At 37.8% G+C, this 144,179-nt stretch overlaps 1 protein-coding gene across 7 annotated transcripts; it reads right to left on the bottom strand.

Moving 5' to 3' along the window:
- Window positions 1-36,435: 36,435 nt before the first annotated feature.
- On the bottom strand, window positions 36,436-126,673 carry LOC133823253 (uncharacterized). 7 transcript variants are annotated; one of them, XM_062255914.1, is made up of 29 exons: window positions 126,410-126,657; window positions 124,305-124,951; window positions 123,778-123,938; window positions 121,360-121,422; window positions 120,481-120,598; window positions 120,261-120,370; window positions 120,042-120,137; window positions 118,800-118,923; window positions 108,829-108,896; window positions 107,924-108,010; window positions 84,358-84,510; window positions 84,178-84,273; window positions 83,961-84,020; window positions 83,720-83,832; window positions 83,552-83,639; window positions 83,057-83,161; window positions 82,875-82,976; window positions 82,749-82,801; window positions 82,526-82,592; window positions 82,277-82,411; window positions 81,551-81,663; window positions 81,357-81,450; window positions 66,084-66,303; window positions 55,680-55,810; window positions 54,727-54,873; window positions 54,476-54,604; window positions 53,221-53,319; window positions 47,787-47,825; window positions 36,436-36,945 (listed from the first exon to the last, which is right to left on the bottom strand). In XM_062255914.1, exons 2-29 carry the CDS (start codon window positions 124,543-124,545, stop codon window positions 36,808-36,810), a joined length of 3,150 nt encoding a protein of 1,049 aa, XP_062111898.1. In that variant the 5' UTR covers window positions 124,546-124,951; window positions 126,410-126,657; the 3' UTR covers window positions 36,436-36,807. The 7 variants fall into 7 exon arrangements, with proteins under 7 accessions (XP_062111898.1, XP_062111896.1, XP_062111899.1 ...); XM_062255912.1 differs by having other exon boundaries at window positions 82,875-82,979; window positions 126,410-126,655; XM_062255915.1 differs by having other exon boundaries at window positions 82,526-82,589; window positions 126,410-126,654.
- Between the last annotated feature and the right edge of the window lie 17,506 nt (window positions 126,674-144,179).

Below are 144,179 nucleotides of genomic sequence, written 5' to 3'. Positions count from 1 at the left end.
ATTTGTGATAATTGTATTCCGTGATTTGTACCACGTGAGTGTGGTGTTATTTTGTGATGCACGTGCCGAGACGGTCCTAGAGAGCAATTTAACTTAAGAGTCACAACGGGATTTCTATACCCGGCTCGGGAGGAGCCTAGGGGTACCTCGGGAATTTTATGGTTAAGTTGAGATTTAGCAGGTAATGGTTATTGGAGATTTAGTAACCTGGGTAACCATTAGTTACTGCTGAGAGTAACAAGTTCTAGGTAGAAAATGGTAGAAATGAAATAGAAGTAAAAGGACTTAAGTGCCCTTGAGGTTTAGTTGGGAAAGGATAGGCAAGGAGGGGTAAAATGGTCATTTGGCTGGGAAATTGATTTATGGCAGCTGGGTTATAGGGGGTACACGGTTTGGGGCTTGGCATTGTTTGGTTTTGATAAAAACTAAAGAGAAGAAAAAACCAAAGAGAAGGAAAGTTAGGGCAATGAGAAGAAGAAGAAGAAGAAGATAAGTGAAGGAGCTGAAATTTGGAGACTTAGGAGATGAATCAAGGGAGCTTGGGATGGGATTCTCTACTTGAGGTAAGGAATTTATACACATTTAAGGCTTGATTATGTTATGGGTTAAGAGATTTGAGCATGGGTTAAGTTTGAACTTTGAGTTTTTAATTTTCTGAAATTGAAATCAAGGATGTGGATTTTGGGGATTTGATTGTGTGTTTGATTGCTTTGATGATGTTTATGGGTTGCTAGATGGGTCATATGAAGTTTGGATTTGATTTTGGGGTTTGGGTATTGGTTTGGTATGAATTGGGAAGGTTTTAGCTCGGAGAAAACGCAAGAGAAAACCCAGAATTCTGGGTCTGCGAAGGCGTGCCGCGACACAGGTTTTTCGTGCCGCGGCGAGGGAGCCTCTGACTGATGGGTGCCGCGGCACAAGGATGTGGTGCCGCGGCACAAGGCTAAATTCAGGGCATCATTTTTAGGCAATTTTAGGCCTTTGCTCCGGGGGTTCGGGGGATGTCTCCGGGGTGTTGTTTTAAGGTTTTAGAGGTCCCGAGAGTGCGGGATTGGTCCCGGGAAGTGGTTTTGGGTTGATTAGTATTGAGGGATGTTTCTTGTGTGTTGTGACTAGGTTGTTGGTGAGGCTCGTGCTTGAGGACCGTGCTCGCGGCTTTAGTGCATCAGGAGGCTCGGAATTCAGGTAAGAAAACTATAACACCCGTAGGATAGGGCGTGGGCCCATAGTATGATTGCGGGGCGCGGCCCTATATTGCATCACATGTTAGGGTGCAGACTTAAATGAATTAATATTTGATTGCATGTTGTTGTGTTATATTATATGTGTGATTATGATGAAATGAACGGCAAGGGCCGAGTACGGCGTAGGCCGGGGCGGCCGTGGGCCGAAAGTAACACCTAGCACATGGGATGCTATAGTCAGGGCGGGGCCCGGTGGATACATGTGTTATGCTATATTCAGGGTGGGACCCAAGGGATACATGAGTTATCCTCGCGGTGAGAACCGATACCCCAGGGCTTTGGTAAGGTCTCTGGGGCGGCATGGCCGTGTTTGCTTAGTCTAATGGTTGACTTGTTTATTTGAGGATTATCTGTTATGATAAACTGTATACATTGCATATGTTATGTTCTGCATGAGTTTTCTTGCTGGGCTTCGACTCACGGGTGCTCTGTGTTGCAGGTAGGGCAATGTCTGAGTCAACCAACCATGAGTACGGAGAGCGTGAAGCGACGCATACATGTTTGGCCTGCCCGACTGCTTTGGTTGGGGGTTTATTTGAAAATGGCTGTAATAATCTATGATTTTTATGATTTATCAACTGTGAACTCATTTTTAAGATGTAAGTAGTTTTCAAACCTTATTTTGGGATCCCAATGTTTAATATTAGGAGTTTTATTGAAACAACGCATTTTTTTCTAAGATTACAGCCTTAACTTTTAATTAGTCACACTTTCGTTTCAAAACCTCGGTTAGCGAGATCTTTGCACACTGTTTTGTCTTAAAACTCACTAAGTAACGGCTCTAAGGAAGTAGGGCGTTACACAAGTCATATGCCCAAGTCTACAATCATACATATTATAACATATAACATAACACATAAATCATAAGATAACATATAACATAACATATAAAATCCTATCCTATTTTCCTTACAAAATATACCGGGATATGAGAACAGGTTTGGGACTTTGGGACACTCCTAAAAACCATCAAAGAAAGGTGAGTATACTAAGGGAAAAGGGATAAAAAGAATGAAAGAACTATACCATCGAAAATATACTTACCAAGAATCTTATGTTCAAGATCTTAGATTTCCTAACCAAGAATAAAGAATAGAGTTATTTGGAGTAGAAAACTATAAGAACTTAAGAAAACAATACAGAAATGAACTAGAATTTGGAATACCTTTAATGCTTCTATGACTGAACTACACCTCGAACCGAAAAATACTATGAACCTTACTTCCCGAGTGTTTATTGAGCTTATAAAGTTAAAGCTTATATTCCTAACCCAAGTGTTTAAGCACTCAAAAATAACCTAGCAGCTTGCAGCCTCTGAACTTAGCTTAATGAATGAATAAATGGCTGGGTACTAGGTCCTATTTATAGAGTTCAAGAATGAAAAGATCTTCATTTAACTTGAATAAAATAATGGCTTTTTAATTGAAAAAATATTTGAATTATCATTCAGCAGAGGCTGAAGACTCGGTCAGAAAGATGCTAGACTTATCAAGAGGTTAAATATTAAATTAAGCTCGGTTTCAAAAACATTTAAAAATCATTCAAAGGAGCCGATATATCGCCCCTAGTAGGTGATATATCGCCTGGGCTAATATGCCTGAGGCTCGTTGAGTTGGTCGTGTGAAGTTACGTGTTTTTCGTATCCCCGTATTACGATATATCGCCCCCTATAGCTGCGATATATCGGCATACGCTGAATATTTAAACACGAAATTGCACATTTTCAGCCTAATTTGAATTGAGTAAATAGCCTTGACTAAGTCCTCTAACGATTTCAAAGCTGCTGACAGAACCTAGGATATTCAAATATTGATCTTAATAAACTTATTCCTCAAAAATACTTAATTATCATTAAACATACACAAGACAAGTGTTACTATCTTATTGGGTCTATCTAAACCTTATAATATAATAAATATCACCATCAATATCAGTCATATTAATCAAACCTTAGGTTAAAATTAATATTCTTAAACTATAGGTTAAACTTAGAAAATCTACAAGTGTTACTACGAGTGTCCAATTAAATCCCGGTCTGAATCAAAATCCACAATTATAAAAATACTACAACTATTACTATTGCTACTACTATCTAACTAGCTAAGTAAAGTTCTTGGACTCTACATTATTGGCCCACTTTGTTCAAAGACACTAATGATTTTTGTCGATCATGTGAAAGGTATCAGATATTAGGTGCTCTGTCCCGGCAACATATGATGTCATTAAACCCAATTCTTGTTATAGAAATATTTTATTGTTGGGGGATAGACTTTATGGGACCATTTCCACCTTCTTCTAGCTACCTTTACATTTTCCTCGCCATAGACTATGTCTTAAAATGGGTGGAAGTTGTGCCTTGTCAAAATAATGATAACACAACTATTGTGAAATTCTTAATGGAAAATGTGTTATCTAGGTTTGGCATACCACAAGCTATCATAAGTGATTAAGGCACCCATTTTTGCAACTATTCTGTCAAGACCTTAATGCAAAAGTATGGTGTAATTCATAAGGTTGCATTACCTTATCACCCACAAACAAATGGCCAAGCTGAGTTAGCGAACCGGGAAATTAAGCAATTCTTAGAAAAGACGGTTAATCCTAACCGCAAAGATTGGTCCTCATGACTTCTTGATGCTCTTTGGGCATACTGCACTACTTACAAAACTCAGCTTGGTATGTCTCCTTACAGGCTAGTCTATGGCAAAGCCTACCACCTTCCTGTTGAGCTAGAACACAAAGCTTATTGGGCAGTTAAAAGCCTAAATTTTGATCTCATGGCAGCAGGACTCAATCGTAAGCTTTAGTTGTCAGAGATTGAAGAGTTAAGGAACGATGCTTATGACAACTCTAGGATCTGCAAGGCTAAAATGAAAGCGGCCCATGACAAGCAGATCCTAAGAAAAGAATTTGAGCCAAACCAACAAGTGCATCTTTATGACTCTCGTTTGCATCTCCACCGTGGAAAGCTGAGATCAAGGTGGACTGGCCCATATGTTGTGAAAATCGTCTTTCCCAAGGGTGTTGTTGAGGTCACAGACCCAACTGATGGGAGAGAATTCAAAGTAAATGGCCAACGATTGAAACACTACATAGAGAGGGTGACCTAGCCTGAAGAAGTCACTCTTGTGGAACTAGTTAACCAAGTCTGAGTAGTGTTCCAAATTATTTGTACATAGGTTTGTTTTCTATTTATTTCCTTTTTGTCATTTTATTTTATTTGTTATCATTTTGTGTTTTTAGTTTTTCACGTTTTAGAGAATCAATATTCACCCTATCACTCGACGCTCGCTATCCAGGTGTTCTCTTTCCCTACTCTTTTACATTTGTTATAATTTGAGGCATTGAGGACATTGTCAGATTTTGGTTGGGGGTGGTGAGCATATTCATGTGTATTGATTTTTGTCATATTTATAATTTCAAGGTCATTAAAAAAAATTACTTATTTATTCTTGCAAAATGTTACTTTTGAGTCAATTTTTGTTATATTTATTACTAAGAGTTTCTCTAGAGTTACCTAATGCACATGCCAAACGTTGTGGTAAGATGGTTGTAAGGACATATTTGCTTAGAAATTTTCCATGTTCAAGAATTCATTCTTTTCTGTGAGAGGTGAGACTTGAGAAAATAACTTTGAATTTTCATTGATTCTTAGAAATTGTTATAATTATTTGGACAAGGTATTATGGTATGAATGAATGATGTTTTAGGGATAATATTTTATATAGACAAATCTTATTAGAGAGCCTTTTTATTATGTTCTTCATGAAAAAAAAAAAAGATGCAAGAAAAAAGACACAAGAGCAATAGTTTTGTCATTTTCAATTATGTTGTCTCTTGTGCCCAAGAAAAAAAAAATATGTGTTTATTAATTTCATGTTTTATGGCTCTTAGAATAAATGTAAAGATTGTCTATTTAACTTAGAATTCCCGAAAAATTGGTTTTGTGGTACTTTATGGTGGTTGTCCAAATAGTTTATTTCCTATCTTCATTTCAATGTTTATTTAAAAGTTTTTCCTAAATATATATATATATATATATATATATATCTATTTGATGAGTGCTTACTTCTTTATTTCCAACTCCATGAGCGAAACCCTTAACTTTAAATATTTTCAATTACATGAGAGGTTAATGGAGTTGAGACTTTACTTGGTATAATTTGGAAGGCTTTATGTCCTATGGTTTGCGGTAAGAAGGTACAAGTTTGGTGCACATACTCACCACTCCAGATTTATTCGAAGTAATTTTGATAACTCTTGTTGACTTGTTACTAACATTTTGTGTTAATACTTAAGTTCTTTTATAATTTTTGACCTGAAATATATCATGTTGATATTTATTATTTCGATTGAATTGCTAGAGATTGCAATAAGCTGGTTGAGGGTTGTTATTAGTGCTCAAAAATATCATTTTATTACTTTTAAAGTTTAAAATTGATTAAGTTTTAATTAATATTTTCGTGGATTTATTGTAATTTATTTTATATTTGAAAAAAATAATTTTAATTTAATTTTTGTTTGATTTCAAGAAATAAAATGTATTTTGACACAAAGAAAAAGAAAGAAGAATAAAACAAAATATAATTGAAGAAGGATTGAAAAAAATGGCATTTTCGACAAAAATAGACCCAAAAACCAAGCCCAAATAGCCCAGGCCCAAGCCTTCAGCAAGTGCCCACGCTACCACATGGCAGCCAACCATTCGCCCAACCAAGCCACCTAGAGTCGAGTCGTTCCTCCAGCAGCCGCCACGAGTCCCCAAGCCTGCCACGACATGATGCCTGACGCCTGCCGCGCTGCTGCCACCCGCCTGACGCGCCAGCCTGCCGAGCCAACCAAAACCTTCCACCTATCCCACTCGCCTGGCTTCTATCTCCCATGCCCCCAACACATCTCTGTCGAAGCCACTCACCGCGTGACATGTGTCCAACATGTCTCCCCATTGCTGCAGCTTGTCTCCCACTTGTCCCACTTTGCTCCAATTTTGTAGCCATTTTCCCCACTATTTTGTACACAATTTTACACATTTTGGGTCCTATTTCCACTATAGAGAGCCAAATGTAGGGAAAAAATCATCAGATTGTGGAATTAAGTGTGGGGAGTGTAGTTAGAGAGAAAAACATTTATTTCTTATTTTTCTTTCATTTCTTTTACACTTTTTGAGTGAAGTTCATGTTTTACATTATATTTTTAATATATTGATTCTTTTTTCTTTTTTGTTCTTCATTTCTATATATTTGTTATGATTAAATTTATTTTCTTATAATTTTTATTCTAAATTTATTGGTGTCTTTTACATAAGTCTAGTCATGCTCTTCTTATGTAATTTAGGCTCTTGATTTAATTTTGGATATTTGTTATATTATATACTTTTTACTGTATTCTGTCATTGGTATTTTGTCACTCTAAGGTATATAATATGATAGGTTTTTAAAATTAGAAGTTAGTATAATTTAATTAAGAACATATTTTAAGGTGAGCTTTATTATATATATTTTCCAACTATAATTAATGGTGTAGAATTATTGTTGAGTAGAATGAATCAATTTTATTAAAATATATATATGTTTGCATGAATGAAACTTGTGCCTTCCATATTTTCTTTCTGATTGTAATTCCTCAATTTTTTTTATTTAGTGTTTAAAAATTATTCTTTTTCAAAGTTACATCATTTCAAAGTTTCTTATGTCTAATTTACTAATCTTTCTTTTTACTTGTATTTTACCTCTATGTGGATACAATATAGCCCGATTACTACTGCGTCCACTTAAGAGTTTATTGGGCGATAGCACCGCCTCTTAGGATAACATTCCAGTTCGAGACTTGTAGTGGCTAGACCCACATTTGGGCGCTCTGAGGTTAATACAAATTAAGGTTCAGATAGTCTTTAAACAGTAGATCAGGTGAGATATCCAACTTGTGGAAACCTAGTCAAAACACATACTGAAGGATCCCAAGAGATTCGGAGGTTCCTTATATGCTCATTAATGCCCAGACTGTATTGGATATCTATCATTTATTATCCGGGATAGCAGGAGTATATTCTATTCTGTTATCAAATCATATCCCAATGTAAAAGGGAATAGTCTGTATTAAATGTTTACCTTATTTATTCACGCAATTACCCAAACCTGTCCAGAAAATTCCCCAATAAATTTTAGAAATAATGGACATGGAAAGGGATGACCTTTTTGTATTACTGAAACTCTGCAAAAATTGTGAGAAAAGCAATAATACTGTCTCGTGGACTAGGTGGATTTTAATCACTGAACCACATAAAAGTTGTGTGTGTACGAAAGGGCTATTTTTCATTACGGTTTACAATTTTTCACTAATATTCCCATCAGATTTCTTAATCTACTGTTGAGGCTCAAAATCTCACCAAGGGAAAATATGAGATCATCACCATGAAGCCCCCATTTACACGACATAGAAGCCATGGCCTCGCTCGGCCAGTCAGGCACGGACACTATTGGCCTCGCTCGGCCACGCCCCGCGCGCACCAGGTGGCCTCGCCCGACCACGCCCACGCACCCCAGATGGCCTCGCTCAGCCACGCCCGCGCGCACCTGGCGGCCTCGCTCGGCCACGCCAGCGCGCACCAAGTGGCCTCGCCATCTAGGCCCCGTGGTGGCCTCGCCCATGTCCACGGAGTGGCCTCGCCATCTAGGCCCCGTGGCGGCCTCGTCCATGCCCACGGAGTGGCCTCGCCATCTAGGCCGCGTGGTGGCCTCGCCCACGTCCACGGAGTGGCCTCGCCATCTAGGCCCCGTGGTGGCCTCGCCCATGGCCTCATGTGGGTCACATCCGCAGCATACTCGGCCTCTTGAACAGCCAACAGAGCCGCGCCATCAATAAGCCTTCCAAGGGGGCCTCGCGAAGGAATGAGAGCTACGTCACCTAGTGGCCATGTGAGTAGAGCCATGCACCGAAGGTCCCATTCCTAACACCTTGAGACCCCTATGCTTAGAGGCTCCAGTACGAGTCGAATGGGACATAATTGTACGACCTAGTACTGAGTACGGACACCAGTACCAGTGGGACTGCTGGGATAAGAGTTATGGCCAGTACGTCTACGGCCAAAGGTCAGAGTCGACACCACTATCACCTGCGCCACTATGCCTGCCACCACTCATCAGACGTGGGTACAGACAAGTAGTGGAGACATCCTCCTGACATCTGCTCCTGTACTGGATGTACGACCACAACCTCTGAAGCCACTCCCCTGACATAGTACTTATGTACCACTTGGTCTCCTGGACCACCATGTACCTAAGGCCATTAGAGCCTACTATAAAATGAACTCTAACACCACCTGAGGGGGGGTTGGAAATTTTACTGTAGCAAAGGCTTGAGTGTGAATGAAAGACTGAATTCTCCATTATTTTTCTATCATTGTTCTTGAGTGATTGTTTAAGTTTCTACAGCTTTTCTATTAGAGATCTTGACTTGATAATTTTTCCAACTCAACTTAGTTGACGAGTTCTCACCGTCAACATTTTGGCACCGTCTGTGGGAACGTTAGTTTCAAGCTACTGTTCCACCATTATTTCCGGCAAGAAGAAAATGCCAAGACGTTCAAAGCGACTGAGGGAGCCACGAGAGGTAGAGGTTCACCTGAACGGAGTCCAGCTGAAGGCCTCCATGAAGGACGCTCCTCCACCCAGAGACGTGGAGCCCCCGAAGGACCCTGAGGTTCACGGAGGTGATAGAGTGGCCTCGTCACCGGCCGCCCCACCTGGAGAAAGTCCTCCAAGAGCACCATCGAGAAATGCTAATGAGTTCCCTCCTCCAAAACCACCGCAGGTATCGAACTCCGGCCGACAGGACCCGGGCCCTTCTGCCCGTAGGCATGATAAGCATCCCCGGGTCCATTCCGTGAGCTCAAGTTCGAAGTCTCGGTTCTATGAAGAGGAAATACGTGAGCTCCACCGTAAGAACCAAAGGTTGGAGACCACCTTGGAGAACATGCAAGAGGTCCTGAACGGCCTGTTACAGGGTAAGTCGAGCGTGACCTTGCCTAAGAGGAAGGAGAAGGGAAAGTATGGCATGGAGACCACTGTACCAGTAGATGATGGGAGAACCCGACACTCGACCAGTTACACCCCCCGAGCGAAGCAACGTGAGCACCCTGAACCGCCTGAGCAGGCCCAGAAACCCGCGCCGAGGACCAACGCTGCCCCTCACAATGAGGACGAGGTCACTTCTAAAAGAGCACCCTCAGATTTACGGGAGGAGCTCAATAAAAAGAGGGCGGGCAAAGGGACCACGCCCCCTATGGCCCCTCGAAAGGGCAAGGGAAAGGCGGATCTTAGCCCGCCCGCTTTGAGGGACACTCTAAGTAAGAGGAGGCAGGACCTGGACACGGAGATGAAGAGCCTGCGAAGCAAGATCGTCACCGCATCAGGCAGCCAGGTCTATGAGGAAGAATTCGACCATGAGTCACCCTTCGTGAGGGAGATTCAGGCCATCCGGCTCCCTGCCAACTTTAAGGAACCCAATATGACCCCCTACGAAGGGAACACGGATCCAAAGTACCACCTAGATGCGTTTAACGATCTAATGAAACTGAGAAGGATTGGAAGTGGAGCTAGATGCCACTGCTTCACCGTCACTTTGAAAGGACCCGCCTACAAGTGGTTCAAGAGATTAAGGCCAGGGTCCATCAGGTCCTGGCAACAGTTTTCTGACGAATTCCTCCAATAGCACCATGCCGTGAGGGATTACACGATGTCAGGTACCAGCTTGGCCAACGTGAAGCAAGGGGAGAATGAGAGCCTGAAGAGCTACATTCACCGGTTTAATATGGAGGCTGCGAAAGTGGGCAGCTTAACTCGCCGAGAGTTGAAAATGGCCATTACAGCCGGGGTGCTCCCAGGAAGCAAGTTGTGGGACAACATGCTGAAAAGGGAGGTCACTGACTTAGACGACTTCTACGAAAGAGCGCAGAAGTACATAAGCGTGGAGGATGGCCACGCAAACCTAAAGGCAGGGAAGGAGGAGCCCCACGCGAAGCCCCCAACTAATGACGAGTCGAATGTAGCAAAGAAGAAAAGGGCATACGATGGATCAAGAGATGACCACCAGAGGAAAACCAAACAAGGGAATGATCACAGGCAAGCGGCTTACACTTACTACACAGACCTCACAGATACCAGGGAGCACATTTACCTCACCAATGAAGATCGAGTTCCTTTCAAAAGGCCCCCACCAATGAGAAAGGACCGGTCCAAAAGGGACTCTAGTAGATACTGCCAGTACCACAAGGATACCGGTCACACCACGGCAGAGTGTATCCATTTGAAGGAAGAAATTGAGGAACTCATCCGCAGGGGACATTTGAGCAGGTATGTGCGCAAGGATAACCAGAGGCCAGAAGGAGGAGTGTCCCCGCCGCGGGCACGTGAGGTGGCCCCGGAGGTGCAAGGAGAGGTCAGGACCATCTTTGGAGGACCAGGATTCGGAGGCGATTCTAGGAAAGGGCGAGACAGGTATGCCAAGGAGGCCCGACGAAGTCCACCACATTGCGTTTTAAGTTTGGAGCAACGCCCCCCGAAGAGCTTCAAGGGTGAGAATGACTCAATAACTTTCACTAAAGAAGATGCGCAGGGGGTGCACTTTCCTCATAACGACCCCCTGGTGCTAACCGCCCAGCTAGCTAACATGAGGGTACATCGGGTCATGGTGGATAACGGGAGCTCTGTGGACATCCTGTATCGATAGGCACTGGAAAAGATGGGATTGAGCCTCCGTCACTTGAATCCTTGCACTACGAATTTGTATGGGTTTACGGGAGATTTGATGCAACCCCTGGGGACAATCGAATTAGCCCTCACCATGGGGGAGCAACCCAGGAAAACCACCGTAATGGCTAACTTCGTCGTGGTAGATTACACCTCAGCCTTCAATGCGGTATTAGGGAGACCCTCTCTGAGAGAATTGAAGGCGATAACTTCTGTGTATCACCTAGCCATGAAATTCCCTACCCCTGGGGGAGTAGCATGTGTGAAAGGGGAGCAGAAGGAAGCGAGGGAATGCTATAACATGTCCCTCCGCGCAGCCACCAAACCATCCATGCCAATGACAATGGCTGTGCATGAAGGAGCGACCTACACAAGTTAGATCCGCACAAGATTGGATCCACAGGTTACGGAGCCTCTCAAGAAGTGCTACCAGCAAGGCTTCGGCTCTTAGTGCCAAAAGAACCTATGTTTAGCTTGTTCTTCGTTATTTTAGCTTAAGTAAGAATCAAAGAGGCTACCCTAGGTAGCCTCCTAGTTAGATGTAACCCCCCTTTTTATTTACAAAGTTGGCTGTAAACCGCGTGCTATGAATGAAACTGTTTGCTACTTCCTGTGTTTATTTTCTTCGCTGCACAAGCATCAGCCAAAGTGCCTGCCGAAATAAATTTCACCAAGCACTTGGGGGGCAGGACAGGAGGCAAAAACGTGCAGCCAGCAAGAAAAACCTAAAAAGGGACCCTCTAACGGAGGTTCCTAAAAAGGACCCCTTGCCCTCCTAGCTCCTAAAAAGGGACCCTTTAACGGAGGATCCTAAAAAGGACCCCTTTCCCTCCTAACTCCTAAGAGAGACCCTCTACCAAGAGGATCCTGAAAACAACCCTCCATCAGGAGGACCCTAAAAAGGACCCTTCAGCGGGGATCCCAGAGGGACCCCCTATATCAGGGCCTTAAGCGGAGTCCTTACAAGGCATCTCCTGGGATCACAAGGATTAGCTACCCTTGTGAATATCAAGGAGGCCTTAGGGACTTACCCAAAAAAAAAAATGTATGGTGACGATGATAATAAGTCTAGAGCGGCCACCAAGCCGTCTAGCCAATAATAAGTCTAGCCATTATATGGTAACGACAAGAATAAGTCTAGAGCGGCCGCCAAGCCGTCTAGCCAAAAAGGATCCCAAAAGAGACCCTTGTAAAAATAGTACTATGCATAATGACGAGAAGGACGCTTCTCGCAACAAATAATAAGGGCGCGCAAAAATATATAAAAGGATAGCTAGAACCCAAGGGGTAAAAATATCCTTATAAAAGTAATCAAGAGGCACCAAAAGAGGTCTCAGTGAACCCTTTCACATGGGCTCCAAAGGACCTCCAGCCTGGTAAATAAAAGAGGTGATAGCCTTAAAAGGGCCTCAAACGCAGGCTTAAAAGGGCCTCAAATGCAGTAGAACAAGAAATAAATAGCAGCGCATGTATTTATACATTAGAAAAAAGAGTTCTTGAGATAGTACAAGAGTTACCAAAAGAAAAGTAGTAGTGATAATGATATTACAAAGTAAAAAAAAAAAAGCAAGACTACTTCAAGGCCTCCTAATGTGGGCACTCCACAGGGCCGCCCGAGCAACGGCATGTTCACCAAAAGAAGAGAAGTCGAAGTTAGGATCCTGCCTCCACACATTGTAGAGGGCACGATCTATGGACCTGCGCTCAGTGGTAGCCCTCTTCGCCTCCAAGGAAGCACTCCTCTCCTGCGCTGACTGAAGTTCAGCCCTGAGGGCCTCGACTTTGGCCTCCAACAGGGTAACTCTCTGCTGCGAGGTGGCCACGATGGCCTTGGCTTCCTGGAGTTCACGCTCCAAGCGAGTAACCTTGCCTTCTAGCCTCTTAGTCTTGGCCCTTATTTCCTTCCTCTACAATGACAAGTTGGAAAATTTGGTCTGGACCTCTGACAACTTAGCATTGGTTCCATTAAGCTCTTCCTCAAGCTCCTGCACTTGGGCTGTAAGGCAGTTCCTCTCAGCAGCAGACGCGGAGAGGTTGTTAGACGAGTCGACAAACCGCATAGCCAACGTATAGGTCTACACACAAAAAAAAGGGTTAGCAACAGCAGCAATAAGTGACAAAAAAAAAAAAAAGAATATATGCATAAACACCTATACATAATAGGGCCGACGCGAGGAGTAGGGACTCACCCAAGCCATGGAGCGCCTTAGGTTCTCCCCAAGATCCGTCTGAGCCACGTTCCCAAGGCCATTCCAGTCGGATACAGGGAGGCCCGTGGCAAGCTGGATGTATCGTTGTCCGAACGACGTTGCCATCCGAGTCACCCAGGGCTCCCCATCCGTACTAGGGGCACCTGGCTGGATGGGGACAGACGACCCGCTTGCCGATGCGGGAGGGGGCGCGATGGAAGTGGAAAGCCGAGGCTCTGATAGACCAAAGGGGGGGTTCGCAAGTCCAACGTAATCAACCCCCGGTGATCCAAGGTCGAGAGGAGCCTGAGGGAAGGCGTCATGGCCCTCAGGGTCAGGGTAAATACTACACCCCGGAATGTCCTGCTGGTCCTGTGAGTGAGGGGCTATGTCCGGATCATAGGGAGCACGTGGAGGGCACCCCCCAGGAGATGGAGGCGGTTGGTGGAATCCCCCACGGTCAAGGGGGGCTTCCTCCAGCCCCTCCTCATCCTCATCGTCATCCGGGCAAGGCTCAGCCAAGGTCTCCTTCATCTTCGTGGACCCAGAGATGGTCCACAACAACTTGGGGTCAGAGACGGGAGATAGCTTGTGGCGGTTCAGGTTCTTTACGGTGAAAAGGCGCACCGCCTATTTCCTGACAGGTTCAGCATTGAGGAACTGTCTCATGTCTTTCGCTTCTAACCCGACGATGGAGGGTTCGGCAAATCGCTCTGCACAATACGAGCCATAGTCAGTGTGAGCATAAGGCATGAAACCATAAGTTGGAAAAACAAAAAAAACAAAAAAAGAAGAGAGGAAGTGATGCTCAGAGTACTTACTGGGAGTGGTCCGGAAATCCTCACGGACAGAGAGTGGACCATCCACGAAGAAAAAGTCCCACTTCCAAGCCCCCGGGTTAGACACCGAACCCTCTATCAAAGAGGCCCCGTTGTTGGCTTTTTGTAAGTAGTAAAAGCCTTTTGAATTATGGAAGGGCATGAGGATGTAGAGGAAATGTACCTCGGTGGCCGTAGGGGCGCGTTTCAACAGTTTCATGTATGCAATGAAAAGGCAGCTCAAAGTCAGCCAGCCATTGGGTGCCAGCTGAAGCGGGGCAAGGTCGAAGTAGTTGAGGACTTCCACAAAGAACGGATGCAGCGGAATGGTACCACCCGCTTTTAGAATGTGCTCGCTAAGGGCCACGAAGCCGAGCCTAGGGCGTCAGCCCGACATGCCTCCAAAGGGGCGTATAGAGCATAATCTGGAGGGACGCGATAATGATTCACGATGTCCATCAGTTTGTTGTCGGACACGCGTGACACCAGCTCAGACGCTAATAAAGGGGCATCGTCCTGCTCTTGGGCAGATACCTGTCGGCGTGCCTTCGGCATATCTGCAAAATCAAAAGAAAAATGTGAGGAAGAGACAGAACACTTGACCCTCCATTTTTTCTTCCTAGCAAAAGTTTTCCATCGAGGGAGCGACCGCGGAAGTGCTAAGCTAGGAAAAACTGAGACTAGGGGCTGAGGAGAAGCATGAGCGGCCCCCTGACAGTCATCAGGCGAAGGTGGGCTGGAAGGGTCAGGCGGAAGGTGTCCCTCCATAAACTCTAACTCCCACTGCAATTCAAAAAGGGTCATCCTAAGGCTCGCTGCGTGATCACTAAGGTCTGGGGGGGAAGGTCCTCCGTCTCCTCTCGACACCGAGTCAATTTCGCTCTCCACCACCCAAATTTTACGCCTAAGTTCGGCCATGTACTCAAGGTGGCGAATGCGGGCCTGCCTTAAGGAGTCATAGTCCTGGTGAGGGTTCCCCTCAAGGGACTCTGAGTCTGAGGACAGGTCAATAAACTCAGCCCGTGGGGGTATGTCGGATGGGCCGTCACTGGCCATGAAACCTCGTCCCAACAGCAAAAAGGGGTTCACGTATAAACGAGGGAAAGGCTACAAAACACAAAGGAATAGGCTTAATATCTCTAGATGCAAACGCCCTAAATGGCCCACTACAGGGTATAAAAAAAAGGAGGGGCGTGCATATGGTCAAACTCACTACAAGCTCAGGCCAGGGTACCCCATCCCGAGTAACGCTTATGTGAACCTAGCGGAAACCAAGGAAAAAGAGAACATACCTCAAGATGTATAAATTGGGGGCTGTCGAGACCAAAAAAGGAGGACGAGGGCCGAAAGCACCAAAATGGTAGAAAATGCACGTCTGCAAAAATAGGCAAAAAGGATGTGTTAGTCACTAAATAGACACACCATAAAACTAGCTCATATGTAAAAAAAAAAATGAAATGAAGTGAAAAAATAAAACAAATGAAACTATGGAAAAAATGGGGTTGTGGAGGATAGAACCCCTTACCTCTTGAAAAAGGAAGGGTTCTCCAAACCACTAGGCGAAGGGAGTAAGGTGGATATATTAAGCCATGCATGAAGGCCTATTTATAAGAACCAAGGTGAATAGTCTACAAGAGCACCTAAAGGTACTCTCTTACACTGGGGGGGAAGTGTTGAGGCTCAAAATCTCACCGAGGGAAAATATGAGATCAACGCCATGAAGCCCCCATTTACACGACATAGAAGCCATGGCCTCGCTCGGCCAGTCAGGCACGGACACTATTGGCCTCGCTCAGCCACGCCCCGCGCGCACTAGGTGGCCTCGCCTGGCCACGCCCGCGCACACCTGGCGGCCTCGCTCGGCCACGCCCGCGCACACCTGGCGGCCTTGCTCGGCCACGCCCGCGCGCACCTGGCGGCCTCGCTCGGCCATGCCAGCACGCACCAAGTGGCCTCACCATCTATGCCCCGTGGTGGCCTCGCCCATGTCCACGGAGTGGCCTCGCCATCTAGGCCCCGTGGCGGCCTCGTCCATGCCCATGGAGTGGCCTCGCCATCTAGGTCGCGTGGTGGCCTCGCCCATGCCCACGGAGTGGCCTCACCATCTAGGCCCCGTGGTGGCCTCGCCCACGCCCACAGAGTGGCCTCGCCATCTAGGCCCCGTGGTGGCCTCGCCATCTAGGCCCCATGGTGGCCTCGCCCATGGCCTCATGGGGGTCACATCCGCAGCACACTCGGCCTCTTGAACAGCCAACAGAGCCACGCCATCAATAAGCCTTCCAAGGGGGCCTCGCGAAGGAATGAGAGCTACGTCACCTAGTGGCCACGTGAGTAGATCCATGCACCGAAGGTCCCATTCCTTACACCTTGAGACCCCTATGCTTAGAGGCTCCAGTACGAGTCGAATGGGACATACTTGTACGACCTAGTACTGAGTACGGACACCAGTACCAGTGGGACTGCTGGGATAAGAGTTATGGCCCGTACGTCTACGGCCAAAGGTCAGAGTCGACACCACTATCACCTGCGCCACTATGCCTGCCACCACTCATCAGATGTGGGTACAGACAAGTAGTGGAGACATCCTCCTGACATCTACTCCTATACTGGATGTACGACCACAACCTCTGAAGCCACTCCCCTGACATAGTACTTATGTACCACTTGGTCTCCTGGACCACCATGTACCTAAGGCCATTAGAGCCTACTATAAAATGAACTCTAACACCACCTGAGGGGGGGTTGGAAATTTTACTGTAGCAAAGGCTTGAGTGTGAATGAAAGACTGAATTCTCCATTATTGTTCTATCATTGTTCTTGAGTGATTGTTTAAGTTTCTACAGCTTTTCTATTAGAGATCTTGACTTGATAATTTTTCCAACTCAACTTAGTTGACGAGTTCTCACCGTCAACATCTACTGTTGGGGAAAAACTGTGTCAACACAACAGATTTTTAAAGCTTGAATTTTCAAAGCGATTCCATATACGAACTAAGTTAGGAAAATTCAAAAACAAAACAAAACATAGAAGTCAACTAGGGACTCCTAGATAAAACTAGGTCTGGGGCCTGTTTCCTAATATGTATAATGCTATTAAGCGGACAAACTCCTAGACATAACCAGGTCTGAGGCTTGATTCCTAACAGGTATAATGCTATTAGGCAGGCAAACTCATTGACATAACCAGGTCCCAGACCTGATTCCTAACAAGTATAACGCTATTAGGCTGGAAAATTCTTGGATATAACCAGAATTGTTTGGTCAAACCATCAGAAACCTATCTCAATCTAATGATAACCCCTATGATTGCGAGTGTGCAAGAATTTTAAATTCATAAGCATGACAAGATAATATATTAAGGGGAACAAAAATAGATCATAAAATAATGACCATGTACTAATAAGTATATGACTGTCATGAGGAGAAATAACCTCGAGCTAAGCCCGAAGGCGATTGTTTTAGTTTGTGAAAGCATAATTACAAGGGAAAGAGAGAAAAAAAATGGAATAAGAAAAAGAAAGATGAGGTCACACTAAAACATCACTAAACTCTGGTAACTTGCCCATGTGATGGCACCTCATCACCATCCCCCTCAGCAGCTCCAGAAGCATCCGCAGTCTCATAGGGCTTATCCGAGAATTAGCTCTGGAACTTGGCAAGATAGCATCCCCAAAGCTTTGCCTCCATAAAGGAGAAACCCCCTTCCTGGTTGTAAGCCCAGCACCGATAAAGCATCTCCTCCAGGGCATTCGTTGCTTCTACAACATCCAACTTCGCCTTCTCAGCATCTTCCATAGCTTTGGCCTCGACCTCGGCCAGCTTATTCTTTAGTACTTTGACCTCTTCAAATTTCTTATTGAGGTTGTCGATCTCGACCTGCAGCTGATCTCATCGCTGGCTCACCTCAACAACATCTTCCTTGGTTATCTGCTCATTCTCCTGGGATGCGGCTAGGGTAGCCTTGAGCTCCTCTCTTTCAACTCGGAATCAGGCAATACCATGGATTTGAGCTAAAGAATACTACAAAAGAAAGATGCAAGATAGGATTAGCTCGCGAAAGTAAAAACAAAAAAGGGTTTATACCTTTTTGGACTAGGTATTTTGTCCTATTACCTGTTTGGACCCTATGTTTTGTAAAATGGTTCAAATAGAACCCTAAACCCGATTTTGGTCAAAGATTCTCAACTAAAATCACAAATAATTCACAAAACTAACAATTCAAAACAAAAATAAAATCATTATGCTTAAAAACTGTTTATATTCAATTTTTTTCTTCATAAAAATTGAGTTTAAGGGTCTATTTAAACCATTTTGCAAAATATAGGATCCAAAACTGAATTTTTTACACAGGGTCCAAATAGGTAATCGAAAAAAATGTATAAACCCAGCAACAACAAAAAATACTACAGGGGGAAGAAAGATGACTCACGTTTAGGTTTATTCCCAAGGCAGACTCCAGAACATCCCCTGGGAAATGCTCCTTTATGGCCCTCAGGTCCTTAACGTTCGCTTGATTGGTGTGACCCACCATGTGGTTCGCCATGTCGTGGAGGGTCCTTCAATGCGCTTCTAGGATCCTTGCCACCTCGAGGGATTTCACTAAGAGTTGAACAGATGGGGCTTTGCCCTGAACAACTTGGGGAACCGAAACAGGTTCATTACAAGGACGAGGAGGAGGAGTCTCAGGAACTGTAATTGTAGTTATCGGAGCTGATGGTTGTGTTTACTGTTGTTGTTTTTTAGTGGAGCTGGCACCTTTATCCTTTGCAGAAGGTTCGATGGCAGCTCTGGATTTGGAGGCACTCTTCTTTAATATTCTTGCCTTCTTGATTACGGGTCCAGCTTTGGCCCCACCAGATTTGAAGGCGCCCTTCAGGTCCATATCTTCGCCTGCAAAGGGACAAGCAAAAAATTCAGATACGAGAAATAATTAGTCAGGGTAATGCAAGGAAATGAATAGAGCAAGAACCCTACCCTCCGAGCTAGAGGAGGAAACTACTATGATCGGCTCTGGGTTACGAACCAGACTGGCTAAAACCTTTAACTCTTGGACTATCGGAGGAGGGGGGGACTCTAATATTATTTCCTTTTGGGTCCTACGGGGTTCAAGATCTTCATCCAAACTAGACTCGTGCGTTGTCTGCCTAATACCCGGGGAAAAAACACCCTGATGGAGGGTAGGCCACGACAAAAGATTTGTACCGTACTCCTCAAAGATGGTGGACCTAAAGTGAAGGGTGTTATCTACCACTATAGTACACCGGGGATAGCTGTAACGACCCCAAATTCGGTATTAAGGCTTAAGGGCCTGGAGTAGTGTGCCTGGAGGGCATAATGGGATTCTGTGTGTGACTTTTATGAGTTTAATGCATGAATATGATTTAATGCACATTATATGACTATTTGATTAATTGTGATGCATGACTATGTGAACTAGTATGCATGTAGACCTGATTGAGCATATTTGTAATTTGGCCATGTTGGGCCTGACTATGTTGATACCTGTGATCTATGACTCGAGACGATCCTAGAATGAGCGGGTTAGCGGAAAGTCAAAGCGGGAACCTGTACCAGGCTTGGTTTAAGCCTGGGGAGTTTAATTGAGAATCTGGGAATATATTTGATGATTAATCCGGTATTGGGTAGCGAGCGGGAATTATTAGGAACACTTGAGGAATTAGTGGGAATTTGGGTAATATGACTAAAATGCCCCTTTATGGACATAAAGGTTTAGAATTAGTAAGGGAGGGCATTTTGGTCATTAGGCTTGTAAGAGATAAAATAAAGGTCTTTATACTTAGTGGATTTTGTAGAGAAAAGCATAGGCTGAAAAGAAAGAAAGAAGGAAGAGAAGGAAGAGAGGGAAAACTGAAGGGTTTGGCTTTGAAGATTCGGTTTGTGGCTCTCCCAACCATTTCACTTGATTTTCTTGAGGTTAAGCTCAGTGGAAAGCTAGGGTTAGCTGAGCATCAAGGATCCTAAGCTAGGCTTGAGGATTGGCAAGGGATTAGCAAGATCACATCAGAGATTTGAGGTAAGTTCTTGAGGTTTTCGGTTTTAGGGTTTTGCTGGTTTTGAGCTGTGTTTTTGAGCTAAATGGATGGGGTTTTTGGGGAAAACAGGTCAAGGTTGTGAAGGTGCAAGCCAAGGAGGTCTAGGGTTCAGTTCAAGGTCGAAATTCCACCCACGGTATGATTTCTAGACCCTATCCTTGTTGTTTGAGTGATTTTATGGTTTTTGGGTTCATTGAGTTGGATTTTGAGTTGTGGGTTGCTCGAGCTTGGGATTGAGTTCATGGGGTGCTTGGGATGAGTGTGAGGTGTGTATAAGTTTGTTTTTGGACTTGGGAAAGAGTTGGACAAGTTTGGGGTCGAAATGGGGGAAGAAAATCGCAAGATGCGATTTTTGGTTTTGGTCTGCTGCAACTAGCGCTAGTCAGGGGGCGCTGTAGCGCTAGCCCTTTTCTGGTGAGGGTGGTTTTGCTTGTAGCTCTACAGCGCCCTCTTTTGAGCGATGTAGTGCTGCACTGTTCACAGAGGGGATTTTTGGGCTTTTGTGAAGGGATTTTGACCTAGGGTTCGGGGCTTGATTCTGCCACTTTGTTTTGGGGATCTAGGACTTTCCGGGGGTTCGGGATTAGTCCCGAGGCTAGGTTTTGGACTTGAGGATTGGTGATGACTTTGACTTGTGGACTTTGCTTAGGTAAGCGCTAGGGCTCGGGTAAGATCGTGCTCAAGGAGTCAGGTTGATCAAGGCTACTGAATCTAAAGGTAAGAAAACCGTAACACCCGAGAATAGGGCATGGCCCCACTGTGTGATTGCAGGGCATGGCCCCAGACTGTATTATGTGCAAATGTTTAACCTTAAATGAATCATAATGTGTGTGAATGATGATTTCGAATGTACTATATGTGTGATTATAATGAAATGAACGGCAAGGACCGAGTGCGGCGTAGGTCGGGTACGGCCGTGGGGCCGAAAGTAACACACAGCACATGGGATGCTTATATTCAGGGTGGGACCCAAGGGATACATGAGTTATCCTTGCGGTGAGAACCAAAACCCCAGGCTTTGGTAAGGCCTCTGGGTCGGCATGGCCGTGCTTGTTTATTATGATGGTTTTCCTATTTATCAGTGAATTATGCCAGCTATATGAATTTCATATGTTATGTATTATTTGGGTTTTCTTGCTGGGCTTCGGCTTACGGGTGCTCCGTGTGGCAGGTAGAAGCAAGGAGTCAGTCAACTGGCCATGAGTATGGAGAGCGTGGGGGCGGCGCGTACATGTTCGGCCTGCCCGACTGCTTTGGTTGGGGGCATTTTGTATATGGCTGTATTAAATCATTCTTTTGAGAACTGATCAAGTATAAATCTACTTTTGAGTTGTAAATATTTTGTAAACCTCATTTTGGGATCCCAGATGTTTTACATTTAACGTTTTCAATGAAACTAATCATTTTCGAAGAGTACAGCCTTAAACTCTGATTTATTCACACTTTTGGTTTTAGAAACCACTTAGAGTCAATTAAATGCACAATTTCTGTTTTAAACTCACTTAGTAACGGCTCTAAGGTAGTAGGGCGTTACAATAGCTATGGTCGTAGCATACAATCAAGTGATCCACACATTAGAGGAGGATCACGTTCAGGTCTGGATCAACCGGATGTTGAATCACGAGCTGTCGTGGGTTGAATCAAACTAGCCTAAAACTAGTAGCAGTTCGGTTTAATTCTCTATATGGGCTACCTTGGCCGAAAGTGCCAGCTGCTGCCCTCGATTCAGCTCGGTCTGACTCAGGATGTTTTCCATCTTCAAGGACCTTTCTTTTGCACACCAACTGCACGACCTCTTCTTCCTCTTTAGTATCATCAACAGTAGGGATGACTTCTTAAGGAGGATGAAGCTCGGGGGGAGGACCTCGAGCCCTAATGGCCAGTGTCTTATTTTTCTTGATCAGTTTGCAGTCCACCATGGTAGCGTCATTAACTACCATCCGGAACTCCTTCTCCTTGGCAGGAATACGAGACAACGTCTCATATTGACCTCCAAGGGTCTTTGATCGCCCTGTTCTCTTGTATATAGCTGCACAAAATAACAACTCAATCATAATATGTTTAAACTTGGTCAAAAAGGAATTCAAGTACAAAACTGGAAGAGTTGAGAAACTTACGAGGATAGTTGAAATATTAATGGATGTAGTTCTTGAACCCATTTGACATGAATAATTAATCTTTGTAGTCATTCGGGAGGCTAGGGAGGTCAATGACAGAGGCCGTATTTGGGAATCTTGTGAGGTAGTATAAACCATCACCTCGCCCCTTCTGATCGAGGTTGGCTTTGAGGCAGAAGAAGTACATGATGTCGACAGCGGTGGGAACCTCCCACTCGTGTTTCAAAAATAAATATTTCAGCCCTGCCAAAAGTCGATATGAATTGGGGGGAATCTAGAATGGTGTCAATTCTTCGTAGTTCAAAAAATCCACGAAGTACTAGTCCAAAGGGAGAAAGGCACCTGCCTTCAGGTGCTCGTCACTCCAGGCCCCGAAGTTATCCTGAAGTGGAGTGCAACTCTGCTCTCCTTCAAATAGAGGTCGGGCGACAAGGCCCTCAGACCCCAATTTGATCCCGTGGCTCATAAAAATTATATTCACCTTGCCCTAAGTCTTTATTCGGGATTCGATGCGCTCAGCCTCAAAAAAGGCATCATGGTCAACCACGATCTCTCTATCCACTACCAGGTCAAAGTGGGGAATAGGGATCTCAGATGTAATCTGTTTGCCCTTGCTCTCAGTTTGGGAAGAGGAGCTCCTGACTAACTTCTTCTGATGGGCCATGATCTAGCTCGCTTGACAATAGAGTGGCCTGTTAAAGGCGACCTAAGATGAAACCTTTCTACGGCGATAAAGGTACGACGTCCCAAGGGTTTGAATTTGATACACTAGCTAAGTTATCTCCTAGCTAGAGCGCGTGAGTCCACGCGCATTCGATAACCACACGTTGGAAACTTGGGAAATCCTCTGATACTTCGAGATTCGTGTGCCAGACTCAATACCTTTTCTGAAGGCGATTTAATGTAAAACCGCTCGGGGAATCGTAACCCTTAAGCTACCCAAAACTGAACCTAAAATCCCTCAAATTTCTACATATACACAGGCAATCCTCCTTCAATACCCAAAAAATTACCCACTTTTTATGCACATTATTTCTAATCAAACCTAGTATTGTTGTTTTGGCCTATCAAAAACCCATATTAAACTCGAACATGGCCAAAATAAGAAACTATTCTGGAAAATTTCGTAAAACTTATTGAAAAATAAGAAGGAGAAATTTAAACTGGGCATAGAAATACTAATAAACTAGATGTTTGATCGAGGGAAGTAATGATGGCTCCAAAGATAGTAGCCTGAGAGCTTCTGAAAAAATGGGAGAATACCGAAGGTTTCTAAAAGTGCTCTAAGAAGAAAAGGGGAAATTTTTTGAAAGCAAAGGTGATGAGGTTCAGGTCTGTTTCTCCTATTTATACATAAAATTCGAGAACCAATCTGGGCCACTCAATTAGGTCAGTTTAGGATCCAAAGGCAAGATTAAATAACCCCTACGGTGGCAAAAATTTTACAAGACAGTTGTCACAATACTCAAAACCCAAACAGGTAACTATTACAGATGGACACGTGTTTAACACTCGAGTAGTGGGTGTGCACGATTTCACATAACAGAAGCCTAAAAGCCCCTACTGTGCATGTGAAAGGTGATGTCATGCATGAGCAGGAGCTTGGGGGGCAAATGTTGTACCCTAAAATAAACACGAACTGAATCACTTAGCACAGGGTACAGCTGGTAGATAAGCGCATGGAGAAAACAAACAGGTAGAACATCTAGCTAACTCTAGTGTGAGTAGTTCAAGTTAAACTTGGTAGTATGACAACCAGATAATCTCTAGGTTGCCTCTTGTGCCAATAACCTAGTTCGAGATGCGTGATGGCTAGATCGCCTTCTAGATACTCTAAGCCTGGCCCGTGTCAAGTTCCATTAGCTCTTCAACATCCAGCTCGAGGGAAGTGCTCAGCTCGCGAAAGCCTGATCATGACGCACAATGAAGTATCCTAAAATACTCGGAGATCCCTTATACGATCATTAATGCCCAGATTTTATTACACATTTATTACCTAAGATAATGGATGTAAATTCCATAGGCAATCATATCCTTATGTAAATCGAAGATTATTCTGATTTATTATTTACCATATTTATGCACGCGGTTATCCAAATCTGTCCAGGAAAACCCTCTATAAATGTCAAGGGAATGGATAGAAAAAGGGACTGCTTCTTCATATATAGAAACTCTGCTAAAATTGCAACGAACAATTTCATCCAGAGCCTTAAAGAGATTAATAAGATTGTCTCGTGGACTAGGTGGATTTTAACCACTGAACCACGTTAAAGTGTGAGTTTTTGAGATATTGTTCATTTGACTAATTACGGTTTAGAAAGAAAGCACTAATATCTCTGCTGTCGGATTTCTTAATCCACTATTGGCGAAAAATTGCATCAATAGAGCTCAAATCTATAATTTGATTATAGATTAATTATTCGCTAGTATTTTGATGGTACTTAAAGAACAAGAGATAATTAGAAAGGTAAAATGATAATTTTTACTAGCTCTAATTAACAAACCAATAAGTGGAGCATAGAACTATATTTATTGATTATATTAATGGACTACAAAGAAAACTCTGTAAATATAATTCTATAAATACTTAAAGTGAAATTCCATATTTATAGTTGAGTAATCATGAAATTAATTTATAGGATTATTAGATTAAAATATTTTAATAAATAATATGGTTTATTGGAGCTTCGTATTATAGGTTCATGGTCTCCAAGTCACATTTGTCCTACACTGTCATGGGTAAGGATGTCATAAGGAAGATTTGTCGAGATAAAGACTTAATTGCAAATGAATTAATTTTCCGAGGCAAGGAAATAACTATGTGATAATTATGGGCATTTGATTAATTGTGAATTAACTATATAGTTTTTATTTTGAAAAACTATATGTCAAAATAAATATTAATCATATTTTGATTAATATAAAGAGAGATTAATAAGATATTTATTTATTTAAAATTAATATTTTAAGATAAAGTTAATTTTGAATTAACTGATATTGTTTTTGGGATAAATATATTATCTTAAATATTAATTAGATAAACAAATGAGAAAATCAGGGAGAGTCACTAAGTGGCGCCACCGAGGGATATTTTCTATTCTTGGGATTTGAATTTTAAATTTCAAATTAATTTGTTTTTTTATTATATTTAATTATTTTTTTTAAATATGATTTAAATTAAATAATTAAATAAGAATCAAATAAAGATTAATTAAATTAGTTAATTATCTTTATAAACCTAAAAGAAGTGATCCTTTCAGAGAAGAAGTTTTAAGAAATTGGTTTTTGAATATCTGACTCTCTCAAGAAAAGAAACAATAGAATTTCCTAAACTTAAACTTTTAGAAATTTCTATAGCCTGTTTCTTCTCAATTCTCTCTAGATCTCATGCTTTGAGTACATCTGGAGAGTATAAATCAACATTCAAATCCTACGTGCCCACACACATCCTTGTGTGTTTGAGAATTGGCTTGGAAGGCTAAGGTGTGAGCTTTGAGAAATGATAAGAAGATCGTTGATTTATACGAAAAGATTCAAGTACACTTAATAGGCTACAAGAGATAATCCTTATTCATCTTATGTGTTATTTAATATATCTATATATGTAAGATCCTGACTGGTATTAATAAATTTTTAAAATAACTCATTCCACTGCGTATTCTTGATTTTTCATATTTAATACCAATAGTATTGCTGTCCAAATTCTCTATTTCTCAGCCCAACATAGATGTTTGAGGATTTTTCTAAGAGAAAAGAGAATTGGGATTGAATAAGCATTTGAAATTCTCAAGACAGACACTTTCTTGATTAATTTCTTGGAGAAAACTTATAATCTCTAAGAGCCAGAGACTTAGAGAGTTGAGTTGTGTGATCGAGGCCTCAAAATCCTAAAAGACTTATTTTATAGTATAGACACCGTCATTAAATCTAACCAATATTATTAGAGCTTGTTTACTCATTTTTAGCTACATGTAAACGAGTTAATTGTCATCATTTGTAGTTTAATTGTAGTTATTTGGGGTTGCCTAGCATTGATGGCATATTTTTTCTATAAGACCTTCATAGTTGCAATTCTTTGTTATCAATTCTCCACTTACATCGAACTCAACATATATTTTTTTCATCCGAGTGTTCATTGCTTTGTATTAGAATTGGCATCAATTTCATTCCATAAAAGATACATAATTCCAATTTTTGTTTTTATTTAAAATGTCAACATTGGTAACTATAAAATTTAAATTCCAGTATTAATCACAGCAATGGTCGCACAACCAGCCAGCAACGCAGCGAATACTATTTTGATGAATAAAACATTCAAAATAATCTTCTTTTTTTCAGATGTTTTCCAATAATAAATATCACGTTATTCCTATTCAGCTTTTGTATTCCAAACAATTACACAAAAATCAACCAGATAGAAACCAGATTACATGATTAAATTTGATAAATAACATTAGTTATTATAAATAAACAAAATAGAAGATGAAGATGAAGAAGAAGAATAATAAGAATCTATAGACCAACACACACCTAAGAATTATAGTTTGTTGAGATTTTTATTCGATTATGTGAAATTAGCTCAAACGATCATTTTCTAAATCTGAATTTTACAGAAAACAATATTAAAACTGATCAATTAGTAGGTTTATAGAACTTTGATAGTTCAATTTTGCAAAATAAAATGCCAATTCAATTAATTTAATTCAAGTTGTTTACCCTGTTTATTTCTCATCGTTTTCTAAAAAAAATCTCTCATTCCTTCCTTATCTTCCCTATCTCCCCATTGATCATTGTTCAGCTTTTTCGCCTTTTTCGCCAACAACTAAAATAATAGAAAAGCTTAAAGAAAAAGAAATAGAACACTGAATTTTTACGTGGTTCAGGTTATTAATTAACCCTAGTCTACGAGTCACTTGTATTAGGATGATGAAGAACTTACACAGCTCAAGTTCTCTTGGTTTTCAGGCAGAGTTTGTGCTCACTCTGAAAAATAGAATTCGAATCTTTTACAATGTGTCTCCTAGCCCTATTTATAGGCAGCTAGGAGCAGTAAGCTCACTAATTGGAGCTGATTACAATTATCCTCTCTTAATGAGGGGTATTTTTGTTGGTATTAAAAGTGTAAATCAGAATTAACAACAAAAATAGGATTTTTTAAAATTTATTAATACCAGCTAGGATCATACATATATAGATATATTAAATCACATACAAATAGATTAGATATTACCTCTTCAAACCTATTAAGTATCCACGAATCTTTTTGTATAAATCAACGATCTTCCAATGCAAATTCTAAAAGCTCACATCTTGATCTTCTAGACCAATACTCAAACACACAAGGACATGTGTGTGCACGTAGATTCAAAATGTTGATTTAGGACTTTCTAGATGTACTCAATGTATGAGATCTAGAAATATTTGATTGAAAGAAGATGTATTGAATAGTTTTTCAGGTTTAGAAAAACTATGGCTTTCTTTCTGAGAGAAAGTTTGATAGTCTATGAAAATCACTTCTTGTTCACCTTTAAAAAGTATTGCTTCTTTTCAAATTTATAAAGATAATTAACTTATTTAATTAATCTTTATTTTATTTAAAATAAAACTGATCAGTTATAACATATTTAATTTAATTAATCTTTATATATAATTAAATAAATAAATAAATTATTTGAAATTTAAAATTCAAATCATAGGGATAGAAAATCCATGTGTGGCACCACTCACTGTGCAAAGCCTGAGCCACATTAGGGTTATCTTTAATTTTCTCATTTGTTTATTTAATTAATATTTAAGATAATATATTTATCCTAAAATAAATATCAGTTAATTCAAAATTAATTTTATCTTAAAATATCAGTTTTAAATAAATAAATATCTTATTCTAAATAAGATAATTATTATTCTCTTTATATTAATCTAGACATGATTAATATTTATTTTCACCTATAGTTTTTCAAAATAAAAACAATATAGTTAAATAATTAATTAATTCATAATTGATCAATTGCCATAATTATCACATAATTATTTCCTTGCCCTCGAAAATTAATTCATTTGCAATTAAGTCATTCTCTGTACAAATCTTTCTTTTCACATCCTTACCCTTGATAATGTAAGACAAAGATGATTTGGAGACCATGGACCTATAATACAAATATCCAATAAACCAGATTATTAATTAAACTCTTTAATCTAATAATCATATTTATTAATTCCATGATTACAACACTATAAATATGGAATTTCACTCTCTAAGTATTTATAGAGTTTTCTCTTGTAGTCCATTGATATAATCAATAAATGTAGTTTTGTCCTCCATTTATTGGTTCGTTAATTAGAGTTGGTCAAGATTATTGTTTTACCCTTCTAATTACCTCTTATTCCTTTAAGTACCATTAATTGACTAGCGAATAATTAATGTATAATCAAATTATAGATTTGAGCTCAATAACTATTCAGTTCTAGAATTAACCCTTAAGGGAACCAATATTTGATCTGTTAGGAAAGTATGGATTCCATTATTGTAAATCATGTTCCCAACTATTCATGATATTGAATCTCCAAAACAAAAGTCATTAGCCTCATTATACTAAGAAACATTAACGAGTAAATCAAAAGATTCAATAAACATAAGCAGGAGTTCATGAATACTCAGGATTTAGACTGATCTACAAATTATTATCTATTATGATAAGAATTAAATCTTTATGTCAAACGGCAAGTTTATAAAGATAATTAATTATCATCGATCCTGTCATATATAATCTTTATTATATACATCACCTTTACTAAGATGTCTATCCACATCAGTAATCAGAATCTAGATCACTCGCATCATTTATGCTTAGTAAACTGCACTAGTAACCATTAAGTAAAGATTCCTTACTTAAATATGTTACTAACTATTTTATTCATTATATATGATCATAATTCTCTCGTACTAATACAAGATCATATCTCATGAATGAATAAGGAAATTTCTTTATATTACTATATAATTAATTCAAACATTAATTATAACATTCAAACATAATAAAATTGTACTTTTATTTAAATTCATAAAATGTCTTTACATGCGTTTAGGACATTAATTCTAACATTTATTACATAAATAAATATTTTTCATTTACTAATCTCTTGGGCCCTAATGTATATCATGTGGGCCCAATACGAGGAGTCTTAGCCCATTTCTTTATTGGGGAAAATGTCCATGACAATGCAAGGTGATAGTTGCACATTTTCCCAAGTCAGGCAACATCATGAGATATTCTCTTTGTCGCTTGTACGGGATTGAGACCACGATCTTTGTGACAGTTGGGTGTCAAAAAGTTGTATGTGGTCCAAGACGTTTATTTGTCTGACACCTAGCAATTGTTCTCCTTGTCCGGAGAAGGATTCTTGCGTGCTTGGAGGAGGTGATTGAAAACTCTATGATATAGAGTTATTTATTCTACTTTTAAACTTGATTTATAAGAAAAGAGTGATGAATTAAGTATTTAGTTGTTGAATTTTTAGTTAATTTCATCTTTGCGTCGTGTGAAGTCTAACTTTAGAGTTGAATGATGTATATAGCTATTTTGGAATCAAATAATTAACTTGCTTTTATTTTCTCTAAAAAAAAAAAGGAGCTTAAGCCAGCAATGAAAGCAAATGGAACTGAAGATGGCAAAAAGTTGGGAAAAAAATGAAATATGCAGATTTGTTAGAAGGCTTGCTGGAGCATTCTAGAGCTGCGTGGAATATTATAGCCTAGTTGAAAAAAGTCACTTTAATTTGACTTTGACAGTAGGCGTGGACAGAGAAAAGTGCCACCTGGACGTACTTTTGGCATAAAAAGTGGTGGACCAAAAAAAATGGGCCAAAAAAAGAAATAATGAGAATGGGTCTTCTAATTTAGAAAAGGAATTATACCCTAGTTCATCAAAAAGAAAGGAAGCCACCATTTTAGAGATAGACCCATCATCCTAGAGCTGAAACTAGAGAGAGAAATACCCAAAAAGAGAATGAAGAAGAAGAAAAGGAAGAAGGAGTACACAAGAGAGAAAGCAAAGGAAGATCCATCTACATAGTTCATTCTTTATCTTTTACTTTTTGTATTTTTTCTTTATTCCTTTAGTTTGTTTTTTATATACTCGTGAATAGATTTTTTTTTGGGTATTTTTGTGTTTTTGAGCATGAATCCTAAATTATGAATTTCAATTGATGTTGTATGGATTTTTTGGTATTTAAAGTCTTTGTTCATTCAAGTGTATTAAATTTTAATTACCCACTTTTGCTTGATCGCCAATTGTAGGTTGCTTAGCTAATCTTGATTTTGGAAAACATAGAATTAGTGGAAATACTTGAATGATGCATGATTATCACATTGGTTAAATGTGATTTATAGATGGTATAATGATATACTATTTACCTTGTATGACCCATTGGAAATTTGGTGCTTAATTAGTGTATTTACTTCTAGATTTGCATAGGAATGTCTAATTTGGTTTTGAGAACCCATAGTATATAGGTTTGGAAAAATCATATGCTCATTTCTAAATTCCTTGTTGACAAAGATTAATTGTTAATGCATTCCTCTATGACATTATATTGAATTTACATTCTAGGAGGATTTAAGAATTCTAGCTCACCATTATATTGCTCATGTTTGTTCTTTATTTTATTTACTTTGTTTCTTAGTTTTTAGTTTAAATCAAATCATCACCAATTTATTTTACCCAAATTTTTAAGTGTTGATTTTACCCAATTTTTTACCTATTCAATCCTTGTGGAGACGATACTCGATTTATCATTATATTACTGTTGACTACATATACTTGCATATAATATATTTTTCACAACAAGTTTTTGGCATTGTTGTCAGAGAATAAATTTAGTGAAATTTTGTTTGTTAAAATCAATTGCTTTTCAATTTGGTTTTGTATTTTTCATTTGTTGTTTTTTTATTTTTCCTTGTTCTATTTTATGCTTTTGTTTGTTGATTTCTGGCGAGGTACTGAGATGTCACATCAACAAGTCCTCTTGAATTTTGTTCAACATAACTTGGAGCCTTTACACAAAACATGGTAGAGATACAAGGAGTTTCTAATGAGGTTCTCAAATCACAATTTCTCGAAAGAGTGTCAACTTGAAGTTTTTCTCAATGGGTTGAATGCCACAACAAGAGAATGGGTAGAAAAAGAAGATGGTACCACCAATTTCTACCAAGTATCCATGGATGAAGCCTATTGGATGTTGGAAGACATGGTGGAATACAATGAATGGTGGAATTAAAATTGTTCTATGACCAGCCAAGGGTGAGAGAGAAATTACAAAAAATATGGAGCCAACTTTTGACACTTGTACTCAAGGACAAAATGAGGAGAACTAGGAGGATTTTCAAGAATTCAACATAGAAGAGGAACCTCCTTAACCGACTCAATCAAGTTCATTGGAGGTGTTGTTGATGGAGTTTATGGCTAAAAATGATGCCTTAATTCAAATCCAAGTTGCATCCTTGCGGAATTTGGAGAATCAAGTTGGGCTATTGGTCAATGAGTTGTGTAAAAGACCCCTTGGTGCTTTGCTTAGTGATATGAAAAATTCAATGGGGAAAGAACGATGTAAGGAGGTCAATTTGGAGAGTGGTAAGAAAATGGATTTTCCAAAGGAATTTTTTTAGCATAAAAGTGAGCCTTCTTCAATCCAAATCAACAAAGAAAATGGAGAGAAAATGGTAAATTCAAGTTTGTCGAATTCTATCTCTATCCAGAATGTTGCAACATTTTTTCAGCAAAATGATACGGAAAAGCTTAATGTCTATCCACCTCCACTCTTGTGGCAACATTTTCAAGAATAAATAGTCTTTGGTCCTCAATATAGTGTGTCGCTGGTCATGGAAGAGTTCACATATGAAGACCCTATGTGGCCACCACCTCCTCCACCATCTTTAGCATCATATATTGGCATCCATCGTGCGCATTCTTCGAAAGCAAGTCAAGTTGAACATTTAAGTTCACCATTTCCAAATCTAGCCAAGCTTGAGGGTGTTCACAATGAAAACCCATATGTGAGGCATATGCCACTCTTTATGGGCGGGAGTCGTTCTTTGACGAGCACATCTCCGCAAAGTCAAGTCGACGACTTTAAATCAAGCACTTCTTGGGAGACAACCCAAGTTTCTAACATTTGCTCTTAGTTCTGTTTTATTATTCTAGTTAATTGCATTTTATTTCTTTTATTGGGTATTATTATTTGTGGCTGGTGGATTTCAGGTTAAAAAAATGGAAGAATAAGCGATAAAAATTGGGCATGGGTGCGATATATTCGCAAAAGTTGCCCAGTATGCTGCAGCATATATTTTAGCAAACTAGGTGAAAAAAATGAAATGGCGATGTTTACCACAGATGGGGTTGATTTGGAATCAAGGAGGCTCATCTTGAGGAAGCTTCAAAGTAGTCAAAAGAGGGAGTTTTTTTCACCCAGTTTCTTGTTTTCTTTTTGTTTTGTTACTTTATTAATTATGTTTTTGTTCCTTGTTATTTGTTTTGTGTTTGTAATTTTTTGTTGTTGTTGTTGTTGTTTTCTTTGAGAGGATTATGTTTTCTTTTAGTGGTGCTTAACTTGGAGCTCAATGTTGAACCAAAAAAAACAAACAAAAATGCATCACATGTCACAAATCCATCACCTTACCTCATGTTTAGTGTTTTAGGCTAATAGTACTTAAGCTTTAATGGAGTTTGAAAAATCTTGATGATAGTATTGATGTTGGGGTTTTATGCCCTAATTAAAACCCAATTTCTTTGTAATGTCATTTTATTATCAATAAAAAGAATAGAAATCATTTTTTGACTTGGTCAATTACTTTGCTCACATGCTTTATTTTCATGATTATTTGTTTAATATAAACTTCTATTAAATCCCAAGCATATAGCTAATCATATATATAGGGACGTAATCACAGTGAAATATAAATATGATTATATGTTCAAACATAAGTTAGTCATAAGATTAGTCAGTGCACAAGATTTACACTGACTTGCCAATCTACAATATGATCTACTTATGCATTGCAGTATTATGTTCTTTCTAGAACATTAGCAAAGTAGATATTGACTGGACTGATATTGATCGGATGTATTTGTTACATCGGACTGGACCGATATTGACAGTAGATAAGATAAGTAAACATACCGTTATTATCTATTCTAGTCATTTCATGTAGTTGACCATAGGTCAATTCAATCTCAATTCTGAGTGGTTAGTATTATAACTGATTGTATTATTTGAGTTCTTTGACTTGTTTGTTACCAGCTTACCCTATATACTAGCCCATACTTACATCTTGGGAACTCGATAGTATAATTGAGTGGGAGTGTTAATCATAGATATGAACATCTATAGCTTCTAATGAAGAAGTAAAACGATGGTTTCCTTTTAGTTCTGTTCTAGGTGCTAAATGATAGAGATCTCATTTCAGTAATTAATATTAGTTTACTAAAATATCATTTACAAGGAATTAAGTGTTTTAATAATAAAACACAATGAGGGCTAAAACGGTATTTTAGTCCCATCTCATTGTAGACAATCTATAGAGGATTGAGTCATAATTATGGTTGTAACAATGGATAACTAATAACGTATCTATATTGGTTATAGAGTGTTCTATGAATTCAAGAGTGCAATTCTGAGTCTTTAGTGAAGTCACGAGGAATTAATAAGTTAGTAAATTTATTTGTTAAATTTATGATAACTTATTGGAGCTTGATTTTATAGGCCCATGGTCACCACTGTACCTTGGATAAATCCATTTAGATGTCTCAATTAATTGATTTAATTATTAATTAGAATTATCAAAGTTGACCATGTCAATTTTGGATAGTTTCACATAGTTATATAGTTTAGAGAAGAAAATAGATTTTAGGGCAGATGTATTAATTAAGATAAATTGGTGTCTAAATTAACAAATAAGTTTAAATCAAGGTTCAAATTATAAATAATTAATTTGATAAAAGATTTAAATAATTATTTAATTAATTGAATCAATAGAAAATATTACAGATCTTGATTTTAAGTCCAATGGGCTTATAATTAAATGAAAATTTTCACGGGGCTAAAACTCATGATAATTTCGACCTAATGGCAAATATTACCAATTATTTTATTGATTTTTTAATTAAAATAAGTGACCTAATTGAGCCTATAAAAGGAATGTTAAGTGAGAGTTGAAAAATGAGATGTACTGTGTGGTGAATCTGAGAAGATAAGAAGATCTATTCTTGATGCTCTAGGTTTTAGAGTCTCTCTACAGCATAAGTCTTTTTCTAAGCCTCAATATTATTTCCTATTCTTCTTTTCTTTGTATCTATCTCATGTGTTGAGAATTTCTCACTCTAGTCTTGGTGATTCTAAGGATACTTTGGAAGACTGTGAAGAAATTTGAAGATCGGTTCAGTTTCATGGTGATACCCTGTGACAGAAAGGATTTAAGCGTTAGAGAAACTGAAGGAATGACTAATATATTCCGTTGTGTATAATGTAAGTGTTCTTATCATTATCTCTGTTTAAATCCAATTGTAGAAACATGTCCTAGGTTTTCTTATATTAATTTGTTTAATATATGATTTACATAAAAATAACACAAGATCTTGTATAAGTTTTCCTAACAATTGATCCCCAATACCATGTACATAGTTTGACCAATAATATCTTGAACCCTTAAAGCCTGGTAGATTTTTGGGAGAGCTTAAGTTTTAGAATTGCTTAATGGGTCCCTTGAGGTGAAATCCTAGACAACACTTAAGCAAGGACATGATTTAGGCCATCTTTAGAACGTTTAAGCCTTTCGAGCCAAACATTATATACTTTTTATCCCGAGTCAACCCCATTGAGCTTAATTGAATCCCTTTCTTTCTTTACTACATGCTAGCCTAGCAATATACACTTCCTTTTACCATACCATTTGATCACCTTGGTTTTTTTTTTTAATATATGTTGAGTGTTGCGTCATGAGGAAGGATGAGAGAGGATGAGAGAGGAGTGTACCTTTGTTGAGTGGTATTTTGGTGAGTGCTTACATTGTTTTCCTTTCTTGTTTTTAATATTGGGGATAATGTTGATTATTAGGTTTGGGGGGAGTTTGTGTCTCATCTTAATGTTTTCTTGCCGTGTATACATGCTTATAATTGAAAAGAAAAAAATGTAAAGTAAAAAATAAAAATAAAAATCATTCAAAGCAAAGAGTGCACCCTAAAAAAAAGAGTTTGAAAATTGTATAAACATAGTTAATAAAGCAAGTTTGGGGTTTAGCTTCTTAGAAAAAAAAAATATTTATGTTTTATTTTGCTTCTTTGTTTCTTTGTTTTTAATAAAGAATAATGGCAAGAGAGATAATCAAAATGTATGTGGTATTATTTTGGGAAGTGAGAGTGAACTCTTACTTTGGTCCTAGGAAGATTAAGGTGCTTTTAGGGTGACTTTAGCCAAAAATGACTTCTTTTAACCATCTTCACCTAAGCCTAACATTACAAGCTTGAAAAAATCATTTTGATCATTGGTTTGGTGTTTGTCTATATTAGTGGAGAGGGAATCATTAAGTCAACTTGTGGAGACAATTATTAGGCTTTAGGATCAAAGTCTAGTTTGTTTTGGGGGAGAATTGAAAATGTTTGGGAAAAACTATGTGCACACTTTAGGGAGAAACACTTGATTCTTGGTTTGATAGCATCATTAGCATTTGAGGAATTTTGTTGAAAGCACTTACAAGAGGCATCATTTCATCATCATCATCATCATTTTCAATCCTCTGATGGTGGTAAACGATACTAAGAACAGGATTCAGTTCCTGTGGATGCTTAAACAACTTCAGTGGAGCCTTAAACAACTTTCGTAGCCTTGATTACTCTATAATTTAGGTCACGTGCCAATTGAAGAAAATACTGACAAAAATCATTGTTTGTCTTTTTCCTAGCGAGAATGAGTCTTGTAAAACAGATCATATTTTGTAAATATTCTTGTGTTATCGTATTAATGTAAAAGAAAATTGGCAACCATATAAATGTTATTTTTTGTCTATATATGAAAGGATCTCTTTTTTAAATTAAGGGATAAAATTTCTCAAATTTCCCCAAATGAAATATTGTCGTTAACAAACAGTGACAAAGTTTATTATCAATAAACGTACTTCAAGTTTCGCCCAAATGGTAAGCAAATCGAAATACTTGTGGGTAATTCTTTTGCCTGCTAAATTCCCAGAGAGCAAGAGACTCGCCAAACAGACCAGATAACATAAAAGAAATGGCCAAATATTTGTATTTGGTTTATTTATATATTTAAAGGGACAACAAAAATAACATTCACCATAGCAAGGTACCAACTCAAGTTGTTAAACTAATATCCAATCATTGAAGCTTTTCCTCTGTTATCTATAGATTAATTTCTTTTACCCATCCAAGCTGAGCATATTTTCTGTAGTCTGTAGTGTATAACTAAACTTCTAAGAGAAATTGCTTCCTACAAGTAGGTCTAAAACTGGTCTTTAAATATTCGTACACCATATCACTTCCCCAAAATAAAAATTAAAAACAGAAATCAGTCGGGAACGGACAAGTAGAGACATTAGACACGAATATACAGTTGACCCAAAAATAATCAATCGAAACTAAGCAGTGCGGATTGCATTCTTGAATCTGTTGAGGTTTTGGGTGAACTTGTCCCTGTTGTTTTGATCTAAGCTTCTGGTTATATCCGCCATAAGTTTGTCAAAGGACACAGAAAGTTGCTGCCGTTGATCCAATGGCTGCACAATGATGATACAAAGAAAGAAACATCAGAAAAAATTTGGGAACAACCAACACGGATGAGAGTCTGGGGGAATAATTTACAGATATTTAAGTCCTCATCAACAATTAGATTATAATTTTTTTTATTAATTTTGGATAAGATGAAAACTATTATTGAAGAATTGAGATACAAAGGACGAAGAGTCCTAAAAGTATATTAGAAAAGGCAAAGCCGACCCCTTGCTAAATCGGGAAAAATAATAAGATTGCTCTTAACATGAAATTTAAACCAATAGATGTAGGCCCTACAATGCTTTCAACTTGAAATTGATTGCATAAGATGAAGTTATCCAATTGAGTATTTTTTAGCTAACAATACATGAGTGTTGCTAAGCTTGACGAAAGCTTCAATTCTTTAATACTCGTTATGCTTTATTATTGTTTATTTGGAATTAGGTTTGTTACAGATTGTAGTCATTTACCTTAATAATAAGGATCCTTACTAGAAGAGGATTCTGATTAGTAGTTCTTCCTAAGTTAAGTTTCCTGGCTTGAATGTGTATATATAGCTAATAATTGTAAAAGAAAGATAATTGCTAAGAGGCTCCACTGGTGTCCAACACCACAAGGAGGTGGCATACTGTTGGTAGTGCAATCTAATACCTAGTCTCACATATTTGAATTTAATAAATATTATGCAGTATCGCTAACCACCCATTGAGTGCCAAATAGCAACACTGTAAAAGAAATATGTATGACATATTCTTTTCTCAACTCTGATTACAAGGTTTATGTTGGCGTGTTCAAAATTTATTGTTAGGCTGTTGGAGTTTTATTACCTTACTGTAGGATAAGTTATTAGTTTGTTATCAAATATATTGTATATATATATATATGATATTCAATCATGATAAATAAAAAAAAAACGAGTGAGAATACGATTAACTCTTATTTTTAAATGCTTCTTTTCTGTAGATATTTTTTCTTCTTGTGTTAATATACTTTTATGGTATCAGAGCTGAGAAAGTATATTTCACAATTGAAGAAAATATGACCCCTACAGGAGTAAGCGAAGGTCAAGTGCCGAAAAAGTCTTCAAACTCAATCCAACCGACCTCCAAAATTATTCAAACTTCTCTCTCGAAAAATATGTTTTCACTTCAAATCTCGTCCTTCAAATTGAATGGATGAAATTTTCTCAAGTGGTCCCGATCGGTTAAATTGGTCATCCGTGGCAAGGGAAAGATTGGCTTCATTGATGGCTCTAAACCTGCTCCAGATATTTCAGATTCTGCCTACACTGATTGGGACATCAACAACTCCATAGTAATGTCGTGGCTTATTAATTCCATGGAGAATTCGATCGCTGAAATTTATCTTCTCTATTCAACAGCAAAAGAAATATGGGATGTCGTGACAGTAGCTTATTCGGACCTAGAAGATGCTTCTCAAATGTTTCAGCTACGTACTCGGTCTCGTAATCTTCGTCAACTAATGTCACTCTGTATTTTAATAATCTCACAAAACTCTAGCAGGAATTAGACTTATTCTCTCCACAAAGCTGGAATGATCCTAAGGATGCTGCTATATATCGTAAGATTCTTAATAAGGAGCGCACCTATGATTTTCTTGCTAGACTAAATGACAGCCTTGACAACGTACGCAGTCGTATTCTTGGCCTCAAAACAATTCCGTCACTCGAAACTTGTCATGCTCCCAACTGTTGTCCAACAAAAGAATGCTTCCTCACCAGAGTCATCAGCATTGGCTGCTCGTAACATTGATAACCGCAACTTAAAAAAAACATCCCAGTTTTGTGATCGTTGTCAACGGCCATATCACACAAAAGCAACCTGTTGGAAGCTTCATGCAAAACTGGCTGATTGGGTTCCTCATCATCTTCGTGGCACTGATAATAAGGGATTACAAGCTTCATCCTCATCTGACTGTAACAGTCCTTTCTCCAAAACTCAGCTTGATCAGCTTAGTAAACTTTTTGCTGGAAATTCAGCTTCGTTAATAGCACAAGGTACATCACTTTCTGCTGTTGCTGCTGCTGCTGCTTCCTCTGATTCTGCTCCTTGGATTGACTCTGGTGCTTCCGATCACATGACGGGTAATCGATCTTTGTTTTCAAATTATTCTCCATACAATGGTAATCATATGGTTAAGATTGCCAATAGTTCATTTACTCATGTGACTGGTAATGGTTCAGTTCATTTTAATCCAGATTTTTCACTACAGAATGTGCTTTATGTACCTGAGTTATCATGTAACCTTCTGTCTATTAGCAAGATAACTACTGATCTCTGCTGTGTTGTCAATTTTTCACCTAGTTTATGTGTTTTTTTGCTTTATGTACCTGAGTTATCATGTAACCTTCTGTCTATTAGCAAGATAACTACTGATCTCTGCTGTGTTGTCAATTTTTCACCTAGTTTATGTGTTTTTCAAGACCAGCTCTCGGGTCGGATGATTGGGAGTGCTAAGGAAGTCTCGGGTCTCTATTATTTTTTGCATAAAAAGTCTACGGATGGAAGCTGCCTTCTTGTGACTGAATCTTCATCCTCTCATAAAAATAAAGTGATGCTTCTTCATTATCAATTAGGCCATCATAGTTTTTCTTATTTATTTCGTATGTTTCCAAAACTTTTTTCCAATAAAGACTCATTTATTTGTGAAATATGTTTACTTGCTAAACATACTCGTGTTTCGTTTCTGTTAGAATAATTAGCTATAAATTAGCTGTAAATTAGCTAGAAGATAGGGTCAATTGTAATTATTTCGTTTCCTATTTTCACTCATACTTTCCTATTTTAGTTTCTCCTAGGTTGTATAAATATATGACATTCACATGAATAAAACATACAATTCCATTCACCATTCTCTACATGGTATCAGAGCAATACTTAGAATTGTGATTCGAAATTCGAAATTAGGGTTCATAAAAAAAAAGATTAGGGTTTGAGTTTAGGGTTCCTTTTTCAGAAACCCTAGTTGGAGTGCGAATTTATTCTCACCGCCCACATAGACGGATTGCCCAGCCGCCAATCTGCAAAACCCCAAAGTCCGGCAGCCAGATTCACCGCGCGTTGGCCCCACGCACCGCCAATTGCCGCCGCCCCGACTCCCATGCGTCGGCACGTGAGGGCGCGTCCAGCCTCTTTCACGCTCCCAGCCCTTCCCCGTCCTCCTTGCATCGGTCTCCGGCGGTTCTTCTCATTTTGTGGTTTGATACTTTTGCCTTCTTCGTGTTTGGGTGTTCATTCTTTGGTGTTCGCTTTCTTCCTTTTCTCTTTCAATTGTTTTTACTTTCGAGATTATGGCAGAGATAAAATCATATTCAAAATTCGAAATCAGTGGTTGTTTCTGATGTGGTTCCCGTGATGTCTAAAATCACGGACCATAAATTGATTGGTTCGAATTATTTGGAATGGAGTAAGACGATTCGACTTTATCTAAGGAGTATTGACAAAGATGATCACTTGACTGACGGTCCTCCCAAAGAAAAAGACGATTCAAGAAAAATATGGCTCCGTGAGGATGCTCGCTTGTTCCTTCAAATTCGAAATTCTATCGATAATGAGGTAATTAGTTTGATTAATCATTGTGAATTGGTTAAAGAACTAATGGATTACTTTGAGTTTTTGTATTCTGGCAAAGACAACATATCTCGCATATATGATGTTTGCAAAGCCTTTTATCGTGCACAGAAACAAGATCAGTCTCTTATGAGTTACTTTATGGCATTTAAAAAAACATATGAAGAGCTTAATGTGTTATTGCCATTTAGTCCTGATGTGAAGGTTCAACAGCGCCAACGAGAGCAGATGGCTATTATGAGTTTTCTTGCAGGACTCTCATCTGAATTTGAATCTGCAAAAAGTCACAAGTTCTCTCTGGTTCTGATGTCTCCTCTTTACAAGATGTGTTTACTCGTGTTCTTCGCACAGAAACTACCTCTTCAGCTCCTCTTAATAGCGCCTTGGTGAGTCGTAACAATTCTGCACCATGGAAAAACTCTACTCCAAGTGGATACAAAGGAGGTAATTCACAAGGACCTGATAATCGAACACCAGATTCCGGGAGCATCATGTGCAACTATTGTAAGAAACCAGGCCACACCAAGTTTGAGTGTAGGAAGTTACAGTTCAAAAATCAGCAAAAACACTGCTAATATTGCAAGCACTAGTGATGCATCTGACAAATCGGTTCTTATTTCTGCTGATGAATTTGCCAAGTTCTCGAGGTATCAGGAATCACTTAAGTCTTCATCTCCTTCTGTCACTGCGATAGCTGATTCATGTAACTCTAATGCATGCCTTCTTTCCACATCCTCAAAATGGGTCATTGATTCTGGTGCCACAGATCGTATGACAGGTAATTCCAGTCTCTTTTCCACTTTTCAGTCTCATAGTCCCACTTCTACTGTTACCTTAGCTGATGGATCACCATCTTCTGTTCTTGGATCTGGCACTGTTGCTCCCACACCTTTGCTCACTTTGTCATCAGTCTTACATTTATCTAATTTGTCCTTTAATTTGCTTTCTGTTAGTCAACTCACTCGTAATCTAAACTGTTCAATCTCATTCTTTCCCGATCATTGTTTGTTTCAAGATCTTATGACGAAGAAGATTATTGGTAAAGGACATGAATCTGGCGACTTGTATGTTCTTGATCCACTTCAACCAGCCTCTATTGCTTGTCCGAGTGTTGCTTCCGCTTTTGAGGCTCATTGTCGTTTGGGTCATCCATCCCTTCCTCTGCTCAAGAAACTCTGTCCCCAATATAGTAAGGTGTCTTCATTAGATTGTAAGTCATGTCAGTTTGCCAAACATCATCGTGTTAGTTTGAGTCCTCGAGTCAATAAACGTGCTAGTGTTCCTTTTGAGTTAGTTCATTCTGATGTTTGGGGTCCTTCTCCTATTTTGTCTCAATCTGGATTAAGGTATTTTGTTACTTTTGTGGATGATTATTCTCGTGTAACTTTGTTATATTTAATGAAAAATCGTTCTGAGTTGTTTTCTATATTTTGTGCTTTTTGTGCTGAGATTCAAAATCAATTTAATGTGTCTGTTCGTACTTTGCGAAGTGATAATGCCAAAGAGTACACATCTGCTCAATTTCAATCTTACATGACCTCTAATAGCATGCTTCATGAAACTTCTTGTGTTGATACTGCACCTCAAAATGGTGTAGCAGAACGTAAAAACAGACATCTTCTTGAAACTGCACGTGCCCTCTTGTTTCAAATGAAAGTTCCTAAACTTTTTTGAGCTGATGCAATTTCCACAGCATGCTTTCTTATTAATCGCATGCCATCCTCTGTACTTAATGGTGAGATCCCATTTAAAATTCTTTTTCCTGGTAAGTCATTGTTTCCAGTTGCCCCTCGTGTATTTGGCAGTGTTTGTTTTGCTCGCGATGTCCGTCCACATGTCACCAAATTAGACCCTAAGTCATTAAAGTGTGTCTTTCTTGGTTATTCTCGTCTTCAGAAAGGGTATAGGTGTTATTGTCCTGATCTCAACAAATATCTTGTTTCTATTGATGTTACTTTTATGGAAAATATACCTTATTTTTCATCTTCACCTACTCCTACTCGTCAGGAGGAGGAGGATGATTTGTTGGTATATTCTGTCACATCCTCTGCGCCTGATACATGTTCTGACGAGTCTCTTGTTCCTTCACCTGCCTCGGTCATAGCTCCCGCAATGCCTACACCTCCACCACCTCCACCACTTCCTAAGCCTCCTATAGTGTACACCAGGCGTCCACCTCCTCCACCTCCCGTTTCATGTCCTGCAGCTGCATCTTCGTCATCAGATTCAGAACTCACAGATGATCTTCCCATTGCACTACGTAAAGGTAAACGCCAATGTACATACCCTATTTCTTCTTTTGTTTCTTATAATCATCTCTCCTCTTCTTCTTGCTCTTTTATTGCTTCTCTTGATTCTATCACTATTCCTAAAACTGTTCGTGAAGCAATGTCTCATTCTGGCTGGCTTGCTGCAATGATAGAAGAGATGAATGCTTTAGTTGCAAATGGTACTTGGAACTTGGTTGATTTGCCTTCAGGAAAACGGGCCATAGGGTGCACTTGGGTGTTTACGGTTAAAGTCAATCCGGATGGAACAATTGCTCGCTTAAAGGCCCGTCTTGTTGCCAAGGATTATGCTCAAACTTATGGAGTGGACTATTGTGATACTTTTTCTCCTGTTGCTAAACTCACCTCTATTCAACTGTTCATTTCCATGGCAGCTACTCATCATTGGCCTTTGCATCAGCTTGATATTAAAAATGTTTTTCTTCATGGAGATCTTGAGGAAGAAGTATATATGGAGCAACCTCCTAGGTTTGTTGCTCAGGGGGAGTTAGGCCGAGTTTGTCGTCTTCGCAAGTCTTTATATGGTTTGAAACAGAGTCCTCATGCTTGGTCTGGTAAATTTAGTCAGGCTGTTGAGAAATTTGGTTTGTTGAAAAGTAAGTCAGATCATTCTGTGTTCTATAAAAGATCAACTGCTGGTATCATTTTGTTAGTTGTGTATGTGGATGACATCGTTATTACTGGAAATGATACTGAAGGCATCTCTTCCCTTAAATCATTCCTTCATACCCAATTTCACACGAAAGATTTGGGGGTGCTCAAGTATTTCTTGGGAGTTGAAGTCACTCGGAGTAAACAAGGTATTTTTCTGTCTCAAAAGAAGTATGTACTTGATTTGTTAACTGAGACAGGAAAATTGGGAGCAAAACCTTGTAGTGCTCCAATGAATCCAGCTGTGCGTCTGACACGTGATGGGGAACCATTTGAAGATCCTGAGAAATATCGCAGATTAGTTAGAAAGCTGAATTATCATATTGTGACTCGTCCAGTTATTGCATTCTCAGTTAGTGTTGTCAGTCAGTTTATGTCATCTCCAACAATTCATCATTGGACAGCCTTAGAGCAAATTTTGTGTTACTTGAAAAGAGCACCCGGAAGAGGTATTGTTTACAAGGATCATGGGCACACCCAGATGGAGTGTTTCTCAGATGCAGATTGGGCTGGTTCCAAGGTGGATAGACGATCCACTTCAGGTTATTGTGTCTTTGTTGGAGGTAATTTGGTCTCTTGGAAGAGTAAGAAACAAAATGTTGTGTCCAGATCCAGTGCTGAATCAGAATATAGGGCTATGGCACAATCTGTGTGTGAGATAATGTGGATATATCAGCTTTTGACTGAAGTAGGATTTCAGACTTCAGTGCCAACAAAATTATGGTGTGATAATCAAGCTGCTCTTCATATTGCCTCAAATCCTGTGTTTCATGAGCAAACTAAGCACATTGAGATTGATTGTCATTTTGTTCGTGAGAAAATTCAATAAGGCTTTATCTCTACAGGATATGTGAAAACTGGAGAACAATTAGGAGACATTTTTACGAAGGCTTTGAATGGGGTGCGGGTTGATTATCTTTGTAACAAGCTGGGCATAATTAACATCTATGCTCCAGCTTGAGGGGGAGTGTTAGAATAATTAGCTATAAATTAGCTGTAAATTGGCTAGAAGATAGGGTCAATTGTAATTATTTCGTTTCCTATTTTCTCTCATACTTTCCTATTTTAGTTTCTCCTAGGTTGTATAAATATGACATTCACATGAATAAAACATACAATTCTATTCACCATTCTCTACAGTTTCCAATGCAACCTTATAAACCTTCTAGGCCTTTCTCACTCATTCACAATGATTTATGGGGCCCCTCTCAGGTCTCATCAGTTTCTAATAAAAAATTGTTTGTTTCATTTATTGATGATCATACTCGTGTGTGTTGGGTGTATTTACTTCGTGAGAAAAATGAAGTGGCAAGTGTTTTTGAAATTTTTTTGCCATGATTGAAACACAATATGAAACAAAAATTCAATTCTTACGAAATGATAATGGGACAAAATATTTTAACTCTGTTCTTGAGCCATTTCTCTTAAAAAATGGTATCCTTCATCAGAGTTCATGTGTCAACACCCCTCAACAAAACGGGGTGGCTGAACGAAAAAATCGTCATCTTTTAGAGGTCACGAGAGCTCTTTTATTTGGGGCTAATGTCCCAAAACGTTTTTGGGGTGATACTCTTTTAACAGCTTGTTTCTTGATTAATCGCATGCCCTCGAAAGTTCTTAAATTTCAAACTCCTTTACAAAGTTTGCAAATTTCTTTTCCAAACAACAGATTTTTTTCAAAGATTGATCTTTGGGTATTTGGCTGCTCTGTATTTGTTCACATTCATACTCAAAATCGTGGTAAACTTGAACCCCGCTCTCACAAATGTGTTTTTCTTGGCTATTCATCTCTTCAAAAAGGATATCGTTGTTTTTCTATTGAACAAAATAAATATTTCATTTCAAAAGATGTCACTTTTTTGGAAAATCAACCATTTTTCTCAAAAATTCAATCTCAGGGGGGAGCATTTAGGTGATCTAAATTTTCCTGGTCAAGTTACAAACTCTCAGGTAAATTCAAACTGGGAAAATTCCACCTGGGAATATTTTTGGCACTCAAATTCGCCTCACATATCTCCAGCTCCAGCACCTCAAATATTAGTTCCATCACCTCCAATGCCTCCAGCTCCAACACCTCAAATACCGGTTTCCCAGTACCTCAAAATTCTCAACCGATTTCTAATTTCATCCTAGGAAAATCTCCACTGACAAACTCAGAAAAACCACCTCAGTCTACCCCGATAACACCTTTTCCTCTCACTTATACCAGACAACTGCTTATGCAAAAAGATAATACTGTCGAGCAACCTACACACCAAGAGTCAGATACGGGAACAGGTAATGATTTACATGTAAATGAAATTGAAAATGAAATTGATCTTCCAATTGCTCTAAGAAAAGGAACTCGTAGCTGTACTCGGCATTCTATTTCTAAGTTTGTTGGCTACTCTCATCTTTCTAAACAAATGCAGGCTTTGGTTACTAATTTATCAGCTACTGAAATTCCTGCCAATGTTGAAGAAGCTTACAAAAATAGCAATTGGAAACAAGCTGTCCTTGAAGAAATGAAAGCATTAGATAAGAACAATACTTGGGAGGTAGTCGGTCAGCCATGTGGAGTAGTTCCTATTGGGTGCAGATAGGTTTTCACAGTGAAATATAAGGAAGATGGTTCGATTGAACGCTACAAGGCCAAGTTAGTGGCGAAGGGTTACACACAAACCTATGGAATAGATTACCAAGACACTTTTGCACCTGTGGCAAAAGCTAATACAATCCATGTGTTATTATCTCTTGCTGCCAATTTCAACTGGCCTCTTCAACAATTAGATGTAAAAAATGCCTTCTTGAATGGTGACTTAGAAGAAGAAGTGTACATGGAATTACCACCAGGTTTTGACTCAGAAAGGAGGAATGGGAAGGTATGCCGTCTTAAAAGGTCATTATATGGGTTAAAACAATCTCCTCGTGCTTGGTTTGAGAGATTTACCAAGGCAATTCGAAAACATGGTTACAAACAAACACAATCAGCTCATACACTTTTCTATAAATCGAGTAATGGGAAAATATCGATATTAATAGTGTATGTTGATGATATAATTGTTACAGGAGATGATAGTGCTGAAATCATCAGAATAAAACAAAAACTTGCTTAAGATTTTGATATGAAAGATTTAGGGAATCTTCAGTATTTTCTTAAGATGGAAGTTGTTCGAAATAAGGATGGAATCTCTGTGTCGCAACGAAAATATGTTTTGGATCTTCTAAAAACAACTGGAATGTTGGGATGTAAACCTGTAGAAACACTTATGGATGCTAATGTGAAGCTCAGTAATGACAACACTGATGATCAGCCAGTTGATAAAGGACAATACCAGAGGTTAGTAGGTAAACTCATCTACCTATCTCATACAAGACCAGATATTGCTTTTGCAGTAAGTTGTGTAAGCCAGTTTATGCATGCCCCATCTCAAAGACATCTTGATGTTGTGTACCGAATCCTCAAGTACTTGAAAGGCACACCTGGATGAGGGTTATTATTTAAAAGATGGGAAAGCAGAGAAGTAGAAGTTTATGTTGATGCTGATTGGGCAGGCTCTCCTATTGATCGGCGTTCAACTTCAGGTTATTGTTCTTATGTATTTGGTAATCTTGTGACTTGGAGGAGTAAGAAACAAACAGTGGTAGCTAGAAGTAGTGTTGAAGCTGAACTTAGAGCTACATCTCTTGGTATTTGTGAAGCTCTTTGGTTAAAATGAAGAGTTAAAGGTTCAAGTGAAATTTCCGCTGCAAGTCTACTGTGATAATAAAGTTGCAATCTCCATAGCTCACAATCCAATCCATCATGATCGCACCAAGCATGTTGAAGTGGATCGACATTTTATTAATGAAAAAATTGATGCGGGAACAATAAATATATCTTATGTACCTACTTCTAAGCAAACAACCGATGTTCTAACAAAAGCATTATTCAAACCAATGTTTGAAAATATGATAGACAAGCTTGGATTGTTCAATGTGTACTATCCAGCTTGAGGGGGAGTGTTGACGTGTTCAAAATTTATTGTTAGGCTGTTAGAGTTTTATTACCTTATTTGTAGGATAAGTTGTTAGTTGGTTGTCAGATATATTGTATATATATATATATATGATATTCAGTCATGATAAATAAATAAAAACAAGAGAGAATACGTTTAACTCTTATTTTTAAATACTTCTTTGCTGTAGATATTTTTTCTTCTTGTTTAATATACTTTTAGTTTATAATGTCCAGATAAATTGCGGAGTTCAAACTGTGCCATATTGCTTAACAGAAACCGAAAACCCCACCAAAAAACAAGAAAATAATTTATGGATATATGAGAGGATTAAACTTACATGTGACGCCAAAATTTGACTCTTTATAGTTGTGAACATCTGCAGAAAATCATATTCAACACAGTTAAAATACAGACAAGTATATATGGTTATCCCAAAAAAATATTTGGTGCAATTAAAATAAAAGAGAAATATCAATGCTGAATATGGGTGGAAAAGGAGCAGCGTGGGAGACTAGTGAGTAGTGAACATCATTTTGAGAATACCATTACCATGAACAATTTGCCATTATTGTTCATGACTAGAAATATAATTAACAGCTACAGGTACATATTTCAAGGGTCAACCCTAGTTTACAATACCACTGAATCAGAAAGGAATCACAGTTATCTAACTTGGAAATGTATGATTATTTATTTGCTTCTAAACTTCACATTGTTCGATTCCATCTAAAGTGAAGATGATTATGTTATATAATGTTCCAGCAACTCCAAGTCATTCAGCTTAAAGAGTTTTCTTGATGAATATATCAGTACATTAGGAATCAAATGTCTTCTACCATTGAATTAGAATACTAAAGACATTGAATCTCTTGCAAAAAAAAATTGAGTGGCTTTGTGGTATGCTCTCTTGACTCTCCTCCTTTGAGAGAATGTGAACCATGCAGTGCACTAGGTTCCATGGCCCTCCTGGCCATGGAAGATTCGCCAAGAGAATGCACCTTGACCCCACTGGTCTTGGGAAGAAAAATGCTCATAACCCCACTGGTTATGGACAAATATGTGGTTCTGTTTCTGTCAATTTCAGGGGCGATAACTGGTACTGGAGTTTCAGAACTGAGCACAAGGCTTTCATGTTAACGTTAACTAATAATGGGGGCTTGGTCAGAATCTGTGAGAGAACAAGAATGACAAGGTACGAGATTATAGTCACTATTGATGCAGCAGCATGGTTAACAGACGCAATAGCAGAGTCGCAGAGTTGCAGAAGATCAGTGATTTACAAAGGCAGAATTTCAAACGATCATTCAAGAACAATTCAACGAGTTTGATGGTAGAGTGCTTCAAGAACAGCAGAGGGGAGTTCGTTAAAGTATCTACGCTACATCAAAAGATCTTAAGGACAGTGATCATTCCGGGGGAGCGACATTCAACAGGATGGAAGGAACTGAAGGAGTGTTTGAACAGATTAGTTGGCAAAAGGAAGAACACAATAAGGGAGGTACCTCAAGTGTCAAGCGAATCAGAGACAAGAAAAATAGAAGAGAAGGCCAATTCCAAACTGACATAGGCAAGTGTAGTAAAGACAGCAGCAGATGAGGTACAGCCGGTTGAAAAGAGGGCCCTTTGAAAACAAAACTGGGCTAGTGTGGTGAAGAAAACAACAGGAAACAAACACAACAAGGGAGGGTGGGAACATTATCCAGCATTCAATTTCGGACTTCCTAAGATCAATAAAAAATTCCACACATCAGGATCAAAAGGGCAGCCTTTTTCAGATTACCTGAAAGCAAACAACAATAACAAACAGTGGAGCCAAGCCGTACTAGTGTATAGGCTGGATAATTTCGTCCCATGGGAAGCTATACAGTATGGAACAATAGACAAGTTAGGAAAGAAGTATGAGATCAGTGCCTTGTATGATGATAGAGCTGTTTTATGGAGTAATAGTGAGGAAAGGAGGAAATTGGAGAAGATGGGAACGTTAAAACTGACTACAGTAACCACGGTGAGATTGGCTCCATGGAATAATGAAAATCAATTTACGAATAAGTGTTTGGAATGTCACTATGGGTGGATTGGAGTAGAAGGCATTCCTTTGAACATGTGGAACATGAAGGCATTTAGAAAAATTGGGTCCATATGTGGACTCATCGACGTGGACAAAGATACTGCTGAGATGAAAAAAAATTCATTCCGGAGGTTTTTTCACTTCCATGGGAGGGATCGACTTACAAACTCAACAATCGGAGTTATAGATTCCACGGAGTCTGCGATTCGGTTTGGTTTAGAGATACGCATCTGAGCAAAACTCAGGCCACCAGTGGCGAGGAAGATGATCAGAATGGAGAGGAGCAGACTCTTGGCATTCCAAGTTGTCCATTGGGCAATATAGAAGAACCAATAGATGTGGAGGATAGAGACTTGGGAACGGTGGCTTCCATTAAGAAGAATAATAGTTGGGGAATGGAAAAGGACAATGGCAACAACCATTGAGCACTGGAACCAAGATATCTCTCAAGCGTGAAGATTATACGGTTTGCATTAATAGGGTATTTAAAAGAATTCATGGCAGCATCCTCTATGGTTAGAACATAGTTCCTTTAAAAAGGAATTTGAAAATTGGTGGAAGAATGTACGAGCAGTAGGTTGGCCAAGGTACAAATTTATAGAGGTTGAAACAAGTTAAAGGAAAAGTCAAATAATGGAGTCATAAGGAATTTGGAAGTAAACGCTTCCTAAAACAAGCATTAGAGAGGCGAATCACAGAGCTTGACAGGATGGAGGAGAGGGGCAATTGGAATTCACAGTTGGTGGAAGAAAAAAGTAGAATTGAAAAAGAATGGCAGCAAATTTCTTTTGAATAGGAAAGAGGACTCTGGTTGAAATCGAGATGCAAATGGGCCAAAGAAAGGATGCAAATTCAAAGCATTTTCATAGTCTGCTAAGCGCCAGGAAAGCTAAGAATTTCATATCTAGAATTGAGAAAGATGATGGGTCAATACTTGTCAGAGATGATGATATAGTGAGCGAAATCGCTACCTTTTATTCCATCCTATATAAATCCTCTAAAAGACCAGGCTTAGACATTGAAGGAATTGACTGGAAGAAAATACTAGATTATTTAGCAGAGTATCTCGAGAGACCCTTTGAGAAGGAAATTAAACAGGCAGTGTTTGAATGTAATGGGGACAAAGCGCCAGGTCCAAATGGTTTCACAACGATAGTGTACCAAGTTAAATGGGAAGTATTGAAGGAAGACTTGATGAAGGTGTTCAGAAGGATCTCAGAAGATGGAATCATTCAAGTATGAATGAAACATACATCTGCCTCATACCCAAAAAGTTAAACAGCTGCAAGATGAAAGATTATAGGCCCATCGATTTAATTACTAGCCTGTACAAGATTATCTCCAAGGTATTGTCCCTCAGGTTACGGGGGATTCTTGCCGACACAATATCAGAAACCCAGGCCGCTTTTGTGGAAGACAGGCAGATATTAGACTCGCTCTTGGTGGCTAATGAGGCCGTGGAGGAACACAGAAGGGAAGAAGTGGATTGGTATTCAAAATAGATTTGGAGAAAGCTTATGACTATGTTGAGTGGGACTTCCTAGAGTTGGTATTAGTAAAAAAGGGATTCGGACAGAAATGGAGATGGATGAGGTTGTTTGTCCTCTGTTTCCTACTGTCTTTATAAATGGGAGACCTAGAGGGAAGTTTTATGGAACCAAGGGCCTAAGGCAAGGAGATCCCTTATTCCCCTTCTTGTTCACTATTGTGGTGGATGTATTAGGAAGAATTCAATGGATACGGTTGGGAAGGAGAGGGTCATAGTAAGCATCTCCAATTTGCAGATGATATGGTTTTCTTCATGAGAGACGAGAATTCAATTCAAAATCTGCTGGATATTTTAAAGGTCTTTTGCGCTCTGTCTGGGATGAAAATAAACTTGCACAAAAGCCAATTACTTGGTTTGAATATGGATGTGGAGTCAATTGAATCTTTGGCTCACGCTATTGGTTGTGAAGAGGGTCAATTGCCTCTTAAATATCTGGGCTTACCCTTAGGTGGAAATCCTAAGAAGTGAGCGTTCTAGGAGCCAGTTGTGGCCAAATGTGCCAGCAGGCTTGATGGGTGGAAGAATGCTTATATGTCTAGAGAGGGTAGATTGACTTTAATTCAATCTGTCATTTCATCTTTGCCAACATACTATCTTTCATTGTTTAGAGCGCCAAAAAACGTTACAAACACTTTAGAGAAAATGATGAGTGATTTCTTTTGGGAAGGAGGTGACTTGTTGGGTTCAGAACACCCGGTGGCCTAGAAAACGATGTGTAGGCCTAGATTCCAAGGTGGTTTGGGTATAGGTCACTTGGAGTTGAGAAATAGAGCTTTTCTCATGAAATGGTTGTGGAGATTCCCATTGGAAGACAAGAATCTCTGTGGCATAAAGTGATAAAAAGTAGATATGGGGCTCCTGATAATTTCTGTGATTCCAAAAAAGGGGAAAGAATGTTATATAAAGGTCCGTGGAAGAGTATTGCAGCACTATATGACAATTTTCTAAGATTGGTTCATTTCAAGGTTGGTAATGGTGAGAGGATCAAATTTTGGGAGGATATATGGGTAGGAGATGAAGCCTTAAAGAACTTATTTCCTGACTTGGCACTAATCTCTAATGCTCAAAATAAAAGTATAAAGGAGGTGGTGGTCGAGGCTAAAGGATTGTGAGCTTCTAATTGTGGGTGGAATCTGAGAGAAAGGGAGGTGTCAAATTTGTTGGCACTTCTCCAAATCCTTGAGCAGAAACCAATATTTCAAATGTTGAAGGACTCAAGAGTATGGACCCCAGGATCCAGCGAGAAATTTTCGTGTAAGTCCGCCTTCCAAGAACTTGTATCAAATTAGGCATTGGCAGAGGATGTTTGGGCTAAACTGGTGTGGAAAAGTTGTGTTCCCTCCAAAGTCAAGGTAGCAATGGAAAAACTGAATGTTTATGAAATTTTGCAAAAGAGAAGGTCGTACCAAACTTTGTCACTAGGAAGGTGTGTATGTTGCAAGAACAACGGCGAAATCGTTTCCCATTTATTCATGGATTGCTTGCTCGTTAGTTTGTCACTATGGAGTCGATTACAGAGAGAGTTTGGCATCCAGTGGTGTATGCCCCAAGATTGCAGACAGTTGTTGTCTAGCAAGCTTCGAGGTGGTACGAGGATTTCTAGGCCGTGGTCGACAGCAGTATTAGCTATTCTTTGGGCTGTGTGGTTAGAAAGGAATGGTAGGATATTTGAAAACATAAAAAACAAAGCAGAGAACTTGTGGGAGAAGGTCAAATTCTGGGTTGCATCGTGGGTTTATAAAACCAAAGGTTTTGTTGACCTTTCCTTCCAAGATCTCAGAAGAGAGTGGGGCTGTATCTTGCTTCAAGATACTAAACATTTGGCTTAGGAAATTTGATGTTTAATTGTATTACTTTATGTACTGAAAGTCTTAAGTCTTATTTGTTATAGGAACTTTTTTATTGTATTATTCTTTTGTTACCACAGTTTTCCTCGGCCACAAGTGAGGCTCCCTAATAAATTTGGGAGGAGGTTAGTCTAAGACATTTGACCTCTTTCTCTTTTTCAAAAATAAAATTAGAATACTAAAGACATCATTCTTAACTCAATAAGCCAGTTCCCATAACATAACAATGTCAACTGCTAAAACCAATTTTGAATTAGATTCAACACAGTTATGACAAGAAAAAGAAAAGGGGGACTCCAAGCATTACCTCTTCGTTGAGAAGTATCAAGCTCAGCATTGGCCTGCTAAGACTCCACCGGTTACCACGGTCATCAAATATAATAATTTCAAAGAGTGTCTTTAATATCTGAAAAAACAATATTCATATCAAAAGACTGGGTGGGTGAAGAAAACATTTGTAAAATGATTGCAAGGAAGTTGAATAAGCATTGATGTTGATTTAAAAGTACTTCTGCTATATATTTTCTTTCTTTCTTTTCCTGGTAAGAAATAGGAAGTATATTGAATTCCAAACCAATGTTCCATGGTCACATGTCCACGAGTGACCTCCTCCCAAATTTATTGAGAGTCCTCACTTGTGGCAGAGGAAAACCGTGGTTACAAGCACCAGCATAAAACAAGACAAAAATAGTACAATAACCAAAACACTAACACAAAATACAACAGCAATCACACAGCAATGCAAAATACACCAAAATAGAACCCAGAAACAAAGCATAGGTGATGAACCAGAGTAAGGAGATCTAAGTGCATAAAGATTCCCCAATCTCTGTTAAGATCTTGTATCCATAGCGTACCCAAATTAACTTTATTTTATACATCTTTGAGTATTTGTCCGTTTGCTCCAACAATATCAGTCTCTTATCAATACTGAACAGAAAATCTCTTGGAAATATCAGCGCAAACTTAGGAACAATCTAGACCAGTCCTAATTGATTCAAGAATTTATTCCTATACAAACATTGCTTAAATAGATGATCCAATAGTTCAGCACTACTTCTGTATGAAATGAACCATAAGGAGATATTGTTAAGGAAAATTTATTTTATAAATTTAAAATTCATATATCAGAATATAAGGGGTGTTATTTCTCTACTTTGATAATCTACAAAATCCCTGAACCCGCTTTGTAGGCTCAAGTGCACAGGTGGATCCTCGTTGGATCTTACAATCTTTGTGAAATGTGGAACATAATGTTTCCCAGGGGTGGCCCAAATTTGAATACTAAACTATGTTTTGTGCGAGAAAACAATAAATCTCAACACCAAATAAATAAATATATATATATATATACAGCATTAGGATTCAATTGAGTGTTCTGACATCTGAATCATTGAGGAATATACAGATCAGTTAAGATTAATGAAACTTAATAGTTGTCCATGTTGGACCAATTTTTACCTTCAAGCCCCTCTAAATAATTGAGAAAGAAACATAAAAACTAAAAAAATATAAATAAAAAACAAGCAATGTACTCCTTTAGGGATTTATCAAAAACATACTTGTGGTAATAAACCAGGGCACTCAGTTAAGCGCTGAGAAAGATTGAGAGCAGCTGGCAAAGTAGGCGACTCTCCCATAGTAATGTGGAGAAAATAAAAACTTGCCAAATGATCAACAGCAGATGCACACTGTAACACAATAAGTTAATAAAGTGAAGACATTTAACATAGCCCAATTAACAACCATGCTTGAATGCTTTTATCATCATATGCAGTTATAAAAATTCAAAATATTAGTTCATGGTCATAACCTGAGATGAGATGTTCTCATTTAAACCTTTAAGTCCAGAATCAAGAGATCCAACAATATACAAGAAGCGGCTGGTATCTAAATTCAAAATAAAATTTAAATGACTGTCGAAAAGGACTGCCAAGAATCCAAAGTAAGCACCTGCAAGCTGGAGAACAATACAAAAGAATAATGCAAGTCAATATAGATAAAACAATATCTCGTTGGACAGTTGGACTTGATTTCTGCATAAATAATATAAAAAACTGCACTACTCAGCATAGACCTTTTAAAATTGCCATATGAAAGTCCTAACAACATTAGGTTTGCTGCCTATCTGTTACTTGAAAAGAAATAATGTCAAGACAGAAGTTCCAGAAAGTGCAACATACATCACAAGGCATATATGAATAGTATGACAACAGTTGAAAGAAGAAGCACCAAGTATACAGGTGTTGAATTTTTTCATTATACTATGGTGCCTTTTCAGGAAAACAACCATGTTTAGACTCTCAAAAGTAAAGAGGAACATTGCCAGTTGAGGGTAGCTGCTCAAGTGGTTAGGTGTGTGTTAAGCAGTCTAGGTTCAAATCCCAGCTAGGACTAGCTGAGGGTCAATTGTTTCTTGTAATAAAATTACAAAATAAACTGTTTCCATCGCATGAAAATTGTATGAACAAGCAATTAGATATCCCATCAAAAAATATTTTTTTTTCAAAGTTAGGCCATTTATTCCACAAATTACAAATGTACAGCTTAAATTTGAGAAAGTTTTTCTCGACTAGGGGAGACTGATGTAGCACTGCTGGATGCTTAGAAAAACATGGTCAACATTCCAGACCCGCAATAAGGAAAACAATATATTATAGAATTTATGTATTAACAAAAAATTATGGCAACAAAAATTTTGCGTAGCTCGAGAAAGTTTCACTGATTGTCATTTCTTGCAAAGAAATAGGTGTTAAAGTGTCATACCTTTGGAAATGCTAACACCTCACTGAAAGGAATTGATAATATCATCTTCATAGAAATTTCCAAAGCATCAGCCAGTGCTCTATCACCATAAAGTTCAAAGACACCAAAATTGACATAGTTTCCAGACAGTGCTGCAGTATAAATGGAACTACATTGTTGAGGTGCTTGTGCTTGTGTATTGATACACTATGGTAAGCATACGAATCAATTATGCTTTCAAAAAAATCAATCACTTCAAGAGGTATAAGAGCAAGATTGCTAGCTCACCTGTTATCCTTTTGAGCCCTAATCTTAGTAACTTTTGATTTTGCACACTCAACAATATCAAGTCTCACATGTGGTTCTACTTCTAGGTCACTAGACCACTTACACATACAAGTGCGGTCTTCCCTTCTCTTCACTTTAGTATTTACTATGACTTTTCTATGTAAAACAATTGCTTATCTTCCAAGAAACCGATGCCTTCATAATAGAGGTAATGAATTCCTGCTTATAAAAATAGCATACAAGGTTGAGGCATTTAACTACAAGCCTAGTCGTTAGAACAACTCGTCTGAATCGTATGAAAGTGGAAATTGATTTTGATTTGAGCAAAACTTCCAAATAGCTCAATAATCATAGGTGAGAAAAAAAATATTTCTCTTATTTCATTAAAAAATCAGATCTACATATACAAACTAAGAATCTTAACTTAGGAAGGACTACTAATTAGGATCCTATCCAAATTAGGATCCCTATAATTAAGGTAAAATGCAACCTACAACACAAAAACATTTGACAAGAAACGTGGTTTCCATTCATCTAGTTACTTGTAGGTTTTTGGGATTAATTCTTCTAATCTGATTTTATTGAAGAATAGAAAGGCCAATATATAGATTTATTACAATGTACAAGATAGCTAAAAAGAAAGAATAAATTTTACAACCTACGCTTAGCTGTACAACACACCCTAGGTATTTACGCATGCTATCACTATTTCTACACTCCCCTTCAAGCTGAGTTGTATATGTTATACAAACCTAGCTTGGAATTAAATTCTTCAAAACTCGTTCTTGGTAAGGCCTTTGTTAGGATATCGACAATCTGTTTTTTTTTGTGGGAATGTAGTTGAGCTCAATGATCTTTGAATTTACTTTCTCAAAAATGAAGTGTCGGTCTATTTCAACTTGTTTAGTTCTATCATGGTGAATCGAATTCTTAGCAATGTTGATTGCAGCTTGACTATCACTGTACATTTTAAATGACTCAGGAGAGTCAATTCTCAACTCATTCATCAATCTTTCGAGCCACATTCCTTCACATATACCTAAGGTCAAAGCACGATATTCTGACTCTGCACTACTCCTTGAGACCACAGACTGCTTTTTGCTGCGCCAAGTGACTAAATTACCTTATACATAGGTGCAATAACCACTGGTTGATCGTCTGTCGGTCAGCTCTCCTACCCAACTAGAACCTGTGTAGACTTCTAAGTCTCGATTGTTGTGTTTACTGAAGTGCAAACCGAGACCTGGTGTCATTTTCAAATATCTTAGAATACGAGGAACTGCTTCCAAGTGCTCCTCGAAAGGATTGTGCATATGTTGGCTTACCACGCTGACAGAGAAAGTGATATCAAGTTTATAGTATGAGAGATGGATTAGTTTCCCCACAAATCTTTGATAACTCCTCCTCTCTATTGGAGTTGAATCCTCACTTCAAATTGCTTTCAAGTTTGGATCCATTGAAGTGTCGACGGGCTTACTCCCAATCATTCCAATTTCTTTTTAGAAAATCTAGGATATACTTTTGTTGAGATATAACAATTCCATCTTTGGATCGGGCTACTTCCATTCCAAGAAAGTACTCGAGGGGTCCTAAATCTTTGATTTCAAACTCTGAGGCAAGAAGTCTTTTGAGATCTGAAATTTGCATGAATCATCTCTAGTTAGGATAATGTCATCCACATAGACAATGAGAATTGCCAGCTTCCCTTTTGGCAATAGGTAACTCAGATTCGAGTCCCACCATATTAGAAGGCTCAACATTAGGAACATCATTGGGCAAGATGGGATTGAGAGAAGGATCACTTACATTCGAAACAGTCTATGGGTCAGACTCATGAGATGTTGGAGCAGTAGTTGGTTGTATTACCTGATGGTCCTTTGATCGCCGAGAGTAAACTAAAAGTTCTTTGGTTTGGGGCTGAGATTGTTGCTCAAATATTCCTATGTCAGATAGAGAAGGAGATGAGAGATTAATGTGAATAGTTTGATCAATTTTTGGGATAGCTTTGGGTAGGCAAGTATCCCAACTAGAAACTTCACTCACTGTCCCTCCCTGAAGTGGAATGTTGGGATAAAAAGTTTGTACTTCATTGAATGTGATGTCTAAGGAGACATACATACGTCGAGTAGAAGGATTATAGCATTTGGTAGAAGAGTAGCCCAAAAAAACACACCTAAGAGCACGTGGATCAAATTTGGATCGGTTTGGACCTAGAACAGACATAAGAAGTACAACCAAATGTTTTTAAGGGGAGATTAGAAACAAGATGAGTATGTGGATATGTTTTAAGAAGGATAGAGAGTGGAGTGTGAAAGTTCAACACTCGAGAGGGCATACGATTGATGAGGTACACAACGGTAAAGATAGCCTCACCCCAAAAATACTTGGGGACAGATGTGGTAAACATTAAGGCCCTAGCAACCTCCAACAGGTGTTTGTTTTTGCGTTCGGCAATCCCATTTTGCTAGGGTGTGCCTACATACAAACTCTTATGAATGATGCAATGAGATAGAAGATAATCACCTAAGATGGAATTAAAATATTCAGTGTCATTATTTGTGTACAACAATTGAAGATTAGCATTGAACTGATTTTTGATCATAGAATGGAAGTTTGTAAATGTCATGACAGCATCAGATTTCTGTTTAAGAAGAAAAACCCAGCCAACACATGTGTGGTCATCAATGAATGTGATGAACCACCTAGTATATGTGGCATTGGTTATTCTAGATGGTCCCCGTATATCACTATGAATAACAACAAAGGGTTGGGTTGATATGTAAGGTATAGAACGAAAAATAGCACGTGTATATTTAGCAAACTAACAAATCTCACACTTGAAGGAGCTCAAATTTTTATTTGAAACAACTTAGGAAAGACATTTTAAATAGGAAAAACTAGGATGTCCTAGCCTATAATGCTATTGCATAATATCATTATTACGAGAAGCTATACAACCAAAAACAAAAGTTTCATTTACTTGAGCATGAGGAATCAGAACAATGTAATACAACCCACTACATGCCTTTGCACTCCCAATCGTCGTTCCCGAGGACATGTCTTGAAAAGTACAACCGAGTGGTGGGAAAGAGGCAAAACATTGCTGATCTCGAGTGACTTTACTGACGAGAGCAGATTACACGATAGATTTGAGACATGAAGGACATCATAAAGAGTAATAGAGGGGGATATATATAGACCCTTTACCAGCCACAGAGGAGAGGGAACCATCAGCAATCTTAATTTTTTGAGTACTTAAACAATGAGTGTATGTGGTAAACTGATGGGACTGACCAGTCATGTGATCCGAGGCCCCTGAATCCACAATCCAGATAGAGTTTTGAACATTGAAGGCAGCAGAGGTACCTGGATGTGAAGAGGATGATGGAGCAGAAGCAATAGCATTCTTGGAGGTATTAAGCAACTGATAGAGTTGGGTGATCTGAGCTGGAGTGAATGGGAAAGGCTCAGATGGAGCAGTAATGAAGGGCTGGCCTCCAAAACGGGCACGAGCAGAGGAGCAAGGCTTCCAATCAGAAGAGTTTTTGGTGAGAGTGGCCATAAGGAAAGAGACAAAGGCTAAGAAAAGAAAGAAAAAAATAAGAAAAAAGAGGCTTCAAAATTTCTAGTTTAGAGGGAAATCTCTGATGCCATGTGGAAAATTAGCCCTTGATAATCTTTATTGATAGAGAATAAGGCCTTTAAATAGGCACTGTACAGGTATAAACAAATCTAGTATTTAATACTATTTATTCTAGATTAATTACAAACATTTTAGAGTAGATCAATTAGCCTAAAACTAAATAATCTAATTATAGTAACTTTCTAATTATTCAGCTTGGTTTCCTCATTGGAAAGATACCGAGTAAATGCTTAATATACAATATTTTCTACACTCTTCTAATCTGATTTTATTGAAGAATAGAAAGGCCAATTTATGGGCTGATTACAATGTACAAGATAGCTAAAAAGAAATAAATAAATTTTATAACCTATGCTTAGTTGTACAACACACCCTATGTATTTACACATGCTATCACTATTTCTACACTACTAGATAGCAGAAATTATACCCAAGTATTCTATGTCATTGCAATCTTTCTCGTTCAAAGCACAAAAGTTCAAATATGGTAGAATGAGAAGAATCTAGTCCAAAAACTTGATAAGGAAACTATCTATGATAAAAGATTCATATATATATATATATATATATGAAAATGGTGAGGGAAAACACATTTCTTGTTGTATATTTTCTTACCTGTAAAAGATTTACAACCTAGGGCTATATATATAGGCTATACAAGACTTAAGCTATTAATTACAAAATGAGAAACTGTAGAATAGCAACTGATTCCTATTCCTATGGAACTCAAAGATCAAGCTTTAAGATTTTTAATTTCCTAACTGTCAACACTCCCCTTCAAGCTGGACTATAGATATTGATGAGTCCAAGCTTGTTAGGAAATCAAATACTTGATCGGATAGCCCCTTTGTGAGAATATCAGCTAGTTGTTGATCAGTATGCACATATCTAATGTTGATAATTCCTCCATCAATCTTTTCTTTAATAAAGTGACGGTCAACTTCCATGTGTTTAGTTCTGTCATGATGCATAGGGTTATGTGCAATGCTAATGGTAGATTGGTTGTCACAATAGAGTTGAATAGGGGCTTCATATTCAATCTTTAATTCCTCTAGTAGACGTTTGATCCATATTGCTTCACACATTCCATGGGTCATGGCTCTATATTCAGCTTCTGCACTACTTCTCGCAACCACTGTTTGCTTTTTACTCCGACTTGTTACCGCATTTCCTCATATCATTGTGCAATATTCAGAGGTAGACTTCCTATCATCAACTGAACCAACCCAGTCTGCATCTGTACAAACTTCGATCTTTCTTTCAGTAGTCTTCCTAAAGCAAAGACCCTTTCCAGATGTTTGTTTGAGATACCTTAAAATTCTATATACTGCATTGAGATTTCCCTAACACGGATCATGCATATATTGACTGACTAGATTTACTGTAAAGGCAATGTCGGGTCTAGTATGTGAGAGATAGATGAGTTTTCCTACCAGTTTTTGATACCTTCCCTTGTCAACTGGCCCTCCTTCAAACATTTTCCTTTTCTCCGAACTCAATTGGAGTTTTGCTGCGCCTGCTTCCGAGCATGCCTGTCTCCTTTAGTAGGTCTAGAATGTATTTTCTTTGGGACACAGAAATACCTCTTTTGCTTCTACCAAATTCCATACCCAGAAAATACTTGAGTGCGCCGAGATCTTTGACTTTGAACTCCTTTGCCAACATTTTTTTGATTGAATTTATCTCTTCAATGTGATTACCAGTGATAATTATGTCATCAACATACACAATCAATACTGTCATTTTTCCAATTTCTGAGTGTTTAACAAAGAGGGTGTGATCAGTCTGACCCTGATTGTATCCATGTCCTTTTACAACTTTCAAGAACCGATTAAACCATGCTCGAGGAGATTGTTTCAAGCCATAGAGTGATTTGTTCAGCTTGCAGACTATGTTTGTCTTGAGAGATTCTTCAAATCCCGGAGGCTGACTCATATACACTTCTTCAAGTTCCCCATTCAAGAAAGCATTATTTACATCGAGTTGATGCAACTCCAAATCCAAGTTAACTACTAGCAAGAGTAGAACTCTGATAGTATTGAGTTTGGCAACTGGAGCGAACGTTTCCGTGTAGTCAATTCCGTAGGTTTGAGTAAAACCTGTTAGCTATATATATTAGTTGTTCATATTAACTGTAAATTAGCTATAAATTATGACTAATTAGTTTCTTATTCTCCCATAGTTTCCTAGAATAGCTTCCCTAGTTTGTATATAAATATATGTTTATTTCTTATTGAAATATAAGTGAATACAATTCTCTTCACCTCTTGTTACAAAACCCTAAGAAACTAACCGAGCTTTGTACCTCTCAATAGATCCATTTGCATTGTATTTACCTGTGAACACCCATTTGCACCCTATTACATTCTTGTCTGGTGGTAACTCCACTAATTTCCAAGTTCCATTCTGTTTAAGGGCTCTAATCTCTTCAATAACTGCTGCTTTCCATTGGGGAGAATCAAGAGCTTCGATATTCCTGGGAATCACAACATCTGATAGACTAGAGATAAACACTTTAAATGGAGATAATAATTTCGAATAAGAAATGAACTTTGAAATGGGGTGTTGGGTGCATGATCTAGTTCCTTTCCTCAATGCAATAGGGATATCTAGATCTAGCTGTTTGTTTGATGGAAAAATACCTGGATCTTTTGAGGGAAGTGGTTCCATCACCGGATTGGACGCTTGACTGTGCTGAGGATTCGTAACCTGTTTATTTCACCTGGAATATACCCGAATCTCTTTCTATATGTTTTGGTGTTGAGGATGACCTACTGGTTCAGTGATTTTATGAGTGGTTTTCTAAGGAGAGATTGGTGGATCTTTTCTGAAGCAATGTAGGAGTGAAGGAGTATCCTCGAAAAAGGTGACACCAAGATAAATGATCTTTTTGTGATGGGACAATAACACCGATAACCTTTTTGGGTAGGAGTAACCAAAAAATATTGTCTTGATGGCTCTAGGATCAAATTTACTCCGATGGTGGGAGTGAACATGTACAAAAGCAAATACTTTAGCTGATAGAGTATTTGTAGAGATGTGAGGAAATAGTGATTGGAGAACAGAATCTGGTGTTTTGAACTGAAGGGGGCGACTAGGGAGACAATTAATGAGGTAAGCAGCAGTAAGAACGTCGCCCCAAAGGTATTTAGGAACATGCATAGTGAACATAAGAGAACGAGCAACTTCTAAGAGATGGCGATTTTTGCGTTCAGCAACTCCATTCTGTTGCAGAGTATCAACACACGAACTTTGATGAATAATCTCATTTTGAAGAAGATAGGGACCGGGAGTGGTATTGAAATACTCAGTACCATTGTCGGACGAAGTATTCTTATTGACGTTTGGTATTGTGTTTGGATCATATGATGAAAATTCTGAAAGACTTGGCATGTTTCAGATTTACTTTTAAGGAGATAGACCCAAGTGAAACGTGTGATCATCGATAAAAGAGATAAACCATCGCTTACCATGAGAAGTATTGACCTTGGAAGGTCCTCATATGTCACTATGAATGAGAGAGAATGTGTTGGAAGGTGTATATATTTTGTGAGGGAACGAAGCACGTGTATGCTTGGCAAATTGACAAATATCACAATGAAAATCAGCAACATTTTTCTTGACAAAAAAGGATGGAAATAAATATTTTAAATATAAAAAACTTGGATGCCCAAGTCGACAATGCCACAACATAATTGTTTTTGAGTCTGAATTTGAAACAGAGTTTGAAACAAAAGATGAACAAAAATTAGAAATAGAATTTGAACCCAAATGCAGTAGAGAAGAAGACTCTTTTACAGATTGTTGTCCTTCAAAGAAATAAAGTCCGTCACGAATCCTGGCACTGCCAATCATCCTCCCCGATGATAGATCCTGAAATTGACAAGAATTGGATACGAATTTAGCAAAGCAATGATTATCACTGGTTAATTTGTGGACAGAGATTAAATTGCATTGCAAAGAAGGCACATAAAGAACTGATTTAAGAATGAGATCAGCAGATAGTTTAATAGTGCCCATTCCAACAATTGGAGAATGAGTGTCATTTGCAATTGTGACGCTAGATTTAGTGGACCAGGGAAAATATGTATCAAACAAATGTGGTAAACATGTCATGTGATCAGTGGCGCCTGAATCGATGATCCATGGTGTGTTGGAAGTGGAAGAAAAATTACCAGAATGTGCAACAGAGGCACTATGAGTCTCAGGACCGGAACTGGGTTTCATGGATGATTGACTCAAAAGAGTGCATTACTATTTTGATCAGTGCTACTCTCAGCCTGAGTTTGGTATGCCTTTCTCTCATGTTGGCGGCGAGGAGTCCAGTTGGGTGGTTTACCATGGATTACCCAACAAGTGGATCGAGTATGACCGTGACGTTGGCAGTGATCACACCACGGTCGATCACCCTTACAATTAGGTCGAGGGTCAAGAATGAATTTTCCATGTGGTGGTGGGCCGGATTTTGAAACGAGGGCTGAACTTTCAATGGGCTATAGTTCAGGAGTAGTAAGCATGACACGACGACGTGCTTCTTCACGTCTAACCTTAGAGAATGCTTCTTCAGTATCAGGAAATGGGGCACGACCCTCCAAACGACCTCTGACTTCATCAAGTTACTGTTTAACCTTGTAAGAAAACCAAAAACTCGTTCTTTCTCTAACTGTTGCCATTGGATCGTAGTGTAATTAGCACAGTGGTGTAGTATCAAGGTACAGATCGAGCTCCTGCCACAAGTCTTGTAAGTCAAAAAAATACTGGGTAACAGTTTGATTACCTTGCTTGATTTCTTTGAGCTTAGTACGGATTTTGAAAATCTGAGAAGCGTTACCAAGATCAGAATGCATTTTCCTGGCAGCGTCCCACACCTCCTTAGCAGTCTTAAAGAATAAATATCTGCGGCTGATTTTTGAGTCCATTGAATTAATTAGCCACGCAAGAATAATTGAATTTTCATCTTGCCATACCTTGTATGTAGGATCACTGACAGGTGGTGCCGAGAGATCACCAGTGATGTATCCTAGCTTACCACGACCACATATAACAAGTTTGACAAATTGGGCCCATTGTAAGTAATTTTTTCCATCAAGTTTATGGGTTGTAATATTAAGAGAACCACTATCCAAGTTATAAATGGAGCCCATTGACCCACTGGGCAAAGTTTGGGCTGGGTTAGGGTTATTTGAGTGAGGTTTAATACTTTCACAGATGGGCCCAATAATTTGAGATGATATGTCTTCACTGCTTGACATCTTCTAGGGTTCCTGAGATGTTACTTTCAAAGAATGGCCGAGATTGCCGAGATGCCTCTGGGCTTCTGAAATGCCGAGACTGCCGAGATGATGCCAACGACTGACGGGACTGGGTGTGTGACGGCCGAGACTGCCGAGATGCATCTGGACTTCTGAAATGCCGAGAGCCTCTGGGCTTCGTACGATGGGAGAGGACGTCAAAGACTTGTGCGACTGCTGGGATGTCGTGTGACTGCCGAGAGGGCCTAGACGGAAGACAACGGCTGAGAGCTACGCCTGGAACTACCATGCGACTGTCGAGGAGAGGTGAAGCATTGGAAGAGAACATATGCTACTGTACCGAAGAAGACAACCAGAGCTGGACAGAAAACAGATTGCCAAGAAGAGAAAAAAATGCCTTATGGCTCTGATACCATGTGAAAATGGTGAGGGGAAACACCTTTCTTCTTGTATATTTTCTTATCTATAAAAGATTTACAACCTAGGGCTATATACATATAGGCAATACAAGACTTATACTATTAATTACAAAATGAGAAATGTTTGTAGAATAGGAACTGATTCCTATTCCTATGGAACTCAAAGATCAAACTTTAAGATTTTTAATTTCCTATCCGTCAACAATATATATATATATACTCTGAAAAGAAACTTCTTTGTTTTAATTGTGAGAAAAAAAATTGTGAGGTTTTGAATATTTTTCTATGTTTTATTATCTCAAAGAGAGGGAATATATATACAACCTAGAATCTGACCTAATAAATACAAATAGCTAATTCTAGAAAGTACACCATTAAAATCCCCTAATTTTAGAAAGAATAAATATACAAAATATTTGGTATTAATACCAAATTGATTCCTATATACAGCTGTGGTCAACTTCCTAATTACTGAAATAAATCCACAAAAATACAAAGATGCGAGATCAGGAAAAAAATCTTGGAAAGCTAAACTATAGCTTGAAAAAAAAAACACAAAAACATTGTAAAACAATAAATAAAAATGTGAGCCTATCCTTTTACAGAAGAGTTACCCAAACTATGATAAAAAAATCCTATAGACAATTGGAGAGATTGTTAAAGAGTACAAAGTTAGGATGGGCGTGTCAATTTTCACAACAAATAAACCTTGCTTCATGCTTCATGTATGAAGTCTTAATTAGCTTATGCAAAAAATTTATTGATGTTAATGTTTTGCTAAATAAATTCCTAAAAAAAATAAAGAATTTAGGAATGTTGATACCTCTAGTCAGAATCGTTAGACAAATCCATATTCCTTTGTATTTGAATGTGTACACATCTGCTCTATTGGGAAGAGGTAAAATCCTTGATCCATAGGCTACAATTAGTTTGCTGACTTCTCGAAAAAGTAATATGCCGTTAGGAGAAGATGAATCAAAGGTCAATCTCTGGGACTTGTTCAGCACCAACTCAGCCACAAGTTTCAACAATGGAGTCGTTACCTGTTTCCATTGACATGGCTAAAACATTACCTCTAAATAAAGGAAGCAAATAGTGCATTCGCAAGAAGAGACTACCAAGAAGAATAACATATCATGGAACCAAAATACCTCATCATTTTCCCATAAAGTGAGAAAAAATTGACAAATATTAAGATTGCATGATCATGTGATTTTTGTCTCTAAAATGTCAAGAAAAATGTAGTCAATGTAATTAAATGAAATAAAAAACTAAAATTCATTTCTATTAATAACAAAGTAAGAAGTATGAAACACAAACTTAGATTTATTTATTTGAAACAAAACTGCCTTGTATTAATTAAAAGTTTATACAAGGTTGTGGAAAATCACAGGTATCACAGCGAAAGATGTGATACATACAAATACAAAACAGCAAGCATTATAAAATACTCCACTCTCTAAATAAACTAGAGAATGGATTTCCATTAAAACCCTTTACATTATGAAGTGAAAGGGCAACCCAAACCTTTCTCTTTTCCCAAAGATAGTCTCATTGAATTGTCCTTCAAAAATCCTGTTATTTCTCTCCAACCCCAAACAAGAGCAGATATAGCTGTGACCCAAAGAGTTTTCTTCTCCTTACTTCCACGGATGTGGAACCTCAGAATCTCCACACAATGAGTAGATTAAATTTATTCAGCAATTTAGGCCACATTTAAATAAATGATTAGCGGCCACATTATTCTTTCTACACAACACACAGGACCTTCAAGTTACTTAGGGTTGTTACTTTGTTAGTCCCTAGTCCTAGTGTTGTTAGTCTAGTATATGAGGCTAATCTCTTTTAGGAAGGAAGTTCCATTGTCATGTAAATCAGAGAGATTTCTCTTGTGGAGTTCATCAAGTGACTCGAATAACAGTGAGCACATTTGTTTCAATCACACTTGTGTCTATCATAAAACTTCTTGCACATTTAATCTGTCCCATAACAGTAACCAAAGGAAGATCCTGACATTGGGTGGGTCTGTTACAGGTAAAATCGAAGGCTGATTTACAAGAGAAGTTTCTGATTGAACCCCTTCCATATTCTCCAATTTTCGAGTAATCCACACATTCGAACACTGTCCTGTTAGGCGTCAAATATGCCTACTATATTCGTAATAAGAATAGAGTTCGTTAGGATTAATGGGCTAATACAATCACCTCATGCCTGGTTTGATAGGTTCTCTAAGGTGATTAAAAAAGCTGGATATTCTCAGGGACAGGCTAATCATACCATGTTTATTAAACATTTAAATTGAGGGAGAGTTACAATATTGATTGTCTATGTGGATGACATTATCATAACCGGAAGTGATGAGACTAAAATTAGAAGTAGAAGGATGTACTTGCTACTCAGTTTGAGATAAAAGATTTGGGTAAGCTTTAAGTGTTGGTATAGAGGTGGCTCGATCTAATGAGGGGATGTGCCTTTGTGGAAAATACGCTTGACTTACTCAAGGAAGTGATAAGCCTCCAGTTAAGTTTGTTTATAATAGGAGGCCATGAAATAACTAAGGGCAGGGCTGTTTTGTTTGCTGCTCTATTGTATTTTGTTTCCTTCTTTTATCTAGTTGGCATTTATTTAAGGGAGGGGGGGTAGGATCCTAGCTGGCATCATGTTATGCTGTCCAATACCTATAAATAGATAGGGGGATTCATTTGTAAGGGTAGCTTGGAAATAGAAAAGTCATACTCAAAGGAGAGAGCAGCCCTCTCGAAAGGTTGTAAATTGGAGAGACTAGCCTCTCGAAAGCTAGGTGTATTCTTTGCAACTTTTATCAATAAGGGAATTCTTTGAAAAAACATTTTTCTTGTGTTCTGAATTGACAGATAGAAAATTCTAGTATAAAACAAATTCTATCAATTTGGTGCGATGAGCTGCGAACATGGGACCTCGAAAACAGCCGGTGAAAGGAGATTCCTCCATGGTTTTGGAAGAAGATCTCGAAGCTTTGAAGACTGAAGTTTCGGAGATCAAGAATTCTCTTCAAGATTCAATGCTCTGATGGCTCGACAGCTTCATGTACAGTTGCAAGAATCGCTCCAGGAAAAGTTGCAACAACAATTCAAGACTCTCTTGGAAGTTCAAGAAAAATCAAGAACCAAGAAACTAAGGGGTGATCGGAGCTGATGGGATCAGGTAAAGGGACGAAACCCAGGGACCAACGACCTCATCAAAGCCACAAAACAGCACCAATTTACGAGATGCACGGCGAGTGACCATGGGAACACCTCCAATGGCGGATTTCAAACTAAGACAAGGTTCGGGCAGGAGCTATGTTGACAGGAACTGCAAGGATACTCGATACCGTCATGAGAATAGGTTGAAGAAACTGAAAATGCCCACTTTTTGATGGCAATAATCTGGATGGGTGGATATTACAGGCGGAACGATTTTTCACTTGCAACGGGTATGAGGATAATGAGAAGATCGAAGCAACATTCATCTCTTTTTCTAGTGATGCACTTCTTTGGTACCAATAAGAGAGTAACAAGCGGGCTATTCATAGTTGGGAATAAATGAAATGATTACTCCTCTGCCATTTCTGAGATACTCACGAAGGGTCCTTATACGATCAATTCTTGACATTTCGACGGGAAGGGACGGTATCAGAATACAAGAAACAATTTATCAGGTTATTGGCGCCATTAATGACTGTGGAACCAGCAGTGCAACTTAGTACACTCATGAATGGCCTAATTCCTTCTTTAAGAGTTGAATTGCTCATCCTTCAACCTCGAAATGTGGATGAAGCCATGGACATCGTGCAAGATAGAGAGGACAAGAACAGAGTTGCAAGGCAGCGATACTCCAATTCAAACCGATCAAGATTTCATGACACTACAACTAGGGCTGAGAAACCATCAAGCAGTACTTCGCTTGCCCAATCGACCACGGTGGTCTGCAAACTCACCGATTCAGAGATCCAACTCAAACGAAAAAAGGGCTTGTGTTTTCGTTGCAATGACAAGTGGTCCCCGGGCCATCGTTGTAAGAAAAGAGAATTAATTATCATGGTACCCGAGGAGATTGATGACAACATTTCAGACCAAGAATCCAATGATGGCAGCAAGGAAACAATGGAATTAGATTCCACTGAAGTGCAAAAAAAGGTGGCATTATCCTTCCAATCCATGGCTGGACTCTCTACTAACTCCACCATGAAACTTTAGGGATCCTAGGTTCCAAAGAAGTGGTAATTCTCATCAATTCTGAGGCCACTCATAATTTTATTTCTAAGACTTTGGCCACCAAGCTGCAGCTGAAACTAAAGCCAACTAAAGCCTACGGGGTTACCTTGGGGAAAGGAGACTCAATAAAATGCGAGGGAATTTTTCAAAATCTGAATATTCATTTCGAAGGTGTGGACGTTTGGGATGATTTTTTGCCTTTGCCTTTGGGAAGTGTCGATATCATTCTTGGGTTACAATGGTTGGCTACACTTGGCATTACTAACATAGATTGGAAGCTACAAACAATGGAGTTCCAACTTGGCAAACGAAGGGTGTTAATTACAGGGGATCCCTCACTTGATCGATCTTTGGTGTCCCTAAAAACAATGGCAAAGACTCTTCAATTACTCCAGCCATGACCCCAACAATTCGAGTCAACAGGTACCAGAATTTTTTACTCAAATCCTTGCTGATTTTACTAATGTGTTTGATATGCCTGAAGGCCTTCCCCCAGCCCGTTCCCATGAGCATGCAATTACCCTGCAACCCAAAACTGCCCCTATCAGCGTGAGGCCTTACTGTTATGCCTATTCTCAAAAGGATGAAATTGAAAAGCTGATTTCATAAAGGCTTATTGTGGGAATAATTCAGCCAAGTACCAGCCCATTTTCAATCCCGGTTCTTCTTCTCAAAAAGAAAGATGGCTCATGGTGATTTTGTGTTGACTACCGCGCTCTTAATCGAGTGACCATTCCAGATAAGTTTCCAATACCCGTTATTAATTAGTTATTGGATGAACTTAATGGTGCTCTAATCTTCTCTAAATTGGATCTCAAATCAGGTTATCACCAAATCCAAGTCCGCCAAGAAGATGTGCATAAAACAGTGTTTAGAACGTATGATGGCCACTATGAATTCCTTGCCATGCCCTTTGGTTTGACCAACGCACCTGCCACCTTCCAGTCACTTATGAATGATGTGTTCAGACCTTACTTGCGCCACTTTGTGTTGCTATTTTTCGATGACATACTAGTTTATAGTAACACACAAGAACTCCACCAGCAAAACTTAACACAAGTCTTTGAGCTCCTGCATGCACCAACTCTATGCCAACTAAAAAAAAGTGTGCTTTTGGTCAGTTGCAAGTAGAGTGTCTCGGCCATATCATCTCTCAACAAGGGGTAGGCACTGACTCTCAAAAAATTTCAGCAATGCTTGAGTGGTCGATTCCCAAAACCATTAAGGGCCTCCGTGGATTTTTAGGCCTCACCAAGTATTATAGAAAGTTTGTAGCTAACTACACCTGCATAGCACAACCCCTTACTGACCAGCTGAAGAAAGATCAATTTCAATGGGGTGATGAGGCCAAACAAGCTTTCCGCAAGCTACAAGAAGGTTGGAACTACGGTGCCTGTATTAGCTCTACCAGATTTTTCTCAGCCATTTGTTATTCAAACGGACGTGTCGAGGCATGGTTTAGGGGTTCTTCTACAAAATCGGCGCCCAATTGCTTATTTCAGTCAAGTTTTGGGAGTTCAAGCACGAAAAAAATCAACCTATGAGAAAGAGTTGATGACCATCGTGTATGCCGTAACCAAATGGTGTCCCTATCTATTGGGCCGCAAATTTGTGGTTGGAACTTGCCAACAAAGTCTGAGATATCTCATGGGGCAGCCAGTGATTGGATCTGAAAATCAGAAGTGGGCCTCTAAATTAATGGGAATGGACTTTGAGATTGAATATAAACTAGGAGCCCATAATAAAGTGGTTGATGCTCTATCTCGGCAAGTGGAGACAGCTACCTTGGACACTTTGGTCACCATGGAATGGAAACTGTGGCCCGAATTGGCACAAGAGATAGCAGCCGACCCGGTGTTGCAACAAATATATGAGGATATAAAAAGTGGCAGCAAGCTGCATTACGGTTTTCAGGTCCACAACGACCTTCTTCATTATAAAAATCATTTAGTAATCCCAAAGAAGTCCACCTTGACTCCACGAGTATTGGAGGAATTTTATACTACTCCATTTAGTGGTCATTCAGGAGAGCTCACGACATACAAGCGTTTGGCTGCTGAGCTATTTTGGGAAGGGTTAAGAGAGAATGTACACAAGTTTGTGCAGCGATGTTGCATTTGTCAACAAAATAAACTCCTCGTGATATCACCAGCAGGTCTTCTACAACCTCTATCCCTTCCGGCACAAGTATGGAATGAGGTGACTGTGGATTTTATAGAGGGCCTTCCCAAATCGGAGGGGTGGGATACCATTTTGGTGGTAGTGGATCGCCTTTAAAAATACGCCCATTTCATCGAGCTGAAGCATCCTTTTACCGCTCCCACAAAGACTGAAGTTTTCATGAGAGAGGTGATTAGACTACATGGAGTTCCCCAATCCATTGTCTCTGATAGGGACCGGATCTTCCTTGGCTTATTTTGGAGTCATCTCTTGAAGCTACAAGGAACTACCCTAAAGAAAAGTACTGCCTACCAACCACAAACCGATGGGCAATTGGAGGTACTAAACCACTGCCTTGAAACATACTTAAGGTGTTTTTCTTACCAGCAGTCGAAACACTAGTCTAAATGACTTGCTTGGGCTGAGTATTCCTACAATACCTCCTACCATACTTCATTGAAGAGTACCCCATTCCGAGCCCTTTATGGGAGAGATCCACCACCACTCATACCTTATCGGAAAGGAACTGCCATACTGTCATCTCTCGATGAGTTGTTCGAATCTCATGATGCCATTTTAGATGACCTCCGAATGAATCTCCTCCGAGCTCAACATCGCATAAAGATGCAAGCTAATTTGAAGAGATGACCAGATGAGTTTGCCATTGGGGAACAGGTCTATCTCAGGCTAAGACCCTACTGCCAAAGGTCACTTGCCAAACGTTCAAATGACAAGCTGTCCTCGCGTTACTATGGGCCTTTTCCCATCATCCAACGAGTTGGTTCAGTTGCCTACAAGCTCCAACTGTCGGACCATGCTCGCATTCACCCCGTGTTCCACATCTCCCAACTGTGTAGAGCCATCAGGTCTTCATGAGCCACGCCCACTATCCTACCTCAGTTGACTGCTGAGCTAGAACTCCAAGTGGAACCCGAGGCAATCTTGGACCTTCACTTCCCAACTGCTGCTGCCACTCTTCCTTCAGAAGTTCTCATTAAATGGAAGAACCAGCCAGATTTTGAAGCTACATGGGAGCCATTTGTAAGTAATTATAGATTGTTACAGCAATTCAATAGAACAGTAAACACAATTTGCCTCAAAACAGCCAGCCTTTTCATTGAATCCCCAAGATTTCGAGAGCTTGGTTCTCTCCAAATACAGATAAAGTTTTCAAACAAATGGACAACCCTTGCAATACCATTCCCACACTACTTATTCTAAGGCATACAGACTCTATTGTGTACCCTCCCTACCCCACAAAACCCTTTCTAACTAACTCTGCCAAATGGCTCTGCTGACTTGTCATTCCTTTTGTTCCTATCCCTCCTGGCATACACATATGTTAATGGTGGCCTATCATTACCCTCGGCCCAAACACGCACCTTGTCCTCAAGGTGGAAAGTGGGATACTGTTGCTGGATTGTGGTGAAGTTCTCCAATGTAGCTTCAAACTCGGGTAGGTGCATCCATTTAATTAGTGCTTGAGGTTGTTCCTTGTGTGTACCTGGTCGCACATCCAAAACAGCCTCGGGTTCAAGGAGCCACTCAAGGTCTACTGTTAACTCTTTAGGAAGAGTTGTTGACGTTTGATGAGGTCCCAAAGTTGGCCTGAGTAGAGAGACATGAAACACAAGATGTATTTTTGCATCTTCTGGTAATTGCAGCTTGTAAGCCGCCCCCACCCTAGATAAGATCTGAAATGGTCCGAAAAAGAGTGGTCCCAACTTCTGATTTTTACGCCTTGCCAATGATCTCTGCCAGTATGGTTTGAGTTTCACGTAAACTCTATCTCCAACCCCATATTCGATGTCCCTTCTTTTCTTATCAGCCTAATGCTTCATTTTTTGTTGAGCACGCTGCAAATTCATTTTCAGCAAGTCCAAAATCTCATCATGAGCCAGCAAATGTTGTTCAACAACGGAAACAATAGTCTGACCCCCTTCAAACCGAATTAGAGGTGGTGATTCTCTGTGGTACAATGCTTTGAAAGGCGTCATGTCAGCTGAAGAGTGATAAGATGTGTTGTACCAATACTTCGCCCACGGCAACCATTTCACCCATTGTGATGGTTTAGAGCTAACAAAGCAACAAAGATACGTTTCCAAGCACCGATTGACCTTCTCGGTTTGGCCATCTGTTTGGGGATGGTAGGCTGAGCTATGCTTAAGCAGTGTGCCTTGTAACTTGAATAGCTCCTTCCAAAATAAGCAGAGAAATACCATGAAAGCTTGACCACTTCCTTATCAAAAACTGATGCTACTGTGGCTACTGTATATGGGTGCCAAAGAGGTACAAAATGCCCATATTTTGTCAATCGATCAACAACAAAAATAGAATCAAATCCATTAGATTGCGGCAGTCCTTCGATAAAATCCATGGATATATCCTCCCACACTTGCTCTGATATAGGCAGTAGCTGTAGCAAACCAATTGCGGACTGAGCTAAATATTTGTTTTGCTGACATGTATGACATTCAGCCACAAACTTTTGAATATCATGCCTCATTCCTTGCCAATAAAGGTCAGCAGCCACCCTTTGAAAAGTTCGAAAAGCTCCTGCATGACCCCCCAAGGTACTGCCGTGATATTCTTGCAACAAAATTGGTATGAAAGGAGAAGAAGATGGGAGAACTAGCCTGCCCTTGAATTTCAAGCACCCCCGAGTGAAAGAATAGCTAGAACACACTTCGCCTTCTTGAAGTTGTTGGATGATTTTTGATAGAGAGGGGTCAGTAGCAACATGGTTCTGCAAATTTGGAATAGAAAACAAGGTAGGAACCGAGAGGGCTTGGCAATCCACCACTTGATGAACACGTGAGAGTGCATCGGCAGCTTTGTTCTCAAGGCCTGGCCTGTATTGTATTTGAAAACCATATCCCAAGAGTTTTGTCAGCCACTTCTGATGTTCGGTAGCTACCACTTACTGCTCAAGTAGATACCGTAGGCTTCTTTGATCGGTACGAACGATGAACTAGTGTCCCAACAAATAAGGGTGCCATTTTTGTATAGCCAACACCATTGCCATGAGCTCTCGCTCATAAACCGTTGTACAACGAGCGCGGGGTGATAAAGCCTTGCTGAAATATGGGATGGGACGTTGTTGCTACATAAATATGGGATGCGTCTGTCTCTACTACAAATGGGGTGGAAAAATTGGGCAAAGCCAAGACTAGAACCTCACACATTGACTGCTTAAGCTTCACGAACGCTTCGTGTGCCTCCTCACTCCAACAAAATGCATCCTTTTTCAATTGATTTGTTAAAAGTCTAGCAAATTTTTTGTAATAACCTTGTAGGCCGAGAATCCCCCTTAACTCCTTAATAGATTTTGGTACTGGCCATTGACACATTGCTGCCAACTTGATTGGGTCAGCTGAAACCCCCTCCGCTAAGACAATCTGTCCCAAGTATTCAAGCTTTTTTTGTGCAAACATGAATTTCTTTTTATTTGCATACAGTTGATGCTTGCTGAGGCGAGTTAGGACCAACTCCAAATGTTGTAAATGTTGCTTCATAGAGGCTCTATAAATGAGGATGTCATAAAAAAGAACCGATACAAATTTTCTCAAAAAATCACGAAATATTTCATTCATCAGAACTTGAAAAGCGGCTAGAGCGTTAGTAAAGCCAAATGGCATCACCAAAAATTCATAGTGTTCTTTGTGTGTTCGAAAAGTCGTCTTTTCTACATCCTTTGCTGCCACTCGGATTTGGTGGTACCCCAACTTAAGGTCCAACTTAGAGAATACTTGTGCCCCATACAGTTCATCAAGGAGCTCGTCAATAACCAGAATTGGGAATTTATCAGCCACCATTGGGCAAGATAAGTTAACGATAGAAGGTCCACTTCAGGTTGGTGTACATTTTTTAGAGGGAATTTGGTTACATGGAGGAGTAAAAAGCAATATGTGGTGGCTCGTAGTAGTGTTGAAGCTGACCAAGCTGCTCTTCATATTGCATCAAATCCTATGTTTCATGAGTGGACTAAGCACATCGACATTGATTTGTCATTTTGTTCATGAGAAAATTCAACAAGACTTAATTTATACAAGATACGTAAAGATTGGAGAACTAGGAGACATCTTCACAAAAACTTTAAATGGGGATTGGCGTTTGGGTTGACTATTTTTATAACAAGCTGGACATAATTAACATTTATACTCTAGCTTGAGGGAGAGTGTTACAACATGAATGCATAGTGTCTATTAGTTGTCATTAATGTTAATTGTATATATTCTTATAAGCAATTAATTGGGAGAAAACTCCTATATATTCAACCTTAAATGAATGAATAAGTTACACCACTATATATACAAAATTTACAATAGATAAAATAGGAACTAACTAACTAATATCCTACAAAATAGGACCGAACTAAACAGCCTATGAATCATAATTTATACGACTAATTCTACACTCCCCCTCAAGCTGGATGATATATATCATACATCCCAAGCTTGTCTATTAATCATTCAAACATAGGCTTAAAGAGAGCTTTTGTAAGAATATCAGTAGTCTGTTGTGAAGTATGTAGGAAACCTTAAGAATCCCTTCATCAATCTTTTCCTTTATAAAGTGACGATCAATTTCAACATGCTTTGTCCTATCATGATGGACAGGGTTGTGCGAAATTGAGATTGCAGCCTTGTTGTCTCACCAAACAATTATGAGACCTTGTTTTAGGATGTGTAGTTCTTCAAGAAGATTCTTCAGCCAAAGAGCTTCACATATACCAAGAGCACGTCACTTAAAGAAATCTCTCTATGGCTTGAAATAGTCACCACGAGCATGGTTTGAGAGGTTCAATCAAGTGATCAAGAAGCATGGGTACAAACATTCATACTCTATTCTTCAAACATTCACAAGATGGTAAGATTGTAATTCTTTCTGACACGATAGCAGAGACTCAAGGAGAATTTGTGGAGGGCAGGCAGATCTTGGATACAATGTTGGTGGCTAATGAGGTAGTGGAGTATCAGAGTAAAGGTAAAACGGGATGGGTGTTCAAAATTGATTTTGCTAAAGCTTACGATTGTGTGGATTGGGACTTTCTGGACTTTGTACTGGATAAGAAAGGTTTTGGTGAAGTTTGGAGGAAATGGATGTTGTGATGTTTGTCTTCTACATCCTTCTCTTTGTTTTTAAATGGGAGACCAAGGGGGAAATTTAAGGGATCTAGGGGTCTTCGGCAAAGGGACTCCCTTTCACCTTTCTTGTTTACCTTGGTTGCAGATGTCTTGGGTAGGATGGTGGACAAGGCTAAGAGCGTTTCAGCTTTGAGAGGCTTTAAAGTGGGAAAGGATAATGTGGAGGTCAGTCATCTTCAGTTCGTTGATGATACGATCTTCTTTGCTGATGATAAGGAGTCTTTGTCAGTTCTTCTGGATATTCTAAAAGCTTTTAGTGTTGTCTCCAGATTATTTATTAAAGTGCAAAAATGTTAGTTGTTAGATATTAACCTGGATGAGGAGATAGTGGAGCTTAGTGCCAAGGTTTGGGTACCTAAAGGATGGGGATGAGGTACCCTCACATGTGACTTTTCAGCACATGTATAAATATAAATATATATTCTTATGTTTCTCACGTAAGTTTTTTACACAAACTTGGTGGGAAATTTTGAATGAATCTTGGGAGGTTATTTGAGGGTGGTTGAGAGGGAGTTGAAGCCACTTTCTCTCATTGGTTTCAGCCATCCTCATATTGAAGCAAGAACCGAGAGGGAAGAAGGAAAGGAAGAAGGGCACGGTGCACTTGTGGTGTGTACGTTCGGGTTCAAGGAGATAAGAGCAAGGTGAGTTATTTCTTTGGTTTTTCTTTGAGTTACAGATCTTAGACATGTCCTTAGAATATCTGTATAGATTGTAGAAGGAAGCAAAGAAACAGGAGAGAGTTTCACCCAATTTTCGGAAACTTTGGTCGGAAATCCGAACTAGTGTAAGTGCCATCTTTGGCTTCGGTTTTCTCTTAATTCCCTGCATAAAACTCATGATGAACGGTTTGTATGTGTTCATAGTGTTGAGGACTATAGGAAAGGGCAGAAGAAATCACCAGGAACCGGCCATAGAAAGAGGTACAAGCCTGTAGTTTTCCTTCGCAGTGTTGACTGTATTTTTAGCCAACGACGTGAGAACGTCAATAACGACAAGCCTTCAAGAGAATGTAAACGACAACAGACAGTTTAATAAAGAAAATAAAGAACACACGAGATTTTTATAGTGGTTCAGCCCCGATTGTCGGTAATAGCCTAATCTACTTAGAGTTGTGATTTATATATCTGTACTCAAGATCAGATGGACTGAGCCAACTGAGTTTCTTCAGTACTGATGGCAAAAATACAAGAATTCTCTCTCTAGAATACTCAGATCCAATTTTCTCTCTCTAGAATATACAGTCCCAATTTTATCTCTCTAGAAAGAAGAAGCAAAAGAACCCCCTCTCTAATCCCATAAGCCCTCTATTTATAGGCCTGGGATACTCAACTGATATCCCCTTTAGATAGGGATATTTTATTATTCATCTTATATTTATATTACAAGAAATATTTAAAATACAACGAATTCCTCAATTTGAGTGAGGAATGAGAGATTCCCGGGTGCCTTGACCAATTCTTGCTAGAGTCGTTCCGGGGATTTTGACGTAGTCTCACATGCAGGTTGATTACTCCTTCAAGCTTTCCTTGGACCAAGGTGACACAAGCTTGGCTCTCCTCAGACCAAGGTGGTCCGAGCCAACTCCCTTGGCACCTCACCTCGGGCAACTTTGAGGCAACCTCCTCCATGACATGTCCGATCGGACATGATAGCCTTCTCCTCGGACCAAGGTGGTCCGAGGCATCCTTCTCATGCCTTCTCCTCGGACCAAGGTGGTCCGAGGCATCCTTCTCTCTTGTTTCTCTCCTCGAACAAGTCCGAGCATACCTCCTCCATTCAAGGTCCCTTCGGACCTCGTGGCCTTCTCCTCGGACCAAGGTGATCCGAGGCATCCTCCTTGGCACCTCACCTTGGACAAGTCTGAGGCACTCTCCTTTAGCATCTCCCAACTATGTCCGATCGGACATTATGTAGGCTCTCCTTGTCAAAAACTAAGTCTCCACTCTTGACTTGCATGGGACTCCTCCCCCTTAGCTACCTACCTTGGACACGTTCGAGCCAACACTTAGGAAACCTTGGGAGGCTTACCTCAAACACACCCTTGGGGTCTCCTAGGACCACATCCTCCTTGGGCTAGGACCACTTTCTCCTAGGGGTCTCCTAAGACCACTTTCTTGAGTTCTCCTCGGACCTCATCCTTGGGTTCTCCTAGGATCACTCTCTTGGGGTCTCCTAGGACCACTCCCCTTAGCTCTCCTAGAATGCATTCTCCTTAGCCTCCTAGGATGCATTCTCCAATTTTTGGGTATAACACGCAGTTTTTACGGTACCGTTTTCAATTTCGTTTCCTTAAAAGTTGGGATTAATTTCTGAGTTGTTTTACATGGTTTAAATCAGCACTTTGTGTCTAGAAACATTCATTAAGGTGTTGGGGATGATTTAATAGGAAAGGATCTTGATTTTGGGGATAATTTGGTGGTGGTTAGTGCTTGGTAGGTGGCTGTCATGAAAAGAGACAACACCATTGTTGCCGGCGTTAATGGTGGAGGCCGGTGGTGGTGATGGTGGTGGCTGAAGCGATGTTCATGGTGGTGATGAGGATGAAGTCGTGGTTGCCATGGTGAGGGACCTTGGGTCCAAGCAGAGTCGGGTTGGTCATGGAGGTTGTCGTGGGTGAGGGAGTCCATCTTCAGGTGGTCACGTGCATGAGCATGCATGTTTTGAACGGGTTACTAATGGTTACCAATTTGTAACCAAAGGGGACAAAAAGTGGTATTTAGTCCCGAAACTTTAGAAAGTTACTGCAAGGCTTGGGATTGGGTATTCTAAGATCAAAATCTGATTATTGAGAATTAAGGATAAAAATTCTCTAGTTAATTGTCCAAGTATAATAATTTACAAGCTAGGCTCGGAAATTATTATTTAAGCTTCATGAAAAGTTCTAAGTTCGGGAATTAGTTTCAAAGTTTAGATTTGATGACTTGGAACCTATGAAATATTTTCAAGGACTTAGAAAATATTTTAGGAAGTACAATATTACCGATTTTAAGACTCAAGGTCAAGAGCGGAGCTCGAGGCTCGTGAATTGGACTCGAGCATTGGAAAACAGAATTTTAAGAAATAGTTGGAGTTTTGACTTGAAATTTCGAACATGGCCTAGGATAAAATTATTATTGGAAATAATAATTTTCTAAGTTGAGTTTGGGATTCTGAGAGGGGTATTATGGTCTAAACGCGATCGGAAATACTCACAAAGACATAATTCACGAAAGCTAAGGACAAGAGGTAAGGAAGTATACACCAAGAGTAACTTAGCTTGTTGTGATTCTAGTGAATTGTTTGCATGTTTGTATACTGCAGGTTAAATTCTAGTTGCTATATATATGTGTGTGATAATATGGCTGGATGCGCATGATAGTACCCATCTATCAGGTTTGAATGTGCTTAGTGCAGTAAAGTTATCATGAATGCATGTGCAATGTTTGTGACTGTCAAGGGAAACCTTGTGAGGGTGGACCCCATGCAGCCGTGTAGTGGGGTTAGCCGTCCAGTCAGTAAAGTCATCGAGTTTTAGCGGAGTTTACCCTTTGGCACGGGAGGTGAGTATTCTCTGGGCCGCGGAGGCCACCCGGGGATCATGACCCCACAGATAACTCGATGGCTTAGTACAAGGCCTTGTGAGGGCGGATTCCCCATGCAGCTGTACAGTGGGGTTATCCGCCAAGTCAGTAGAGTCATCGTGATTTAGCGGAGTGTACCCCTTTGGTACGGGAGGTGAGTATGCTCTGGGCCGTGGAGGCCACACTGGGATTAAAACCCCACAGATAACACGATGGCTCAGTTATATGTTTTCAGTATGTTACGCAACACTTTGACTTATGTGAATATGCTTGACGTGTTGCTCAGTTTGCAGTTTCTAAATATGCATTTCTGTTATGCAAAGTTTGTTTTTGATAGTAGAGTCATAAGTTGTAGCTAGCTTCCTTACTGAGCGTTATAGCTCATCAGTTACTCTGTGTGTGTACGTAAGGGCAAAGCTTAAGGAGCAGTGCAATAAGCTGGAGGGGATTTTGTCTGAAGTATGCATACTGTGAAACAACCGACCAGCAGGGTTGTCAGGGTTCTCTTAAGTTTTCCGCTAAGTCTAGTAACAGTTTTATCAATTTCATGTTTACTAGTTCTACTTAAAGAAGGCCCTATGGCCACAGACTATTTCTTAAGTTACGTTTAAACTACATTTTGTTTTTAAAACTATGAGATCCCATCCAAATACTATTTTATTTCAAAATACTCCAATGTAAAATTTTCTAAAGTTTACTCTAAAGTTTATTTAGTTTTTAACGTCCGATTTTTACCAAAGTTGACCGTAAGGGTCCAGTTGACCCCGGATAGTCATAGTCGTGTTCGGTGGGTCTAGTTAAGAAAAGTCGGGTCGTTACAATTCTTCCCTTATCTATCTCAATTTTGTTTCGAAAATCCATTAACCAATCTCCATTTCTTATATGTAAGAAGAAAAATGCACACACATCTGTGTCATTGCAGACAAGTTTCACACAATAAAATGGTAGAGATACAAATAAATTAAAATTCAAAAAAGAAAAATGTTGGTACCTCTGGTACATCGATCCAATTCGAGATGCCTTTCAAGAGAAGTGGAGTATGTGCAGGATAGAGCCACTCAAAAAAATAGCCATATGTTTTGCGACTACAAAAAGAAATTTATAAATTCAAAAGAAGACAAGAATTAACAAAGACTTTCACATGAAGTAATCAATGAATAGTTTTAAAGCTGCCACTACACCAACCTATTTGTCGCCATTGCTATTCCTCGGAGATCCCGCATCAAGCCAATTAACACACATTTTACCATGTCGGACCGAAACAATGCATCAGGTGCAGATTCCAAACTAATAAAAACCTTAAATGGTACAACAACCCCTCAGAATATATTGGAACTTGGAAGGCAATCTAGAGCAATGCCAACTAAAAATACTACAATAAGAGTGAATGTCAAGCTAATCAAAACAGTGAAATGAGAGCATCATCTAGTAAGAAATGTCAAGCACTGAACGTGACAAAAAACATGGGTGCTTTCACCACAGATTCTTTACTTTTGGTTTTAACATAATTTCCAATCCATAATATAGATTTATATATACATATATATATCATTATGTATACATGTAGAAAATATTGTATATTAAGCATTCAATATCTTTCCAAATAAGGAAGCTTGAAATATTGAGCATTCAATATCTTTCCATTTAGGAAACCAAGCTGAATTATTAGAGAGTTGCTATAATTAGATTATTTAGTTTTAGGCCAATTGATTTACCCTAAAATATCTATAATTACTCTAGAATATTTGGTATTAAATACCAGATTTGTTTATACCTGTGCCTATTTAATGGTCTTATTCTCTATCAATAAAGATTATCTAAGGCTAATTTTCCACAATACAACGATTAACTTATTAAAAATTATGAATTTACAAAATCTTAGACAACATAAGGAAACAAGGATTTTCGAACCTGCTTAAGAGGATCCATTGAAGATTTAAACTTTAAAAGGCTATCCTCCATGAAAATAAGCAAGCCAATAGTGTAGTAAAAGGTTGTCCTGCTTCTGAAACACTTGGGCTCTTCTAGAAAGGGGAAGTGTTCTTTCTAAAGATGACAAGGAATAATATTAATTTGCAAACCATTTGCACATTCAAATTCAAAAGCACATTCTACAAGATAAAAGTAGAGAAAATATTGATAGCTCGATAAGATATTTACAGTGTGATGTGATATTATGAATTTAATGGTGTCCAACTTCAGGAGCAACTTCCCTGTCATATATCTGCTAAAACACAGATTAACATTCATGTAAGATATACTGCGGAGGACAATAGAAAAGTGACTACAATCAATTGTATGCTCTAAGAGAAGAACTCAGCCAGATTTATTATTATTATTTTAAAAGAAATGAGAAAAGATTTTAATCATCAAATAAGCTCACCCGGATGTTAATTCAAGGAAAAGGTTTAAGGTATGATCAATGACCTCGTTGCACTGCAATTCAAGATATATCATGTACAAATCAACCTACAAGTACAAGTTCAAAAAAAGCTAGCTAAAATCTTACCTGAGCATAAGACTTCAGATTTGTAACAATATTTCCAACAACAGCATTCAAAACTTGCAGGTGATCATCGAGTCCAAGAAGCTCTGATAGTCGGGAATATAACTGCTGCAATAAGAAGAAATGTGACATTAAGGAAAATGAAGTTGTCTGCCCAGTGCAAAGAGCATGAGTAATCCACTTACCTTTGAAGAATGCATTGCTTGATCACCAATATAAGATTTTTTGAAATGTTGTAAGAAGGTAAGAATTGCACGATCAAGTCTTTGCTTGCTTATTTCACCAGACCTCTGCCATGATTCAAGAATATAGCAAAAACCATAACGATTAAAACAGAACAAACATAATAGTCTCTTGGTTGTAATTATTCCTTACTTTAATACAGTAGTCATTCGTTCTTATCAGGAAAGAAAGAAAAAAAATCAATGGGGGCATAAGCCTACAGACTTAATGCAACAATCAACAAGCACGCTGGTCAATTTCCAATTCATCTAAGTCATAGTTGCAACAAAAAGTAATATGTAATTGCCTCAGAGGAAAAAGAAAATGAAACACCCAATTTCTCTACAGAACAAGAACTCAAACAAGACATTTATCAAATAACATAGTTTTCAAAGGTATACATAGTTTTCACAAAAATTACCACATATATCTAAATTTGAATCTCTATAACTACGTACCTGTCTGTGTGCACCATTATCCATGACATTTATTAATTGAAAAATACGTGCTGAGAGTTCTGCATCAAGCAGCTCTTGCAATTCTCCACTAAGAGGGAAGCAAATTAGAAAATAATTACATTACCCAATTGAAATGTATAACTGAAATCAGCATATTCAAAATTTCACCTATATCCAGAAATTTGCTTTGTCTTAAGAATAGCAGCAACAATATGCACTATCCAGGTCAGTTTGGCTTCAGTCACGGAAAACTCATTACAACCTTGGAGTTTTGCCTGTTCCTATAAACATCAAATTATAGGACTTGATTAAATCAAGTTCCATGTTTAGTGTGAAATACTCCACCTATTTACCATACAACTGTGACCATAGACAAAATTTGACTACAGTACAGGTTATTTAAGCATACCAAATACATATGCAAGATAGGCTCCATAACCTTCATTATATACGAACTGCAGCTTTCATACTGCAATTTTGGTTGGAAAGCAAAAGACCCAATGTCAGACTATTAAAAGTACACAATAATTTTTAAGATGAAAAGCCTTGAGAATTTAATTCAGTCAGTTATGGTAAAATATAATCCAGCAAAAATTCTTGGTTTTAACATGTGCACAAGTCCAAACCTGAAATCTGCAGAGGTAAGGAATGAAATCAAGATGATCCTGAAGAAGTTCAATGTTGTCAAGTGAGTTCTCGGCAAGCTCGTCAGAGAATTCAGACTGCAGATGATAAAGGACACAAGAGAAGATCAAGAAAAAGTAAAAGTAAACCAAAGAAAACCTGCTAAGGTAAGACAATCTTACCTGTAAAGAATCAAACCTTGTAGATACAAAGCATTCTATAATTGTAGGCACATACTTATCCAGCATGTTTGGTTTGTCACCTTTAAAGTATGGAATAGATGCCACCAATCTCGACCAAAGCCCCAAAACATAGTAAACACTGCTGCTGGCCCACTGACAAACAAAAAAATAAACTTTTTTAAATACACAAACAGTCTTCGATACTGATATAGGAAATGGAAGAAGAAGACAAGGGGAAGTGTGGAATGGAGAAGCAGGCCCTTAGAGTTTACACTAGAAAGAAGAGATAGAACACTATAGTCAACACCACTAGGACAAATGTGATGATGGACAACCTGAAAGGTGGAAACGGAGAACAATATTCAAGAAGAGATGGGAGGTTGTGAAGAACCCCAAGACTTTAACCATTTAGATTAAGCTCTAAAAATTGCAGCTCCGAAGAAGACGATTATGACTCTTTAAGTTCGGACAATGAGAGGGTAGAAGAAATTATGGTCAATATTGGAGACTTATGACTAGAAGATGGAAAGAGGGAAAATACTGAGGTGGAAGAAAAAGAAGGCGCTTTTATGTGCACAACAACTAATGAGAAAAAGGAGATTATAGATCAGCCAAGCAAGAAGAGTGAGAAGCGTGAGGCAGAAGTGGATTGGAGAAGTGTCGCTTCGTCCATAAATGCCTTGGGTATCAAGCTGATTTCGAACAAACCAGCGGAAGGAAGAGCCACTAATTTTCCAGCAAAGCCAAAAAGGAAGAAGAATAGGGAACTTTAAAATCTGATCTTTAATGTCAATTATGAGAAAGGTCAAGGAAAGAAAGGGGAATTAGGAAGACATCAATGAAGATTCTAACATGGAATGTGAGGGGCAATGGGTCCATGAAAAAGAGGAGGGCCATTAAAGCAACAATATGTAAGATAAATCCAAATTTGATTGTACTTCATAAAGTGGATTTGTACGTTGCATATGGAGATCCCGTTTCAAAGCATGGACTTTGCTTCCATCTATTGGGAGATCAGGAGGTATTCTAGTGGATTGGGACACAAGAAGAATTACAATTCTTGAATCTTTAATTGGACTGTTTTCTGTTTTGGTACTTATTCAGGCTGAAGGGAAGGATCCATGGTGGTTTTCAAGGGTGTATGGGCGAAGTTCAAACAGTGGAAGATCTGAATTTTGGGATGAGATGGCTGGTTTGAGCTTCATTTGTGGATGGGAAAGGTGTTTGGGGGTGATTTTAATGTGGTTAGGAGGGTGCAAGAGAAACTTAACAACTGCTCTAATACAAGAAGCATGAGGGTTTTTTATGATTTAATAAAGGAATTGAGATTGAAAGATCCAAAACTCAATAATGGCTGATTCACATGGTCAAACTTTAGAGAAAAACCCATTTGTGGCAAGCTGGACAGATTCCTCTTTACTAATAAATGGACTGAGCTTTACCCGTATGTGAGACAAGAAATTTATGTTTGGACTGTATCTGACCACTGTCCAATTGTGTTGGATTCCAATCCTCCTTCGTGGGGTCCTAGTCCATTTCAGTTTGACAATCTAAGGCTCAAGAGAAAGTCATTTAAAGCTAAATTTGAAAAATAGTGAACATGTGCACTAGCTGAAGGGTGGCCTGGTTACAAGTTTATGAGCAAATTGAAACAAGTCAAAGACAAAGTTAAGGAGTGGAATCAAAGGTGTTTGGGTCCATGAAGTTACTTGAACAATCTTTAGAAAGAAGATAGTTTTCTCTTGATAGAATGGAAGAAAATGGCAGCTAGAATCTACAACAAGAAAAGGAGAGAATAAAAAACGAATGGTAACAAATTTTATTTGAAGAAGATAGAGGGGGTGTGGATGAAATCAAAGTGCAAGTAGGCTAAAGAAGGAGATGGTAACACAAGTCTGTTTCTTAGCTTTTTAAGTGCTCGCAAAGTAAAAAACTTTGTATCAAGGATTATGCACGAGGATGGCTCAATCCTAGACTGGGAGGAAGACATTGTGGATGAGATTGTTGAGATTGTTAACTTTTATTCCAACTCGTACAAGTCAATACATAGACCTTTTGCTGGAATTGCGGGAATAGAGTGGAAGAGGAAACCTGATTTTATGGCGCTACATTTAGAAAGACCTTTTGAGAAAGAAGAGATTAAGATGGTTGTCTTTGATTGTGATGGTGACAAAGCTCCAGGCCCAAATGGCTTTACCATGGCAGCACTCTAATCAAACTGAGAAGTGATAAAGGACTTGATGGAGGTCTTCCGGGGATTTGTAAAGGGCGAAGTTATTCAAGGCATTACCAATCAAACTGAGAAGTGATATAGGACTTGATGGAGGTCTTCAGGGATTTGCAAAGGGCAGAGTTATTCAAGGCATTACGAAGACCTACATTTGCCTTAATACCTAAAAAACTCAATTCTAGCAAGGTGAAAGATTATATGCCAATTAACCTAATTACAAGTTTGTACAAGATTATTTCTTAAGTGATTTCTCTTGGAATAAGAGAAGTACTAGCAGACACTATCTCTGAACTTCTAAAGTAATTTCTAAAGTGGGACTTGTTTATCTTCGTCATGGATCGAAAAGGCTTTGGGCCAATTTGGAGGAAGTGGATAAAAGGGTGCCTTTCCACGGAATCATATTACACTTTTATCAATAGAAGACCTAGAGCGAAGTTCAATGATCCAAAGGGCTGCGACAGAGCGATCACCCGTCAACATTTTTATTTACCATAGTATTTGATGTTTTGGGGAGAATGGTTGAAATAGCCAGCAGGTTTTCTTTGTTCAGTGGTTTTAAGGTTGGAAAATGTTGACAGCTGAAAGGATTTGATTGACTTGAATTGTAGAATTAAATGTAATATATTACAGAAGAATTAATACGGTGTAATACTGTGCTTCCCTAAACCTAACCTTGTATAGATTCTAGGACTGATATATTGACCTAGAATAGCCGTCTCATCTGTTCAGCTGAGTTAGGATAGTTGTGCCATGACCTAGGTAAGTTGTCTTATCAATACAGCTAAAAGAGAACCTTTTATACTGCTTATTTATAGTTATTCCCTTGTAAAATGAAAAGCAATAATACAATACTTTTCCTTATGGTATCAAAGCAATGTCGTATTTTTCTCCCCGACTTATAAAACAAATTCTGGCCTTCATTGCCAGCCTTTTTGGCCTTAATTGCCTTCAAGAAACCCCAGAAAAATTCAAATCTCATCAGAAAAGCCACCAGAAAATTTGTTACAGCCACTAGTTCCAGAAAACAAAATATATATTTGTTTCTTTTACCCAGAAAAAAAAAATCACAATGTCTGAAATTTCTGAAACCTCTAATCCAAACCAATTTCCATCCAACGACCATCAGATTATTCAACCATCCTATCGTCTAAATGGAAAAAATTATTTGGTTTGGTCTCAAGTGGTTCGAACGAAATTGAAAGGAAAGGGAAAGCTCAACAATTGAACTGGACCACAGCCAAGCAAAGAAGATCCAAAGTTTGAGGCCTGGGACATAGAGGATTCTTCAATTATGTCATGGCTTTGGGATTCGATGCAACCTGAGATTAGTGAAAACTGCATGTTCTTGACCACTGCCAAAGATATATGAGACACCATGAAGCACACATATTCCAAAGTCAAAGATGCAGAGTTGGTTTATGGCATTAAAACCAAAATTCATTCTACAAAACAAGGTACAATGTCTGTTACTGATTATTACAATACCTTGAATGGCTTATGGCTAGAACTTGATTACTATCAAAGTCTTAAGATGAACTGTAGTGAGAATGCTGCAATGATGTTGAAATTTGAGGAAGGCAAAAAAATATATGAATTCTTGGCTGGACTAAATATGGAGTTCGATCAGGTTCAAATACAAGTGTACTCAGAAAGGAAGAGATGCCTTCCTTAAATGAAGTTTTCTCCATTACTCAGGATGAAGAAGGACGAGGGAGTGCGATGCTTGATTCTCCTGCTGCTGAAGGATATGCCCTTGTCGCGATAAATAAGTCATCACCAAACTTTTTTGGTAGCCCAAAGCCAAGTAAAGACAGCAGAGAATCATATGAGCAGCCGACCACTAGAGATGATCTTTGGTGCAATTATTGCAAGAAGCCTAGACATACTAAGGAGATGTGCTGGAAACTCAAAGTGAAACCACCTTTTGGCAAAAGCAACAACAATATATCCCACGAAGTAGCCAGACAAATGTTGTTATTTCATATTCTACTTCTGAAACATGTGTCAACAATGAACCAGATATGAGCATGCTGAATGAAGAGGAGATTGAAAAGATTCAAAGCCTTCTTATGTCAATAGAAAAACCGGTTGGTTCATGTTCATTGGCACAACCAGGTAATCAATCCTCATCCTATGCTCTTAGTGTCTCGAAGGAATGTCAAGCACGCAAAACTTGGGTTGTTGACTCAGGTGCTACTGATCACATGACCAATTTAGCACACCACTTCATTACAACATTCCATGCTCTGGAAATCAAAAATTAAGAGTTGCGGATTGAAAAATGGCATCTATTGACGGAAAGGGAACTACTCCTCTCACACCTTCTCTAACACTAATGCTTCATTTGCCTAAACTTTCCGCTAAGTTGTTGTCTATTCATAAATTGACAAAAAAACTTAAATTGCAAAGTTGTGGTTTTAGCCTAATCATTGTCTTCCAAGATCTGGTTACAGGAAAGACGATTGGGCTTGCTAAGGAAAGGGGACTCTACTTTTTTAATACTAGTGGTGGTAGAGATGGAAATCAATTGCCAGTACCTCATTTCTCTGAAAAAACTATCAACAAATTAATCTCAAATTTGGCTTCATCATTTACGTTTAGGACACCCATCTTTTTCAGTTTTGAAAACTATGTTTCCTGTTTTGTTTAAAAATGTGGATGATATATCTTTTCATTGTGCGGTGTGCCAATTTGCCAAACATCATTGTGCTTCATTTCCTTTAAGAAATAATAAATATTTATATTCATATTCATATTCATTGATTCATATTGATGTTTGGGGACCGTCTAGGATTCCAAATATTACTGAAGCTCGTTGGTTTATTTCTTTTATTAAAGATTGTACTCGTGTTACTAGGTTGTTTCTCATGAAAAATAAATCTGATGTTAATACAATCTTTCCAAACTTTCTAAAAATGATTCAAAACCAGTTTAGGGTTCAAATTAAGCATGTCCGAATAGACAATTGGAAGGAATACTTCAACCATTTTTTGTCACTTTTTTTCCTAAAAGAAGGAATCATACATGAGTCTTCACGTACAAACACACTTCAACAAAATGGGATTGTTGAACGCAAAAGTCATCATCTCCTTGAAACAGCCCGAGCCCTACTATTTGAAAAACAATTGCCTAAAACATATTGGGGGATGTCGTATTAACTGCAGCCCATCTTATAAATAGATTACCCTCAACAGTGTTGGGAAAAAAGGCTCCACTTAGTGCCTTGTCACAATTCTACCCAGAATTCAGTAAATCTAGTCACTTACCACACAAAATATTTGGTTGTGTCTCATATGTTCACATTCATACATAAAATCGAGGTAAACTAAATCCAAAAGCTCTTAAATGTGCTTTTATTGGGTATTCTCCTACAAAAAAGGGGTATTCATGTTATCATCCAAACTCTAAGAAATTATTTGTAACAAGAGATGTTACCTTTGTTGAGAAAACATCTTTTTTTAGTAAATCTTATCTTCAGAGGGAGTGTTCATTAGAAGATAAGATCAGTTCGAGTCACAAGGTTGATTTCTGGCCCCTGAAACAGCTCCTGCGGTCCCAAAATTCCCAGAAACAGCTCTTGCGGTCCCTAAAATCCCAGAAATAGCCCCGCATTCCCTGAAATTCCAGAAACAGCAACTAAAACTGTTGAAACAGCTCCTGATATCCCAAAATCAGCCTCTGAAATTGCTTCCTATCCTTATAATGACAAAACAGGAAAAGATGGTCCTACTTCACCACTAATAGTCTATTCAAGAAGGAAGGTTGGACCCAAACCAACGAAAGTTCAAGAGTAAGGAAAATCAATCTATTGTCTCTTTGCAAAAACAAACAAAATCTTTCTTCTATTGAGTTTATGGATCTTGATATTCCAATTGCAATAAGAAAAGGTACACGTGAGTGCGCACAACATCCCATAGATAATTTTATCTCCTCTGATAAACTTTCCTCCACCCAAAGAGCATTTCTCACTAAATTACATGTCACTCAAATCCCAAAAACAGTCCAAGAAGCACTTAAGAGTGAAGAAGTTTTCGTGGATAATTGATTCGGGTGCTTACGACCATATGACAAGTTTTCGTCATTTATTAGATTTCTACACTCCGTGTTCTAATAAATCTAATGTTCGTATTGTCGATGGTATTTTATCTTCTGTTGCAGGCATACGCACCATTAGATTATCTATTAGTCTTCTCCTTAAATCAGTTCTTCATGTTCCGTATAATTTGATTTCTATTAGCAAACTGACTTTTGATAATCACTGTGCTGCCAAGTTTGTGTCCAATTCTTGTCAATTTCAGGAACTATCATCGAGGAGGACAATTGGCAGTGCTAGGATTCATGATGGACTGTATTTCTTTCAAACTCATTATTCTATAAGACACCAATCTCATATATCTAGTTCTGCTTCTGTTTCTAATTCTAGCAACATAATGTTGTGGCATTATAGATTTGGTCACCCAAGTTATCCTTACTTACAACGTTTGTTTCCATCCTTATTCGCTAATCAAAGTTCTGTTTCTTTTCGATGTGATATTTGTCTACTTGCTAAGCACACACAGACCCCTTTTCCTCCAAGATTATATATTCCAACGACTCCATTCTCCCTAATCCATAGTGACATATGGGGACCCTCCAAAATTACTACTTCTCATGGGAAATGCTGGTTCATAACTTTCATTGATGATCACACACGTATCACTTACGTATATCTCTTTCAACACAAATCTGAGGCATTTCAAGTCTTTCAGAATTTTCACCGTATGATTTAGACACAATTTCAAACCAAAATTTGTATACTACATACTATTAATGGAACATAATATTTGAATTCCACTTTAGGTCCATACCTTTTACAAAATGGGATTCTTCATCAAAGTTCGTGTGCTGATACCCCTGAACAGAATAGTGTTGCATAACGGAAAAATCGTCATTTGTTGGAAGTAACACGTGCTCTTATGTTTACCATGAAGGCTCCAAAGTATCTTTGGGGTGACGCTATCTTAACAGCCACATATCTTATCAATCGTCTACCTAGTCAATCCCTTCAATTTCAAACACCATATTCGGTACTCAATCTTTCTTATCCCCATATTTCCACCAATAATCTTCCTGTAAAGACCTTTGGTTGTGTAGCTATTGTCCATATCCATGCTCATGATTGTAGTAAACTTGACCCTAGGGCTATTAAGACTATTTTTATTGGCTATTCTTCCACTCAAAAAGGTTATCGTTGTTACTCCATATTTTCCTCCCCCTTGCTGCAGGGGGAGCAAACTCATCCAGAGCAAGAAGCTCAGTGGTCGTGGGACACCCTACAGTTAGGATTACCGCTAGATCTTCCTACTCTAACTCCATCTCCTTCTCGTTCAAATGTTTCAGTTGTCCCTGTTTCTACTCCAACTCCTCTTCCTAATGGTCCAGTCGTTCCTAGTTCTACTCTCACTCCAAATAGCCAACCTAATCCAATCATGGAAACAAGGACAAGTCTTCCTAAATTGAATCAACAACAACAAGAGCTACGTGTCTACACTAGAAGAAATGTCTCTCATTGAAATAACAAAGTCATGAATCCTCGTCACAGTCAAGAGCCAGATCCGGTGATAGAACCTCCATCTTCAAATGTGTCACGTAATTATCATTCAAATCCTATTTCTAATCTAGATGTCCCTATTGCATTGAGAAAAGGGACTAGGTCTTGTTCCCAACATCCTATCACCAAGTTTATTTCTTATTCTAATCTATCATCTTCATTCAAAGCTTTCACCTCCAGTTTGTAAAGTGTTTTTATTCCCAGGAATATTGAAGAAGCTCTTGGTGTTCCCGAATGGAAAGCAATTGTACTTGAAGAGATGAAAGCACTGAAACAAAATAACACTTGGAGTCTAGTGGAATTGTCACCCGATAAAAACATTGTAGGGTGCAAATGGGTGTTTACTATCAAGTATAAAGCCGATGGTTCTATTGAGCGATACAAAACACGTTTGGTGGCCAAAGGATTTACACAGACTTGTGGAATTGACTACACCGAAACCTTTGCTCCAGTTGCCAAGCTCAACACCATCAGAGTCCTACTCTCACTAGCAGTAAACTTAGACTAGGAATTACATCAGCTTGATGTAAAAAAATGCGTTTCTAAATAGTGATCTAGAAGAAAGGTCTACATGAGTCAACCCCTAGGTTTTGAAAAAACTCTCAATAAGAAGACTGTCTGCAGACTCAACAAGTCACTATATGGCTTAAAGCAATCCCCTTGAGCTTGGTTTGATCGTTTTTCAAAGATGGTCAAGAATCTTGGGTACATTCAAGGACAAATTGATCATACTCTATTTGTTAAGCACTCAGAGAAAGGGAAAGTAACTATCTTAATAGTTTATGTTGATGATATTATAATTACTGTTGATGATATTGGAGAAACGAATCTTATCAAGAAAATGATGGCAAAAGAATTGGAAGTTAAGGACCTTGGTGCATTAAAGTATTTTCAGGATATGGAATTTGCAATGAGCAAAAAGGGTATTTCCATGTCGCAAAGGAAATACACTTTGACCTCTTAAGAGAAGCAAGCCTAGTAAAAATCCTATTGAACTTGGGAACAAAACAAAAATGTTCGAAAGAGATCCGGTTGACAAAGGAAGATACCAGCAACTAGTTGGCAAGCTTTTCTATCTCTCACACACTCAACCAGACATTGCCTTCACTGTTAGTCTCGTAAGTCGGTATATGCATAGTCCTTGTCAAGGACATCTGAATGTTGTCTAAAGAATTTTGAAATACTTAGCAAACACCAGGAAAAGGGCTATATTTCAAAAAAATGAGTGAACGAAAAGTCGAAGTATTCACTTACGCTGATTGGGCTGGAGCAATCGACGATAGAAAATCCACATCTAGTTATTGTACTCTCCTATGGGGTAACTTGGTAACATGGCGAAGTAAAAAATAGTCTATTGTTGCAAGGAGCAGTGCAGAAACAAAGTACAAAACTAAGGCCCATGGAGTGTGTGCAGTTATTTGGATAAAAAGTCTACTTGAAGAGGTGAAGATAAAGTATGAACATCCCATTCAACTCTATTGTGACAATAAATCCACATTCAGTATAGCTCATAATCCCGTTCACCATGACAGAACAAAGCATGTAGAAGTGGATCGTCACTTCATTAAAGAGAAGATCGATGGAAGGATTATCTGTATCAAGTTTGTGCCTACTAATCAACAGTTGGATGACATACTTACAAAGGGATTGCAAAACAAGTGTTTTATTTCCTATTAGACAAGCTTGGACTCATCAACATCTACAGTCAAGCTTGAGGGGGCACTGTAGACAGATTTATTAAGGAAATCAAATCAAAATAAAAATCAACTCATTATGATTTGATTACAGCTGTAGGATCTTTATATACATACATACTTTCCTTTTTTATATGATTAAGCTTATTTTGTATTAATGTCTTATTTTGTACAACCTATAAATGTACACTATTCTTCTCAAAATTAATAAACAATAATTATTCTCTCATAATATTAGTTTTGTTGTCCCTAACTGCTAACCTTCAATGGTCATTATGACAATTTGATGTAAAAAAATGCATTCTTGCATGGTGGACTAGAGGAAGAAGCCTATATGGAGACACCTCCAGGCTTTACTACAGAATTTGGGACTAATAATGTTTGCAAGTTGAAGAAAGCTCTTTATGAATTAAAGCAATCTCCCAAAGGGTGGTTTGGAAGATTTACTAATGCAGTGAAAATGATGGACTTCAAACAATCACAAGGCGATCATACTTTATCCATCAAGAAATAAAGATTCAATAAGATTCTTGTCTTGATCGAGTATGTTGATGATATTATCGTAATTGGAGATGATCTTGAAGAAATTAGGGAGCTTAGAAAGCAATTAGCCGAAGAATTTGGGAACAACGATCTAGGGAAACTAAAATATTTTAGACATTGAAGTGGCATATTCCAAAACTGGCATTTTTATCTCCCAACAAAAATACACTCTTGACCTACTTCAGGAGACAAGAATGCTAAATTGCAAGCCATTTAAAACTCCCATAGAACAAAATCATAAGCTAGTAGAAGCTATAGAAGATAAGATGCAATGGTGGACAGGGGAAGATACAAAAGATTAGAAAGGAAACTCATTTATTTGTCTCATACACAACCGGATATTACTTATGCTCTAAGTGTAGTGAGTCGATTCATGCATTCTCCAAAAGAGCGTTATTTGGAAGTTGTTCATCGAATCCTACAATACTTAAGTCTACTTCAGGAAAAGGTGTTCTCTTCCAAAATAAGAGACCTTAGTTTGGAAGCATACACAGATGCAGATTCGGTAGACTAAGTGTAGTGAGTCGATTCATGCATTCTCCAAAAGAGCGTCATTTGGAAGTTGTTTATCGAATCCTACAATACTTAAGTCTACTCCAGGAAAAGGTGTTCTCTTCCAAAATAAGAGAGACCTAAGTTTGGAAGCAAACACAGATGCGGATTAGGCATGCTCAGTAAAGGATCGCAAGTCAACATCTAGGTATTGCACTTTCTTGCGAGAAAGCCTAGTAACGTGGAGTAAGAAACAAGTTGTGGTAGCAAGATCAAGAACAGAGGCAGAATTTAGAGCAATGGCACATGGAATATATGAACTTTAATGGCTCAAGATCATCATGGAAGACTTGGGTATCCAGTGGGACGATAGTATGAAACTATATTGTGAAAACAAATTTGCGATAGATATAGCCCAAAATCCAATACAACATGATCGCACTAAACATGTAGAAATAGATACACTATCAAAGAAAAACTAGATTGTGGTCTAATTTGCACTCCCTACGTTTCAACAAATGGAATACTAGAAGACATTTTCACCAAGGGACTTCTAAGTCACTTGTTCCAACAAATCACAAGCAAGCTGGGTATGGACAACATTTGCTCACCAACTCGAGGGGGAGTGTTGACAGCTGAAAGGATTTGATTGACTTGAATTGTAGAAATACATGGAATAGTCAGAAATAGGGAAATTTTCTTATATATTATTTTATCGTGAATGATACAATATATACACATAAAAAGTTGCCCTAAAACAATACAATAATATTCTATTTTAATGTCAAATCACCCTATTTAACAACTTTCCTACAATAAATAAAATCAGCAAACAAATCAGCTATTTTACGGTTTTAAACAATCATTCTAAAATTAGAAAACTTCCTAAAGTAGTTTGATTTTCTCTAACACTCCCCCTCAAGCTGGTGTAAAGATGTCTTCCATAGCTAGCTTGCTACTCAAAAAATCAAACTGCTTTTTGAATAATCCCTTCGTAAAAATGTCTGCTACTTGCTCTTCAGTTGGAACATAAATCATGCAAATCAGGCCTTCCTCTATCTTTTCTTTGATGAAATGTTTATCCACTTCCACATGCTTTGTACGGTCATGCAGAACTGGATTATGTGCAATCGAGATAGGAGCCTTGTTATCACAGTAAAGTTTCATAGGGGATGCTTGAGATACCTTCAACTCTTCAAGTAACCTTCTTATCCATAATATCTCACACATACCATGAGCAACAGCTCTAAACTCAGCCTCAGCACTACTTCTGGCAACTACATTCTGTTTTTTACTCCGCCATGTGACTAAGTTACCTCCAACGAATGAACAATAACCTGAGGTAGATCTTCTATCAACTATACTCCCAGCTCAATCTGCATTTGTATAGGCTTCAATTTGTAAATGGCCTCTTGACTTAAACACGAGTCCTTTTCCAGGTGTTCCTTTTAGATACCTTAAGATTCTGTAGATTGCTTCGAAGTGTTTAGGTCCAGGTGCATGCATGAACTGACTCACCATACTCACTGAGAATGCTACATCTGGCTGTGTGTGATAGATAAATCAGTCTCCCTACTAAATGTTGATAACGTTCCCGATCCTTCACATTCTCAACTTGTGTGGGTTGCAATTTGACATTTGGTTCAATGGGTGCTTCAACAGGTTTACACTCTAGCATACCAGTCTCTTTAAGCAAATCAAGAACATAATTACGTTGATTAACAAAGATTCCTTCCTTGGACCTAGCAAATTCCATTCCAAGAAAGTATTTTAAAGTATCCAAGTCTTTGATCTCAAACTCTTGAGCAAGTCTCTTTTTCAACTCATCAAATTCATCAGGATCATCTCCAGTTAAAACAATATCATCCACATACACTATTAAGATAGCTACCTTTCCTTCCTTTCAATGTTTATAGAACATGGTGTGATCTACTTGACTCTGAGTATATCCATGGCGCCTCAACACTCTACCAAAGCGCTCAAACCAGACTCTAGGAGACTGCTTAAGCCCATACAAAGACTTTTTAAGTTTGCAAACTCTTCCAAAACCAACACCCTTTTCAAAACCAGGTGGAGGACTCATAAACACTTCTTCTTCTAGATCCCCATTAAGAAAAGCATTTTTAACATCTAATTGATATAAAGGCCAACTAGAATTAACAGCAAGAGAAAGTAAAACCCGAATGGAATTTATTTTTGCAACCGGGGCAAAAGTTTCTTGATAATCAATTCCATAGGTTTGAGTAAACCCTTTTGCGACAAGCCTAGCCTTATACCTTTCAACACTCCCATCAGCTTTGGTTTTTATTGTAAAAACCCATTTGCACCCAACAATCTTTGTCCCCTTCGGTACTCTTACAATCTCCCAAGTACCATTTTTAATCAAGGCATTCATTTCCTCCATAACTGCCAAATTCCAATTCGGATCATCCAATGCTTCCTGTATATTTCTAGGCACAACAAGTTCTGAAATATTCGCAATAAATGCTCTATGGTTTTTTGACAAATGATTGTAAGAAATATATTTAGCAATAGGATACTTAGTGCAAGTACGGGTTCCTTTTCTTAAGGCAATAGGAAAATCTAAATTGGTATTTTCTGGAATTACTCCTAGACTAGATTCAGGTTCAGTAAGAGAAGTAGAAGTAGAAGAATTACCTGAAATATTTGGAAGACCGTCGCTTAGGGCTTCCGTTTGACCATGTGCTGGGATGATTACCTGATCTTTATTTCTTTCAGGTACATTTCTCCTAGAATAAACCAAAGGCTCAAGATTTTAACGATTTTTAATAAACCGTAGTATTTCTTTTTCTGACAAACCAATTTCAGATTCACATTTAGTAGCTTGAGCTTGAGCTGTTTCTAGAAAGATATTAGGGAGCGGATCAGTTTCCCAAAAATTTGATTTCACTAAAGTCTCCCCCTGAATAAAAATTTTGGTAAAAAAGGGGGTTTGTTCCAAAAAAGTAACATTCATAGTCATATGAAATCATTTGGTAACAGGATTAAAGCACTTGTAACCTTTTTTATTAGGTAAATATCCAATAAAAATACATTTTTCAACTCTTGGTTCTAATTTGGACCTAGACCTTTTTGGAGTGTAAACATAGGCAGTACAACCAAATATTTTCAAAGAAATATCTTAATTAATTCTACACCCTGGAAATAATTTTTTCAAGCAATCAAGAAGAGTAGTATATTGTAAGACTCTAGTAGGCATCCTATTAATTAAATAGGAAGCAATAAGAACAGCATCTCCCCATAAGTATTTTGGAATATTCATGTAAAACATCATAGCTCTAGCCACTTCTAATAGGTGTCTATTTTTTCGTTCAGCTAGCAATTTTGTTCAGGTGTATCAGGACAAGAAGATTGCTGAATAATTCCTTTTACCTTTAAAAAACTGCCTAATGTATTATTAAAATATTCTGTTCCATTGTCAGATCTCAAAATACTGATTTTACTCTGAAATTGTGTTTCAATCATACAGTAAAAATCTTTAAAAATTTGAGCCACATCAGATTTTTCTTTCATTAAATAGACCCAACAAAGACGAGTATGGTCGTCGATAAGAGTAACAAACCATTTCTTACCTGAAAATGTAGTGATCTTGGAAGGTCCCCAAACATCGCTGTGAAAAAGGTAAAAAGGTTGAGAAGGACAATAAAAAATTTTAACATAAGTGTTTTTATGGCTCTTGGCCAATACACAACTTTCACATTGAAAAGATAAAAGATTTAATTTTTTAAATAAACCAGGGAACAAATGTTTCAAATAGAAAAAACTAGGATGGCCCAACCTATAATGCCATATCATTATTTGATCAAAAACAGAAAAAGAACAGATACTACTAAGTCCTTGAGCAATTTTATTAATAGATAGAGTATCCTCAAAATAATAGAGACCATTAATCATCCTAACACTGCCAATCGTCTTCCCCGAGCGTTGGTCCTGAAAAATACAATGACTCGTAGAAAACAACACAACAATTAGAATCTCTAGATAGTTGACTAACAGATAAAAGATTACAATGAAGTTGTGAAACATGGAGAACAGATTTAAGATCTATTCCCTCAGATATTTTAACAAGGCCTTTTCCCACAATAGGTGCGAGAGTTCCATTGGCTATCCCAACCTTTTTATTACCTGAACATGGGATATAGGATTCAAACAGTTTAGAAGAATGTCATATGGTCAAAAGCTCCAGAATCATTTATCCATGGAGTAGAATTTAAAAAGGAATGGAGAACATATTTTTCAATACCTGTTTGTGCCACAGATGCGCCACAGATGCAACAGAAATACCAGATGATTGTGGATTGGATTTCAGCAGCTCATGAAGATGAACCATCTGCTCTTTTGTAAAGGGAAGAGCTTCAGCCTCATTGGCAACAGCATTACGCCCATATTTCTCTCGTGGTTTCCAGTTTGCTGATTTCCCATGATGCACCAGCATGTCTCACGAGTGTAACGAGGCTTGTTGCAAAAATCACACCAGACCCGTGGCTTTTTCATCAGATTTATTCCAGGTGGATCTGCTATTGCCTCCTCCATTAGTAGTAGCTAAAGTTGATCCTTCAACAGCTGCTCCAACAACCTTCTTTCCCAACATGACATTCCTTCGACTTTCTTCTCTTCTAACCTCCGAGAAGACTTCAGCAATAGAAGGCAAAGGTGGGCGACCAATGATTCTCCCCCTCACCTCATCAAACTCAACATTAAGACCAGCCAAAAACTTGTAAATCTGATTGTCCTCAATTGTCTTTTTATGATGTTTACCATCTTTAACATATTCCCATTCATATGTGTCAAAAAGAGCAAGATCTTGCCAAATCCTTTTCAACACAATAAAGTAATTGGTAACATTGTCCTCACCTTGTTTTATGTCACCAAGTTTGAGATTCAACTCAAAAATTTGAGATTGATTCTCCAAATCAGAATACATCTGATGAACATTATCCCATAATTCCTTAGCAGTAGGATAACACATATAGTTTGAACTAATCTCCTCCTCCATAGAATTAACCAGCCAAGTCATAACCATGGAATTTTCTGCATCCCATGTAGCATAAGCCGAGTCATCCTCCTTAGGTGCCTTCTTATCACCCGTCAAATAGCCCATCTTCCCGCATCCTCGCATGTACATTTGAATCGATTGAGACCAGCGCAAAAAATTATCACCATTAAGACGAATGGTGGTAATCTGAACAGAATGGGATTCAGAAACATGTTTAGAGGATTCAGGGGTGTTAAGGTTGATAGGTTTGGTTGGTGGGATAGTAGTGGACTCATGGGAGGTATCTGACATTGTGATGAGAGAAAGAGACTAGGGCCGACTCTGATACCAAGTCAGAAATAGGGAAATTTTCTGATATATTATTTTATCGTGAATGATACAATATATACACATACAAGAGGTTGCCATAAAACAATACAATAATATTCTACTTTAATGTCAAATCACCCTATTTAACAACTTTCCTACAATAAATAAAATCAGCAAACAAATCAGCTATTTTACAGCTTTAAACAATCATTCTAAAATTAGAAAACTTCCTAAAATAGTTTGATTTTCTCCAACAGGAATATATTACACAGTGTTAATACTGTGTAATACTATGCTTCCCTAAACGTAACCTTGTATAGAAACTAGGATTGATTTATTGACCTAGAATAGTTGTCTAATCCATTCAGCTATGAGTTAGGATAGTTGTGCTATGACCTAGGAAAGTTGTCTTATTAGTACAGCTAAAAGAGAACCTTTTATGCTGTTTATTTATAATTATTCCCTTGTAAAATGAAAAGCAATAATACAATACTTTTCCTCAAGGTTGGAAAAGAAAAAGTTGAAGCAAGTCACTTTTAGTTCATGAATGATAGTGTTTTTGATAGGATGAACCTGCAATTCAAGTGACAAATAACCCAGAAACAGAATAGAAAATGCAATAACAGAGTGGAAAAAATGGATGAGCCTTGATTGTATTGATAGCTAGGAAATTCGAGAGCCTAGTTCTCTCCCAAACAGGTTACAATTTTCTACTTACTTCCTACCTCTCCCCATCCCTGCTGGATTAGAATATACCCCTAACAGTTTCTTACTGTGCACCCTCTCCTAGACAGTCCTTTCTCTTATAACTAACTGTCTAAAGTCTCATTCCCCTACATCAGCAACACGTGTACCCTTTATACCCTTCCTACTGTAGACATAAGTCAATGGAGGCCTAACAATACCGTCCCCTCGAAGTTGCACCTTGTCCTCAAGGTGAAAATCTGGAAACTGCTCCTGTATGACGCCAAAATCTTCCCACGTAGCTTCGAATTCTGGCAGATTTTTCCACTTGATCAACGCTTGTGGGGCTGTCTTGTACGTTCCTGGCCGTATCTCCAACACCTCTTCGGGTTCTAACATCCATTCCATATCAGCTTTCAAACCTGGGGGAAGTGGGGTGGCTGTTTGAGTTGGTCCCAACGCTGCTCGCAGTAATGATACATGAAAAACAGGATGTATCGCTGCTTCAGGAGGCAATTTCAGCTTATAAGCTGCCTGGCCGATTTTCTCCAGCACCTGAAATGGCCCAAAAAATCTGGGAGCCAGCTTCTCATTCATTCTTTTGGCTACTGTTCGCTGACGGTATGGCCGCATCTTCACATATACAAAGTCCCCCACGCTGAACTGAACATCCCTTCGCTTCTTATCGGCTTGAAATTTCATTTTCTGCTGAGCCCGCTGCAAGTTCTCCTTTAACAACACCAGAATATCATCCCGCTCTTTCAGATTCTGCTCCACTGCGGAAACGGGCGTGCGGTACTGCTCAAGTGGAATGATTGGAGGAGGATCACGGTGGTAAACAGCTTTGAATGGTGTCATACCGATCGAGATATGAAAGGTGGTGTTATACCAATATTCCGCCCAAGGAATCCATTTAGACCACTTGCTGGGTTTGGAACTCACAAAGCAGCGAAGATATGTCTCCAAACACCTATTAACGACCTCCGTTTGGCCGTCCGATTGTGGGTGATAGGCTGTGCTGCGATTCAATGAAGTCCCTTGTAACTTGAAGAGCTCCTTCCAAAATAGGCTGAGAAAAATCTTGTCCCGATCCGACACAATAGATCTAGGAATACCATGTAATTTAACTATCTCCCTGACAAAAATGGTAGCAACTGTAGCTGCTTTAAATGGATGCCTCAATGGTATAAAATGCCCATACTTACTCAATCTGCCCACTACAACAAAAATGGAGTCAAATCCATTCGAAATGGGTAGTCCCTCAATGAAATCCATTGAGATATCCTCCCAAATCTGGTCTGGAACCGGCAATGGCTGGAGTAAACCTGCTGGAGATTGCGCGGTATATTTTTGCTGCTGACAAACACTACATTCTGTTACGAACTTATGAATATCTCTGCGCATTCCTGGCCAGTATAGATGCTCTGCGACTCGCTGAAATGTGCGAAAAATGCCTGAATGACCGCCCAAATTGCTGCTGTGGTACTCTTGTAGAATGATTGGAATGAATGGCGATGTTGCTGGAATTACCAAACGCCCTTTAAACTTGAGACAGCCCTGTGATAAAGTGTACCCGCCCCCATCTTTGCCCTCGTCCAGCTCCTTTAATACTTTGGACAGCGTCGGATCCGAAGAAATATGAGCTTGTAAATCTGGAATAGATATAATATTAGGGGCTGAAATGGCCAGCAACACCGGTTCTTCATGCATTCGCGAAAGCGCATCAGCTGCCTTGTTATCACGCCCCGGTCTATATACTATCTCAAAGTCATAACCCAATATTTTCGTCAGCCATTTTTGATGCTCAGTCGCCATGAATCTCTGCTCCAACAGGTATTTCAAACTCCTTTGATCTGTCTTCACAATAAACTTCCTGCCTAGTAAATATGGTCTCCACTTTTGAATGGCTAACACAATAGCCATTAACTCCCGCTCATAGACAGATTTTGTGCGCCCCCTTGCCGAAAGTATTTGGCTGAAAAAAGCTACTGGTCTGTTCTTTTGCATTAAAACAGCCCCCAAACCCGTCCCGGAAGCATCGGCTTCAACTATAAAAGGGGCAGAAAAATCAAGAAGAGCTAATACTGGCACTGTACACATTCTCTCTTTTAGCTGTTCAAACGCTTCTTGAGCCTCTGCATTCCAGCCAAACGCATCCTTTTTGAGCTGATCCGTAAGTGGTCTAGCTATACTTCCATATCCTTGCACGAATTTCCTGTAATATCCTGTTAGGCCAAGAAACCCACGCAAGCTTTTGATGTTCTTAGGGGTCGGCCAGCTGGCCATTGCTTCCAACTTTGCTGGATCTGCTGCCACTCCCTGTTCAGAAATAATGTGCCCCAAATACTCCACTTGTGACTGTCCGAACAAACACTTTTTTGCATTAACATAAAGTTGCTGCCCCTGTAATTTTTGTAAAACCAGCTCCAAATGCTTTACGTGCTCCTCCAAAGACCGGCTGTAAATCAAAATATCGTCAAAAAATACAAGTACAAATTTACGCAAAAATTCTCTAAACACCTCATTCATCAATCCTTGGAAAGTGGCTGGGGCGTTTGTCAGTCCAAATGGCATTACAAGGAATTCGTAGTGGCCCTCGTGAGTGCGGAAAGCTGTTTTTTGTACATCTTGAGCAGCCATACGAATTTGATGGTAACCGGACCTCAAATCCAACTTAGTGAATATTCGGGCTCCATGTAACTCATCCAATAATTCATCTATCACTGGTATTGGAAATTTGTCAGCCACCGTTTCTCTGTTGAGTGCCCTGTAATCGACACAAAACCTCCAACTCCCATCTTTCTTTCGAACTAGTAAAACCGGGCTGGAAAATGGACTTGCACTTGGGCGTATTATTCCAGCGTTCAGCATCTCTGTCACGAGCTTTTCAATCTCATCTTTTTGTACCTGTGCGTAGCGGTATGGCCTTACCGAAACTGCCCCTACTCCCTCCTTCAGCGTAATGGTGTGCTCCTTGGGTCGCGATGGTGGCAGGCCTTGTGGCACAGAAAAAACAGGCTGATATTTTTGCAAAATCTGGGCAACTTCAGTCGGGATCTTCGCTGAATTTGTCTCTGACATCGCTGCCAGCGAGTATAAGTGCACCCAAAAACCACCACCCTCCTGTTCGACGGTATGAATCATAGCCTTCAGCGATATTGGTGATTTACAGAGGCTTGGGTCTCCTTGTAGAGTAATCCAAGACCCCGCTATTTCAAACTTCATGACGAGCGTCTTCCAATTAACATGCATATTACCCAAAGTCTCTAACCACTTAATGCCGAGTATTACATCCGCACCGCCCAATTCATGTGGTAAGAAATCTGTTACTACCCGCAATGGCCCAAGGTCCAACTCAACTTGAGCACAAATGCCCTCTGCCCTTACTTTGCCACCGGTGCCCAGTAATATTCCGTAACATGATGTGGGTGTGATGGGTATCGCTGCTGCCGAAACGATTTCCGTCGAAAGAAAGTTGTGCGTCGCCCCACTATCAATTAATACTGTCACCGTTCACTGTCCAATACGCCCCGCTAGTTTCATGGTGTGCGCCGATGAGATCCCCACCAACGAATTGAGAGATAGTGTTGCAAGAGTTTCATCCGATCCCCCTGCCTCCTCTGATTCTGGCGAAGATGGTGGTGTTTCCCCCATGACTGTTTCGTCTTCGTCATCAACTGTGAGCAAAATCTGGAGTGATTTTTGGTCACACTCATGGCCCCTGTGGAATTTCTTGTCACATTTGAAACATACCCCTCGGGCCTTCTTCTCCTGGTATTCTGCTTCAGATAGGCGGCGCACAGGCGGCAGCTTCCCCGACTTAGCCACGCTAGGTACGGTGGTCGGCGACAGGGGCGGTTGGAAGGGTGTCGATGGGGGGTGGAAACTCGATCCCGAACGACTCACATGGGACATCGGCATGGGTCGGCCAGAACTGATTGGGCCCCAACTGGAAGTGGGCCTAGAAGGGTGCGATCTAGGGCTCGGACCTGAAGCCCAGAACTGGTGGCCTTCTTCCACCCTTTGTGCAGTCTCCATGATGTTAGCCAATCCTAAAGGCTGTAGAATATGCAGAGCACCTCTAATGTCATCTCTCAACCCTTTCACAAAGCTTCCTTCCAAAATATGTTCAGGTACGTATGGAACTCTGGATGCTAATGCTTCCCACTTCAGCCTATATTCTCTGACAGTAGAAGTTTGAACCAGTGACATAAATTCTTCGGAAACGGAACCGATAGGGGCGGAGCGAAATCGCATTAACAGTCTTTCCTTAAGGGTCGCCCATGACGTAATCGGCTGCCTTTGGTGTTCCCATTGAAACCACGTCAACGCATCACCTTCCAAACCCACTATGGCCGCCTCAAGCATAACCGGTTCCGACATACGACTTAGCAGAAAATAGCGTTCCACTTTATAAATCCACCCTTCCGGATTCTCTCCAGCAAAAAGTGGTAACTCCATTCGGGGAGGCCTATAGTCTTGACTGTGTTCCAGACCTGTATATGCAGAATCGGCCTGGCCGACTGCTTGTGGTGGCTGTTCAGATTGCCTCGAGTGCGATGGACTTGGATGAGGCATCGGAGAATGAGTAGTCGGTAGCTGGTGCGATTCGCCCTCAACTGCGCGCCTTTGACAATCAATGGTGGTCGCTGTCCCCTCCACTGTCGCCTTCCCTGCTACTTGCATCAGCTGAGCTAAGTGAGTAACTAGATAGTCCATCTTCTTCTCAATCGCAGGTAGCCTTTGAATTTCTGTTTTCAGCAAGTCGATTTCCCTGGGTAATTGCTGAAAATCAGATCTAACCTCTGTGAGCCCTTTCTGAAATTCTGATTGCACTGCTTCCAGCTTGTCCTCCCACATCTCATTCGGATTGTCAGCCTTCTTAGGTCCCATCTGGATCTAATCTCTGATACCAATTTGATAGGATGAACCTGCAATTCAAGTGACAAATAACCCAGAAACAGAATAGAAAATGCAATAACAGAGTGGAAAAAATGGATGAGCCTTGATTGTATTGATAGCTAGGAAATTCGAGAGCCTAGTTCTCTCCCAAACAGGTTACAATTTTCTACTTACTTCCTACCTCTCCCCATCCCTGCTGGATTAGAATATACCCCTAACAGTTTCTTACTGTGCACCCTCTCCTAGACAGTCCTTTCTCTTATAACTAACTGTCTAAAGTCTCATTCCCCTACATCAGCAACACGTGTACCCTTTATACCCTTCCTACTGTAGACATAAGTCAATGGAGGCCTAACAGTTTTTTAGGTTTTTTGTGCATGGACTGAAAGTGAATTTGCACAAAAGCCAACTATAGGACTTAACTTGGCAAAGAGGGAGGTGGAACAAAGCGCTATGGCCATTGAATGTGATATAGGTAAATGTCCAATGAAGTACTTGGGATTACCTTTGAGAGGAAATCCTAGAAGAATTTCGATTTGGGACCCTGTTCTAGCCAAATGTGTCAATCGCATAGATGGATGGAAATGCCTTTTTTTTCTAGAGGTAGATTAACTCTCATTCAATTGGTTTTATCCTCATTACCAACATACTATCACTTTTTCGGGTTCCTAAATTCGTCAAAAACCTATAGAAAAAGATGATGAGGGATTTCTTGTGGGAAGGAGGGGATCTATCCGCAAACGATCACATGGTTGCTTGAAATTTGGGTTGTAAACCAAATTTCAAGGAGGGTTGGGCATTGGTGAGTTAAAGATCATAAATAAAGCTTTTCTTATAAAGTGGTTGTGGAGGTTTTTTGTGGAACAGAAATCACTCTGCACAAAGTTATCAAAAGCAAGTATGGAGTGGCTGAAAATGGTTGGGACACTAAGAGGGGAGAGAGGTCTGCTAGTAGTGCTTGGAAAGAGAAAGACACCTTGTACGATGAATTTTAGACCTGGTCAAGTTCAAAGTTGGAAAGGGAGATAGGATCAAATTTTAGGAAGATGTTTGGATAGGGGGAAATACTCGTAAAAATGGCCTCAATTTCTTTGGCTAAAAACAGATGCATTATTAGTACAGGAAGAAGAGGTTTCAAACTCTATATTGGGGTGAACCTTCAGTCAGAAGGAATTTATTTGACAAGAAGGCCCAAATCGATGGAGCTAATACAAATAGATGTAAGAGCATTTTCACCTTGCGATATGTTAGGGTGTGGATTCCAAGTAACATAACAGCAAGTTTTTTCTTGCAAATCAGCCTTCCATAGACTTAATTTACACCACCTGTCTCTTGAGGACAAATTGGCAAAAGTTATATGGAAAAGTCATGTTCCCACAAGAGTGAAAGTGTTCGGGTGGCTAATGGCATTGGAAAAGTCGAGTGTGCATGAGAATTTACAACATAGAAGGCCTTATCTACTCTGGGATGATGGGTTTGTTGTAGTTCTAATGGGGAGACCATCACCCATTTATTCTGGGATGATGGGTTTGTTGTAGTTCTAATGGGGAGACCATCACTCATTTATTGATGGAGTGCACACATCTATTCGGGAGCTTTGGTCTAAGGTATTTAAAGAGATCAGTAGCCTTTGGTGTATGCCCCATTCTGTCTCCCAGATGTTAGTGTGCAAATTGGAGGGAGGGTTGAGGATTTCAAAGTTGTGGGTAGTAGCTATTCTTGCTATCTTCTAGGTGCTATGGACTGAAAAAACAACAGGATATTCGAAGGGAAGGAAGAATCAGCAGAAAGGCTATGGAACAAGATAAATTATGGGTTGCAACTTGGTTGTATAAAACCAAAATCTTAGAAGGATTTTCTTTCCTAGACCTTAGTACAGAATGGGAAAGTTTCTTGTATTAGAATGTTTAAATTCCTGTTAATGCTTGCTTTTGTTTAATTGTACATGCTGGGAGATCATGTTTGATTTCCTAAACTTTGTATTTCATTACTTATTAATACAAAGTTGTTTCTTTTCAAAATATATAAATAGATTAGATATAGATATATGTATACCATCATAATAACTGCTTTAGAATATACTTGAAGAAAAAGGGAAAATTAACCTGCCAAGAACGTAGCGACTTCATCGTGAATTCTGCAATTAAGCATATCCAATCACTATAGCCCTCAGCATTAATAAGTTCTGTCAACTGTAATTTTAGCCACCAGTATGAGTTATGACATGAATAACGCCATGCACATAAATTAAGAAAAAAGGGCCAAGAGCAGCCCTAACTACATTTCGCAATTTATGTTTCCCTAAATAATCCAAGTAAACAACTTTTGTTTTTCTTTGATAAGGAAATTAGTGATACTGTTGATTTAATTATTAAACTGCAAAAATTGAAAAGATAATGAGATATCATCTTAAAGCTAACAACCAAATGTGCCAATCCCTAATCAAATAAAAAAAAATGACAACTAATTACAATCTCTAGTATTAAACTCCAAAAGAGTCGGCTAATACTTCACCATAAATCTACAAACACCTATGTGCTTTTCAACCTCAACGAAATATAAAATTAATAAAATGAGCAACATTTGAGCTCAATAAAATGCCATTGCAACTTGGAATCTAAACAGAAAATATATATTTTCATAAAAAGGAATAATCAATTCTAAACGCTGATAAATAACTTATCAATATTTTCCATCAGACAAGTTTAGGAGATAAAAAGAACCTGAAAGTGTCATATTTTTTTTCTCTATATTAATCCATCAGGGGAAAACACCAGCATTTGTATTTATATTTAGAATACTTTATATACAACAAGTTTCACTGAAAACACACTCACTCATGTTTGCTAGCCCACACAAAAACAATATCATTGAATTCTTGTCCTTTATTTTTTAGTGTAACAAAGAGTTAAATTGAGAAGACAAATGCTTCTTTGCTACAATATATCGATAGATACTGAAAGAAAAAATCATGAGGCACAAAAGAAAACAAATAAAGCAATATACTAACCTGAAAATTAATTTTGAAGCGGGCAAGCAAGCGACAAAAGACATGATAATTGTCATGATCTGAAAGACCTGTTCCCAACAAAATAATGGAAAAAAATTTAATGAAGGCCAAAGGCCGTGATGTACATTTTATGTTCATTAAATAAATACTGGTAGTATTTTATGACAAAATTGTAATTCTGATAAGAACCGAATCTAGTAAAGCCCCAAACAGAGACAATAAGCCAAACTATGAATATTATTTCTGAAATTAAAAGGAAAATACAACTCATTTTTTAGAAAGAAAAAAAACAAAACAGCGCTACTTGTGTTAATTAATAAAAGAGATAACACAAAGAGCGAAGTAGGTTGCAGGAAATGATAGCCCAGGTTCTTCGAGGGACCTCCGAAGAGCTCAAGGCTCACTACAATTCACTTACACATTCATACCCTTTCTCTCACCCCTGCTCTCATTTATATAATATTGTGTCTTCTACATGATGTATAATCATGTTTACGAAAATATAAGAAATCAAAAGATCTTAGCTCTCACATGACTCAATTTGGAAGTAGATTGATTAGAATAATTCTGGTAAATCTAAATCATTGATTCATATGGTATCTAAAGATATGATTCATTACATATGAATTTACTAGATCGAACTTAGTTACCCATACAAACAACTCAGCCACTCTATGATAGCTGCCATACTAAAAACCATTTGCTAACATTACACCCCTCCCCGAAGTTGCCTTGTCCTCAACCATTAGTTTTATTTCTCATTTACTCCCTTGTTCTACAAAACTCCAAAGATTGTTTCACAAACAGAAACCTCCCTTCCCACCAGAGTAATCAATAATCTATCAGCCTACTACAGATTGGAAACCCTCTCAAATTTGACCATTTAAATTGGTTGTTGTTCAATCTCAAGTCTTTTAGAGAGTTTTCTCGATGGATCACGAGATTGCCATGGTGAAGAAAGGGTTCAAGCAGAATGCCAAGCCCAAGCAGAAAATTAATCTTGAGCTACCCAAACTCATGATAGGAACCAAAACCAGTAAAGCCCTGAATAGAGACAGCAAACCACACTACTGAATATTATTGTTGAATAATTGAAAGGAAAATACAACTGATAACCCAGGTTCTTCGAGGGACCTAAAGACCTCCCAAGAGTTCGAGGCTCACTACAATTCACTCACATTTCCTACCCTTTCCCTCATCCATACTCTCACTTATATAATATTCTAACCGCTTAATACCCCTACAATGAACCCAACCCTTTTATTTATGACAGTTGTCACACCATATATACAACTCATTCCTAACATTACACCCCTCCCTAAAGTCACCTTGTCCTCAAGGTGATGTAAATGTTCAGCTTCAAGTTTTGGAGGCCCCGTTGTTGGGTTCTTGCTTCAACATTGATAAGCTAACATGGCTGCAACTTGTCTAATGAGTTAAATCCTATCCAAAAGTGCAAGCACTCCAACGCTGTAAACATCACCCTTTGAACCTTTGTTCCAAACACCAAAGTCAAAGAGCTTTACATTATCATCCAAGTCCCACAGAATATTAGAGGACATGAAGTCAATAAATGATGGGCTTCTCAGCTTTAAGAAAAAATTAAAAGTATAAATCAGGATGAAGAAAGATAGAAGCACAGTATGATTGAGATAAAATACTCTCTGATATATTTTCTAATAATTTTTTTTTTTTTTTTAAAAGGAGACAGGGGCCTTAGTCAAAGACTGACCCCTCGCAACAATATTGAGAGCCTTCACTTATGGCGGAGGAATACCGTGGTTACAAAACAATCACCAAAACAAACCACCAAACCCCACAACAGACACCCCCCAAAAAATTAAAGCCAAAATTTGCCCCAATCTCTAATAAGATCGAAAAAGGAAACCCCCGCAAAACACTTGGTTCTATACACTTAAGTAGCAACCCAAAACTTTATCTTATCCCAAATAGTCTCAACTGAGTTAAAGACACCTTCGAAAATTCTACTATTCCTTTCAAGCCATAAGGCCCAAAAAGTGGCTAACAAGGTGGTCTGCCACAAACGAGACACCCTTTTGCCTCCCCCTAAATGACTCGGAAACAATTGAGAACAGTTAGAGGGCATACACCAAAGGACACCAAACCCAGCTAAGACCTTACCCCACACCTCCCTAGCAAAATGACACTCCATAAATAAGTGTCTAGTTGATTCCCCTGCATTCTTACAACAAACGCACCAACTATGGGATAAACAATGATAGAGTCTAATAATCATTCTTTTACAGCTCTCATATTGTATATAAATACTATTTACATGATAAAATAATAATAACAAATAATCCTACAAAGTAGGAAAATATCTTAACAAATCCTAACAACCTTGACCACGTCTACACTTCCCCTCAAGCTGGATAGTACACATTGTACAGTCCTAGCTTGTCTACAAAAGTTTCAAACGTTAGTTTGAACAAGGCTTTAGTTAATACATCAGCAGTTTGTTGGGATGTGGGCACATAGATTATGCTGATCGTTCCATCATCAATCTTCTCTTTGATGAAATGTCGATCTACTTCAACATGCTTAGTTCAATCATGATGAACCGGATCGTGAGCTATAGAGATTGTTCCCTTGTTATTGTAGTGTTATTGTAGTATACTTGCAGCAGAAATTCAGACTTCACACCCAACTCCTTTAGAAGCATATCCAACCAAAGAATCTCACAAATACCAAGAGAAGTAGACCTAAGTTCCGCCTCAGCAGTGCTACGTGCTACAACAGTTTGTTTCTTACTCCTCCACGTCACTAGATTTCCCCGAACATAAGAACAATAACCCGAAGTAGATCGTCAATCACTAACCGAACCTACCCAATCAGCATCAACATAGACTTCAACCTTCCTTGTATTCTTTTTAAACAATAATCCCCTTCCTGGAGTACGCTTTAAGTATTTCAAAATTCGATAAACTGCATCAAGATGACTTTGTGATGGTAAATGCATAAATTGGCTAACACAACTTATAGCAAAAGCGATGTCCGGTCTTGTATGAGATAGATAAATAAATAAGTTTTCCCACTAACCTTTGATACTGACCTTTGTCCACAGGCAAATCATCATCACTGAAGCCAAGTTTTATATTGGCATCCATTGGTGTATCTACTGGTTTACTCCCTAACATACCAGTTGTTTCCAATAAGTCCTGAACATATTTCCTTTGTGATATCGAGATTCCAGTTTTGTCTAAGTAGCCACCTCCATCTTTAGAAAGTATCTAAGATTTCCCAAATCTTTCATCTCAAAATCTCTTGCCAGCTTTGTCTTAATCCATTCAATTTCAGCACCATCATCTCTTGTAATAATTATGTCATCAACATATGCTATTAAAATAGCAATTTTTCCACCTAACGATTTGTAGAAAAGAGTATGATCTGTTTGTGCTTGTTTGTAACCATGCTGCCTAATCGCCTTAGTAAATCTTTCAAACCAAGCACGGGGAGATTGCTTTAGCCCATATAACGACCTTTTTAAACGACACACCTTTACATTTTTTCTTTCTGAATCAAATTCTGGTAGTAACTCCATGTAAACTTCCTCCTCTAGATTACCATTTAAGAAGGCATTCTTAACATCTAATTGTTGGAGAGGCTAATCCAAGTTAGCTGCAAGTGATAGTAACACACGGATAGTATTAATCTTTGCTACTGGTGCAAATGTCTCTTGATAATCTATCCCATATATTTGGGTGTATCCCCTTATGACCAACCTTGCTTTATATCTTTCAACTGAGCCATCAGTCTTGTATTTTACTAACAAAACCCACTTACATCCCACTGGAGACTTGCCTTATGGCTGATCTACAACTTCCCAAGTGTCATTCTTCTCAAGAGATTTCATTTCATCAAGAATAGCATGTTTCTAGTCATTGTTGCTAAGAGCTGCTTCAATATTAGTAGGAATCTCTATTGTTGACAGATTTGTCACCAATGCTTTCATTGGTTTAGAAAGATGAGCGTAACCAAGAAACTTCAAGATTGGGTGCTACGTGCAACTACGGGCTCTTTTTCTTAAAGCAATTGGCATGTCATTAGCGATTTCATTAGTATCTAAATCAATACCTTTTTCTGGATCAAGCACTTGGTGTGGAGGCTGCCCCTGGTTACTAGGGATGTGTGTAAGCGGTCTCCTGGAGTAAGTAATCGGAAATGGTACAATTTTTTTAATGGTTTTTTGGTGAGATGGATTTGTTTGAAAATTTTGTGGAACTAAAATATCAGGATTTTGTGCAGCTGGACTTGGATTTGCCGAATTTATAGGAGAATTTGTAGGACACAAAATAGGTAACTGAGAGGAAGTTGGCAGATTTGAAGTTGATTGCCAAAAATACTCCCAGTTAGAAATTAAATCTGAATTTACATGTGAATATAAATCTGATTTATCTTATGTATTAGATATATCCCACAAATTTGAATCATCTATAAAATTCTCCCCGAGACAAATTGTGGGGAAAAAAGATTGGTTTTCAAGAAATGTACATCTTTAGATATAAAATATTTTTTCAAAGTAGTTGAGTAAGACCGATATCCCTTTTGTAAAGAAGAATTACCCCAAAAATACACATCTGTGAGCTCTTGCATCTAATTTTCCACGACTTTGTGCATGAATATGAACATAAATTGAGCATCCAAATACACGAAGATCCAGTTCAGAAAAAGTACGAGAATCTGGAGAAAACTTTTCCAAAGTGGATAAAGGAGTTTGAAATTTGAGAACTTTTGATGGCATTCTATTAATTAAAAAACTTGTTAAAAGTGCATCTGCCCAAAAACACTTTGGAACACAAGAACCAAATAAGAGGGACCTAGTGACCTCTAAAAGATGACGATTCTTGCATTCCGAAACCCCATTTTGTTGAGGAGTTTGAACGCAAGAACTTTGATGAAGCATACCATGTTTAAGAAGAAAATTCCCAAGAACAGAATTAAAATATTCGGTTCCGTTATCAGTACAAAGAAACTGAATATTGGTATTATATTGAGTTTTAATCATAGCATGAAAATTTTCAAAAATAATAAAAACTTCAAATTTTTCATTCAATAAATAAACCCAACACATGTATGATCATCAATAAAATAAATAAACCACCTTTTATTAGAAATAGAGGAGACAAGTGAAGGCCCCCATAAGTCACTATGAATTAGTGTAAATGGTTTTGAAGGTCTATAAGGATGAATAGGAAAGGAAACACGAATGTGTTTAGCAAGTAAACAAGTTTCACAAGAAAAAAATTCATGCTTATTAAACAGTTTTGGAAATAAACGACGTAAATACGAGAAACTAGGATGACCAAGACGGTAGTGAAGGAGCACCACTTGCTGCCTACGTGAAGAAGAAACTAAGACAGACAAACATGACTTATTCGTTCGTCGGTCACACACAAAATAGTAGAGTCCGGAAACAGCCTTGGCACTCCCAATCGTCCGACCTGAAGTTTGGTCCTGAAAAATACATGAAGAATGTGTGAAATTGACGACACAGCAAAGATCAGCTGTTACTTTGCTAATAGAAAGGAGATTACACGAAAAATCGGTACATCAAGAACATTTGAGAGAAAAAAAAAATTCACTAAGTCTTACTGTACCACCACCTGCGACATGGATAATAGATCCATCCGCAATCTTGACGAGCCGATTTCCAAAATATGGTGCATATTTGGAGAAAAGAGAGTGATTACCTCATGTGGTCAGAGGCACCTAAGTCAATAATCCAAGGTGCTGATTGAGAAGACGATGCAATGATAGTGGAGAGGGCAGTGCCACTAGCCATCAAGGAAGTCGAAGACCTAGAAAGAATTTTTGTGAGTTGATCGATTTGAGTTTTGGAGAAAGGCAGAACCGTTCCAACGATGATTGAAGGAATAGAGGAGGCTTGAAGACTCTTACCATCTGTACCATTGGTCTCACGTAAGTGTCTAGGAACCCAGTCGCTTGGCTTACCATGAAGCTTCCAACAATTGGCTTTCGTGTGATAAGGACACTGACAATGATCGCAATATTGAGTGGGCTTTTTCCATTACGACTGTCGAAATTACGAACTGCCAATGCAGAAGAATCAACTGAGGGTGGTGAAGGCAGCATGACAAGTTTTTGACTCTCCTCGCGACGAATCTCAGAAAATATAGAATCTAGAGACGACTGTGGTTTAATACTGAGGATACGTCCACGAACGTCGTCAAGACGACTATCAAGTCCAACAAGAAAGTCATAGGTCCGCTCACGAGTGAGAATTTGATGATAAACTTCAGCGTCTTTAGCATCATGCCAAGTTTGAGGAGAAAATAAATCCAACTCTTGCCAGAGATTTGTTAGCTTATTAAAATACTGAGTAACAGAAGATTCACCTTGATGAAGAGATCGGGACTGAGTTCGAAGATGGAACATTTGCGAAGAATCTTCGAGATCCGAGTATGCTAAAGAAACTACCTCCCAAATAGCCCGAGCAATAGGATAAAGAAGGTAAATTTCAGCAATCAAATTTTCCATGGAGTGTATCAGCCACGACATCACCATGGAATTATTGATATCCCAAGCAGGAAAAGCAAGGTCGGAGATAGCAGGCTGAGCAAGGGATCCATCAATATATCCTAACTTGCCTTTGCCTCTGATGACTGTGACTAACTGTACTGAACGTGAGAAAAAAAAATTCATTCAATTTGAATGAAGATATTTGCAATTAAAGAATTCTCAGAGGAAGGTGATCCTATTGCTGGAACAGGGACTATGGGAGTAATTGTGGAGGACTATGGGACAACATCTGTAGATGTGTTCACATGATAAAATAATAATAACAAATAATCCTACAAAGTAGGAAAATATCTTAACAAATCGTAACAACCATGAGTTGACCACGTCTACAGAAATGCTCGTCCTTTTGCAGCACCAAATGGAATCGTCATTCTGTGGATCCTGATCAAGGAAGCAATACTCTAGTAAAATCAAGTCTATGGGACCATGAAAACTCCTAGAAACACTTGAGCAAGGCCAATTCGACAATTGCAACTATGCCTGCCTACCATTTTCACGATGTCGTTCTACTAAATATCTCAAGAAGAATCAACCAAGTTCGATATCAATCCCAAACCAGTCAAAACAATCGTTGGCACGCACCATCTTGTGCCCCACATGCTACATCCAATTTTTAGTTGCTGGAATCCTTCTCCCTCTGTCAAAAAGCCATCTCTACAAGTGTTCTAGCTATTGCAGCCTGCTTAGTTCACCCAATATTTGGTATATTAGAAAAAGAATCGATCTATTAGGTTCAGGATTGATCTCAGATAATAGGTCGGAATGTACAATTTCTAGACGTTCCCTCTCATATGTCACATTACTCACTTAGAACCTTTGGACAACTAGGCTTTTTGTTTCTGAATCAGACTCACTTCCAGTAAGATAATCAAACTCTGGATCCAGACCCCGCAATCTCCTTTCATCGCAACCACCGCCGAGACCACCGAAACGAAGGTAATACCCCACGTGTACATCACCTCCTTCTACCATTGGTGGAGCAGGTGAGTGTGAAATAAGAGACGAACCCACAAATCTTCAAAAGCAATATCAGATTTCTAGAAAGAATTTCATCTCCCTAGGCTTAAAACAAATGACACATGTTACTAGGGCTCATGATGCAAGGCTTCGTACCAATAAAAGGAAAACGTGTATCTTGAGCATGAGGAGAGCATCTGACATTCCCAACCCGTTGATCATGGCCACTCCAATTGGACAGATGAAGCAGTACCCCTATCCTCTTCGTCGTCGACCGACAACGCTCCTCCGTCAATGAGTTGTGATCAAAGGAACACCGCATCCCAAACTAACCCCACCAACTGAGAACTTCAAATCAACTCAGAGAAGGCAATCAGAAGGAGACAATGTCGCATGAAAATCTTGATTTTGAAGGCCCCATCGAATGGTTGCTCGATGGTGCTCGATGTCAACTCGATGGGGCCTTCAAAATTAAGATTTTCATGAAAAAAACGGCTTTGCTCAATAGTGGCTCGATGGTGCTCGACACGATTCTTGCAAGAGAATTTTTCACTCGAGTGTCCGTTCGTGTATCCGTTTGAAATGATATTATTTTTATTTTTGGTAATTTTTCAAGATCTACACATATGACATGTTCATGTGCACATTCGTGAAGTTTAAAATTTGAAAACATACCAAAACATGTCTTAAACATGAGGTATGTTTGCATTTTTGTATTTTTTTCCAAGTGTTGCACTTCACAAATGTACATATGAGCACTTAAAACGAGTAGAATTTGAAAAAATACCCAAAATCAAAAAAAAAAATCACCATAAACGGACACTCAAGTGAAAAATTATGTCTCTTACAAGAATTGCATCGGACACCATCGAGCCACCATTGAACCACCATCGAGAAAAATAAATCATGATTTTGAGGGCCCCATCAAGCTGGCATCGAGCACCATCGAATCATCATCAAGCAAGGTCGAATTACTACAGATTTCATAATTTTAGATCTGAAAAAATCGTAAAAAAACCCAAAAATTATGCCCAAATCTGTTCGAAATGTAGTATTTAGCGTCTCAAGTGAAAGAATCATTATATTTGACAAACAATTAATTACCCATAAATTTCTACTCAAAGAATCATCAAAATGTATGTTTCTTTGGGTATATTGTGTTCATCTCTACAAAGTGGCCGAAGTTATGGAGGTTTTTCTGGTGTTGGTGGTGTTATCGCTGCTGTGAGTGGTGGTGCCGTGAGGTGAGAGAGTGAACAGAGAGAGAGAGAGAGGGAAGAGAGAAGTGATGGGGAAAATGACAAGGGTATTTTGGGTAGTTTGACATTACTTTAAAATCTTTAATATGCCTAACATTTTTTTTAATTAGCACCCTCTAAAATGCATAAAATGTGAAATTTCTCATTTGAATTTGGGTTTGTAGTTACTAATTTAGTTATGAGCTAAACTCTTTGAGACTTAGATTACTAATGAACCCTAAATCATAATTACGAAAGTTCTATGCATTATTAAGTGAAGACTTTCTTTGTTCATTCAAGTGTGCTTAATGCCAATTTCTAATTATTATTTGGCTAGTTATTGTTTGGCAATCAATGGCATGTTGATAAGCTAAATTTAATACTGGAAAGGTTACATTACATTTAATGGAAATTACTTGGATGATGCAAGATAGCTTTTGTTAGATTGTATTTAGCGAGTAATATAGGGATATATTATTTGCATTGCATTGCATAACTTATGAGAATTGGTGCCTACAATTGTGGTCCTAAATCTAAATTGGCATAGGAATATATTTAATTAGGTGGAGGAGCTTTTACCATAAGATTTGGAAAAATCCTATTAACAAATTGGTAATTTTCGTTACTCTGGGAGGTTTTGTTAAAAAATGTTGTAGCATATCGTCCAGTAAATTGATTTAGGGGGAATTAGTACTTCAAGTCCGATTATGCATATTAAATCTACCCTGCTGTTATTTCTTGCTTAATTATGATTGTTTTTAATCAGTTTTTAATTCCTTGTATTTTATTTTAAGCTTCCAAAAATCATTCCAATTAATTTTGTTTTAAGTTGTTAAGTATTGACTTTGCACACTACTACTAATTCAATCCTTGTAGAAATGATACTCGATTTATCATTATATTACTTGTTGACTACGTACACTTGCGTATGATATATTTTTCATAACATCCTTATATGGTCAAATTAAAGGCTGTTTACACGTTGCTATTTTTGTAAGCTAGGATATATTCTGTAAACACCAAAAACCATCTTTGTCTCCACTATTTATTTGTAGAAGACTGAAAGGAGCAACTTAAACAGAAATTGAAAAGACCAAACATAAAAAACATAAATTCCATGTCAAACTTATACCACAAATAATTAAAGGAAGCACTCAACTTTTTTATTCAACCAGAAAATTTGAATCTTTCTTCACATAATTCAGTTTAATTTACCTCTTCCAGTTTGCAGAATTTCTTTGCTTCCCATCATTAGTTGTGATAAAAACTGAACTCGAGAAGATTCACTTGTAAATAGTGATCGTCGTACAGAAGCAAGACATACCAAGCACTCCAGTACCTGAAGTTGAGAATAAGAAGCACAGAGATGTTAAAGACTCATAGTCTATGTTAAAGAAGCTAAAATCATTGGAGAGCTCTAACCATTTCAATTCATGCTAATATGGAAATCTTTAGCTCCACCAAAAGTGAAGGTGTTTAGGTGGTTGTCAGCATTGAATAATTGAGCACACGTGAGAATTTACAGCAACACAAGCCATTTTATAGATTTATCCTAACTAGTGTGTTCTATGTAAAAAGTACTTCGAATCTAGTGACCATCTATTTTTAAAGATGGGGGTTGATTGGATATGACTAGCACATTGTCAAGATATTATGCAGCAACTAGAGGGTTTTAGTAGGATTGGAGGAGTCCAGGAAGAAAAAGGATAGTGTGGAATATGGATACCATTGCTATAATTTGGGCCATATGATTAGGGAGAAATAGTCGAATCTTCAAAGTTATGGAAGAGATCTGGGGGCGATTTGGGAGACTGTTAAGCATTGGTTGGGTATATGGATTTTCAAAGCTAACAATTTTAATTTTTTTCCTTTATCCATGCCACTTAATAACAGGCAATTTTGGATGTAGTTCAATGCTAAGTTTTTCTTTTCCGTAGTAGATCATGAATATCTCACTACAGTGTACTTTGGATTGTATATTATCATCTTTTACTAATGACAACATGTATTTAAAAATAAAATTTAAATAAAAGAAATAGAGAACCCACGCAATCCCCCAACATTTGAATCTACCAAAAAAACAGTAAATCCTCTTTTTTCTTTTTCTTTTTTTCTTTTTGATATGAAACAAACATTCTGTTGATAAGAAAAGAAAGAACAGTACATCCTTTTCAATGGTTGAAAAATCCCTTATTTCTCATTCATCATTTGAAAATAATACCAAAATGTCGAACTTCAATAAAGATTAAAATCCTCCATTACTGTATGGAACAATTATTTTTTCTTTAAAAGAAACAAGAACTTAAAAGAGTTACAAAGATGAGAGGGTAAGAAAAATGCCAACTTAAAGATTTCTTAAAGACTTAAAGACTTCTCGTAAAATTGTTAAAGCAAATATGAAACTTTAAGACTTCACATAAATTTAACAATTTAACGAAATAAATAAAAAATGCAAACCTCCTTTGAAAAATGAGGTTGAGTAATTGTGTAATAATCAAAAAAGATTTGCAGTGTGGAAGGATCCTCAAGGATTGGCCTCCAAGAATTTGGAATCTGTTCATCCAAAGGCAAGAAGGTTTCAAACTAAAAGCACCAAAACTGGAAAAAATTAAATGTACACCTTCCATATTTGAGTTGAGAAAGACAAGTATCTACCACAATTTGTCCATCATATACCTGAATAGTACCAATCTCATCTGAACTTTCATCAAATGACGTCCCCAAAAAATCAAATGATAAACAACTGAGGGCGAGTGAGATGACCAATTCCTGCATCTTACTTCCAACTGAATCTTTGGTCAAGATAGAAACTTTGGAAATAGGAGAAGAAAAACATAGGCAAGACATATTCAACATCATATTAATATGACTTTATAAAACCAAAGAAGTGTATTACCATCATTTTTAACCTGGTGCAATGAACTTATAGATATCTGGAAAATTTGAAGAAGTGATTGATCCCTGAAACAGCTAGCTATCCTGCGTTGACGAGGAGCAGGGAATCCAGGATAGGGCTGATAAAAATTTTACAGAAAGCACAAATGAATAATCAAATTCTAAATTAAATTATTTTCTAGAAACAAAAACATGAAATGAGTAGTAAGTTTCTGTTCAGCAATAACGTTAAATATTTAAAACATGACATACAGAAATATATATCTTTCTTTAAACTAGACTCCCCGCTTAACCCTATAATATTTGGGGACCAAGATATTATAACAATTGCTATGTAGGTGCCTAGAAGGAACTCGAACCTCAGACTTTCCTGTCAATAAAAAATTATTAAGAAAACAAATATGCCTTTTTAATAAACAAGTAGTTTTTGAACGACCTTAATAATACAAGTAGGGTTGTTTTGTTTAGGACAAGAAAAAAGTAGTTTTGATATGACCAAAGATCTAATCTTTAAAACTAGCATTATTGCCCACAACTACCTTAATAATACAAGTAGGGTTGCTTTGTTTAGGAAAAGAAAAAAGTAGTTTTGATATGACCAAAGACCTAATCTTTAAAACTAGTATTATTGCCAACCAACGTCCTGAGTATTGAAGGATAATGATTAAATGAGACAACAATTGGTGCCATAAATTCTATGCGCACAACCATTTGGAGATAAGAAAAATGTTCACCAAAAAAAAACATTCACTATACAAGTGTTGTAAATATAGCTCCAATAAGATGGCATATTCGCATCATGTAGATGTTTTGTTCATTAGCTTTAAATTTGATAAACATTCCATCTATCCATATAAAATTAATATAATAATATTCTGACCTGATTCATCTCAGAAACAAGCTGATTTAGTATCTTCAAACCAATTGCATAGTGATATGATCCCTGGACAAACTTATTCTGTAAGTAATCATTTTTTTTTTCAAGTTTATATAACTGAGTAACAGACCACTGTCCTTTAAGTTGAAAGAGAGCAAGCAAATGCATACCAACCGGCAAATATTTAAAAACAAAAAAATTAAAAAATAAACAAAGATTACAAAGAAAGAAACATAATTGCAAAGGCCATAACTATACTACTGTAAATAAGCATGTTGAGCTCAAACAAACCCCAGCATACCCAGAAGAAGACTCAAAAGAAAATAAAAATAAACATAGCAGAAGCAAGGTAAGAGCAACAGGTTTGTCTCTTCACTAAAGCTACAGAAGGTAATAATAAGATAAAAGAATAGCTGACATAGTTTTTTTGTCTGTGTATTGAGTCCTTTGTTTTTTTTTTCTTTTTTTTCCCCTTGCTTGAGCTATTTTATGTGCATTTTGAAACTAATAGTCACTTCAGAAAAAAAACACTGCACAAAATTCATATGCACTAACAAAAGAACAAAGCTCTAAAAAAAATTTATTTGAAAATTAATTAAAAGAGAATACAAGATGTGGGAAAACCACAGGTATCAGGACAACAAAAACATGACAGAAACAACAACATTATAAAATAAAATTCCACTCTCTTAATAAACTAGATAATGGAATCTCTTTGAAACCCTTCACATTATACAGCCACTATAATTAGTACTATCACAAATGAAAATAAATCTATAAAGAAACAAGTTTCAAAAAGTTCAAATTAACAGTATAATTGATGGTTCGACTAATTTGCTATCTTATTTTTAGTTAAAGTTGTATGAGACTAATTTTTTTAAGGAAAATATATATATACACTTTTTTGTGAAGCAAGGCCTATATCGTTGATATGCTTTCATGAGCCAGAGCACACAGGTCTTGCTGGGCGCAATTCTCTTATTTTCAGCTTAACATTTTAGGCTAGTTAATCATTTATTTTTATATATTTTGAAGAAATGTAGCTATGTTTTTTCAAACTAGGCTTCCCGCCTAAATCTACAATATTTGAGAACCAAGAAACTAGAGCAAACCAAATGCCTAACAACTTAAGCTACCTCGTTTTATATGAGCTATCAAACTATGCTACATATATGCAATTACTGTTTTACATTGGCAATTAAAAAACTACAATTTATAATTAATTTAAATGGCATGAAGTAATCGTACACATGAAAATTTATCGATCTCCTAGGATTAATCTACAAAACCAAATATAGTAGACTAAACTCAATTTCTTTCCCTTCCTATTATTGACACTTACGAGGAAACACACTTTTCCTTTAGCTTCCATATTTTCCACCCCTCATAATCTCTCTTGATCCTTCCTAATGAGTGGTCTCTTAACTCTAACATGAAGGTTTATAAGCAACTGCCAAGGATTTATCCCTCAACTCTTTTTTCTTTTCTTTTTTCCTTTTTTGCCTCTCATAAATATCTATGTTGAAGCCTGCCGTGAGTAAAACCTAAATGAAACTGAAGAATCGCTTCAATCACTAGGTTACAAAATAGCTTTAGTAGATATCTAAAGGGAAAAATAGACCAAAACATCGTTTTTTCAATAAATATAAAGAGAAGTTTACTGTTTTGAAAAAATCTCAGCTCATTGTCACCACCTCTTAACAGAATAGTTCCATATGACCAACTTACACAGAAAGGCATGAGAGGTTAAAGAATTTCCCAAATGACCGCAAATTAATGTAACTTCCTTGCAAGTTATTACTAAAAACTGAAAAGGGGAGATTAGGAAGTCCATTTGATGCGATTAAGAGAAGTTGTCCTATTATGGAATCTGGGTTGACCCAAAACAAAAAGAACAGAATTAGTAGTAAATTAGTTGCTTTTCTAATTTTACGTCATCAATAATAATTATGCCTCGTATCAAAAAGAAAAAAAGAACAGATTAATATATTTTTTTGAAAGAAACAAAACTTGTATTGATGGTATTATTAATACAAGGAAAGTGTGGCATAAATAAGACAAAATCAAAATCACATAGGGATTACAGATTTACAAAAAAAATTCTAGTCCCTAATTAAATCAGATAATAATACTCCTTTAAACTATTTTACATTGTACACCCATATTCCTACCCAATGTTATATCATGAAAACATGTAAAAGGAAAAAAGAAAAAAGGTGAGGGGAGGGGAGGAGGGCGCTATCTATGCATATGATAAAGGAAAAATGTACAAATTACCTGGAATATACTGTAATGAAGAAAAAAGAACTGAACATTAAGACTGAACAGATATGAAACAAAAGACAAGCGAAAAAGAAATAAGAATAACTGGCCATAATATTATTGGTGTACTTATAGTAATACTGAGAATATGTCATTCACCTGACTCAAGAAGTCTATTGTCTCTTTAACTACCTCTTTGAATTTGTCATCATCAAGCCATCCAAACTTTGTAATTCGACAAAAGAGTTGAATAAGTGATCCAATAACAAAAGGCTCCAACTTAGCTCCTCTGGCAGCCAGATAGCTTATAAGATAGTTTCCTTCAGATAAAGTGCAGTACGATCAATTTCGGAAAGAACAAAAGAAAATGTGGTAGAAGAAAATAATGATAGTGACATAATGTATAACAAGAAACCAAATATTTTCTTTTGGCTAGAATAAAGAAATGGCAGATATATGCCTTCATTGTAGAAATAAACAAAAACCAACACAAAGAAGAAGAAAAAATAGGAAAGCATAGAGCATCAAAGGCAATAGGAGTGAAATAATTATTCAAACATGTTATTCCATTTATACAATAAAAAATAAATGCAGAAATCAGGCTTCCGTAGAGCATAGAAGTCTATAATACATATTTTTACAGGAATAACAATGACATAAGTATCTGCAAGCAACAGGAACATTACGGATGTCAAGCCGGAGTTGCAAAGGGAGGCTGTGATCCATCACTTGCTTCAATAAGCTCGAACTAGCCATCATGAGTGCATAAGAAGTTGATGCATTATCCAGAATGTATTGGCATTGTGAAATATAATCAGTATTTGTTGAAAAGCATTTGAGAGCTCTCTCAGCATGAGCTCGTTCGGTAGAGTCCTGTGAAGTGTATAGCTTTTCACACAACACTTCAAATTGTGTCAAGCTCTCCATTGTTGAAGTGTATGAAGAGTCTCCAGAAGGTGATCAGACACTCACCAACAAAGAAGTGAAATCTATAGCCTCTCTCCTTTCGCACATATAACCAATATATATCTACAAGTATCCAATGAGATGCACATATATACTTGGAATGGAAAGAATTATCATTTGTAGAATAATCCTCAGTAAATTCAAATCTTAAATTGCTGTTGAAGTCTGACAATTAAGTTGGATGTACAAGCAAAAGAACGTTAACAGTTTACAGGTCTATACAAAAGTATTTTGAAATCCAAACTGTTACAATTACAAGAAATGCTCTAAATACAAGGAAACTCAAGATAGAATGCCAAGGCAACTTGTCATCAGCAAACCTCCAGGTCTAATTAAAAAGACCTACGAAAAATTAGCACCATCATTCCTGAGAGTAAAAAGGGATATTAAACAATACTCACATCCAAACTATAAACTGTATACTCATATAGAATGCTAAGAAACTAATGATAGAAATTCAAGGATTAACTCTTCTACTTTTTAATAAGAAACAAATAATTTTGTTAAAGAAAGCTGCATGAAAAGATAAAAGGATGAGCTAGCCTCAAATTCATAAAGAAATATAACATTTTATTTATTATAAATAAATAACTTAGCAAAATTGAAAAAACAAGTAACAATAAACAAATAGTAATTAATGAAAGCAGAAATACTTAATTTATTAGACACCAAAGCCCAAAAAAGCTAAAAGATTAATTCTTTTCCCATAAAAACAACACTTCTATCTCCTTGTCTATGAAAAGGTGATTATTTTTCTCTGACCAAAGTACAGAGAAAGATGCCGTCACTACGCAATTTAAGGAAATAGTCGTCAATAACCTTTTAGTATTTCCCTTCATTCTCAACATAAATACTTGTTTGTTAGGAGAAAGAAAACTTAACTTTCTAGTATACATTCTGCTATTTTCCATGTAGGAGGATATCTCATTTCATAGTAAATAGGAAAGTGGTCTCCGATACAATCATCTTTAAGAGTTAGTATAACCGTTCTAACAATACCCATTTTCTCCAAAAAAAAAATAAAACAATACCCATTTTCTCTACTTGACCTTGAGACATTTTACTAGCGTGACTGAATTTTAGCACAACTCGGGTATTGCTATATAAATAAATAGTACATTGTTTTAACTTCTTCTCAGTTATGCAATATTTTTAATAACCTAAATTGGTAATCAAATACAAACAACAGAAACAAACTCGGAATTGATCTAATACAATTTTTGACATTAATAGACAAAATGCTGACAGTGTACGTTTATCATTTAGCACTAATTTGCAAAACAGGCTGATTACACTTATTAATGACAAAAGAAAAAAGAGAAGAGTACAAGAATTCTTTGCAGAACACAATAATCATCAGAAACCCCATGTATCACGTATGTTTGTTGTCTGCTATATCCAGTAAAAAATGTCCTCAAGTAACATTCTTTCAAACAAATACAGTGGAACTTTAGCATAAACACAGGTTAGCAGAATCATCAAAACACCAGAAACCTTGTTATCAAAGATCACAATGTAACAACGAAATTCAGTAAATTAAAAAATAAATAAATAGAAAAATTAAGCAACAGAACTTTGAAGCTCATAATTTAACCGCATCAACGTGAGTCATCATCAGTGGCGAAAAAAAAACACACAAACACACATACAAAGCAGAAACTCTCAAATACAACCAGGGTCAAATACAAAACTATACTTTAAAAAAATACAGTAGACGATTTCATTTTCATTACAAGAATCTCTAAGCTCACTACTACATTTCTAAGATTTATGATCAAAACATCTATATGAAAATGAAAAATAAAGAGTAAATGACATAAGATACCTGATAGCGATGAACAAATAGGTTGAGCGGAGGACCCAAATGAAGGGGCGGCAAAGAGAGAATTTAGGGGTTTTTTTGTTCGAATTGGAGAAAAGAAGGATATAAGAGTTTTGCCGGAGTCAGCACTGCCTGCGTTGGGTTTACCTGATGAAAAAAAATGGACGACAACTGTGATAAGAAATAAATGTGTAGGTTATTTATTGTTCTTTTTTTTTTTTTTTTTGACAAATGTGTAGGAAAGTTTTTATTTTTATTTTTTTTTCAAGGTTTATACTATTTTTTTTTTTTTAATACTTCTTTTTTTGTATCATTACTTGTTTGACTCTTTATAAATTTATTTTTGTACTATGTATTTTGTAAACTTATATACTCAAATGATTCAAATAAACTTATATACTCAATTTTGATGAAAAAAAAATTAAATATAACAACACAGTTGATAGGCAAAATGATTTTGTTTTTGTTTTAAATTGTTACTATGGTAAAATATTTGTAATTTTAGCTCAGAAAACTTTGATCAAAATCAAGTGTAGGGTTTTATTTGAACCATTTTATAAAACACTTGGTCTTCTAAAAGCCATTTGTCAAAACACAAGTACTTAACAGGTAATTGGACAAAACACACGGTCCAAAAATATATAAACTATTTTTGTAAATATTTTTTTTTGGACAATGTGGGAACGTTTTGGTAATTTGAAAAGTGAAATTTGAGTTTTTATGCTTACATGAGTGCTAGACAATGATCCCAATGATTGAATAATCTCATAACCCCACAATTGGAAAATCACACGGAAGCCGCACAACTCATAGTTATTTTTTTGCGAATCCAAAACACTTGAAATACTTCCAATAGTTTCATTGAATGAACGACGACCCCATGAATAATTCTCAAACTTTTCTTCATCATCAACTAATTTAATAACAAAATCATCAACAAACCTATCACCTCTTTTATTTTCTAAAATATTTTGCACAATAAACACTTTAGCTATCTTAATGGCATCTTCGTCATCAATTTTTCTAGACATGAGAAGGTTTTTCAAGTCAATTCTTGATATTGATGATTTCCAAGAGAAGTACTTTTTCATTAATCTATTGGGTTGATTGCTATCATCAACATCAGTAGGAAGCTGGAAACAATTTAAACCAGTTATTAAAGCAAATTCTTCAATGTCAAACTTTGCTTTATAACCCTCCAAAGTTCATTTGGATGTCTTTTCTACTAGAGCTACCCTCCTCATGAAGTATTAGAGAATGCACAATCATGGTACAAACTTTGTGGTTACTATCAATATCTAAAAGAAACCCCAAGCATGAATCCTTTAACTTTTCAAATTAAGCATCAGTTAGAGAATTCTCAATACAACGGAAATTGAGTTGATGATTTTGAAAATTAACTTTCATTTGATTCTTAGCAAAAATCAGCTTATTTGTACTTAAATTATGCACATAAAAATGAAAAAAAGTTGAAAACAAAAAATTAATTCAAAAACATTATCTTTTTAAAAATATATATATAAATAAATAAATAATGTAAAATTACCTTGTAAACTTCAATTGTTTATGATAAGAACTTGATTTCCTATTCTTCTTCGTGATACGAGCTTTCTTTGGCATATCTTACGTAAAAAACAAACAAAAATATAAACAACATATTTTTAAAATAATACTACTTGCTTAAAATATATAAAAAAGATAAGAAACAAAACACATAATATTAAAGATATTTTCATAGATTTAATCATGGTATTTGATGCCCTATTAATATAATAATATTGAATCGAAAATCATATATTGTCAGGAATATACAATTGCAATTTAATTGAGACAGTTCATCAAACACTTACAAGACATGAAAATCAATTCAAGCAAACTATCAAAAAATCATTAATGAATGAGGAAACAAAGAAATTCAACAAACTAACCTTCAGAAAACTCATTATTGAATGAGGAAAAAAAGAAAATCAACTAAGACATCTAAAATCATATATTTGTTAATACTATACAATTGAATTTTAGTTGAGGCATTTTATCAAACACTTACAATGCATGAAAATGAACTAAATCAAACCATTGAAATAATCATTATTGAATGCATGTTTAAGTTAACTGAAACAATGTATATATAAATATATATACATGGAAAAAAAACAGACGACATTAAACTACTAGTTACATTTGTTAAGGTTGTTAAATTTTCATTTTCAGGTAAGCTTGGAAAAAAAAACACAAAGAAAATAATAAGGGAAGATTGAAATACGTTGTTAGAAGGTCAACTTCAGCTCAACTTCCTCTAGTTAAGACTAATAACTACGAATATGGTCGATCAAAAAAGTATGGTTGTTCTCATAAGTGGAGTGTTGAACCAAGACTACAAATGGAAGGTTTATCTCATCAATGAAGTGTATGAAAATGGAGAGGAAGAAGATGATGAGTTTAGAGCTAAGAATGATTTGTGAAAACAATGAAATAATGATTGGAAAACCTAGAGGTTGACATAGCACTTGAAATATAAAAAAAATTACAAATAGCTAAGTATGATGTGTTTATAATACACTTTGGGCAACCCTTATTCGAAGAGGCATATGAACTGAACAAAAGACTGAGTCGCGGCGCACAGATTTAAAAAACTCTACACAAATTGTAGAGTCGCAGCGTATAGATTTAAATTTTAAGGGTGGTAGTTTAAATTTTAAGGCTAGTGGTTAAAATTTTAAGCTTTGTGTTTTAAATTTAAAGCTTAGTGGTTTAAAGAGAGTTGATTTATAATTTAAGCTTAATGGATAAAAATTTATAAATTGTGGTTTAACTTTGATGTCATTTAACCTTGTGGTTCAAATTTTATGCCATTTAAGGGTTGTGGTCGAAATTTTAAGCTTAGTGTTTTAAATTTTAAGCCTTTTAGTTTAACTTCTTAAAGAATTTGGATTAGACTTTACACATTACATTATATACATTAAAATTATAGATTAAATAGACTATGTTTATGATTTAAGCCTAATGGATTAAAATTTAAACCTTGTGGTTTAAATTTTGATGCCATTTAAACATATTGGTTCAAATTTTGAAGCTATTTAAGTCTTGTGGTTTAAATTTTAAGGGTAGTGATTTAAATTTTAAACCTTGTGGATTAAATTTTGATGTCATTTAAGTTTAGTAGTTCATATTTTAAGTCATTTAAGGCTTGTGGTTTAAAGTGAAAGCTTAATAGTTTAAATTTTAAGCCTTGTGGTTTAAATTTAAAGCTTAACGATTTAAATATTAAACCTTATGGTTTAAAAAGACTTGAATTATAATTTAAGCTTAAAGGATGAAAATTTATTACATTATATAGATTAAATAGACTTGGTTTATGAATAAAGGGACTAGGTTTAAAATTCAAACCTTGTGCTTTAAATTTAAAAGCTTAATTATTTATATTTTAAACCTTGTGGTTTAAAAAGACTTGATTTAAATAATAGATTTAAAATTTTAAATTGGCAAGATTTCTTTAAGAAATAAAATTTGTGTTTGAAAAAAAAAACAAAAAACCTCGCCCTACACTTAACATTTCCCTTGTGCTTGTTCTCATGTTAATTAATACAAACAAAGCATGAGACAAAAAAAAAAAAAACTAAAAGAAAGAAAAGCTCATCAATAACTAAAATAACTTTTGAGCATACGATGGTGGAGAGTTAACTAGTTCATCAATAAACTAGTATGGGGGCTCGGTGGATGTTGAGGAAATGGTGGCTGGGAAGGAAACAGTGGGAAAAATGGGGGCTGATGAAAGAAGGCAGGGTCTTGTTGATTTTGGTCCCAGAGCCCAAGCAAAGAGTTGACATGACCAGTGTGATTCGCATCATATTGACTACGATGTGCATAGTATTGTATCAAATGCAAATTTTGTCGATATATATAATCATTTTGTAGAATAATATGGGTATTTTGTTGAGCCAAGTACTGCATATATGGATCTATATGGGGATTGATAGGAAGATATGAATCCTCTGCCATAGGTTCAACCTCTACTTCTTCATTCTCCTCTGGTATGACACCTGATAAATTAGCTCTTGCTATCAGTTTGGCAGTTTGTTCACCATATTCATTGACCATAGCAGCAGTAATAATAGGTAGAGGCTTAACATGAAGGTCATCTGTCCATGATGGAGCCCCAGCTTCTTCACACAACAATGTAATAGTGGTTGCATGCCTCAAACCTCCTATTGTGCCTCCTCGTCCAAATCGTTTGAGGCTACTATTAATCACTTTGCCGACATCAATTGTGTACCCCTCCATAATGGCATAACACAAGTAGTGCACGCTCAGTAGTAATAGAGGACAAATGAGAAATTGGAAGAAGATTTGCACACACAAAATAAGTCCAAGCTGTGGCTTCTTTTGTCATATCTGCTTTCTTTAAATGACGAGGCTGGCCATTAGACATAACCCATTGAGACCCTGGTTTACACAAACGGTTTATCACTGCACCATAATCAATTTGTCCTTCTATAAATTTAACATACTGGTCCTCTTATGGATTTAAGGTAACCAAATTGAAAAGATCATTTATAGTCTTAATGTCAAAGGGCACCCATGTACCACGAACAAAACATTTATGTTTGCGGTGCTCTGGAAGATTAGCATAAAATTCTAACACCAATTGTCGTCTTCCACCATAAGGGGGCATGCACTAAAGTCTGCCACCCCCTCTGCTCAATATTAACAAGAATACTCTCGTAAATTGGTTAATTATTTGGTCTAGGATTGTATTTCATGCCTCGTTCCCCCAACACTTTCTTTGCTCGCATACTACCAAACCTCTTTTCAGCTTCTTTACTAATAAACTTATCAGTGTTAAAACTTGGATTTTTATCCCTAGAAGTAGAAGCTTCAGTAGATCCCTTTGATTTCTTTTTAGGAGCCATTTGCACAAAATATCACACAAAAATAATTCCTCAAAATCACCTAAAAAAAACAGTCCCAAAAAATGATGTCAAACTTTGTCCTCTAAAAAGAATTTCAATTGTAATTATAGTGTTCAATAACCAACAACAAACTAATAAAAAACAATTAGGATACCAAAAATAATGAAAACATCTCATTGAGGAAATTTCACAAAAAATTGATGAGCACATTAATAAAACATCCTTCAAGACCTATTTTTCAATAATGTAATCCCCAAAAAGTTAAACATAAAATACATTAATCAACAAAAACAATGAATCAAACAACAAATTAAACTTATATAAAAGTTCCTCTAATAATTATAAAACACCCACAAATTACTAACATCATAACATAAATTTTTTTCTAAATAATGAAACTTCTTCATACAAGTTTTGATACAAGAATAATAATACATATACTTACTTGAAATCTTCTTCAAACATGGCACATAAAGTTGTAAAACCACTAAAGATGATTGACCCCTAATTCTTTTTTGTGGTGCTAGGGCTTTCGAGTGGAGAGAAAGAAATGAAAATTTAAAATTATGAGGGAAAGACGGTAGATAAGAAAAAAAAATGTAGATGATGATAATTACATGAGTTGTACATGAATGAAAGATCAAATGTACTAAAGAAAGGTAGAGTATTTGAAAATCCGATGTTGGAATATGATATTTTGAAATAGTGGGGAAATGTGATTTTGAAATCTATAAAAACAAATGGGGTCGGGATTGCACCACAACACTCTTTTATTGAGCCACGGCGCTCAGGGACAATGAACATTTCTGGAAATTTGAGCGTCGTGACACTCTTTATCTGAGTCGCGGCTTTCAGGGCCACTGTCCATTTCTGTGCCATTGGGCGAAAGTCTTTGAGCAATCCTTCACATTGAATTTCATAATTTTATGTTAATATGAATTTTTTTGTTTCATATTTTATTTCCAATTAATTTTTAGTTATACTTTAAGAATTAAATATTTCTTATAAATTAAAAAAACACGCTTTAAAAAAGCTGAGAAATTTTTTGTTTATGATTTAAATTTTAACATTTATGGTTTAAAATTAAAGTCTTATGGTTTCGATTTTAAGCATTGTGGTTTATATTTTCAAACAAGGGGTTTAAAATTTAAGCCATTTAAGACTTGTGGTTTATCATTTAACACTAGTGCTTAAACTTTTGAGTCTAGTAGTTTAAAGTTAAAGCGTTATGGCATAAATTTTAAAGCTTAATTGTTTAAATTTTAAGCATTGTAATTTAAATTTAAAGCCTAATGGTTTAAATTTTAAACCTTGTGGTTTAAAGAGACTTGGATTATAATTTAAACTGAAAGGGTAAAAATTTATAACTTGTGGTTTAAATTTGATGACATTTAAGCCTTGTGGTTCAAATTTGATTCCATCTAAGGTTTGTGGTTTAAATTTAAAACTTAATGGTTTAAATATTAAGCCTTGGGGTTTAAATTTAAGGCTTACGGGGCTTAAATTTTAAATCTTGTGGTTTAAAGGGACTTGGTTTATAATTAAACATTAAAGTATATAAAATTTATAACTTGTTGTTCAAATTTGATCCCATTTAAGGGTTTTGGTTGAAATTTTAAGCCTTTTGGTTTAAGATTTTAAAGATTTTGGATTAGATTTTACACATTAAATTACGTAGATTAAATAGACTTGGTTTATGATTTAAGCCTAAAATATAAAAATTTAAACCTTGGGCTTTAAATTTTGATGCCATTTAACACTAGTGGTTCAAATTTTAAGCAATTTAAGGCTTGTGGTTTAAATTTTAAGCTTAGTGGTTTAAATTTTAAGTCTTGTGGTTTAACTTTAAAGCTTAATGGTTTAAATTTTAAACATTATGGTTCAAAGAGACTTGGTTTATAATTTAACCTTAAAGTGTAAAAATTTATAACTTATGGTTCAAATTTGATGCCATTTAAGGGTTGGGGTTGAAATTTTAAGCTTTTTGGTTTGGGATTTTAAAGATTTTGGATTAGATTTTACACATTACATTATATAGATTAAAATTATAGATTAAAGAGACTATGTTTATAATTTAAGCCCAAAGAATTAAAATGTAAACCTAGTGATTTAAAGAGACTTAATTGATAATTTAACCTTAAAGTATAAAAATGTATAACTTGTGATTAAAATTTGATGTCATTTAAGGGTTGTGGTTTAAATTTTAAGGCTTTTGGTTTAAGATTTTATTGACTTTGGATTAGATTTTACACATAACATTATATAGATAAAAATTATAGATTAAAGAGACTTGGTTTATGATTTAAGCCTAAAAGATTAAAATTTAAACCTTGTGGTTTAAATTTTGATGCCACTTAAGTCTAGTGGTTCAAATTTTAAGTCATTTAAGGCTTGTGGTTTAAATTTAAAACTTGATAGTTTAAATTTTAAGTCTTGTAGTTTAAATTTATAGCTTAATGGTTTAAATTTAAAGTTTAACAGTTTAAATTTTAAATCTTGTGGTTTAAAGAGACTTGATTTATAATTTAAGCTTAAATGATAAATATTTATAACTTGTGGTTTAAATTTGATGACATTTAAGCCTTGTGGTTCAAATTTGATGCCATTTAAGCTTGTGGTTTAAATTTTAAGTCTAGTGGTTTAAAATTTAAGCTTTTTGGTTTAAGATTTTAAAGATTTTTGATTAGATTTTACACATTACATTATATAGATTAAAATTATACTTTAAAGAGATTTGATTTATGAATGAAAAATCAAATGTACAAAAGAAAGGTAGAGTATTTGAAATTTGGATGTTCGAATATGATATTTTGAAATAGGAGAGAAATGTCATTTTGAAATCTATAAAAATAGATGGGTCTCAAGGCAACTGTCCATTTCTGGACCACTGGGCGTTGCGGCTCTTAATAGTGCGTGTCGCGACTCACAGGGCGTTACTCTTTGAGCAGTCCTTCACATTGAATTTCATAATTTTATGTTAATATGATTTTTTTTTTGTTTCATATTACATTTCCAATTAATTTTTAATTATACTTTAAGAATTAAACATTTCTTATAAATTAAAGAAACGCGTTTTGAAAAAGCTATGAAATTTTTTGTTTATGATTTAGATTTTAACCCTTATGGTTTAAAATTAAATTCTTACGGTTTAGATTTTAAGCATTGGGGTTTATGTTTTCAACCAAGTGGTTTAAATTTTAAACCATTTAAGACTTCTGCTTTATAATTTAACACTAGAGGTTTAACTTTTGAGCTTATTGGTTTAAATTTTAAGCCTTGTGACTTAAATTTCATGCATTGTCGTTTAGATTTTCAACATTACGTATTATATTTTAAAGTTATAGTTTAAAGATCGTTGTTTGCATTTTCAGCCTTATAGTTTAAAGTTTAAGTATTGTAGTTAAAAATTTGGACATTATGGTTTGTCATTTAGATTTTAAGCTTAACGTGTTAAATTTTAATCCATGGATTTAAATATTAAACACTTTTGATTTAAATTTAATCGGTTATGACTAATAGTTTCAATGGGATGTTGTTTAAATTTTAAGTTTAAATGAGACGTGGTTTAAATTTTAAGCTATTTAAGTATTGCGGTTTAATATTTAAGCCTACTGGTTTATACTTTAAATCTTCTGGCTTAAATTTTAAGGAGTTTTAAATAAGATTTTAAAAATTCAGACTTTATTTAGATTTTTAGCTTTGCAGTTTAACCATTTAAATGTAGAGGTTTTAATTTAAAGGCTTTAATGCATTGTTGTTTAAAATTTAAGTCTAGTTTAACCATTTAAGCACAGTGGTTCAAATTTGACGCCATTTATCCATTGTGGTTTATATTTTAAGCGTATTATAACAATTTTCATTGGTGTTGGTTAACATTTAAAAAGTTGTGGCATTTGAAGTTAGTATAAAATGTAAGATATAACTAGAGATAAACTAAAACAATAATAGACCATTCATATTTCTTTCTTTAATACATTTTAACATTGTAGTTATTTAAAAATGTACAAATCTACATTTCTTCAGGTATTCACTACAAAACCAACCCAAACCAATTGTCAAACTATAGTTACGGTATCTTAAAAACCAATCCTAAAAAATATACATTTGTATACCATTTTTGCAAGGTCAAACTAGGTCCATACAAACTCTAAACTCTTGAAAATTCTTGTCGTCTATTATAAACACACAATGATATCTCTTTTCAGTGTCTTTCATAGCTGAAAAAACATAGCAACAAATGCATTAAGCATAATAAAAAAATAAATCAAAAAATGACAACACCAAATAAAAATAAGTTCATTTAACAATAAAAATAATAATTAGAACTCTCAAAATCTTCACAAGTATTAGGTATTGTCTTAGACATGTCCAATAATGCATAAATTAAACCAAAGATATTGAGATAAAGACCTAGAGTGGAAAGAAAGGCAAAGTAACAAATTTGTACTACTGTATCCTATTTGACTCATGACTGGAAAAAAAAACATAAAAGATTAATCACACTACAAAAAAATAAATATTCAAAATTAAACCATGTAAACCATGTGTGCAATTCTATAATTAACTTTGGCATACATCTTCAGTCGGAGCTAGATATCTTTCATTCATGTGTTTGAAGTTCCCATGAACCCACAATTCTATTGCCATTTTTTCCGCATAAAAAAAGCTTTATCTAGTCCAATTTCAAAAACTGATTTCCCCGCCATCAATAATTCAACAAACTTTATGAGATAAATGCCACAATCAGTCCTGCAACATAAAAAAAAAATAACTTAAATCATAAAGTTTTCAACCATAAAAAAATATCAATTAATACAACTAATTTATATTTCCAAACTTACATATTATTTTGGAATGGAGTTGGTTCCCATGAAAACTCAAATTCCTGATATCCTGAAGCATATCCTTGTCTTTTTTCATGGAAACACAAGTACTAAAAAATGTAAGGAAGAATATGACAGTATTTCTTCACATGATTTGTTACATTCTCATCACCATCTTCATAGTAAGAATCATAAATAATGATTTTTCACTTGTCAATCTCAAGAACTCCTAAGCACCAATGATTTAAGTGTTTTCCACCTAGAATAAAAAATGGCAAATATACAAAATCGACATCCAACCATGACTTCCCATATAACATTGATTTTCCAATAATCCTATCAATTAAAGTAACTTCCTTGCTCCAATTAAAATCTTTTAACTGATATTGACTAACTGCTAGTTGCCTAAGAAATACATCAAAAATGTAGTCTGATGTAGTAAAATTTTGAAATGTAGCAGAGCAAGTATGACAAAGAGCCTTCCTTCTCAAATAATAAAGTGATACAGAAATATGCTGCAATATGAAAAATGAGGGGGAGGAAAAATCATAAAACAATATAAAAGAAAAATAATTTTCAAAGTGTGCAAAACTAGCATGAAATAGGATAAAAAAAATTAATCTTACCAAATCATCAAGGAGACCGTTCTTGTCATATAAATCATGTAACCACTTCTTATAATTAATATATATGTCACCATATAGGAAAACAAGCATTGTGGCATAAAATGGTGTTACACCCAGATTTCGAGATCTGAGATTATTACCTCGAAAGTTGGACTCGTCAAGTGTGAGCTCGAGATATATAAAACGCATGTTCGTAGTCCAGATGTCAAACCCTCGAAGCAAGATGGCAACCTCGAAGACATGTAACCTCAAAAGAACATAACATCAGGATACATCCGTTGTCGGGTGTCTTCGGATCAAGTAGCCAGAGCTTAAAGAGTACAAGCTCGAAATGTAACAGCCTCGATGGTATTTATCTGCTCCGAGCTGGTTTAAGGCGACTAGTTCGTAACTTATCCGTAAGCCTTAACTGACATGATGTTGGTTGCTAACCTCGAAGATTTGATGAGTCATCTGATGTAACATGCTCCGTACGTTTAAAGATATTTATTGTTGTAACATCCCAACATTAAAGGGATATTAACAATTCTATTACCCGTTTCCTGGTCTTCAGGGGGCGTTTCCTTGTATATAGGAGTTACAATATTTAATATTTTTATTTTAATTAATAAGCAGAAGTATCTTCCCGAAATATGTGGAAATGAACTCTGAGAACTCTCTATAAATAGAGAGGTCATGAACATTTGTAAAGGACCGATCTTCTGATATCTTGAGAGAAACTTTGGAGAATTCATCTCTAAAGGATTTCCAGAAAACTCCAAGTCTAAATAAAATAGACTCGTGGACTAGGCAGATTTAACTGTTGAACCACGTAAAACTCTTGTTGTTCTACCATATTATTCATCTGTGCCATAGTTCCTATTGTTTAATTGCTCTACATTTTAAGTTGATGAAAAACGGCGTCAACAGTTTGGTGCTTTCATTGAGAGCCTTAAGCAGTACAATCCCTGATTAGCTATGGCCGCAAATGATCTGAATATTCCTGAAGAAAACTATCCATGGCGCCCTGGGAAACAGCCGATGAAGAATCCAAAACCAGAAGAGAGAAGTGAGTCCTTCGATTCTCGAGGACCTCCGGCACCTCCGACTCCCACGGACGACGAGGACATGTATTATAATCTCGAGCGGTATGTCCCCATTGTGGAACTCGAAAACCGACAGTTAAGAAAATAGTTGGCTGAGGCCAAGAAGCGTAATGAGGAGCTAGCTAGATTAGCTGCGGAGGCGCGGGTGACTCAGCCCCAACCTCCGCCTGAGGTCCAAGCCCCACCTCCGCGGGACGTTCATGTTCCTCCCTGCAGGCCTCGTGGGCGACCTCACAAAAACGCTGCCACAAGAAGAATGGAGCAACCTCCGCCACCGGCAGAACAGCCTGCTCCCTCGAGGCCTCGAAGAAACACCCGGGCTAGAGCTCTGGTCAACTCAACTGCTGAGTTACCAGTTGAAACTGGGAATAACCGAGCCCCTACAGAGGCTCGGACTCAGAATCCTGGTAACACGCAGAATGTTACCGAGCCGGCACAGGCGAACTCAGGACCATCCAGACCCCGAAATGGGTGGCAGCCACCATCACCCATACGGTTCCCTCCATCGCCAATAAGATATCCCTCACCGCCTCGGAGAAACACACAACTGACTCAAGGTGATAGGGAAAGACGGGCTGGACAGAAGCAGGGGAATGGAGAAGTACTAGAGAACGGAGAGGCGCCCAGCCTACGAGAAGCCAAATGTCTCGATCTCGCACTGCAGAGATGAGGCAGCCTGAAAGGAATCCATCTCAAACACAATCATGCAACGAGCCTCGCCAGCGACGACTCAGGGGACACCAAATCAGTCAGTATGTATGATCAAGGACGTAGAAATACTGGGAACCAAAGGAACCACCCTGACCTGCGGGAACACCTGAATCAAAATCGGGGTAGTGGTAATCCCTCGAACCCAGACCTGAGAGATCGCCTAAATGGACGCAAGGATCCCATGCGAAGGCGCGAGCCTGGAATTGTGATCAACGATAACCAATTTTAGGCGAGACCCCCTATGGATCCAATTCAGGAAAGAATTGATCAATTGGAAATAACATTTAGGCTCTTACAGAATGAGCGAGGTCGGAATCGGGAAGAAGATTCTGATGAGGATCTTGAACCATTCGCTCCCCACATTTCCAACACTCTGTTTCCTCAAGGGTTTCAGATTCCTCATGTCCCACCTTTTGAAGGGAAATCTAGCCCGTACATTCATTTAAGTACATTTAACACTATAATGAGAGCAAGTAATGTGGGTTACGAGCTCAGATGCATGTTGTTTCCAGCATTGCTTACAGGACCAGTGAAAAACTGGTTCGAAAAATATAAGAGGCATTCACACTTCTTGGGATCAGTTGTCAAAATATTTCAAGAAGCAATTTAGAGCCATGATCGGGATAAGGCCCGAGGCATCGGCCCTAACCAATGTCCGGCAACAACCAAATGAAACGCTAAAAAGATACCTTACAAGATTCAATCTGGAAGTCGCCGAGCTCGAGATGTAGAAGATAGCGGTCATTTAATGGCCGTCCGAGTTGGGGTAATGTCGGGAATTCCCCTCTGGGAAGATATGCAGAGGAAGCCTGTGAGGTCAATAACCGAGTTTAATAGACGAGCTTAGAGGTTTGTCAATGTAGAAGAGGCGAGGCAACACTGAATATGACCTCTCAGCCCATAACTACAATGACAAACGTAAACTCTGCCTCGACCTCGGCGGACCCATCAGCCTTGAAACCCATTGCAGAAAACCCTTCCAAAAGAAAGAAGAATGAAGGAAGTAACCCTAAGGTGGAAGGGGGAAAGAAGAAGAAAGGGGAAAGGTATTTCTCCGTGTACAAGGTGTACACCGAGCTCAACGAGTCTCGGGAGAATATTTACCTAGCTAATGAAAACCATGTCCCTTTCAGGCGTCCAGACCCCATGAGAAACCAAAAGTCCAAGAGAGACTCCAGTAAATACTGTCGATTTCACAGATGTACTAGGCACACTACTTATGAGTGCAGGCAACTGAAGGACGAGATCGAAGGTCTGATCTCGAGAGGATACTTCAGGTAGTATGTCAGGAACCAGAACAATAATCAGGCTTCTACCAGCCAGAGGACAGCTGCACTGCCGCCTGCCCAAAACAACAATTCCTGGGCTAGGGAAGAAAAGAGACCCCCTCCGATTGATGGAGAAGATGTGGTAACCATCTCGGGCGGCCCTCACCTTGTAGGATCGGGCAAGAACACCCAAAAGCGATATGTGAACGAGCTGAAAACTGGGGACGGGTCCCCTTATGAACCCGAACCCAGAGCTCCAAAGTTGTAATGACCCACTACTCTAGACTTTTGGACCATTAACGAAACTATACATACAAATCCTTAATAAAACTTACATTTGCGAAAATACCATAACTTTATTAGAAACTTGTAGAAATAAGAGTTACTTTCATAAAATATCAAGTAGGATATGGGATCCCATTGTCTTTAAAACAAAACATAATTTAAAGTGAAAAGGAGTTACATAGAAAGTGCGGAAAAATACATGTAAAACCATAAAAAAGGTAAAACAAGACTACATCCTCGAAAATCGAACTCTCGACTCCTTGACTCCATTCACCACCGATACACATTCCCCAAGCATCCACGAATCTTACCACCACTATAGCTATTTTCCTGCACATATAAACAAAAAGGAATGAGCCTAATGCCCAGCAAGGAAAAATCTAACACATAGTTCATATACATAACTTTCATAAGAAACATAAAAACTTAACATAACACTTATATCATGCACATACTATAATGACCATTATTACTTGGGGTCCCATAGACTAATCAAGTCATATGCCCATTAGATTAGTGGGGTCCTACTAGCTAAGTAGGTCATATGCCCATAATCTATTTGGGGCTTGTTAGTCAAATGGGTCATATGCCCAAGCCTACAAACATACATATTTTATAACATATTTCATAGCATAAAACATAAGATAACATAAGCATATAACATATAGATTCTATCCTATTTTCCTTACCAAAGTTACCGGGATATGAGGACAGAGTTGAGACTTTTGGAACACTCCTAAAACCATATATAACAGGGTGAGTAGATTTGAAGAAAAAGAAATGAAAGGAATGGAAGGACTAAACCTTGAGAAAAATACTTACCAAAACCTTTTTGCTCAAGAACTTAGATTTCCTAACCAAAATAAAGATTAAGGTTAGAGGCTGAGTAGAAGACTATGAGAACTTAAAAGATCAAGTACAGAAATGAACTAGAGTTTTGGGTTACCTTGAAGACTTGTAAGACCAATCTACACCTCAAACCGAAATACTATAAAACCTTACTTCCCAAAGTGTTTGATAAGCTTATGATTCCCCAACCCAGGTGTTTACACTCTCACACTCACTTAGCACTTGCAGCCTCTGAACTTAGAGCAAAAGATGAATAATGGCTGGTACTAGGTCCTATTTATAGAGTTTAGGAATGAAAGGATCTTAATTTTACTTGAATAAAAATAATAGCTTTTTAGGTGAAATTAATTTGAATTATTGTTCAGCAGAGGCTGAAGACTCGTTCAAAAATATGCTGGACTTATCAAGAGGTTGAATGGCTGAATGGAAAACGATTTCAAAATGTTTCAAAATATACTGAAATCGATATATCGCTTGGGCCAGTATGCCCGAGGCTGTCGTGCATCGTCTCGTGTTTTCCGTATCTCGTGCTGCGATATACGCCCCCTATAGCTGCGATATATCGGCACACGCTGATTATTTAAACACGAAATTACACATTTTTAGCTAAATTTGAATGGGGTAAACAGCCTTGACTAAGCCCTCAACGTATTCAAGGCTGCTGACTGACCTTATAGCATTCAAACTTTACCCTTTATTAAATTTAATCCTCAAAATACTTAATCCTTAATCACCCATACATAACATGTGCTTAAAATCCTATTGGTTCTTATCTAAACCTTATAGTATAATAAATATTATCCTTAATATCAGTCATAATAATCAAACCTTAGGTTAACATCAATATTCTTAAACTATAGGTTAAACTTAGAAAATCTACAAGTACTACTATGAGTGTCCAAATAATTCCCGGTCTGAACCAAAAATCCACAATCATAAAGATAATACTATAAATACTATAATACTACTATCTAACTAGCTAAGTAAATTTCTTGGACTCTACAAAAGTACCAAAAGGTTGAATCTTAGCCTATAACCCTTACTGAGGACGACGTGTCCCATGTTCAGTTTCCTCACAACGACCCACTGGTCATCACCCTTCAGCTCGCGAATAAGAGGGTTCACTGAGTTCTTATTGATAATGGGAGCTCAATGAACATTCTCTATAAGGCCACCTTAGAAAAGATGGGACTCACGCTTCGTGACCTAAAGCTTGTGCAACGATGCTGTACGGTTTTTCAGGAGACGGGATTGCCTGTATGGGGTCCATTGAACTCCCTGTGACCTTGGGAGACTACCAAGTCTCAACAACCAAGATGATGGAGTTCGTAGTAGTGGACTTGCCATCGGCCTACAATGTGCTGCTCGGGAAACCCGCCCTAATAGGGCTGGGGGCAGTCTCGTCTGTAAGGCACTTGGCCATCAAGTTCCCGACTTCTAGTGGCATCAGGACATTGAAGGGAGACCAATTAGCTGGAAGGGAATGCTATAGCATTTCCATAAGAGGAAAGAAGCAGACGAGCGCACAAGCGATCGTCGTTATTCAGAATAAAGACGGGATGGTCTTTGAGATAGATGAAGAAATTGATCCAAGAATAGAGGAAAGAGCTGATCTCGAACCATTGGAAGAGCTCGAAGAAATCAGGCTCGAAGAAGTAGACCCCCCGAAAACAGTAAAGTTTGGGAAAAACCTCCCCGAAGATACCAAATAGCAATTAATTTGTTTTTTGAAGAAGAACCAGGATGTCTTCGCATGGTCACATTCGGACATGATAGCGATAAGTCCAAATGTGGTGAGCCACGCGTTGAATATCGACAAGAGCTTCCCGCCAAAGCAGCAAAAGCGAAGACTACTGGATGATGATAGGAAGAAGGCCCTTAAAGAGGAAGTCGACAGGTTAAAAGCAAACCGATTCATCAGGGATGCTTTTTACCCCGATTGGGTAGCCAACCCGATACTAGTCCCGAAGCCTAACGGGACATGGCGAACCTGTATTGACTACTCAGACCTTAACCTGGCTTGTCCTAAGGACTGCTTCCCTTTACCTCGGATCGACCAGCTCGTGGATGCCATGGCAGGGCATGGACTCACGTCGTTCATAGATGCCTATTCTGGATATAACCAGATTACCATGCATGCCCCTGACCAAGAGCATAAGAGTTTTATAATAGACAAAGGGCTGTATTATTATAACGTCATGCCATTCGGGCTCAAAAATGTTGGAGCCACTTACCAGTGACTCGTGAACATGATGTTCTCCGAAAAGATAGGTAATAACATGGAAGTTTATGTTGACGATATGTTAGTTAAATCTCAACTTAACAATAACCATGTGGATGACCTCGAAGAATGCTTCGCCGTGTTACGGAGATATAACATGAAACTCAACCCTCAAAAGTGCTCTTTCGGAGTATCTTCAGGAAAATTCCTGGGATTCATTGTAAATGCTTGGGGAATAGAAGCTAATCCAGACAAAATCCAGGCTCTGATTGATATGCCCTTACCTCGGAAGCATAAGGATGTCCAAAGTTTGATTAGCAGGATGGCGGTGCTAAGTAGGTTTATCTCGAAATCTACGGACCGTTGTCTTCCATTTTTCAATCTTTTGAGGGGAGGCAAGAAATTCAATTGGACAGAGGAATGCGAGTTGGCTTTTCAAGAGCTCAAGAAACACCTCGCAGAACCCCCCATCTTGTCAAAACCCATTACGAGAGAAGTTCTGTACCCGTACCTTGCTACCACTAAGCACGCCATAAGCGCGGTACTCGTGCGGGAAGAAGAAAAGGTGCAAAGGCCTGTATATTATGTCAGTAAAAGGTTACTGGGGGCAGAATCGAGATATCCCTTGATGGAGAAGTTAGCTCTCAGCCTAATTCACTCATCACGAAAGCTTCGACCCTATTTTCAGGCGCACCCCATCCATGTACTTTCCGATCAACCACTAAGACAAGTCTTGTCCAAGCCAGAAGCCTCAGGTCGACTGCTCAAATGGGCCATTGAACTCAGAAAATTCGAGATCACTTATCATCCAAGGACGACCATAAGAGGACAGGTCTTGGCAGACTTCATAGTGGAGTGCACTGGCGTGGCCAACGACGAAGTTATAACCCCGACCCGGGAGCTGTGGAAACTTTATGTTGATGGGTCTTCTAATGAAAATGGATCGGGAGCAGGAGTAATTTTGATCACCCCAGCAGGAAGCCGATTTCACTCTG

Source organism: Humulus lupulus, chromosome 3, assembly GCF_963169125.1.
Source record: "Humulus lupulus chromosome 3, drHumLupu1.1, whole genome shotgun sequence".
Taxonomy (NCBI): Eukaryota; Viridiplantae; Streptophyta; class Magnoliopsida; order Rosales; family Cannabaceae; genus Humulus; species Humulus lupulus.
The sequence above is the reverse complement of the archived record's forward strand: the minus strand, read 5'-3'. Positions and strand labels throughout refer to the sequence as shown.

Bases quoted from the DNA above. Each gene is read 5' to 3' on its own strand.
- LOC133823253 (XM_062255912.1), bottom strand. From the start codon at position 124,545: ATGGAGAGCTTGACACAATTTGAAGTGTTGTGTGAAAAGCTATACACT. The intron at 82,802-82,874 runs GTAAGATTTTAG...CTTGAATTGCAG, and splicing joins ATCTGAAGTCTTATGCTCAG to TGCAACGAGGTCATTGATCA. The intron at 54,605-54,726 runs GTTATGACCATG...ATTGTGTTACAG, and splicing joins ATGAGAACATCTCATCTCAG to TGTGCATCTGCTGTTGATCA.